The sequence below is a fragment of the Cibotium barometz genome, chromosome 8, assembly GCF_041138505.1.
Source record: "Cibotium barometz isolate CiBa-2024 chromosome 8, ASM4113850v1, whole genome shotgun sequence".
NCBI lineage: Eukaryota > Viridiplantae > Streptophyta > Polypodiopsida > Cyatheales > Cibotiaceae > Cibotium > Cibotium barometz.
In genome coordinates, this window is record NC_141053.1 from 63,533,619 (window position 1) to 63,677,797 (window position 144,179).

At 44.8% G+C, this 144,179-nt stretch overlaps 2 protein-coding genes across 3 annotated transcripts; both read left to right on the top strand.

Moving 5' to 3' along the window:
* Positions 1 to 6,400: 6,400 nt before the first annotated feature.
* Positions 6,401 to 76,323, top strand: LOC147636539 (E3 ubiquitin-protein ligase RSL1-like). 2 transcript variants are annotated; one of them, XM_086802007.1, is made up of 3 exons: positions 6,401 to 7,158; positions 74,731 to 75,512; positions 75,760 to 76,323. In XM_086802007.1, exons 1-3 carry the CDS (start codon positions 6,463 to 6,465, stop codon positions 76,103 to 76,105), a joined length of 1,824 nt encoding a protein of 607 aa, XP_086658133.1. In that variant the 5' UTR covers positions 6,401 to 6,462; the 3' UTR covers positions 76,106 to 76,323. The 2 variants fall into 2 exon arrangements, with proteins under 2 accessions (XP_086658133.1, XP_086658134.1); XM_086802008.1 differs by having other exon boundaries at positions 75,028 to 75,512.
* A 43,629-nt stretch (positions 76,324 to 119,952) lies between these two features.
* Positions 119,953 to 121,137, top strand: LOC147636540 (uncharacterized). Its single transcript, XM_086802011.1, has one exon. The coding sequence runs from the start codon at positions 119,971 to 119,973 to the stop codon at positions 120,994 to 120,996; it is 1,026 nt and encodes a 341-aa protein (XP_086658137.1). The 5' UTR covers positions 119,953 to 119,970; the 3' UTR covers positions 120,997 to 121,137.
* The last annotated feature ends 23,042 nt before the right edge of the window (positions 121,138 to 144,179 follow it).

Genomic DNA, 144,179 nt, shown 5'->3' on the forward strand with positions numbered 1-144,179 from the left:
TCAACTGGAATGGGTGCACCAAGGTTATTGGAAATTCTCTTTTGAATTTGAATATTTGGAAGACCCATAGATTCGATCCCCCGCTAGCCTTGCTAAATACTAGGGTCTCTAGAAGACTGAATAATAAGGGAATTAGGAGGCTAAAAGATATATGGGATCTTTCTCAAGTAGGATGGAAAGAGATCCAACAGATTAAGGGAGAGTTTACATTGCAACAGAATGAGATTCAGGTTCTGAATTCAGTTCTTGCTGAGGTGGAAAAGAATCAGTATTCTACAGCATACAATGAAGACTCCTTGTTTCAGGATTGGAACTAGTTTAATGGGGCTAAACTAGATAGAATCAAAACAAAAACATTATATGAAGAAATCTATAAGGGGAAAATGAATGTCAAATACTGTAATAAAGTTTGGAGAATTAGGTGGGGTGGGAACATTTGGAAAAAGAGGTGGATGATGCTCTGATTTCGATGAAAGCCCAGGTGTTTTTGTGGAGAGTCTATCTCCTAGCTCTACCTCTTGGGTTCAAGATACTACTAAGGAATTTTGGTGTTGGAACATGCCCCAGATGTAAAGGTGCTATTGAGGAAGGGAGACATGCTTTTTGGGAATGCCTTGCATTAAGGGTGTTTTGAGGGAAAGTAGGTAGATGGGTAGAGGACAATTTAGGAGTGAGAGGATCTTGGTGGGACAAGCTATTGGGAAAGCTACATAGGATGAGTGATGAGATTAATTTTATTTTTTGCATCATTAGGTATGTGTTTGTGGTGGGTGATTTGGGTCTCTAGAAATGAATTAATTTTCTGCAAGGGAGACAATTGGGGAGTAGAGGCCACTGAAGTCATGTTTAGAAATGTACATTTTTTCTGGGCTATGTATAACATCAATAGGATGAACAATAATAAATATATTGAGGCTGTCTAGGCATTACAATCTGGGATTAGGTGATACAAATCAGGGAAATGTTAATGCATACTGGGCTAGCCTAATGAGTTTGGTCACTTGCAAGTACGCACATGGGATGATGTTAGAGTGAAGTTTCCCATCTACTAGGATTTCAACCACTAATATTCTTCCCTCAGGGTGATTAGCTATAACACTGGGACTAAGATCTCTCCTATAACTAGAGTCATAACTCCATTATACCCAAAGTTAACTCCACTATACCCAAAGTTAACTCCACCATAAAAAATATCCCAATCACTGAAACTATTTAGTCTCGAAATTTTTCCAATAAGATTGTTCTTGCGGATTTCAACATGGTGGAAAAAGTGGTTGATAAATGTGGTGGTAGCTCTGTTCTTATAGGAAAGGAAAAAGGGAAATTGGGAAGAGCTTAGAAGGGGGCTAGGGCTCAAGGATAGTTGGTACTTGGGTGACTTGAGAGACAAGCCAAGGCATACTTATTTCGGCCTTCAATATCCGTCTGCTTCTTCAAGAATTGATAGAATCTTTTTTAGCCAGTAGGCCTTGTGGGTGCCCCACACCTTGAGAGTTTTAGTCGACTGTTGCTCCACACTCTCTAATCATCTTCCTTTGAAGTGGAGTTGGACCAATAATGATGGGGCTGACATAGATCTTTCTCATTTCCTAAACAAGGAAATTGAGAGTGAATAATTTGCTCCTAAAGGACCCTCTCTTTGTGGAATACATAGAAGAAGCAATTAGAAAACTTAAAAGGAGAAAGGGGGCTGATGGCTCTTGGAGGCAGTTTGCTAACGAAATGCAAGGGATTATTAGAGCTGTGGGTAAATTAAGGGCTGATGAAAGGAGAGGAGAGAGAAGGAAGTGGGCTGCATTGCTAGAGGTTCTTCTGTTAAAGAGGCAAACCATAGGGTTGGATGCTGGTGATACAGCTTTGTACTTTAAGTGCCAGGCTAGTATTAAGGAAGAGGAGGATAGATGTTATAGAGAACATGAGAATTGGGCTAAATGGAATCAATTTAGTAACAAAAGAAAATCAGATAATATGCTATTTAAAACCCCAAAGAGAAAGTGTGATAGTGAGATTGTGGGAAGCATTCAGGAGATGAGGATGGTACCCCTTTGAATGATATGAACATACTGGCTTTGAAATAGGTGAAATTTTTTGGGTTCAACCCTCAGTTTGAAGGAGGATTGCTCTATGAGGAGGTTTCAAGCCGAAGATAGGCTGTTGGGTCTTCTCAAACAAATGGTGGACTCAAATAAAGCTAGATGGTTAGAAAGAGATATTGAGGTGGACTCAAATAAAGCTAGATGGTTAGAAAGAGCCAAAACGCATGCTTACCATCTTCAAGTGATGACCTACACTTGGGATAGATGCCACTAAAGATATTTCTCCTTTGGAGTTTAGAGCCAATAGGTAATGCTGACATGCAAACCTTCCACAAAAAGACTTGAAACTTCCTAGGGATCTGGCAATACCAGAGCAAGTTCCATCTCTTTTTCAAGCTGGAGGGGCTCCACTTTACATTCCAGATTTTATTGCAATACAGTACATTGGCATCCCCATTTCTCATTAATGAATATATGTCTCTGGTTTTGCCATCCATAAGTTTGACACCATTGAGCAATCCTTGATCCAGACTGAGGTATCAGTAGAGTTGTGGAGCATAATTCCCTATGAAGCACCTCCAAAACCCAAACCATCAAATCTCTTTCCCTCCTAACTAGCTAAAATTCCACAGATAACTGGTTCACATCTTTCCACCCTACCAAATCCCTATCCCAGCAGTCAACCAGGTTCCTAATGCCTTTGTTAAAACTCTTTGCAACAGATGTATCAAGTAGGGCTAGAGGGGGATTAAACTTATGAGTCCACCATAAACCCAAACTAAGCATGGAATTGCATGTTACTCTGCCTCCTCCATCCCAAACCATGAAACCCAAACTATCCTTTCAACAATTGCATAGCATTTTGCAAAGATCTGAGCTGGTGATCTTAAGAGGGGCACATGAGAAGAGTTTATTCTTCTAGTTTAGATTCCCCCATTTGCCTTTAGCCATAACATCAGCAAGTTCCACCAGTTCCCTCATTATTAGAGCCCAAGTGATATTCTAAGATAAAAATCTAGGGAGCATCAGAGCCTTTCTCACAATACAGTGAGTGGGCATGTGAATAATGCCAATGCCCCCTTCCTTTTTAGGAACTGAAAGTTTGTCCCATGCAAGCCAAGCAGAGACTTTTTTTTCCATTGCCATTTCTCCACAGAAAATCTCTAACAGGGCCTATGATTTTCTTCTAGTGGCACTTCCCAATATTTAACACAAGGCATAAAAACATAATATAAGCATTCAGTATTGTATTGCAAATATCAACCCTGCTATGAAGGGAAATTTGTTGCTTTCCCACTTTTTCAATTTGTCCAAAAACCTATTTATAGCCCACATTACCAGTTGTTTATTAGTAACCCCAACACCAAAAAGGTATACCAAGCAGTCTGACAATATGGCCCTTCTACACCACCTCATAGCCCCACCTTTGCAGATCAAAATCATTATCCTCAGTCAGGCTTATAATTCTGGATTTCAAAATGTTGCATTTAGAGCTAGAGGCATAGGCAAACTCCTGCACTATCTCTAAGACCAATCTCACATTATTGTTCTCAGCCCTTAGAAATAATAAAAAGTCATTAGCAAAACATTGTATAACTAATTGTTCACATGCTTGAGTTTTAAACCAGTAATCTTCCCTTCAATGCATGTTGATTTAAGAGACATTATTAAAGGGTGGGAGGCAATAGCAAACAGCAAGGGGGCTAATGGATAGCCTTGTCTGATTGATCTGTTAATCTCAAACACCCCTACCACTCTTCCATTAAGCAACACTCTAGAGAATCCTCCCCATGATAAAGTGTAAATGCATGTTGCCATTTTAGTTCCAAAACCCAGTTTTTCCATCACTCTAGCTACAAATGACCAATGAATCCTGTCATAGGCTTTCTCTAAGTATTGATGCATTTCTACTGAGTTTTAATAACTGCATCTCTCCTAAAATAGGGCTGCAAAAATGTTATCATAAATCAACCTACCTTTAATAAAACCCTGTTGTTTCCTGGAGATAACATTTTGTAGCATAGGGATGATTCTAAGAGCAATCACTTTGGCCAGAATTTTGTACATCACTGTTAACAAGGTGATAGGCCTCCAATGACCAAAACTGTTTTGCAAGCAATTTGTTTTCGGATGAGCTTTACAAGCCCTTCTTTAAAAACCTTGTCCCAAAGCCCTGAATTAAATGCTTTCTTATAGATATCACCCACCACCTCTTTCAAGGAAGGCTAAAAGGCTATAAAGAACTCTATTGATAGGCCATCCCAACCCGGGGCTTTCTCCTTTCCTAGCTTTAGCAAGGCACACCAACATTCATCCAACTCAAGCAATCAAGGGTATCTGGTTCAAAATGTCTAAATGGATAGAGAAGAGCTTGGGTATGCAAACATATTAGGGGGATCCTGGGTAAATGGTCAATTAGTGATGAACACATTGGGCTGGTATTTAATATTTATCAAAGCTTGTATCTTATAGGAAATCTGGTCTAGCAGGAATGCAATTGTATTTATAAGGGAAGTATATGTACAAGCTTGCAAGATTGCAGATTTGATGCATGAATGTGTGTGCATGTGCTGGTATGTGTGTAATGTGAATAAAATTAGATGTCCTGAGATGGATTTGTTGATTCAGAATCTACAAAAGGAATATGCTCTGAATTTTGCCCCTGTACTTGGTGAGCTTCAAACATACTAGGGAAAAAACCCTAACTTTGGATTGCATGCTATGGGTGAGATGTTGGGAAGAGAAGAAAAGGCCTCCTAAGTTTGGTCCAAAAACTTTGGGGTGGTATCGTAAAGAAAAACAAACTGATCATACATTTGTTGCTTTCATAGAAAATCCAATTGGAACCAGACCCACTGTAAAGGTTTGGTCCAAGAAAGGGGGAATGCTGGAAAAACAGTCTCCCCGTGGTTGTACTATAGAAGCTATGATGGAGGCTTGCTTACTATTGGGGTATCATATTTCTTGGGAACAGTCTTGCTTTTTGTTAGAAGATGAAAGATGGGAATTCTTGTGTAAGATTCTAAATGAGGTGGAGAAAGAGTAGTATACTATAATCTTGACTTGGTTGTATGATAGCTTTTAACTAGCTTCAGGTAATATAAATAATTATTATTGTTCAAAAAAAAGAGTGAAGTTTCCCAAATTTGGACCAAGATCCAGAAGATGGTACCTCAAAGATAAGCAGCCAGAAGAGATCTTCATGGCCTTGGTGGAAAACCCTATGGGGAGGAGGCCAACAGTGAAGATATGGATTAAAGGAGAAGAGTATGAACAACAGTCTCCCAAGGGATACACTTCTGATGTGCTTTTTATTGCTTGTATGCAATTGGGATACCACTTCTCATGGAAAATTCTTCTTTTTTATGGGAGGATGAAATGTGGGATTAAGTATGCAGCTTGTTGAGCTTTTGTAAAGGGATGTTAATATATATATATATATATATATATATATATAATTATTATAAAAAAACAAATAAGGCAAGCCATGTTCCTGTTACAATCTTATCTAATACTAGGGTGAAAGCATGATAAGGTGGACTAAAAACATGTGTCTTGGACAATGGTTTACAATTGGTTGTGAAACACTTTTATGCAGAGTTAGAGAATTAAAACATGGTTGTTTAATCTTGTTTCACATTTATTATATCTAAAAGGCACTAGATAAATTGCTAAATACATCTAATACTAGGGTGAAAGCATGATAAGGTGGACTGAAAACATGTGTCTTGGACAATGGTTATACTAGGGTGAAAGCATTGATAAGGTGGACTAAAAACATGTGTCTTGGACAATGGTTTACAATTAGTTGTGAAACACTTTTATGCAGAGTTAGAGAATTAAAACATGGTTGTTTAATCTTGTTTCACATTTATTATATCTAAAAGGCACTAGATAAATTGCTAAATACATCTTATGATGATATTAAATCCACTAATATTGGTTGTCTTCAAGTGTGGTAGCAACCAATGCAACTAGTAGAAAGTGTACCACCTTATCATGCTTTCACCCATTGGTACTCAACTCGTGCGTTGCTGCAATATGTAAAAGACATTAATAAGCGAAACGCAGGAATAGAATACAAAGGGTCAATCGAATACAAAGGGTGAATCGAAATACAAAAGGTCAATGGAAGGGATTTTTTCTCTTATTTTTTAGAAATCTGGGATTTCTTTTTTGCATACAAGCAGACAAAAGGTCAATCGACGACGAATACAAAGGGTCGATGGAATACAAAAAGTTATTTGGAATACATAGAGTCAATGAAATGGATTTTTTCCTCCTATTTTTTTAAAATAAAGAATTTCTTTTTTTCTGTCCTCTCCTTGTGCCTTGGTTGTCCATGGTTAACAGATAGGTAGATCTTATTAAGGGGGACCACCTCCATATCAAAGTGCAACGCCCTGCACAGTGCGAATGCCCGAAGATGGCGACCGCCGCAGAGGACTCTTCTCTTCAGTCGGACGAGCTGATTCTTGCGGTCACCGCCCAAGCAGACTTCGATTTTGCCTACCACCTCCAGCTTCAAGAAGCGCTAGCGGCCTCCTGCGGCCATCATAATCATGACCATCCTGCGCACCAACAAGATCAACAAGAAGAAGCAGAACAGGCAGGCCCTATCTCTTGTCCGAACGACTGGGCGATGGCCTTGGCTCTGCAGAACTTGGAGATTTATCAGATCCAGCAACAGGAAGAGGACCAAACTTACACGGCCCGCGAGGTGGAGCTGCTTAAGCTGGAGATCAAGCGCCGCGCTCATGACGCCAAGTTCGCTCGGTCTCTGATGGACATGGACGAGGGCGAGTGGGAAACGCACGGTGACTTGCTACAAAACCCTTACAAGCCCGAGCCCGCCGCTGCCACGGACGGCAGCGAACCGACCCATCTCTGCAAGCTCTACTTTACAGTCGCCTCGTCAGAGAATACCACTCTCCATGCCATGGGCGCTGTCGTCCTGGACTCGCAGAACAACATCGTAACGGAGTTGCAAAAACTGCTTGAACCTGGCACAAGCAAGGCCATGGCAGATTATATGGCGCTGATTGCTGGCCTGGAAACTGTCCATGCCATGGGCTTTCAACACATCGAAGCGCACACCGACTCGGTCTTGCTCTATAACCAAGTAAGCATCGACTCTGGTTTGCTATATAACCACGTAAGCGATCTCTCTGCATGCTCCAGTTTGCACATACTAGGCTGGACAAGGGACAAGGGACAATGTGCCAACATGTCAGATGAGCTATGCATTACATAGATACGTCAACATTCTCTATGAAATCCTATGTTAACACACTTCTGTACCCCAGGTTTGGCTGCACCTTGATTTAGTCCATGTTAGCACATTATATAGAAATACCATACACCAGTTTAGTTGCATCCTGGTTTGGCCAGAAATACGGAATACCGGGTTTCGCACGTGTGCATATTCCCACACGAGGCACATGTTTTGCAACTCTTGCAGGACAATGAGTTGTTTATCAATGCCAAGAAGAGTGAGTTTGGAGTATTGGAAATCCATTACCTCGGATACATCATTAGTTCATCAGGTATTCCGAAAGGTACAAGACATTCTTAGTTGGGATATTCCCCTAGTCTGGGAGCGTACTGTGCTCCTAGACCCTCCTCTATTTGGGTTCACATTACTCCAGGGATTGAGGGTAGTAGTTGGTACCATATGCTAAACCTGTGCTGCAAAAGTGGACACCCAGGTAGTGTTAGGTAGATAAACACTCAAGGGTACATACAGACCTGACACACTCTTCGGCTGAGTTGATGACGATGGATCTCTGGACGACCATGGTGGTACCTGTCCTCCCTGAGAGAGAACCAAACTGAAGTTAAGGCTATTGGCTAAACTGCGTAGCAGGTCTCTTTAGATGAGGCTGGATATATGGGGGTCCAATACTGGCCCATTGGCTGTAGGCATGTATCCCCCTCTGGAAGTGAAGTCTGATAAGCTTGGAGAGGAAGGACGAGATGCCAAAGGTGTAGAGGGTGAGTAGGTGTAGACAGGCTGGTCGTCTCCCAATGTAAGACCTTGAATGGGGCTCTCCAATGAGGAAGAAGTCCCATCCTCCGCGTGGTCTAGATTTGAGTAAGGAGAATCAACTTCGGGTGACAAAGGCTGGTCCTCCAGAATCATGGGTAGATGATCCATGCTGTGTGCCCTCAAGGTCTTCAATCCCTTTGTCACACGATAGCTCTGATACCATGCGATGGATGGATAAATGTATGTATAATGGTGAATGTAATCCAGTACAAGAGGCCCTCTGATGTGAGGTGACTTGAGTAGACCAGCGAAGAAGCAAAGATGAAGTCGAAGCAAGAGGCTTGGTCGATGACGAAGGCTCGCGTCGAGGACAGCGGTGGCACTCTATGAGGATGTAGAGGCTGCAAAGCACAGTACCGAGAAAACGCAGGTCTGCCGCGCTGATGATGGTGTCTATCCTATGGAGTGAGCGCTTGATGAATGGTGTGAAGCTGGGCGTTGCAGGATCAGTGATGAAGCTCGAAGATGATGTCTGGACTCTGCGTTGATCAGCCGGGCTGCTGCTGTGTGTAGAAGGTAGAGCCGACGGGTACTGGTGTTGATTGATGATGAAGATGTGCGTGTAGATTAGCCGGGTTGTTGCTGTGGTAGAGCCGACGGCTTAATGTGATGTGCAGGGCTGCTGAAGTGTAGTTGATGATTGTTGTGGTTGACGCCGAATGATGATGATGACGATGTGTGCAGAAACGCTGCTGCTGGATGCTGGGTGGGCAGAGCCGGCCAGGTTGCGTGTGTTGATGTGTTGATTATGATTATTTTGGTCCAGGCGGCTGCACGTTTAAATAGTGTTGGACAATCGAAAAAGCAGCTGTTGGCCATCACAAGCCGACCAAGAAAAACGAAGGCTTTTTAGGTAAATAATGAGGGCTTTTTGGGCGATATAATGGGGGCCTTTTGGGCCATTTTGGGCTGGTTGTCACACACACAAGGGACCAAAGGTGGGGTATGCATCTCAGTGTTAGCATCACTTTTGGCTCATGTTATTGGCCATGGTGTTATCATACCTGCTAGGGTATAGTGGATTATGGTTATGCAAGAGGGACTGAAGCTGCTAGGGTATAGTGAATTATGGTTATGCAGGAGGGACTGAAGCTGGGTATCTTGAATATCTATGTGCCTAATGTGCAGGGAGAGAGGGTGGCCCTCAGGGGCACCATCATAGATCTTCTACTCCTGGCTGATCATTGGATTGTTGAGGAGATTTCAATATGGTTGAGCAGCCATTGGACAAAAAGGGTGGTCGTGAGGGTAGAATACACCCCTTGGAGAGAGCCTCTTGGGAGAGATTTATACTTTACTTCTATGGTAGGGATTGTTGGACAGAGGATGATTTCTAGAGGCGGCCTAATTCCTTATCTTACTCATGGTGTAACCGTAGAAGCGGGGATCGATGCATCTTTGCACGGTTGGACAGATTTTATGTGTATGAGTGGGGCCTGGATAGAAGAGGCTCTATTGCCATCTTGCCAAGTACTACCAAATCAGATCATTGCTTGGTTGTCTTGTGCATCACGAAACTTGGGAGCCAGAAGGGTGTACCACGTGCCCGTCCTGACCCACGGGAGAGGCTTGTTTTGGCCTTGGAGAGGACTAGCCAGCACTATCATTTTGTGTAACATGCGGAAGGGAGATCGGTAACTTCAATGCTCAGAAAAACAGCACACTTGTCGCGATGAAATTAACGCACAAAAACTGAATATAGATGTGTAGAAAAATAGAGAGAGAGAGAGAGAGAGGGAGAAGAGGACACAGTATTGGGTCCCGAATACACTCTATAGGGCCCCCACCACGAATGGTGTATTTGCTTTTATTAGAATGATGTAAAATACTGAAATAAAAGATTGACTAAACCTTCTTGGCTGAGATGAATCTCTGCCCTTGACCTTCAATCCTTCACCCCTTCTGCGTTAGCTTGATCTAGGTTGTCTTGGCCCTTGCTTCAGCTTCAGCACTTGGCAAATGATGAGATGAATGGAATGACTTGTGGGCTGGGTATTTATACCCCTTCTGGACAGCAGTCGGCTGCCTCAAAATACTCCATGACTGAATATTACAGCATAAAATCCTAATTAATGCTGCGCTAGACTCCACACTTGGGCTGGGCACTTAGGCGCATGGGAAATAGAGGCTGGGCACTGTGCGCATGTTGTCTTGGAGGCTGGGCAGGCTGTATGGGCTGCCCCACACTTGCCCTACAGCCTGGGCCTTCCTGGCCCTTATGGGGATTGTCTTATACGTTCCCCATGCCCACATGAGTTCCTGGGGTAGCCCTATGGGCTGGCCCCTTTTCCTAACTGCAAACCCTAACTGTCTACATGGTGTTCTGGCATCCAGTATCATACCAGATACGCAGTCACTGACATCATTCCAGAGGGAGACTCACAGCACGGACTGGCACTGTTTCATGTGCAGGACAATGCACACCTGACCTCGGATAACCAGGATGGAACCCTGGCTGACTCGTCCCGGACTGGGCTCACATGGTGTCACCAATTTGGTCCTCTCACCAGTCTTGAACACTGTTTCACACACTGTCTGGAACCAAGGTGTGAACGGGGATTTTCCACAAAAGAAAGCTAGAGCATTTTATTGGCATGGTTTGGCGTGAAAGATGGCCATACAGCATGAGCAGCATGGGATTTTAATATTTATTCATCAAAGTGACTCATAACATTTATAAATCAGTGTGTTCACATATCATTAATGATGGGCTGGACATATTATTATTTTTGGGCTTGGACAAGTGGACAAAAGGAGGCACCTAGATGAAACTTGGGCATCAAGCCAAGAAAAGCATAAAGTTGATATTTTTGGGCCAACACTTGGAGTACAAGTCAAGGAAAGCATAAAGTGGATATTTTTGGGCCAAAACTTGGAGTTCAAGCCAAAGAAAGTATAAAGTGGATATTTTGGGCCGGTTCAACCACTTTTAGTCAAAAAGTGGAAAAGCACTTCCAAAATAGAACTAGTCGACTCTATTAAAGCAGGTTTGGGCTGTTTTATCATCATGCGCATCGCTCCCTGGGGTTTTTTCTCCTCTCTACTCGCCGACTTGATCCAAAGATGCTACAGGGCTGGTCGACTTCCTCCACAGATGCTGACAGAGCTGGCCGCTGCAGACTCTCTCTCTCCTCTGTTGCGCTGGCCGTACAGCACACAGCCCTGTCTTCCCTCTTGCACAGGCTGTACAGCACCTCCTTTACTCTCTACGCTGACTGCACGGATGGTACAACAACTATACAGTGGTCTTGCAGCCGTACAGAAGGCGGTACAGGTTTCCACAACAAAGGAGTATTTTTGGCTGTTTTTATGGACTGTTTTCAGGGCTGATTTGAGAGCTCTTCGGGGGCTAATTTGAGGCCTAGTTTTGGGGCTGATTTGGCACGGAGTTCAGGGCAGCTTTAAGCTCCATACCGGGCTGATTTATGGATGGTTTATGAGCTGATTTTTGAGGACTGTTTTGGGACAATTTTGGACAGCTCCAAAGATGTTTGTATCTTGGCACTAGATAGAAATCTGGGCAAGATAATGTGCTGATGCTTTGTGGAAAATCCGGTGTTGTATGCACCCGCACCTTCGTATCTTGTAAAAGCTTTTGTGAATAAAGAAGTTCCTATGGGGGGCTGGCTGTTCCGACTTAGTGTGGTGTTATTGTATTATTTAAGGTTCTTCTGCTGTGTCGTGATGCTCTGTCTTTCGTATTTGAAGTGCTGGTCTATTCAATTGTTTTGGGTCCCCTATCGGTTTCACATGGGACCAGTTTACCATCCCAGGTCCTGCACCTTCTATACAGATATGTCTGCGTGGCATCCAAGTGCGGGATGCACGTGACATCCCCTTCTGCTTAACTTGACGGAAGCTGCATAGCCTCCAAATAATCCGTCAATAACGCCGGATAGTCGTCGAAAAACTCTTTGTAAAGCCATACCGCTTCGTGGGTCCCTCGGTCCTGAAACTTCGTGAGGAACTGTTTGTGCCTTCGGCCTGAGCCATGCTTGAAACGGTGCAAAAGGATCTGTTCTGGAACCATAACTTTTGCTTCATTAATAATATCTGGTTCCGTCTCGTCCTTAACTTCTGAAGGGATCAGACCTGCATATGGCTTTAACCAACTGACGTGAAACACATCGTGCATAGTCCAACTCGGAGGTAGCTTCAACTGCATGGAAACCTCATTAATCTTTTTCTGGATGGCAAAAGGTCCGAAGCTCCCGAAAGACAACTTTGGGCATCGCTTGCCCACCTGCTTCAACCTTTGCTTCATAATCCGAAGGTAAACCCAATCCCCTTCCGAAAACTTCATATCCCTTCGGTCTTTATTGGCCTGTCGAGTGTAGGCCTCTTGTGCTTTAGCCAACTTGTCTTTTACTGACTCTAAAATCTCCTGGTAAGACTCCGTCACTCTGTTCGCTTCAGGTATTGAAGACGAGGTCTTGGTCAAAAACGACTTCCAAACGCTGCCTCATATGGAGTCCTGCCAATAGCTGAAGAAAAAGAGTCATTCAAAACAGCTTGAACTAAAGGCAAATATGATTCCCACTTACCTTGCTGATCGTGGACATAACACTTCAGCACATCAAGGCCTGGTTGTATATCTCTGTCTGGCCGTTCGTCTGTGGGTGAAATGCACTGGAAAAATTCAATTTAGTACCAAAGTTATCAAACAATGCCCTCCAAAAATGACTGGTAAATTTGGCATCTCGGTTTGACACTATGGTCCTAGGAATCCTGCCAATCGGGTACCAATGCCGAATGAGCAATTGGGCAACATCCTCGGCGGTCACATTGGCCCTGCAAGGAATAAGCATAACAAATTTGCTAAATCTATCAACAATAGTTAAGCACTGAGTATTATGTTTACTACTCGGACTGGGAGGCAGATTCGTGACAAAGTCCATTGAGATATCTTGGAAAGGTCCCTCAGGAATTCGCAAGGGCTGTAATAACCCTATCTTCTTTCCACGAGGAGCTTTCACCTTTTGACAAATATCACATCATTGTACATATGTAAACACATCTTGCCTTATCTTTGGCCAATAATATTGCCGTTCCAATTCTCCAAAGCTGAATTCATGTCTCTATGACAACCAGTAATGGCGTCATGGGTGTCATGGAGAAGAGCTGCCCTGAACGACTTCATGACACACAATCGGCCTTTGTAGAAAAGCCAACCATCGCGTATCAGAAAGTGGCATGGTCCTGTGGCATCCAATGCGTGTTCCCACTGTGTAGCGAATTCCTCGGAATCTGCGTACGTGTGCTTCATGTTGTCTAGTCCCGTACCAACAAGGTCGAGTCTAGCGGTCTGAATAGCCAAACGACATGACCACAAATTCATAGTGGGCCCATTCCGTACGGAAGGCTATCTTGGGGATGTCCCCCTCCACAATCTGCACTTGGTGGTACCCACTCCTTAAATCGGTTTTGAGAACACCTTAGCTCTATTTAGCCTCTTGAGAATATAATCTATTCGAGGCATCGGGAATCTACTCTTGATAGTCAGCTTATCAAGTGCACGATAATCGACACACAACCGAGAAGACCCATCTTTCTTCTTGACAAACAAGATCGGTGCTGCAAATGGCGACACGCTGGGGCGGATGAAGCCAGATTGCAACAATTCTTGGAGTTGGCGGTCCAACTCCGATTCCATTGCCTTGGAAAGGCGATACAGAAACTTGCTCGGGGGTTTTGAGCCTGGGAGGAGGTCAATCTTGTGGTCCTGCTGTCTGGACGGGAGAAGCTAGGGAGGAAGATTGTCCTGAAGAAAAATCTTCTAGAACTTTTCATGAAGAGCCAAATACTTCTCGGAAGCACTGGCTACCGTCTGGGCTATCTGGATGTATATCATCGCACAATGTGCGCCTTTCTTGACTGCTCGCTTAGCCTGCAAGTGGCTTATGAGCGGAAAGTTCAGAATTCTTTGCTCACACTTAATGGTCACTGGGGTGTATGACACATTCCGATTAATCTGGAACGTGTGCTTGTTCCACTTGAGTCTTGACATCAGGAAGAAACTTGTGAAACCACTGAATGCCCAAAATTATGTCTGCTCCTACAAGAGGGACAACCATAAAATCACGCACAAATTCTATGCGCTGAATAACCAACTTAGCACCTAGAGCTTCATACTTGACGCTCGTTGTCATACCTGTGCTAAAACCCTCAACTTGTTTGTCCACCGAAGTTATGACGAAACGGGCATGCCGAGCAGCCTGTTCCGTGACCACGTCCTCCGTGCTATCGATGGCCTCACCTCCCAAGTACCAACTGGCTAAGATCACTCTGTCAGTATCTGTCTTTCTAACTGCGGCAATGTAAGCTTCAAACTGATGCAACCATGAATAAAGAGTTGTGGGGTCGAGTTTACCATTATACTTACTGAAGTTCATTTTCTTGGGAAAATGATTCGAGGGCGCCATTGGTGTCAATCTGGTATCCAAAGCTGCAAGGTAACACTCATGTTCCACGTGTTGCATGGCTTCGTCTTCACGTTGTCGGATCTCCAATGCACGCATCTGCAACTCAAGCAAAGAGCTTGGTTGCGGTCGTGACCCTGCGAGAGGGTCCCTATGTAGAGGATCTGGAATCTGGGATACGGAAGGAGAGGGAGGAGGAGATGGAAAACACGGCGCTGGAGAACGGGTACGCTCTTCCAGAGCCAGGATCTGTGCCTTCTGCTCTTCCAGCTTGGTCGTCTTGTCTGCGATTGCTCGCATCATCTGTTGGAACATCTCTGTAACTTAAGCCTGTTGCCCTAGCTGGGCTGGCCGGTGCACTTTGGTCCCAAGGTTCTTGGTCTCTCTCATCGTCGAAGCTTGCCATAGCAGGAAAACACACTTCCTTTCCAGAGCGCAATTTGACCATCCACTTTGTGTGGGAGACTTCCGGAGGCTGAAAACCAATTGTCCTTCGAGGGACAGGAGTCTTTTAAGGTTCCTCGGACATTTCAGCCACTATGGGTCGACATCATGCATGTAGTTGAGCCTTTTACTCCATTGCCTCGGCCATCTGCAGATCAGTCTTGGCTTGATTGGGCACTATGTAAATCTGGTGACTTGATATCACTTTTAGCTAATCAGGTGTATCATAAGCTCGTATCATAGAAAGATTGGGTTTTAGCCAAGGCCAATAAGGTGTGGGGATTGCACAAGTCTAAATCATGGTGGCATAAAACTCTTATGCGTGGTTGGTAGTCTAAACTCCCTTACCAAGGTAAGGTTTTCATTTGGAGGATGTTGGTGGGAGGGTTACCTACACGGGATCAGCTTAGCCGTTGTAAAATTACATTGGTCTCTTGCTTCTTTTGCACGACATGCATTGAAACAGTTATGCATCTGTTCATGAGTTGTCCAGTGGCCCGTCAGATTTGGTCTTTTGTCTCTCGCGTTTGGGAGGTACCTCAAGTCATTACTTCGGAAAGTCACCTTGTGATATTCCATTTCCTTAGATGGACAGGACTTTGGCATATTTGGACTACACGAATGGGTTCATCTTTGATTCCTTGTCTGGAATACATGGGCACATTCTACGTATCCGCGGTTTGCTGCTTTGGCAGTTTTCTTCTCTTCTCTCAGCTCAGCTACTGGATGCAGATGTTATTTCGTTATGGTCTACGGCGGCTCGGCTGGCTCATCTTTGATGCTTTTATCTGGGATGCTTATTTGGCTAGGAGGCTTTCTTATTAGTCTACAGGTTTGCATGGTCACGATCCTTTAGAGGATCTTTTGTGGGGGTTTTTTGGGGCCATAGGTTCTCTGTGAGCCATGTGGCTGATGTACATTTTTACATATAATATAAAACACCATTTCACGAAAAAAAAAAGAAAAAGAAAAAAGAGAGAAAGGACACAGTATTGGGTCCCGAATACCCTCTGTCGGGCCCCCACCACGAATGGGGTATTTCCTTTTATTAGAATGATGTAAAATACTGAAATAAAAGATTGACTAAACCTTCTTGGCTGAGATGAATCTCTGCCCTTGACCTTCAATCCTTCACCCCTTCTGCGTTAGCTTGATCTAGGCTGTCCTGGTCCTCGCTTCAGCTTCAGCATCAGCACTTGGCAAATGATGAGATGAATGGAATGACTTGTGGGCTGGGTGTAATATGCGGAAGCTTCGGAGAAGAATCGATAACTTCAATACTGAGAATTCAGCACTCTTTTCGCGACGGAAATTAACGCACAAACTGAAAGGAGAAGTGCAGAAAATAGAGAGAGAGAGGGAGAGGTGGAGAGGACACAGTATTGGGTCCCAAGTACCCTCTGTAGGGCCCCCACCACGGATGGTGTATTTGCTTTATTAGAATGATGAGAAATCTGAAAGAAAATACAGCAATCTTGGACCTTTTCTTGGCTGGGAATACCCTGCCCTTGACCTGAATCCTTCACCCCTTTGCTTAGCACCCTCTCGGCTTTGTCTAGCCTCTTATGCTTGAGCTCTTGGTGGAGAATGAGATAAATGAATGGGAACATGGGCTCTCCCTTTTATACTAGCCCAACTAAAGCAGTCGGCCAGTACTACTGTTGTCGGCCACCATTAAATGCTCCCACGACCAGAAATTCAGCATAAAATGCTGAAAATATTCACATAAAATGGTGCTTTTTTTCCTTAAAAGACTGGACATGATGCACCTGCTTGCAGAGGGCTGGGCACAGCCTTTGCCCACATTCCAAGGCCTGGGCAGCCTTTATGGACTGCCCCATACCTGCCCTACAGCCATGCAAAGGCTGTAAACTCTTGGAATCTGCCTTTTGCTTGCCCTAGGGCTGTCCTACAGCCCCTTCATGGCTGGTGGGTTCAGCGTGGGCCTTCCTGGCGCTCATGGGGGTGGTTCCACACCATTCCCATGCCTCCACTAAGATATGGGGTAGCCCTATGGGCTGGCCCCTTGTCCTAAACACTAATTACTTAGTGATCTGGCATCCGGTACCATACCAGATACACAGAATCACTGACATCATTCTAGAGGGAGACTCACAGCGCGGATTGGCACTGTTTCATGTGCAGGACAGTGCACACCTGACAATAGACTCATGTGCAAGACAATGCACACCTGACCTCGGACGACTGAGATGGATCCCTGGCTGACTCGTCGCGGACTGGGCTCACATGGGACCAGTTCACCATCCTAGGTCCTGCACCTTCTATACAGAAATGTCTACGTGGCATCCAAGTGCGGGATGCACGTGACATCCCCTTCTGTCTAACTTGACAGAAGCCGCATATCCTCCAAATTAATCTTTTTTCTGATGGGAAAAGGTCCGAAGCTCCTGAAAGACAACTTTGGGCATCGCTTGCCCACCTGCTTTAATCTTTGCTTCATCATCCGAAGATAAACCCAATCCCCTTCCGAAAACTTCATATTCCTTCGGTCTTTATTGGCCTGTCGAGTGTAGGCCTCTTGCGCTTTAGCCAATCTCTCTTTTATTGACTCTAAGATCTCCTGGTAAGACTCCGTCACTCTGTTCGCCTCTGGTACTGAAGACGAAGTCTTGGTTAACGACTGGAAAGGTCTTCCAAACGCTGTCTCATATGGAGTCCTGCCAATAGTTGAAGAAAAAGAGTCATTCAAAACAGCTTGACTAAAGGCAAATACGATTCCCACTTACCTTCCTGATCGTGGACATAACACTTCAACACATCAAAGGCCAACTGGTTGTATATCTCTGTCTGGCCATCTGTCTGTGGGTGGAGTGCACTGGAAAAATTCAACTTAGTACCAAAATTATCAAACAATGCCCTCCAAAAACGACTAGTAAACTTGGCATCTCGGTCTGACACTATGGTTCTAGGAATCCCGCCAATCGGGTACCAATGCCGAATGAATAACTGGGCAACATCCTCGGCGGTCACATTGGTTTGCAAGGAATAAGCATAGCAAATTTGCTAAACCTATCAACAATAGTTAAGCATTGCGTATTACGCTTACTCGGACTGGGAGGCAGGTTTGTGACAAAGTCCATCGAAATGTCCTGGAAAGGACCCTCAGGAATTGGCAAGGGCTGTAACAACCCTATCTTCTTTCCACGAGGAGCTTTCACCTTTTGACAAATGTCACAGCGTTGTAATATGTAAACACATCACGCCTCATCTTTGGCCAATAGTATTGCCGTTCCAATTTCTCCAGAGTCGAATTCATGTCTCTATGACCACCTGTAATGGCATCATGGGCATCATGGAGAAGAGCTGCCCTGAACGACTTCATGACACATAGTCGGCCTTTGTAGAAAAGCCAACCATCGCGTATCAGAAAGTGGCATGGTCCTGTGGCATCCAATGTGTAATATGCGGAAGCTTCGGAGAAGGATCGGTACTTCAAAACTTAGAAAACAGCACTCTTTTCGCGACGGAATTAACGCACAAACTGAAAGACGATGTGCAGAAAAATAGAGAGAGAAGGGGGAGATGGAGAGGACACAGTATTGGGTCCCAATTACCCTCTGTAGGGCCCCCACCACGGATGGTGTATTTGCTTTATTAGAATGATGTAAATCTGAAACAAATACAAAGTACTTGACCTTTTCTTGGCTGGAAAACCTGCCCTTGACCTTCAGTCCTTCACCCCTTAGCTTTAGCAATGTTCTTGGCTGTCCTGGCCCTTGGTTGCTTGGAGCTCTTGGTGAATTATGAGATGACTACAATGAATTATGGGCTGGGCTTTTATACTACTTATCTCATCCAGTCGGCTGGCTTCAGGACAGCCTCACGACTGAGTTTATTCCCATAAAATGCTTGCACACTAAATATAAATGCATCCACACTAGGCCACCCTGCTGTCCAGCCTGCGCATGCTTCTGGGACAGCCCCTGGCTGCTGGGCATGCTGCGCATGGGTGTGGGGACTGCCCCTACACCTGGCCGACTTGCAGATTAGGGCTTTGGACTCAGTCGGCTGCCTGTCCAGCAGTAGTACAGCTGGCCTCCAGCCCCTCCAGCCCTTGCCTTGGCTGGTGGGCAAATCTTGGGCTCTCCTGGCCCCTTGGGGGTGGTTCTATACCTCCCCCATGCCCATACTAAGTATGCAAATGCAAATCCTTGCACTGGGGTAGCCCTATGGGCTGGCCCCATCTCTACATGCAAACCTACATGCCTACAGATGTCTGGCATCCAGCTGCAAACCAGATACACAGCACATCTGACATCATTCCAGAGGGAGACTCACAGCGCGGACTGGCACTGCTTCTTGTGCAGGACATTGCACACCTGACCTTGGACTCATGTGCAGGACAATGCACACCTGACCTCGGACGACTGAGATGGATCCCTGGCTGACTCGTCCCGGACTGGGCTCACATGGGACCAGTTCACCATCCCAGGTCCTGCACCTTCTGTACAGAAATGTCTACGTGGCATCCAAGTGCGGGATGCACGTGACATCCCCTTCTGCTTAACTTGACGGAAGCTGCATAGCCTCCAAATAATCCGTCAATAAAGCCGGATAGTCTTCGAAAAATTCTTTGTCGAGCCATACCGCTTCATGAGTTCCTCGGTCCTGAAACTTCGTGAGAAACTGTCGTAGTCTTCGGCCTGAGCCATGCTTGAAACGGTGCAGAAGGATCTGTTCTGGAACCATTACTTCTGCTTCATCAATGATGTCTGGTTCCGCTTCGTCTTTGACCTCTGAAGGGGGTGGACCTGCATATGGCTTTAACCAACTGACATGAAATACATCGTGCATATTCCAACTCGGAGGTAGCTTTAACTGCATAGACACCTCATTAATCTTTTTCCGGATGGGGAATGGTCTGAAGCTCCTGAAAGACAACTTTGGGCATCGCTTGCCCACCTGCTTTAATCTTTGCTTCATAATCCGAAGATATACCCAATCTCCTTCCGAAAACTTCATGTCCCTTCGGTCTTTATTGGCCTGTCGAGTGTAGGCCTCTTGCGCTTTAGCCAATCTGTCTTTAACAGACTCTAGGATCTCCTGGTAAGACTCCGTCACTCTGTTCGCCTCCGGTACTGAAGACGAAGTCCTGGTTAACAACGACTGGAAAGGTCTTCCAAACGCTGCCTCATATGGAGTCCTGCCAATAGCTGAAGAAAAAGAGTCATTCAAAACAGCTTGAACTAAAGGCAAAAACGATTCCCACTTACCTTGCTGATTGTGGACATAACACTTCAGCACATCAAAGGCCAACTGGTTGTATATCTCTGTCTGGCCATCTGTCTGTGGGTGGAATGCACTGGAAAAATTCAACTTAGTACCAAAATTATCAAACAATGCCCTCCAAAAATGACTGCTAAACTTGGCATCTCGGTCTGACACTATGGTCCTAGGAATCCCACCAATGGGGTACCAATGCCGAATGAATAGCTGGGCAACATCCTCGGCGGTCACATTAGCTCTGCAAGGAATAAGCATCACAAATTTGCTGAACCTGTCAACAATAGTCAAACACTGTGTATTACGCTTACTCGGACTGGGAGGCAGATTTGTGACAAAATCCATCGAAATGTCTTGGAAAGGACCCTCAGGAATTGGCAAAGGCTGTAACAACCCTATCTTCTTTCCACGAGGAGCTTTCACCTTTTGACAAATGTCACAGCGTTGTACATATGTAAACACATCACGCCTCATCTTTGGCCAATAGTATTGCCGTTCTAATTTCTCCAAAGTCGAATTCATGCCCCGATGACCACGTGTAATGGCGTCATGGGCATCATGGAGAAGAGCTGCCCGGAATGATTTCATGACACACAGTCGGCCTTTGTAGTAAAGCCAACCATCGCGTATCAGAAAATGGCATGGTCCTGTGGCATCCAATGCCTGTTCCCACTCTTTACCGAATTCCTCGGAATCCGCGTACGTGTGCTTCATGTCTTCTAGTCCTGAACCAACAAGGTCAAGTCTAGTGGTCTGAATCGTAGATACTTGTCCCTTCCTGCTCAAAGCATCGGCCACTGGATTGGCCTTTCCTGGAAGGTACTCAATCATGCCACCGAACTGCTGGAATATCTGACTCCAGCGGTGTTGTCGAGCACTCCACTGTGCACTTGGCATCGTCTGAATCCAGCGCAATGCCTGATGGTCAGTGCGAACCTCGAAGTCACGGCCATACAGGAAATGTTTCCAATGTTTCAAGGCCTGAATGACTGCTAGGAGTTCACGATCATAGACTGAGTAGTTCTTTTCGGCGGGCAGTAACTTACACGAGACATGTAAGCTACCGGATGACCGTTTTGTTGCAATACACCTCCAATTGCGATGTTACTCGCATCGGTGATCACTTGAAATGGCTCGTCCCATGAGGCAAGGGCTAAACAAGGCGCTTCTGACAAAGCCACCTTGAGGTTCTGGAATGCCTCCAACGCTCGTGGAGTCATTCGAATCTTTTGCCTCCTTGTTTTCACTCCCTTTAGCAGATCGGTGAGGTTTGCCGAGAGATCAGAAAACTTGTCAATGTGGGTGGAATATGCCTGGCATATACCCACAAATGATCTAATGTCATAAGCGGTCTGAGGTACTTCCCAGTTAACAATCTCGGCCACTTGAGCCGGATCAAGTCGAATGCCTTCGGCACTGATTATATATCCCAAGTAATGTACCTGGAACAGATAAAATTCTGACTTCTTTTCATTGACATAGAGCTCGTTGCTTTCCAGCAACTTAAGGACTTTCTCCACATCAATGTCATGCTGCTCAACTGTAGCTGAAAATATGAGTATGTCGTCCAGAAATATGAACACACACACTCCAATCAACTCCCGGAAAATACGCATCATCATGCGGTTAAATGTAGCCGGGGCGTTCGTCAAACCAAATGGCATGACCACAAATTCATAGTGGGCCCGTTCTGTACGGAAAGCTGTCTTGGGGATGTCCCCCTCAACAATCCGAACCTGGTGGTACCCACTCTTTAAATCCAATTTAGAGAACACCTTAGCTCCATTCAGCCTCTCGAGAATATAGTCAATTCGAGGCATCGGGAATCTGCTCTTGATAGTCAGCTTGTTGAGTGCACGATAATTGACACACAACCGAGAAGACCCATCTTTCTTCTTGACAAATAAGATCGGTGCTGCAAATGGCGACACGCTGGGGCGGATGAAGCCAGCTTGCAACAATTCTTGGAGTTGGCGGTCCAACTCCAATTCCATTGCCTTCGAAAGGCGATACGGAAACTTGCTCGGGGGTTCCGAGCGTGGGAGGAGGTCAATCTTGTGATCCTCCGGTCTGGACGGGGGAAGCTGGGGAGGGAGACTGTCCCGAAGAAAAATCTTCTGGAACTTTTCATGGAGAACCGAGTACTTCTCGGAAGCACTGGCCACCGTCTGGGCTGTCTGGATGTAAATCATCGCACACTGTGCGCCTTTCCTGACTGCTCGCTTAGCCTGCAAGTGGCTTATGAGCGGAAAGTTTGGAATACCTGGCTCACACTTAATGGTCACAGGAGTGTTTGACACATTCCGATCGATCTGGAACGTGTGCTTGTCCCACTTGACATCTGGGAGAAACTTGTGAAACCACTGGATACCCAAAATTATGTCTGCTCCTACAAGAGGGGCAACCATAAAGTCACGCACAAACTCTATGCCCTGAATCACTAACTTAGCACCTAGAGCTTCATACTTGACGCTCGTTGTCATACCCGTGCTAAAACCCTCAACCTGTTTGTCCACCGGAGTCAGCTCGAAACGGGCACGCCGAGCGGCCTCTTCCGTGATCACATCCTCCGTGCTGCCGCTGTCAAACAAGACAACGACTCTCTGGCCACCTATGTAGCCAAAGGATTTGAGCAATTCGTTGCGCTCATACTCCTGGTCATGGGCGCCCTTCTGCTTATCTTCGAGCTCCCGGCTAATAATTGCTCCAACTGAAGCACCGGGGGTTGAAGAACTAGGGGTAGCCACTGGGGTCTGTGTGGGAGCTGTGCTCACCACGGAGGCTGTGGAGGCGGCGGCGGCCTTTGGAGGCTTCTTCGGACAATCCTGAGAAGTATGTCCTTTTGTGTGACAAAAGTAACATCTACCCTCCTTCCTGTACTGAGCAAGCTCCTCAGCACTCAACTTGCCACCTGTCTTGCCTGCCTCCGCTTTCTGGTCTGGAGTAAGCTTAGACGCATTGTTCGAGTTCTTGGAGCCAGAGGCTCCCGGGCTCTGTCCTGGGGAAGACCCCGTCTGGTTCTGGCTTTTGCCCCCCGAAGCGTTAGCCTTAGTAGAAGCCGGCTGGGAAGTCTTGGGCTTGCCACCATTGTGTTTCATTTCTGCACTCTGCGCAAGCGAGAGTGCGTCCTCAAAGGTGGCTGGTCTAAACATACGCACCTCCCATTGGATGTGCGTGTCCAGGCCATACAAAAACTGCCCTTTCTTGTCCGCATCAGATAAGCCTAATTGTAGACACAAGGTCGAAATTCTATTGGCAAACTGAAGGACTGGTTGCGCATTCTGACGCGCACCCCTGAACTCGTCTTCGAGTCGCTCAAGGTAGTGGGGCGGTAAAAACCGCTGCTTAAGGTCACGGACGAACTCGTCCCACCCATAAGCTGCCATACCTGATCTGGTGTGGGCATGAGCCCACTGAGTCCACCAAGGAATGGCCTCACCTTCCAAATACCAACTGGCTAAGATCACTTTGTCAATATCTGATTTTCTAACTGCGGCAAAGTAAGCTTCAAATTGATGTAACCATGAATACAGAGTAGTGGGATCGAGTTTACCATTATACTTAGTGAAATTCATTTTCTCGGGAAAATGATTCGAGGGCGCCGCCGGTGTCAATCTGGCGTCCAAAGCTCCGAGGTAACGCTCGTGTTCCACTCGTCGCATGGCTTCGTCTTGTCGTTGTCGAATCTCCAATGCACGCATCTGCATCTCAAGCAAGGAGCTTGGCTGCGGCTGTGACCCCTCGAGAGGGTCCCTGTGACGAGGATCTGGTATCTGGGGTACGGAAGGAGAGGGAGGAGGAGATGGAAAACGCGACGCTGGAGAGCGAGAACGCTCCTCCAGAGCCAAAATCCGCGCCTTCTGCTCGTCCAACTTGGTTGTCTGGTCTGCGATTGCTCGCATCATCTGCTGGAACATGTCTTGTACACTCAAGCCGGGTGCCCTAGCTGGGCTGCCTGGTGCACTCTGGTCCCATGGTTCTGGTTCTCTCTCGTCGCCGAAGTTCGCCATAGCGGGAAAATGCAGTTCCTTTCCGGAACGCAATCTGACCATCCACTATCTGTGTGGGAGACTTCCGGAGGCTTCCGGAGGCTAAAAACCAACCGTCCTTCGAGGGACAGGAGTCACTCCGAAAGGGGTAGTCCACCGGCGTCTAAAAACCAACCACACGAGCGAAAAAATTTTTCTGGTTTTCTTTGCTGAATCTTCGTCCTTGAAGTGAGCTCTGATACCACTGTAATATGCGGAAGCTTCGGAGAAGGATCGGTACTTCAAAACTCAGAAAACAGCACTCTTTTCGCGACGGAATTAACGCACAAACTGAAAGACGATGTGCAGAAAAATAGAGAGAGAAGGGGGAGATGGAGAGGACACAGTATTGGGTCCCAATTACCCTCTGTAGGGCCCCCACCACGGATGGTGTATTTGCTTTATTAGAATGATGTAAATCTGAAACAAATACAAAGTACTTGACCTTTTCTTGGCTGGAAAACCTGCCCTTGACCTTCAGTCCTTCACCCCTTAGCTTTAGCAATGTTCTTGGCTGTCCTGGCCCTTGGTTGCTTGGAGCTCTTGGTGAATTATGAGATGACTACAATGAATTATGGGCTGGGCTTTTATACTACTTATCTCATCCAGTCGGCTGGCTTCAGGACAGCCTCACGACTGAGTTTATTCCCATAAAATGCTTGCACACTAAATATAAATGCATCCACACTAGGCCACCCTGCTGTCCAGCCTGCGCATGCTTCTGGGACAGCCCCTGGCTGCTGGGCATGCTGTGCATGGGTGTGGGGACTGCCCCTACACCTGGCCGACTTGCAGATTAGGGCTTTGGACTCAGTCGGCTGCCTGTCCAGCAGTAGTACAGCTGGCCGACAGCCCCTCCAGCCCTTGCCTTGGCTGGTGGGCAAATCTTGGGCTCTCCTGGCCCCTTGGGGGTGGTTCTATACCTCCCCCATGCCCATACTAAGTATGCAAATGCAAATCCTTGCACTGGGGTAGCCCTATGGGCTGGCCCCATCTCTACATGCAAACCTACATGCCTACAGATGTCTGGCATCCAGTTGCAAACCAGATACACAGCACATCTGACATCATTCCAGAGGGAGACTCACAGCGCGGACTGGCATGCTTCTTGTGCAGGACATTGCACACCTGACCTTGGACTCATGTGCAGGACAATGCACACCTGACCTCGGACGACTGAGATGGATCCCTGGCTGACTCGTCCCGGACTGGGCTCACATGGGGCCAGTTCACCATCCCAGGTCCTGCACCTTCTGTACAGAAATGTCTACGTGGCATCCAAGTGCGGGATGCACGTGACACAATGCCTGTTCCCACTGTGTACCGAATTCCTCGGAATCTGCGTACTTGTGCTTCATGTCCTCTAGTCCTGTACGAACAAGATCAAGTCTAGTGGTCTGAATCGTAGACACTTGTCCCTTCCTGCTCAAAGCGTCGGCTACTGGATTGGCCTTTCGTGGAAGGTACTCAATAGTCTCAATCATTCCATCGAATTGCTGGAATATTTGACCCCAGCGGTGTTGTCGATCACTCCACTGTGCAGTTGGCATTGTCTGAATCGAGCATAATGCCTGATGGTCAGTGTGAACCTCGAAGTCACGGCCATACAGGAAATGTTTCCAATGTTTCAAGGCCTGTATCACTGCTAGGAGTTCATGATCATAAACCGAGTAGTTCTTCTCGGCGGGCAGTAACTTATGAGACATGTAAGCTACTGAATGACCATTCTGTTGCAATACACCTCCAATTGCGATGTTACTCGCATCGGTGATCACTTGAAATGGATCATCCCACGAGGCAAGTGCTAAACAAGGCGTTTCTGACAAAGTCACCTTGAGGTTCTGGAATGCCTCCGACGCTCGTGGAGTCATTCGAATCTTTTGCCTTCTTGTTTTCACTTCCTTTAGTAGATCGGTGAGATCTGCTGAGAGGTCAGAAAACTTGTCGATGTGGGTGGAATATGCCTGGCATATACCCACAAATGATCTAATGTCATAGGCTGTCTGAGGTACTTCCCAGTTGACAATCTCCGCCACTTTAGCCGGATCAAGTCGAATGCCTTCAGCACTAATTATATATCCCAAGTAATGCACTTGGAACAGATAAAATTCTGACTTCTTTTCATTGACGTAGAGCTCGTTGCTTTCCAGCAACTTAAGGACTTTCTCCACATCAATGTCATGCTGCTCAACCGTATCTGAAAATATGAGTATGTCGTCCAAAAATATGAACACACTTTCCAATCAAATCCTGGAAAACACGCATCATCATGCGGTTAAATGTAGCTGGGGCGTTCGTCAAGCCAAATGGCATGACCACAAATTCATAGTGGGCCCGTTCTGTACGGAAGGCTGTCTTGGGGATGTCTCCCTCCACAATTCGTACCTGGTGGTACCCACTCTTTAAATCCAGTTTCGAGAACACCTTTGCTCCATTCAGCCTCTCGAGAATATAGTCAATTCGAGGCATCGAGAATCTGCTCTTGATAGTCAGCTTGTTGAGTGCACGATAATCGACACACAAACGGGAAGACCCATCTTTCTTCTTGACAAACAAGATCGGTGCTGCAAATGGCGACGCGCTGGGGCGGATGAAGCCAGCTTGCAACAATTCTTGGAGTTGGCGGTCCAACTCCGATTCCATTGCCTTGGAAAGGCGATACGAAAACTTGCTCGGGGGTTCCGAGCCTGGGAGGAGGTCAATCCTGTGATCCTCCGGTCTGGAGGGACGAGGGGAGCTGGGGAGGGAGGCTGTCCCGAAGAAGAATCTTCTGGAACTTTTCGTGGAGAACTGAGTACTTCTCAAAAGCACTGGCCACCATCTGGGTTGTCTAGATGTAAATCATGGCACACTGTGCGCCTTTCCTGACTGCTCGCTTAGCCTGCAAGTGGCTTATGAGCGGAAAGTTCGGAATTCCTGGCTCACACTTAATGGTCACCGGGGCGTTTGACACATTCCGATTGTTCTGGAACGTGTGCTTGTCCCACTTGACATCAGGAAGAAACTTGTGAAACCATTGAATACCCAAAATTATGTCTGCTCCTACAAGAGGGGCAACCATAAAATCACGCACAAACTCTATGCCATGAATCACTAACTTAGCACCTAGAGCTTCATACTTGTCACTTGTTGTCATGCCTGTGCTAAAACCCTCAACCTGTTTGTCCATCGAAGTTAGCTCGAAACGGGCACGCCTAGCAGCCTGTTCCGTGACCACATCCTCCGTGCTGCCGCTGTCAAACAAGACAACGACAAGGCTCCCGGGCTCTGTCATGGGGAAGACCCCGTCTGGTTCTGGCTTTTGCCCCCCGAGGCATTAGCCCTGGGAGAAGCCGACTGGGAAGTCTTGGGCCTGCCACCATTATGTTTCATTTTTGCACTTTGCACGAGCGAGAGTGCATCCTCAAAGGTGGCTGGCCTAAACATACGCACCTCCCATTGGATTTGCGTATCCAGGCCATACAAAAACTGCCCTTTCTTGTCCGTATTAGATAAGCCTAATTCCAGACATAAAGTCGAAATTCTATTGGCAAACTGAAGGACTGGTTGCGCATTCTGACGCGCTCCCCTGAACTCGTCTTCGAGTCGCTCAAAGTAGTGGGGCGGTAGAAATGGTTGCTTAAGGTCGCGGACAAACTCGTCCCACACATAAGCTGCCATACCTGCTCTGGTGTGGGCATGAGCCCACTGAGTCCACCAAGGAATGGCCTCACCTTCCAAGTACCAACTGGCTAAGATCACTCTGTCAGTATCTGTTTTCCTAACTGTGGCAAAGTAAGATTCAAATTGATGTAACCATGAATAAAGAGTTGTGGGATCGAGTTTACCATTATACTTACTAAAGTTCATTTTCTCGGGAAAATGATTCGAGGGCGCCGCCGGTGTCAATCTGGCGTCCAAGGCTGTGAGGTAACGCTCGTGTTCCACGCGTCCCCCATGGCATCGTCTTCTTGTTGTCGGATCTCCAATGTACGCATCTGCAACTCAAGCAAGGAGCTTGGCTGCGGCTGTGACCCCGCGCGAGGGTCCCTGTGTCGAGGATCTGGTATCTGGGATACGGAAGGAGAGGGAGGAGGAGATGGAAAACGTGACGTTGGAGAGCGGGTACGCTCCTCCAGAGCCAAGATCTGCGCCTTCTGCTCATCCAACTTGGCTGTCTGTTCTGCGATTGCTCGCATCATCTGCTAGAACATGTCTGTGACACTCAAGCCTGGTGCCCTAGCTGGGCTGCCTGGTGCAATCTGGTCCCATGGTTCTTGGTCTCTCTTGTCGTCGAAGCTCGCCATAGAAGGAAAATGCAATTCCTTTCCAGAACGCAATCTGACCATCCACTATCTGTGTGGGAGACGTCCGGAGGCTTCCGGAGGCTAAAAACCAACCGTCCTTCGAGGGACAGGAGTCACTCCGAAAGGGGTAGTCCACCGGCGTCAAAACCAACCACACGAGGGAGAAAAAATTCTGGTTTCTTTGCTGAATCTTTCTACCTGAAGCAGGGTTTGATACCACTGTAATATGCGGAAGCTTCAGAGAAGAATCGGTAACTTCAATACTCAGAATTCAGCACTCTTTTCGCGACGGAAATTAACGCACAAACTGAAAGGAGAAGTGCAGAAAATATAGAGAGAGGGAGAGGTGGAGAGGACACAGTATTGGGTCCCAATTACCCTCTGTAGGGCCCCCACCACGGATGGTGTATTTGCTTTATTAGAATGATGAGAAATCTGAGAGAAAATACAGCAATCTTGGACCTTTTCTTGGCTGGGAATACCCTGTCCTTGACCTGAATCCTTCACCCCTTTGCTTAGCACCCTCTTGGCTTTGCCCCATACCTGCCCTACAGCCATGCAAAGGCTATAAACTCTTGGAATCTGCCTTTTGCTTGCCCTAGGGTTGTCCTACAGCCCCTTCATGGCTGGTGGGTTCAGCCTGGGCCTTCCTGGCCCTCATGGTGGTGGTTCCACTGTCATGTGCATCAGTAATGCCATGGACATTCTGAGAGCTAGATCCAGAAGAGGCAACCAGATAAAGAGTATGAACCCAGGAGAAGAACCAGGATGATGGAGCACAGAACTCAGAGCACCTCTGCAGTGCAGACTGAAGCAAGGCTTGGAGAAGGAACCAAAGGGATGCTGTCGGCTGACATCAGCATGGTCAAAGAGCTGTCGGCAGCATACTGGAGTGGTCGGCTGAGCCAGCAGATAAGGGCAGCAGCAGGCGCCAGAGTCAGGACTAGTCGGCTGATTTAATAAGCATTTAATGCTTTTAGAACTGGCCGACCAGCAGTCGGCCAGCTCCTATCTTGTCCAAGAGTGCTATAAAAGGCACCAAGTGCTCCATGTTTGACTCATTCCACCCACTAGGGGTGTGGGTCACTTAGAGGTCCCATAGGGGACAGAATTTAGGGTTAGGAACCTTTTTATGAAGGCAGCCCATGGCTGCAAAGATTTGTACCTTTTTTGTACATAGTATATACTGAAATTCCCGCACTTCTCACTCTCTCTCTCTACTCTCTCTCTACCTGCGTTTTTGCATCATGGTGCGTTTTTGCATCAGAAGGTCTTCAAGAGTGTTTAGGGCTGAAAGAAGACTACCCAGAGCTTCCGCACGTTACATCCACACCATTCCCATGCCCCCACTAAGATCTGGGGTAGCCCTATGGGCTGGCCCCTTGTCCTAAACACTAACTACTCAGTGATCTGGCATCCGGTACCATACCAGATACACAAAATCACTGACATCATTCTAGAGGGAGACTCACAGCGTGGACTGGCACTGTTTCATGTGCAGGACAGTGCACACTTGACCTTAGACTCATGTGCAGGACAATGCACACCTGACCTCGGACGACTGAGATGGATCCCTGGCTGACTCGTCCCGGACTGGGCTCAAATGGGACCAGTTCACCATCCTAGGTCCTGCACCTTCTGTAGCGAAATGTCTACGTGGCATCCAAGTGCGGGATGCACGTGACACTGGGTATTTTTTTTTTCCGAGAAAAGATCCTTTCATTAGTTCTATAAAAAACGCCCGTAGGGCTACAAAAGATCTCTCCTGCTCATAAGAGAAACAGAGCAGTGAATACAGCATGGCAGCCCGGGAGACTCTCCCTAGGTGTTGCAAAATACAAGCATCGGTACAAAGGACTGAGAGGCTAAATCATACAATAGGGGGGGGGAAGAGCCAAACAGGTGGCCTGTAGTGCCAACGGGGGGATCCCGTGTGTAAGGTGTAGAAGAGACCACAGCGCCAAGTGGTGTGAAAGGCCTGGCGCCGCAAGATCGCCTCATCCGAGTCTCCCCGGATGCGGTCGTACTGTCCTCGCAGGGTGTGGATCAACTCCTGCCAAATCCCTCGTACAGTCTCTGCTGGTGGCTCCAATCTCCCCTCAAAGGCCGTAAAGCATCGGGCCCTCCAGGTGAACCAGATGGTGAGGCTGCTGAGGAGCTCCCATCGTAAATTCCTCTCCTGTGTCCAGCTGGCGGACGAGAAATCCGGTGCTGGAACCAGGCGAGGCTGGTGTAATATGCGGAAGCTTCGGAGAAGGATCGGTACTTCAAAACTCAGAAAACAGCACTCTTTTCGCGACGGAATTAACGCACAAACTGAAAGACGATGTGCAGAAAAATAGAGAGAGAAGGGGGAGATGGAGAAGGACACAGTATTGGGTCCGAATTACCCTCTGTAGGGCCCCCACCACGGATGGTGTATTTGCTTTATTAGAATGATGTAAATCTGAAACAAATACAAAGTACTTGACCTTTTCGTGACTGGAAAACCTGCCCTTGACCTTTAGTCCTTCACCCCTTTGCTTTAGCAATGTTCTTGGCTGTCCTGGCCCTTGGTTGCTTGGAGCACTTGGTGAATTATGAGATGGATTCATGGATTATGGGCTGGGGTATTTATACCACCTTCAGCATCCAGTCGGCTGGCTTCAGGGAGCTCCACGACTGAATTTTATTATTAAAGTGTTTTCACACTATGTTAAACACTGTCCAGCCTGCGCATATATTCTGGGACAGCATTCTGACTGCTGGGCACCATGCGCATAGGTGTGGGACTGCCCCCCACACCTGGCCGACTGGCTGGGTAGGGCTTCTGACCCTGTCGGCTGCCTGTCCAGCAGCAGTACAGCTGGCCGACAGCCCCTCCAGCCCAAGCCATGGCTGGTGGGCACAATGTGGGCCCTCTTGGCCCCTTGGGGGTGGTCCCCCATGCCCACACTACAAGTGCAAGTGCAAGATCTTCTAACTTGGGGTAGCCCTATGGGCTGGCCCCATCTCTACATGCAAACCTACATGCCTACAGAGGCCTGGCATCCAGTTGCAAACCAGATACACAGAACATCTGACATCATTCCAGAGGGAGACTCACAGCGCGGACTGGCACTGCTTCATGTGCAGGACAGTGCACACCTGACCTTGGACTCATGTGCAGGACAATGCACACCTGACCTCGGACGACTGAGATGGATCCCTGGCTGTCTCGTCCCTCCCGGACTGGGCTCACATGGGACCAGTTCACCATCCCAGGTCCTGCACCTTCTGTACAGAAATGTCTACGTGGCTACCCAGCCAGCATCCCGCAGCAGCAACCACCATCATTCGCAGTCAACCGAATTTCAGCAAGTATGATGGTAAGTGTGATCATTCTTGAGTTAATCAATTTGTTCATCAGTTTAATGCTCATTTTCCATTGGCTAGGATCACAGACCCTCAAGACAAAGTCCACTTAGCGGCTCCCCATCTCATTGGTGAGGCAGTCACTTGGTGGCAGCATTGGTCTAGTATTCATACAGACCAGGCCACAGGTGTCACAGCCTTTGACTGGGACATCTTTATCCATGACCTGAAGACCAGATTTCTCCCGCCCCAGTACATGACCGGTTTGAAAGACAAGTTCTATGGACTCAGACAGAACGGATCCCCAGTGCTTCAGTTTTCCGGTAAGGTTATTACTTTAGCACAGCAGTTAGGGTTATCTGAGCAGGCCAAGATGGAGCAATTCATTCGTGGATTGGACTCCAACATTCGGTTCACAGTTCGTAACTTTGAACCAAGTACATATGACCGGGCTCTGACTCTCGCTCAGAACGAAGAAATGAAGCTCAACGGGGGCAAGCCCAAGCAGACATCTCAGTCCAGTACCAAACCCCAGCAGCAGCAATCAGCTGCACAGATAGGGAAAGGTAACGCATCTTCTAAAGATGCTAAGAAGGACAGCAGTAATAGCTCCAGTTCAGGGGGTAAGAAGGATAAAGAACCTAAGAAAATCCCTGATGAAAAGGCTAAAGCAGGCATTACTGGAGGTTATCTTCCTCCAGAGGAGCAAAGGAAGTACCAGTCAGAAAATAGATGTTTTTTCTGTCACATTATAGGGCATGGTAAGAAGGATTGCCACAAATGGCAAGCGGCACAAGCTGCCAAAGCCTCTTCTGCCACAGTTGCCACAGCCTCCCCAGCTCCTCCAGCCCCGCCCACTACCTCAAATGCAGTTCAACTTTTACCTTCCATGCATCCTATGCCATCCGTGGTATTTGATGCTAAGCAGGAGGGTGAGAGCGATGCTGCTCAGAAGAGCCTTATCCGAGCTTATGGCTCTGCCCAGGGCCGACAGTTTGTAGTCCTTTTCGATATGGGCAGTTCTGAAGACGCCATCTCTCCCCAGCTGGCTAATAAATTGAATTGCACATTAGTCCCATATCATCTGGATGTGGACGGGTTTACACCTGGTCTTCGCACCCACATTTCCCAGAAGGCACAACACTTTGCCTTTGAAGTTCAGAAGGCCTCATTTCAACGAGATTTCATCGTCTCCCCTCTGTTAGGGTGTGACATGATCTTAGGAATTCAGTGGTTCCGTCAGTATGAGCCTATTCCCGATTGGGGGCAGGACACTTTTACTATTTGTAAAGGTTTTCCTGAACCTGTCATGATTCGTGGGGATAGAAGCATTCTTGGCATCCCATTGATTTCACATCTCCAGGCTAGACGAGCTATCCGCAAGGGAGCAAAAGGAGCACTCCTTTATGTTCGTGCTCAACAGCCCCTCCCTCATTAGTAGCATCCCTTACATCTTCAGTTCCTCAGTTAGCAGACCTCCTATCCAGACACCAGGACATTATGCTTAGGGACGATCTCCCACCTAGTCTCCCACCCTCTCGCCTTGAGGACCATCACATTGATTTGGTCCCTGGATCAGATCCTCCTAGCAAGTTTCCCTATGGTCTTTCCAAGACTTTAGAGGGCGAGTTGGAAAAGCAGTTATCTGAGCTTCTCCGAGCCGGATTCATTCGGCCTTCTTCCTCCCCATTTGCTGCACCTATCCTATTTGTCCAAAAGAAGGACAAGTCTGCACGCCTTTGTGTAGACTACAGGGCATTAAACAAACTCACTATCAAGAACAAGTTTCCTATGCCCAGGATAGAGTACATTTTGGAGCGTTTAGACGGTGCTAAGTTTTTCACTAAGATCGACCTCAAGAGTGGTTACCATCAGGTCCGCATTTTTGAAGGTGACATTCCAAAAACAGCTTTCAGGACAGAGCGTGGTCACTACGAGTTCGTAGTCATGCCTTTTGGGCTTACAAATGCACCCGCAACGTTCAATAAGATGATGTCTAGGATTTTCGTAGTCCACATTGGGAAGTGTATCTTCATATTCCTTGATGACATACTAGTCTTCTCAGCCACTGCGGAGCAGCATGAGAAAGATGTGGAGAAAGTCTTGCAACTTTTGCGAGATAACCAGCTCTACATAAATGCCAAAAAGTCTATCTTTGGTGTTAAGGAAGTTCAGTATTTGGGTTACATTATCGGTTCCGATGGGATTAGACTGGACCCCTCAAAGGTTCAAGAGATCTTAGATTGGGATATTCCTAAGACAGCCCAAGAAATCCGTTCATTCGTAGGTCTTTGTCAGGCCTATAGCACACATGTCCATCAGTTTTCCAACCTTGCAGCACCTCTTACCGACTTGCTCAAGGGGGTGAAGACTCGCAAGCAGAAAGTCTCAGTTACAGGTAAGGCACTTGATGCATTCCGTGCACTCCAGAAAGCTGCCTCAGAAGCACCTGTATTAAAGTTAGCATCATGGGACGAACCTTTCGAGGTCATCACCGATGCCAGCAATGTAGCCATAGGTGCAGTCCTCCAGCAGGACAATAGACCCGTGGCTTATTACAGCAGAAAGTTGGATGTCGCCGAAAAGAATTATTCGGTATATGACAAAGAGCTTTTGGGTGTGATCACCGCGCTCAAACATTGGAAGCCTTTTCTTTATGGACAGGCTTTCACAGTGAAAACAGACCACCAAGCACTTAAGTGGCTTCAGACTATGCCAAGTGCCCAGTGGAGTGATCGACAGGCCAGGTGGAGTCAAATCTTCCAACAGTTTGGAGGTATGATTGAATACATCCCTGGTAAGCATAACCCAGTATAGCAGATGCTCTCAGTCAAAAGTCCAGCATCCAGGCAGTCCAAGAAGCTACCATTCTCGAAATCACGGGGAAGGACTTGGATAGTATGAAAGACCAATATGTCGACTCCCTTGAGTTTGGTACTCAGTATAGTTTGGCCCTCACTTCTGAGCCTGGCCACTATTCAGTACAGAACGGTTGGTTGTTCTACAAGAACCGTCTCTGTGTTACTCGAGAAAAGCGTTCCGCTCTTCTCCACGATGCCCATGACTCCTTAGTTGGAGGACATAGGGGTATCAACAGTACCCTCGAGAAATTAGAACGGTCCTTTTATTGGCCAAAGATGAGGCGTGATGTCTATGCACATGTACAAGCCTGTAAGATTTGTCAAAAAGTCAAGGTTCCCCATACAAAGAAGGCAGGTTTACTTCAACCTTTGCCTATCCCCGACGGACCTTTCATCGACATATCTATGGACTTTGTAGGGCCTCTACCAGCATCCACTGGATCCCGTAACACTCAGTGTTTTACCATTGTGGATCGCTTTAGTAAGTTCTGCATGCTCATCCCATGCAAGCATACGGCCACAGCCGAGGACGTAGCCCGTCTGTTTCTCAAGCATTGGTATCCAATATGTGGTTTGCCTAGCACCATAACATCAGATAGAGATTCCAAGTTTACCTCGCATTTCTGGAGGGCATTATTTGAAAACTTTGGAACTAAGTTGCAGTTGTCTAGTGCATTCCATCCCCAGACAGATGGCCAGACAGAAATTTATAATCAGTTGGCCTTTGATGTCCTCAAGTCATATTGTCATGACCAGCAGTCCAAATGGGAGCACTATCTTCCGTTGGTCCAAGCTATCTTGAATGACACGCATTCATCCAGTGTCGGACGGACTCCATATGAAGCAGCCTTTGGTCGCCGTTTTTCTTCTCTTTTGACGAGAATGGTGTCTCCATCTTTAGAGGCTAATAAAACCACGGAAGCATTTTCCGAGATTATTGAGTCAGTCAAAGACCGCTTGACCAAAGCTCAGGAAGCACATAGCAGACAGGCAAATAAATCTAGACGAGATGTCCACTTCAAGGAAGGGGATTGGGTCTATTTGCGTATCATGAAGCAGAGATTGAAACAAGTGGGCAAACGTTGTCCCAAGCTTTCATTCCGTAGTTTTGGCCCTTTTCCAATAGTTAAGAAGATAAGTGATGTCTCAATGAAGTTAAAGTTGCCTGCGAGTTGGACAATGCATGATGTTTTCCATGTTTCTTGGCTAAAACCATATGTTGGTCCAGAAGTGTTTGATGTTTTAGATGAACAGCAGCCAGACGTGGTAGACGAGGCAGAAGTTATTGAGCCTGAGCAGATCCTTCTTCATCGATGGAAGCATGGTTCCGGTCGACGGATTCGTCAGTTCTATACGAAGTTCCGAGATCGAGGTACCCACGAAGCCGTATGGCTCGACGAGGAGTTCTTCCAGGAGTACCCCCAGTTATTGGCAGACTACTTGGAAGCCATGAACCTGCCGCCAAGCTAATCAGGAGGGAATGTCACATGCACTCTGCACTCAGTGCATGGTGACAAGATGGCTCATCATCAGAAGTGCAACATTTGTACAGTTTTAGAACCCAATAGGATGATATTTGTCGTACGCCGTGACCCCATTGTACATCCTCAGTCCAGGATAAGTCAGGCACGAGCTACGTAGGTCATTCCTCAGCCTTAGTGGGTCAGTCAGTCAGTCAAGTCCCTTAACCCACTTGGAGAGAATCATTCATGCATGGAGAGTCAGTAGAAGCCTTAGGGTTTGCATCAGAAAGCACTCTGCATCTTGCATAATATGCATACATATGCCTGTGCATCATTTAGAACATCCCCAAAGCCTTAGGGAATTTACTGGGATTTATCTGGTATTTTTTCCATATTTATTAGTATTTATTTATCATTATTTGCATTATTGGGCATTTATAAATATTAACTTTATTAAATGACCAACCTCCAGTTAGTATAAATAGGCTAGCATAGAGCCTCTTTTCCTCATTCAGTCTTCATTGTGCTAAGAGCTCTCCTCTCTCTTGCTTTCAGCCTAAGACTAATCCAGCCCTAGTGCCCATAAGCTTTCTTCTCCAGCCCCTTGAGAACCATAGCTTCAGCCCAGCCCTAGGTGCCTGTCCTCAGCCTCTTTCAGCCCTGAATTCAGTATCAGTTCATGCCCTAGATTCAACATACTCTTCAGCTCAGTTCCACGCCTGAAAACCAGCAGTTGGCAGCCTTCATACCTGCGTTTTGGTGCAGCCGTACAGCAGTTCATCTGCGTTTTGCTCCAGCCGTACAGCAGCAAACCTGTAGTCCTCTGTTGCTCATGCGTTTCAGTCCACAGCCCTCTCTAGACACCTGCGTTTCTGTCCACAGCAGAATCCAGCCCTGAAGCAACAGTCTACAGCAGTTTCCAGCCTTGAAACAGTTGTTTGCATCAGTGTCCAGCATTCTGTGCATCATCAACACATTCAGCAGTCATCTGGTGAAGGTAACTCAGCATTCATATGTGTTTTCAGCATTCTAACAGTGTGTAGAACAGTCCACCTTCTTCTTCTTTGAGCCTCAGGTGTGCAGCCCTTCCTCATGCCCTTGGGAGGAGTGCATAGGCTCGAGATCAAGTCATCGAGGTGTTTCTACAGCAGTGTACAGATCAGCCATACTCCGATCCTCCGAGATCTTGCGTTTGGCTTATCTACAGTCCAAAGTCATTCTCTCTAAAGTAATAAAGCAAATACTATCTCGTTATCGGGATAGGGGGCCCTTCAGTGGGTAATTCGGGACCCAATCTGGTGTACAGTGTTCATATCTCTCTCTCATCTCTTTAAAGTTTGAAGTAAATGAAATGGATTTCATCTATCCGCAGTCGGCTGAGTCGCCTTGGCATTAGACAGCGCTCAGAGGCTTTTGATTATGCCTTCACACGGCTTTTTGGAGCAGAGGGCCCCCATGAGCCAGCACCCATCCGAGTTCATGTAGTGATATCTCCGGCCCGCGAGGAGGAGGCACTAGACTCAGCGGTGGCCTTCTCGTTCCCTCTATGTGGCCCTTGCGACCGGGAGTGGACTCTAGAGCTCGCTCTCAGCACTTTGAAGACTCAGGCAGTTGAGTTTTCTCATCACATGAGCGATCTCGAGGTGACAGATGTGATAGGCCGACTTTGGGAGTTGGCTCATTTTTTCTTGGATCCCGGGAGTGTGGATACCTCAGGGATTCGGCATTTGGTCGTTCGCATAGTGGCAGACTTAGCACGCGACCCTGGATATGTGTGTATGCACGAGGTTGCTCTGTCAGAGCGGGAGGCAGTCGCCATGGGCCACAGCCACTGGCGCCTGATCCGGGATTCTTGCAGTACACCAGGTGGGCAGATTCGCAGCCGCTCGGATGGGGACTACTCTCCATCCAAGCCGCTTGCGAAGGCCCGCCGTACGGCTGAGACAGCATCCACCTCAGCAGTTCATCCATGAGGATCATCTCATGGAATGTACAGGGCCTTGGCGGAGCACATTTTATACGCTATCGTGGTTGCTTGAGGCAGGAGCTTCAGAGATGCCTGGTTGGTGGCAGCATTGATATTTTGATGATGCAAGAGCACCACTTGGGTGAGAGCAGGATCCGGAGATATGCGCCCAATCATGCTAGTGCCAGAGCAGAGTTCTGGACCCAGGTTACGGATGCATTGCCAGAGGCCGCACATTGGTGTGTCGGGGAAGACTTCAACATGCTTGAGGACCCGGCAGATAGGGTGGGAGGCAGTCATGTTACAGTGCACGGCACGGAGCTTGCAGCTTGGGACCGGTTTTGCATGTCACTGAGGATCACTGATGCATGGCAGCATGGGGCTTTCTCCCGGTCTCAAGATAGTCTTAGTTTCTCTCGGTCAGATCGCCGACAGGGAGGGACTAATCTATCACGTATTGATCGCTTTTATGTGGGCGACTGGTTAGGGGAGCGAGGGGGCTCCGTCGGCATTCTCGCTGGCACCTCATTTTCAGATCATGCGCCAGTTATCTTGACTTTGGAGGAGAGGACACGGGAGCCCAGCTTGCAGTTGAGGATCCCAGAGAGGGTACTTACAGATCCCAGTCTCGCTGAGGACATTGAGAGGATCTGGCATGATAGTCAGTGCTCTGACCAGGATGCAGCGGGCCAGTGTGCCCAGGGACTCATCGATCTTAGCTCTTTTCTGCACGCTGCAGCTTTGACACGACTGGGAGAGATTCGCAAGCGGGAGCATCGGCTAAGACGCAGCCTTGCTTGGCTACAGCGCCTTCAGGAGCAGCAGCCTGCATGTGAGTGGGTGGCGTCCCAGCTGAGCCAGGCACGCCAGGAGGTTAGAGAGGTAGAGGAGCAGAGACATGAGTTTTACTATCGTCGTCAGGCCTCTCAGTGGACGCAGCTTGGTGATAGAGTGACTGGAGAGTTTTTTGAGATCACTGGACCCCGTCATGCGCGAGCAGGAGTCCGCCAGCTTGGTAGGCCGGATGGATCAGTAGCTACTGAGCTCGGGGAGATCAGAGCCATTGCCACTGCATTCTATAGAGACCTGCTTTCAGCGGAGCCAGCCACTGAGGATCGAGATGTTTGCAGACAGACTGTGTGGGCCCATGTGCAGAGGAGGGTCACAGACCGTATGCGTATAGTTCTAGGTGCGCCTCTGTCAGAGATTGAGCTTGCCGAGGCCTTGAGGGTCCTGCCGCGATATAGTTGCCCAGGGGAGGAAGGACTGATGCGCTATTGGGACCTTTTGGGGCCAGGCCTCCGCAGGGGCTTTCAGCATGTTTTGGACACTGGGGTGATGCCGCAGAGCTTTTCAAAGGGCTTGATCTATCTTATCCCCAAGGGGGAGGGAGTATCAGATGATATTCGGCATTGGAGGCCTATTACGATCCTCAATACTGTCTACAAGGTCTTAGCAAAGGCCTTGAGTTTGAGGATCCAGCCCTTCCTGGGGGAGTTGATTCATGCTACTCAGACAGGATTTGTCAAGGAGCGCAGTATCCTTGACAACATCTTTACTTTCTGGGAGGCGACGGCCCGAGCTAGATTTCTTGGCGAGGACTTGGTCGTGATGCTTCTCGATTTTGAGAAGGCATACGATAGAGTTGATTGGGGTTTCTTAGAGGGCACTATGCTTCGCCTGGGCTTTGAGCCAGGATGGATCAGAGGGGTGGCGGCTCTGTATTCCACAGCTCGCAGCCAGGTGTTGATTGCAGGAGGACGGGGGCCGAGTTTTGAGCTGACCAGATCAGTGCGTCAGGGGTGTCCCCTCGCCCCTTTTCTTTTTCTCTTCTTTGTGGAGGCTATGAGCATGTATTTGACGGCAGAGGAGGTTGGTTTGAGAGGACTTCAGCTCCAAGTCTGGGGGGAGGACCTGCTTGATGCCGAGTTTGCAGACGACACGGGCTTATTTTTGCATGGCCAAGAGGCCAATCTTCTTCGGGTAGAGCAATCGCTCCAGGTTTTTAGTGCAGCTTCGGGAGCATTGATCAATTGGCGCAAGACAGTGGCCTTTTGGATCAGTAGTGCTCCCACTCTGTCATGGAGCCCGGACCCCGGTTTTAGATGGATTCCTCCAGGCACAGCAGTGCGGTATTTGGGATGCCAGATTGGCCTAGATTTGTCACCTCAGCTGCAGATTGCCCTGCTTCTTCTGAGCATTCGGAAGAAGCTTTTGTATTGGAGTACAGCTCGACTATCCTTGGCTGGGAGGGTGGTGGTGGCAAATCAGGTGCTGTGAGCGACCATGTGGTACATTACGTCTTGCTGGATCTTCTCGAGCTCTTGCATCAGCCAGGTACAGAGGCTGATCAGGAACTTTCTGTGGTCTGGGCGGGACGGTCAGCCAGCTCGGGCAAAGGTTGCATGGGCAGTTATTACACTTCCGCTGGCTCAGGGAGGTTTGGGCATTATAGATCCAGTCGATCAGAGTAGAGCCTTACTGGGGAAGCTTATCGTTCGGGGGTTGCTTCCAAGCGCTGAGCCTTGGAAAGAGCTCCTCTTGCAGCGGCTGCAGGCTCGGGCACCCCCAGTAGGGGGCACTTGGGCACCAGAGATTCGCTCGATCTTCATAGAGATGAGGAGGACAGGCCTCAGTAGAGGATGGGAGGACAGATTTGCTTTGAGTATCCTGAGAGCTTGGGAGCAGCTGAGACCGGGGCTCTCTCAGCGACCTCCTTCTTGTGTTGAGGAGCGGGCCAGACAGCCGCTCATCTGGAGCCAAGCCGTTCGCACAGAGCAGGGTCATATGCTGGGTTCTCGGCCTCGTCTAGCCTGGGGGCCTTTAGCGGCAGGCCCAGCTCGTAGTTTTGGAGACTGGCAGGCCTTCTGCAGTCTCCCAGAGGAGATCTAGGTGGAGAGGCTGAGTCACTTCAGAGGGGGGTTGATTATGAGGGATGATATTTAGGAGGCACTCATAGAGGAGTGGTTCAAGCCTCTCGAGCCAGTGGCCCCACGGTGGATGGGAGCCTTTACACAGTTGGAGATCCTGATTGCTGTTAGAGCTAGCACTGAGGATGGCAGTTGCCTCTACTATGAGATTCAGGATGAGGGCAGACTCCAGAGAGTGGAGGTGGAGTCGCCTTTGGTTGCTGAGTGCACCTTTCAAAGGATTCGGGTAGTGGCCGCCGCTTCTCGGAAGTGGCATATTGACCCCGACCCTCTTGATGTGCTCCCGGATTGGCGCATATGGGCATATGCAGCGTGCCCCTTGGCCCGGCTACAATGGGACCCCGGGGAGTACGAGTGGCATCATCCTTATGCATCCCTTGAGGCCACAAAGATTACCTTTTTCCATTATACTGTTCGGCTGGGGCGGCATATTTTGACGGCGAGAAGGACGGTCTCTCCAGCGACAGCGGGGCATTGGCGGCTACAGGGACTCTCACAAGAGTTCCTGGAGGATTTTTGGGCTCGAATCTGGGCTAGTCGATAGGCCCGCAGGATCTCGACTTTTCAGTGGCTAGTCGCCCACAGGGGCTCAGCAGTTGGCACTTGGCTTGTTTACAGCGGTCTTCTGGCGGCCTGCGTCCGATGCGGCCACCCTATGGAGAGAGAGAGACATTGCCTTTGGGATTGCCCTCAGGCGCAGCAGATTTGGCTGCGGATGCTGCGTATTCTGGCCCCCCTCTCTCCAGAGGGTATGTTTACGTGGGGTGCCGCTGCTTGGTCGACTTCGTCAGGGCCTGCTATGGGCTATGAGATGGAGCAGGGCAGTCAGGCCATAAGATTTATTAGGGGCCAGCTGTCACGTGCATCCCGCACTTGGATGCCACGTAGACATTTCTGTGCAGAAGGTGCAGGACCTGGGATGGTGAACTGGTCCCATGTGAGCCCAGTCCGGGACGAGTCAGCCAGGGATCCATCTCAGTCGTCCGAGGTCAGGTGTGCATTGTCCTGCACATGAGTCCAAGGTCAGGTGTGCACTGTCCTGCACATGAAGCAGTGCCAGTCCGCGCTGTGCGTCTCCCTCTGGAATGATGTCAGATGTTCTGTGTATCTGGTTTGCAACTGGATGCCAGGCCTCTGTAGGCATGTAGGTTTGCATGTAGAGATGGGGCCAGCCCATAGGGCTACCCCAAGTTAGAAGATCTTGCACTTGCACTTGTAGTGTGGGAATGGGGGAGGTGTAGAACCACCCCCAAGGGGCCAGGAGGGCCCACATTGTGCCCACCAGCCATGGCTTGGGCTGGAGGGGCTGTCGGCCAGCTGTACTGCTGCTGGACAGGCAGCCGACAGGGTCAGAAGCCCGACCGAGCCAGTCGGCCAGGTGTGGGGGGCAGTCCCACACCTATGCGCATGGTGCCCAGCAGTCAGAATGCTGTCCCAGAATATATGCGCAGGCTGGACAGTGTTTAACATAGTGTGAAAACACTTTAATAATAAAATTCAGTAGTGGAGCTCCCTGAAGCCAGCCGACTGGATGCTGAAGGTGGTATAAATACCCCAGCCCATAATCCATGAATCCATCTCATAATTCAACAAGTGCTCCAAGCAACCAAGGGCCAGGACAGCCAAGAACATTGCTAAAGCAAAGGGGTGAAGGATAACGGACTCTAGGATCTCCGCTTGCGCTTTAGCCAATCTGTCTTTAATGGACTCTAGGATCTCCTGGTAAGACTCCGTCACTCTGTTCGCCTCCGGTACTGAAGACGAAGTCCTGGTTAACAACGACTGGAAAGGTCTTCCAAACACTGCCTCATATGGAGTCCTGCCAATAGCTGAAGAAAAAGAGTCATTTAAAACAGCTTGAACTAAAGGCAAAAATGATTCCCACTTACCTTGCTGATCGTGGACATAACACTTCAGCACATCAAAGGCCAACTGGTTGTATATCTCTGTCTGGCCATTTGTCAGCACTGGAAAAATTCGACTTAGTACCAAAATTATCAAACAATGCCCTCCAAAAATGACTGGTAAACTTGGCATCTCGGTCTGACACTATGGTCCTAGGAATCCCACCAATCGGGTACCAATGCCGAATGAATAGCTGGGCAACATCCTCGGCAGTCACATTGGCCCTGCAAGGAATAAGCATAACAAATTTGCTGAACCTGTCAACAATAGTTAAACACTGTGTATTACGCTTACTCGGACTGGGAGGCAGATTTGTGACAAAGTCCATCGAAATGTCCTGGAAAGGACCCTCAGGAATTGGCAAAGGCTGTAACAACCCTATCTTCTTTCCCCGAGGAGCTTTCACCTTTTGACAAATGTCACAGCGTTGTACATATGTAAACACATCACGCCTCATCTTTGGCCAAAAGTATTGCCGTTCTAATTTCTCCAGAGTCGAATTCATGTCCCTATGACCACCTGTAATGGCGTCATGGGCATCATGGAGAAGAGCTGCCCGGAATGATTTCATGACACACAGTCGGCCTTTGTAGTAAAGCCAACCATCGCGTATCAGAAAATGGCATGGTCCTGTGGCATCCAATGCCTGTTCCCACTGAGTACCGAATTCCTCGGAATCCGCGTACGTGTGCTTCATGTCTTCTAGTCCTGTACCAACAAGGTCAAGTCTAGTGGTCTGAATCGCAGATACTTGTCCCTTCCTGCTCAAAGCATCGGCCACTGGATTGGCCTTTCCTGGAAGGTACTCAATCATGCCACCAAACTGCTGGAATATCTGACTCCAGCGGTGTTGTCGATCACTCCACTGTGCACTTGGCATCGTCTGAATCCAGCGCAATGCCTGATGGTCAGTGCGGACCTCGAAGTCACGGCCATACAGGAAATGTTTCCAATGTTTCAAGGCCTATATGACTGCTAGGAGTTCACGATCATAGACTGAGTAGTTCTTCTCGGCGGGCAGTAACTTACGAGACATGTAAGCTACTGGATGACCATTCTGTTGCAATACACCTCCAATTGCGATGTTACTCGCATCGGTGATCACCTGAAATGGTTCGTCCCACGAGGCAAGGGCTAAACAAGGCGCTTCTGACAAAGCCACCTTGAGGTTCTGGAATGCCTCCAACGCTCGTGGAGTCATTCGAATCTTTTGCCTCCTTGTTTTCACTCCCTTTAGCAGATCGGTGAGGTCTGCCGAGAGATCAGAAAACTTGTCAATGTGGGTGGAATATGCCTGGCATATACCCACAAATGATCTAATGTCATAAGCAGTCTGAGGTACTTCCCAGTTAACAATCTCGGCCACTTTAGCCGGATCAAGTCGAATGCCTTCGGCACTGATTATATATCCCAAGTAATGTACCTGGAACAGATAAAATTCTGACTTTTTTTCATTGACATAGAGCTCCTTGCTTTCCAGCAACTTAAGGACTTTCTCCACATCAATGTCATGCTGCTCAACTGTAGCTGAAAATATGAGTATGTCGTCCAGAAATATGAACACACACACTCCAATCAACTCCCGAAAAATACGCATCATCATGCGGTTAAATGTAGCTGGGGCGTTCGTCAAACCAAATGGCATGACCACAAATTCATAGTGGGCCCGTTCTGTACAGGTTAAGGGCAGGTTATTCAGCCAAGACCTTTAAGTACTTTGTATTTGTTTCAGATTTACATCATTCTAATAAAGCAAATACACCATGCGTGGTGGGGGCCCTACAGAGGGTAATTGGGACCCAATACTGTGTCCTTCTCCATCTCCCCCTTCTCTCTCGATTTTTCTGCACATCGTCTTTCAGTTTGTGCGTTAATTCCGTCGCGAAAAGAGTGCTGTTTTCTGAGTTTTGAAGTACCGATCCTTCTCCGAAGCTTCCGCATATTACAGTGGTATCAGAGCTCACTTCAAGGACAAAGATTGAGCAAAGAAAACCAGAAATTTTTTTCGCTCGTGTGGTTGGTTTTTAGATGCCGGTGGACTACCCCTTTTGGAGTGACTCCTGTCCCTCGAAGGACGGTTGGTTTTTAGCCTCTGGAAGCCTCCGGAAGTCTCCCACACAGATAGTGGATGGTCAGATTGCGTTCCGGCAAGGAACTGCATTTTCCCGCTATGGCGAGCTTTGGCGACGAGAGAGAACCAGAACCATGGGACCAGAGTGCACCAGGCAGCCCAGCTAGGGCACCCGGCTTGAGTGTACAAGACATGTTCCAGCAGATGATGCGAGCAATCGCAGACCAGACAACCAAGTTGGATGAGCAGAAGGCGCGGATTTTGGCTCTGGAGGAGCGTTCTCGCTCTCCAGCGTCGCGTTTTCCATCTCCTCCTCCCTCTCCTTCCGTATCCCAGATACCAGATCCTCGTCACAGGGACCCTCTCGCAGGGTCACAGCCGCAGCCAAGCTCCTTGCTTGAGATGCAGATGCGCGCATTGGAGATTCGACAACGCGGAGACGACGCCATGCGACGAGTGGAACACGAGCGTTACCTGAGAGCTTTGGACGCCAGATTGACACCGGCGGCGCCCTCGAATCATTTTCCCGAGAAAATGAATTTCAGTAAGTATAATGGTAAACTCGATCCCACTACTCTGTATTCATGGTTACATCAATTTGAAGCTTACTTTGCCGCAGTTAGGAAATCAGATATTGACAAATGATCTTAGCCAGTTGGTACCTGGAAGGTGAGGCCATTCCTTGGTGGACTCAGTGGGCTCATGCCCACACCAGATCAGGTATGGCAGCTTATGGGTGGGACGAGTTCGTCCGTGACCTTAAGCAGCGGTTTTTACCGCCCCACTACCTTGAGCGACTCGAAGACGAGTTCAGGGGTACGCGTCAGAATGCGCAACCAGTCCTTTAGTTTGCCAATAGAATTTCGACCTTGTGTCTACAATTAGGCTTATCTGATACGGACAAGAAAGGGCAGTTTTTGTATGGCCTGGACATGCAAATCCAATGGGAGGTGCGTATGTTTAGGCCAGCCACCTTTGAGGACGCACTCTCGCTTGCGCAGAGTGCAGAAATGAAACACAATGGTGGCAAGCCCAAGACTTCCCAGCCGGCTTCTCCCAAGGCTAACGCCTCGGGGGGCAAAAGCTAGAACCAGACGGGGTCTTCCCCAGGACAGAAGCCGGGAACCTCTGGCTCCAAGAACTCGAACAATGCGTCTAAGCTTACTCCAGACCAGAAAGCGGAGGCAGGCAAGACAGGTGGCAAGTTGCGTGCTGAGGAGCTTTCTCAGTACAGGAAGGAGGGTAGATGTTACTTTTGTCACACAAAAGGACATACTTCTCGGGATTGTCCGAAGAAGCCTCCAAAGGCCGCCGCCGCCTCCACAGCTTCCGTGGTGAGCACAGCTCCCACACAGACCCCAGCGGCTACCCCTAGTTCTTCAACCCCCGGTGCTTCAGTTGGAGCAATTATTAGCCGGGAGCTCGAAGATAAGCAGAAGGGCGCCCATGACCAGGAGTATGAGCGCAACGAATTGCTCAAGTCCTTTGGCTACATAGGTGGCCAGAGAGTCGTCGTCTTGTTTGACAGCGGCAGCACGGAGGATGTGATCACGGAAGAGGCCGCTAGGCGTGCCGTTTCGAGCTGACTCCGGTGGACAAACAAGTTGAGGGTTTTAGCACAGGTATGACAACGAGCGTCAAGTATGAAGCTCTAGGTGCTAAATTAGTGATTCAGGGCATAGAGTTTGTGCGTGACTTTATGGTTGCCCCTCTTGTAGGAGCTGACATAATTTTGGGTATCCAGTGGTTTCACAAGTTTCTTCCTGATGTCAAGTGGGACAAGCACACGCTCCAGATTGATCGGAATGTGTCAAACACCCCGGTGACCATTAAGTGTGAGCCAGGTATTCCAAACTTTCCGCTCATAAGCCACTTGCAGGCTAAGCGAGCAGTCAGGAAAGGCGCACAGTGTGATGATTTACATCCAGACAGGCCAGACGGTGGCCAGTGCTTCCGAGAAGTACTCGGTTCTCCATGAGAAGTTCCAGAAGATTTTTCTTCGGGACAGTCTCCCTCCCCAGCTTCCCCCGTCCAGACCGGAGGATCACAAGATTGACCTCCTCCCACGCTCGGAACCCCCGAGCAAGTTTCCGTATCGCCTTTCTAAGGCGATGGAATCGGAGTTGGACTGCCAACTCCAAGAATTGTTGCAAGCTGGCCTCATCCGCCCTAGCGTGTGGCCATTTGCAGCACCGATCTTATTTGTCAAGAAGAAAGATGGGTCTTCTCGGTTGTGTGTCGATTATCGTGCACTCAACAAGCTGACTATCAAGAGCAGATTCCCGATGCCTCGAATTGACTATATTCTCGAGAGGCTGAATGGAGCTAAGGTGTTCTCTAAATTGGATTTAAAGAGTGGGTACCACCAGGTTCGGATTGTTGAGGGGGACATCCCCAAGACAGCTTTCCGTACAGAACGGGCCCACTATGAATTTGTGGTCATGCCATTTGGTTTGACGAACGCCCCAGCTACATTTAACCGCATGATGATGCGTATTTTCCGGGAGTTGATTGGAGTGTGTGTGTTCATATGTCTGGACGACATACTCATATTTTCAGCTACAGTTGAGCAGCATGACATTGATGTGGAGAAAGTCCTTAAGTTGCTGGAAAGCAACGAGCTCTATGTCAATGAAAAAAAGTCAGAATTTTATCTGTTCCAGGTACATTACTTGGGATATATAATCAGTGCCGAAGGCATTCGACTTGATCCGGCTAAAGTGGCCGAGATTGTTAACTGGGAAGTACCTCAGACTGCTTATGACATTAGATCATTTGTGGGTATATGCCAGGCATACTCCACCCACATTGACAAGTTTTCTGATCTCTCGGCAGACCTCACCGATCTGCTAAAGGGAGTGAAAACAAGGAGGCAAAAGATTCGAATGACTCCACGAGCGTTGGAGGCATTCCAGAACCTCAAGGTGGCTTTGTCAGAAGCGCCTTGTTTAGCCCTTGCCTCGTGGGACGAACCATTTCAGGTGATCACCGATGCGAGTAACATCGCAATTGGAGGTGTATTGCAACAGAATGGTCATCCAGTAGCTTACATGTCTCGTAAGTTACTGCCCGCCGAGAAGAACTACTCAGTCTATGATCGTGAACTCCTAGCAGTCATACAGGCCTTGAAGCATTGGAAACATTTCCTGTATGGCCGTGACTTCGAGGTCCGCACTGACCATCAGGCATTGCGCTGGATTCAGACGATGCCAAGTGCACAGTGGAGTGATCGACAACACCGCTGGAGTCAGATATTCCAGCAGTTTGGTGGCATGATTGAGTACCTTCCAGGAAAGGCCAATCCAGTGGCCGATGCTTTGAGCAGGAAGGGACAAGTATCTGCGATTCAGACCACTAGACTTGACCTTGTTGGTACAGGACTAGAAGACATGAAGCACACGTACGCGGATTCCGAGGAATTCGGTACTCAGTGGGAACAGGCATTGGATGCCACAGGACCATGCCATTTTCTGATACGCGATGGTTGGCTTTACTACAAAGGCCGACTGTGTGTCATGAAATCATTCCGGGCAGCTCTTCTCCCTGACGCCCATGACGCCATTACAGGTGGTCATAGGGACATGAATTCGACTCTGGAGAAATTAGAACGGCAATACTTTTGGCCAAAGATGAGGCGTGATGTGTTTACATATGTACAACGCTGTGACATTTGTCAAAAGGTGAAAGCTCCTCGGGGAAAGAAGATAGGGTTGTTACAGCCTTTGCCAATTCCTGAGGGTCCTTTCCAGGACATTTCGATGGACTTTGTCACAAATCTGCCTCCCAGTCCGAGTAAGCGTAATACACAGTGTTTAACTATTGTTGACAGGTTCAGCAAATTTGTTATGCTTATTCCTTGCAGGGCCAATGTGACTGCCGAGGATGTTGCCCAGCTATTCATTCGGCATTGGTACCCGATTGGTGGGATTCCTAGGACCATAGTGTCAGACCGGAGGGCATTGTTTGATAATTTTGGTACTAAGTCGAATTTTTCCAGTGCATTCCACCCACAGACAAATGGCCAGACAGAGATATACAACCAGTTGGCCTTTGATGTGCTGAAGTGTTATGTCCACGATCAGCAAGGTAAGTGGGAATCATTTTTGCCTTTAGTTCAAGCTGTTTTAAATGACTCTTTTTCTTCAGCTATTGGCAGGTCTCCATATGAGGCAGCGTTTGGAAGACCTTTCCAGTCGTTGTTAACCAGGACTTCGTCTTCAGTACCGGAGGCGAACAGAGTGACGGAGTCTTACCAGGAGATCCTAGAGTCCGTTAAAGACAGATTGGCTAAAGCGCAAGCGGAGATCCTAGAGTCCGTTATCCTTGACCCCTTTGCTTTAGCAATGTTCTTGGCTGTCCTGGCCCTTGGTTGCTTGGAGCACTTGGTGAATTATGAGATGGATTCATGGATTATGGGCTGGGGTATTTATACCACCTTCAGCATCCAGTCGGCTGGCTTCAGGGAGCTCCACTACTGAATTTTATTATTAAAGTGTTTCACACTATGTTAAACACTGTCCAGCCTGCGCATATATTCTGGGACAGCATTCTGACTGCTGGGCACCATGCGCATAGGTGTGGGACTGCCCCCCACACCTGGCCGACTGGCTCGGTCGGGCTTCTGACCCTGTCGGCTGCCTGTCCAGCACAGTACAGCTGGCCGACAGCCCCTCCAGCCCAAGCCATGGCTGGTGGGCACAATGTGGGCCCTCCTGGCCCCTGGGGGTGGTTCTACACCTCCCCCATGCCCACACTACAAGTGCAAGTGCAAGATCTTCTAACTTGGGGTAGCCCTATGGGCTGGCCCCATCTCTACATGCAAACCTACCTGCCTACAGAGGCCTGGCATCCAGTTGCAAACCAGATACACAGAACATCTGACATCATTCCAGAGGGAGACTCACAGCGCGGACTGGGACTGCTTCATGTGCAGGACAGTGCACACCTGACCTTGGACTCATGTGCAGGACAATGCACACCTGACCTCGGACGACTGAGACGGATCCCTGGCTGACTCATCCCGGACTGGGCTCACATGGGACCAGTTCACCATCCCAGGTCCTGCACCTTCTGCACAGAAATGTCTACGTGGCATCCAAGTGCGGGATGCACGTGACAGCTGGCCCCTAATAAATTTTATGGCCTGACTGCCCTGCTCCATCTCATGGCCCATAGCAGGCCCTGACGAAGTCGACCAAGCAGGGCACCCCACGTAAACATACCCTCTGGAGAGAGGGGGGCCAGAATACGCAACATTCGCAGCCAAATCTGCTGCGCCTGAGGGCAATCCCAAAGGCAATGTCTCTGTGTCTCCATAGGGTGGCCGCATCGGACGCAGGCCGCCGGAAGACCGCTGTAAACAAGCCAAGTGCCAACTGCTGAGCCCCTGTGGGCGACCAGCCACTGAAAAGTCGAGATCCTGCGGGCCTATCGACTAGCCCAGAGCCGAGCCCAAAAATCCTCCAGGAACTCTTGTGAGAGTCCCTGTAGCCGCCAGTGCCCCGCTGTCTTCAAGGGATGCATAAGGATCATGCCACTCGTACTCCCCGGGGTCCCATTGTAGCCGGGCCAAGGGGCACGCTGCATATGCCCATATGCGCCAATCCGGGAGCACATCAACAGGGTCGGGGTCAATATGCCACTTCCGAGAAGCGGCGGCCACTACCCGAATCCTTTGAAAGGTGCACTCAGCAACCAAAGGCGACTCCACCTCCACTCTCTGGAGTCTGCCCTCATCCTGAATCTCATAGTAGAGGCAACTGCCATCCTCAGTGCAAGCTCTGACAGCAATCAGGATCTCCAACTGTGTAAAGGCTCCCATCCACCGTGGGGCCACTGGCTCGAGAGGCTTGAACCACTCCTCTGTGAGTGCCTCCTAAATATCATCCCTCATAATCAACCCCCCTCTGAAGTGACTCAGCCTCTCCACCTGGATCTCCTCTGGGAGACTGCAGAAGGCCTGCCAGTCTCCAAAACTACGAGCTGGGCCTGCCGCTAAAGGCCCCCAGGCTAGACGAGGCCGAGAACCCAGCATATGACCCTGCTCTGTGCGAACGGCTTGGCTCCAGATGAGCGGCTGTCTGGCCCGCTCCTCAACACAAGAAGGAGGTCGCTGAGAGAGCCCCGGTCTCAGCAGCTCCCAAGCTCTCAGGATACTCAAAGCAAATCTGTCCTCCCATCCTCTACTGAGGCCTGTCCTCCTCATCTCTATGAAGATCGAGCGAATCTCTGGTGCCCAAGTGCCCCCTGCTGGGGGTGCCCGAGCCTGCAGCCGCTGCAAGAGGAGCTCTTTCCAAGGCTCAGCGCTTGGAAGCAACCCCCGAACGATAAGCTTCCCCAGTAAGGCTCTACTCTGATCGACTGGATCTATAATGCCCAAACCTCCCTGAGCCAGCGGAAGTGTAATAACTGCCCATGCAACCTTTGCCCGAGCTGGCTGACCGTCCCGCCCAGACCACAGAAAGTTCCTGATCAGCCTCTATACCTGGCTGATGCAAGAGCTCGAGAAGATCAAGACGTAATGTACCACATGGTCGCTAACAGCACCTGATTTGCCACCACCACCCTCCCAGCCAAGGATAGTCGAGCTGTACTCCAATACAAAAGCTTCTTCCGAATGCTCAGAAGAAGCGGGGCAATCTGCTGCTGAGGTGACAAATCTAGGCCAATTTGGCATCCCAAATACCGCACTGCTGTGCCTGGAGGAATCCATCTAAAACCGGGGTCCGGGCTCCATGCCAGAGTGGGAGCACTACTGATCCAAAAGGCCACTGTCTTGCGCCAATTGATCAATGCTCCCGAAGCTGCACTAAAAACCTGGAGCGATTGCTCTACCCGAAGAAGATTGGCCTCTTGGCCATGCAAAAATAAGCCCGTGTCGTCTGCAAGCTCGGCATCAAGCAGGTCCTCCCCCCAGACTGGGAGCTGAAGTCCTCTCAAACCAACCTCCTCTGCCGTCAAATACATGCTCATAGCCTCCGCAAAGAAGAGAAAAAGAAAAGGGGCGAGGGGACACCCCTGACGCACTGATCTGGTCAGCTCAAAACTCGGCCCCCGTCCTCCTGCAATCAACACCTGGCTGCAAGCTGTGGAATACAGAGCCGCCACCCCTCTGATCCATCCTGGCTCAAAGCCCAGGCGAAGCATAGTGCCCTCTAAGAAACCCCAATCAACTCTATCGTATGCCTTCTCAAAATCGAGAAGCATCACGACCAAGTCCTCGCCAAGAAATCTAGCTCGGGCCGTCGCCTCCCAGAAAGTAAAGATGTTGTCAAGGATACTTCGCTCCTTGACAAATCCTGTCTGAGTAGCATGAATCAACTCCCCCAGGAAGGGCTGGATCCTCAAACTCAAGGCCTTTGCTAAGACCTTGTAGACAGTATTGAGGATCGTAATAGGCCTCCAATGCCGAATATCATCTGATACTCCCTCCCCCTTGGGGATAAGATAGATCAAGCCCTTTGAAAAGCTCTGCGGCATCACCCCAGTGTCCAAAACATGCTGAAAGCCCCTGCGGAGGCCTGGCCCCAAAAGGTCCCAATAGCGCATAAAAAAGGCCGGCGTCAGTCCTTCCTCCCCTGGGCAACTATATCGCGGCAGGACCCTCAAGGCCTCGGCAAGCTCAATCTCTGACAGAGGCGCACCTAGAACTATACGCATACGGTCTGTGACCCTCCTCTGCACATGGGCCCACACAGTCTGTCTGCAAACATCTCGATCCTCAGTGGCTGGCTCCGCTGAAAGCAGGTTTCTATAGAATGCAGTGGCAATGGCTCTGATCTCCCCGAGCTCAGTAGCTACTGATCCGTCCGGCCTACCAAGCTGGCGGACTCCTTCTCGCGCAGGAGGGGGTCCAGTGATCTCAAAAAACTCTCCAGTCACTCTATCACCAAGCTGCGTCCACTGAGAGGCGTGACGACGATAGTAAAACTCATGTCTCTGCTCCTCTACCTCTCTAACCTCCTGGCGTGCCTGGCTCAGCTGGGACGCCACCCACTCACATGCAGGCTGCTGCTCCTGAAGGCGCTGTAGCAAAGCAAGGCTGCGTCTCAGCCGATGCTCCCGCTCGCGAATCTCTCCCAGTCGTGTCAAAGCTGCAGCGTGCAGAAAAGAGCTAAGATCGATGAGTCCCTGGGCACACTGGCCCGCTGCATCCTGGTCAGAGCACTGACTATCATGCCAGATCCTCTCAATGTCCTCAGCGAGACTGGGATCTGTAAGTACCCTCTCTGGGATCCTCAACTGCAAGCTGGGCTCCCGTGTCCTCTCCTCCAAAGTCAAGATAACTGGCGCATGATCTGAAAATGAGGTGCCAGCGAGAATGCCGACGGAGCCCCCTCGCTCCCCTAACCAGTCGCCCACATAAAAGCGATCAATACGTGATAGATTAGTCCCTCCCTGTCGGCGATCTGATCGAGAGAAACTAAGACTGTCCTGAGACCGGGAGAAAGCCCCATGCTGCCATGCATCAGTGATCCTCAGTGACATGCAAAACCTGTCCCAAGTTGCAAGCTCCGTGCCGTGCACTGTAACATGACTGCCTCCCACCCTATCTGCCGGGTCCTCAAGCATGTTGAAGTCTTCCCCGACACACCAATGTGCGGCCTCTGGCAATGCATCCGTAACCTGGGTCCAGAACTCTGCTCTGGCACTAGCATGATTGGGCGCATAGACGTTGAGCACGCCCAATAGCTCATCATGCATCCTCTGAATGACATACTGTGCTCTACCAGGCACAACGATCCCTCGATCCAGAATGGCCTGCCGCCATACATCTGCAATGACCATGCATACTCCTCCCTGTCCACCCAAAGGACCGAACCCTGCAGACCAAAAAGTGTCCCATCTACCAGGCATCACCGAACCATATCTCCGGATCCTGCTCTCACCCAAGTGGTGCTCCTGCATCATCAAAATATCAATGCTGCCACCAACCAGGCATCTCTGAAGCTCCTGCCTCAAGCAACCACGATAGCATATAAAATGTGCTCCGCCAAGGCCCTGTACATTCCATGAGATGATCCTCATGGATGCCCTGCTGAGGTGGATGCTGTCTCAGCCGTACGGCGGGCCTTCGCAAGCGGCTTGGATGGAGAGTAGTCCCCATCCGAGCGGCTGCGAATCTGCCCACCTGGTGTACTGCAAGAATCCCGGATCAGGCGCGAGTGGCTGTGGCCCATGGCGACTGCCTCCCGCTCTGACAGAGCAACCTCGTGCATACACACATATCCAGGGTCGCGTGCTAAGTCTGCCACTATGCGAACGACCAAATGCCGAATCCCTGAGGTATCCACACTCCCGGGATCCAAGAAAAAATGAGCCAACTCCCAAAGTCGGCCTATCACATCTGTCACCTCGAGATCGCTCATGTGATGAGAAAACTCAACTGCCTGAGTCTTCAAAGTGCTGAGAGCGAGCTCTAGAGTCCACTCCCGGTCGCAAGGGCCACATAGAGGGAACGAGAAGGCCACCGCTGAGTCTAGTGCCTCCTCCCCGCGGGCCGGAGGTATCACTACATGAACTCGGATGGGTGCTGGCTCATGGGGGCCCTCTGCTCTAAAAAGCCGTGTGAAGGCATAATCAAAAGCCTCTGAGCGCTGTCTAATGCCAAGGCGACTCACCCGACTGCGGATAGATGAAATCCGTGAAGCCCGAATCGGCATAGTAGGTCTCCTCTGTGATGCTCGAGCGAGGTCAGTGCTCAGCGCCCTCCGGACTGCAGGTGAACGCCAGGGGACATCCAGGGCCTCCCGGGAAGGTGAGGCGGGCGGAGGGGGAGGGGGGGGGGCGAGGGGGGTGGAGAGGGAGCCGCTGCCGAAACCGGAGCGGAGACGAGAGGAGGCGATGGTGGAAGCGAGGCGGTGGGAGGGGACGGGGGTGGGGGGGGGTGAAGGAGGGGGTGCTGGCATCTCCTGGTCCTGAGTCGTCGCCGCGGGGGTGTAACTTGGTTGAACACAATGCTAATCAATACACTTAAATACACTAAGATTTGAAGGACACTTGCTCAAATACAAGAAGTAAATTGCTGAATTGACAAGAGACACACAATGAGCCGGAACGGCCGACCCCTCCCTTGAGTAAATTGTATTACTATTGGAGAAATTCAATACATAGCTTCACGGGCATCCATTGCCAAATCCTCCATGCCAATGCATATGAAATTCAGCATTTAGAAAACAATGGTATGTCGATGTAGATCAGCAAGGAGCTGCCTTGATGCCCGGCCCGACTTCAGTGCCCATATTCTCTACCATTGGCTCTATGTTCTACCAAGCAAGGTAGCAACATCTTCAAGAGCACATAGGACAAGAGAAATACTACACAGGGCGGCTAAACAAGGAGTCCTGCCCTTCTACTGAGTAAGTAATGACAATACATTGTCCAATTACCTTACCAGTCTTCATAGAAGTTGTTGCAAGCGGAAGCCTTCGCGTTGGAAGCTTTAGAAGTGTTGATATCTTCGATTTGCCGCAATCCTTCGCGACAAAAGTCTTCAAGAGGATGAAGGGAACCTTGGGAAAGCTTCCCCTATGGTTCAACTTGAGAAAGGAAGGCTGAAATTAGGGTTTTCAGCAAAAAGACCAGAAATTACAGCAAAAATGAGAGCTGTTTTGCTGAATTTCAGTCGTTGGGAGTGAGTAGGAGAGTGATTAGCACTTGGAAACACTCTTGGAAGCTTGGAAAACACCCTAGCAAGTTGGGTATGGCTATGGAGAGCTTGGAAATGGAGAGAAATGGTGGAAAAACAGAGTTTTCAGCCTCCAAAAATCCTCATGAAGAGAAAACACGAATTTCTCTTAATAAGTAAGTGAATTGGGGTCCAATCAGGTGAAGGGACATGGGGAGATGCCCATTTATGAGTAAAAAGGGAGGATCAGGTCCTGGACATTGAGTCTTGTCCGCCTCGGGACTTCAGTGAGTGTGAACTTGGAAGCGGTCATAATTTATAAGTGACTTTTGGGCGCCCAAACTTTAATGAAGTGGGAACGCACTCACTTATAAATATTGGCTAAGTCCTAAGGGCTATTTGAGCCTAGATTGGGTAATACTTACCACCTGTTCACATGCCACACAACCATGTCAGCAGACAGTTTCACACGCACGGTTCACGGGCGGGCGTCCCCTAGCCCGGAACTACACATAGGTCATGCAGGCATGAAAACAGCATGCAATTTCATTTGCAGGCAAGCACATAAAGATGCTATGCAATGCAGCATTGGCATGAGCAATTTCCGTTCATGAAACCATATAAGACCAGGCGTTTCCAGGCAAGTATACGCAATACCAGACCCAGTGGAAAGCCAATCCTCCAGGCGTTTCCGGGCATGTACACAAAGGCACAAGTCCCAGCGGAAAGCCAAGTCCTCCAGATATTCTGGGCATGATAACATCAAGTCCCAGCGGAATATCATATCCAACTATACAGCATGACACGTGTCAATCACCTGCATAGGCATATTCCATAAGCAGGACACCAATCCAATATGTACATAGTGTGAAAGCAAGAGTGAACCATTTGGGTGGCCAAATGGTGACAGGGGGTCTCCTCCTGGAGGGGAGAAAAGCTGTTCCTCACGGGAACCAGTGAGGCTGAGACTGTGGCTGCTGCTGCAGCGGTCTCTGGGCGTGCTGCTGTGGCTGCCTCCCTCGGCGGCGCCCCTGTCCAGGCTGCCACTCCGAGGTCTCTGTGGCCTGAGCAGGTGTCCCGGAGGCAGCCTGCCGAGCCAAACTGTGGGCGGGCCATCAGTAGCCTGCCGCTGTGGTGAGGGCTGGGGTCTCCTGCGAGGGCAGGCCTTGGCTAGATGGCCGACCTGCCTGCAAATGAAGCACTGATTCCGGAGCCCCGAGAACTCCACTCTCTGATCTATCCATCCCCCCCCCCCCCCCCATCCTAGGTAGCTGAATGACCTTAGGAAGGGAGGAGATGTCAGACACCAACACTCTGACCGAAGGTAGCCCAGCTGCTCTGGCCACCACTGAAGCTGCTGAGGGGCCAGTCTCTAGTACCGAGCCCACCAATGCTCCGAGCCTGGAGAGGAGCGGAAGATACTCCCGGCGGAGTCCAGGGAAGCAAACTGTAACATGGAAAGGCGCTCTCCCTGCTCCGCCGGCTGCTGGGTCAAATCCATGTTGCAAGGTCTGAAGAAAGCCCGAGCACCCATGATGTCAAGGGGACTCATGGCAAGGACCTTGGCAACGCTCTGGGCGGCCTGGAACTCGATCTGGTAATGTCCACGGCCCAGTAGCTATACGTCCAGGATCTTGCCCACATCTGCAAGAAGGCGGGCCTGAAGAAGATCCCTGATCTCCCCTCTGCTGGGGCGAGTGCCGACTATACGGCAGATGGTGGAATGAGCCTGGAGGCGTTCCACCTCTGCGGTGAGGCTCGCTTCCTCTTCTGGCGAAAAAGAGAGCTTGATGGGGGTGTCCTCAGGGGCGGGCGAGGGGGCTGCGGATGAGTCCCTCTGAGGCGGGGCGGGAGGAGCCTCCATCAGAGTCTGAAGCTGCGGCGAAGGCGAGGCGAAGGCGGGATCCTGCTAGAACCGAGTTGCACACAGAGAGGCGGAAGACGGAGCAAAAAGGAAAACAAAACCCCCTGGAGGCGGAAGCAAGAAAAAGGGGGGGGGGGGGGGGGGGGGGGGCGGGAGCTGCGCGCAAGAGGGAGGGGAGGAAAGCGAGCTGGCGGAGGGGGGGGGGGACGGGGCACTGCAGAGGGGAGGAGGGCGCGAAGAAAAAGGGGGGGGGGGCGCGAAGGTGAGGAAGGGCGGCGAGCAGAGCAAGGCGGCGGCAGCGAAGGCAGGCGGGAGGGGGCGCAGCAGCGAAGGCAGGCGGGGGGGCAAGGGGAGGCGCGAGGAGCGAGGGGAGGCGAGGGGGCGAACAGGCAGGGAAGGCGACGGGCGCAGCTGTGCAGGCAACGCGAGCAGGGAGGGGGGGCGGGAGCTTCCAGGAGCCCTAGCCTTGGCTCGGGGGAGATCGGCAAATGTGACACTGGGTATTTATACCCCTTTTGGACAGCAGTCTTCTGGCTAAAATCAGTCTGCTGCCTTAAAATACTCCACGACTGAATATTACAGCATAAAATCCTAATTAATGCTGCGCTAGACTCCACACTTGGGCTGGGCACTTAGGCACATGGGAAATAGAGGCTGGGCACTGTGCGCATGCTGTCTTGGAGGCTGGGCAGCCTGTATGGGCTGCCCCACACTTGCCCTACAGCCCTCCTAGGGCTGGATACCCAGTCGGCTACCCTTGCAAAGCCTCTAGGACTGTCCTACAGCCCTCCCATGGCCTACCCATGGCTGGTGGGTACAGCCCGGGCCTTCCTGGCCCTTATGGGGATTGTCTTATACTTTCCCCATGCCCACATGAGTTCGTGGGGTAGCCCTATGGGCTGGCCCCTTTTCTAACTGCAAACCCTAATTGTCTACACAGTGTTCTGGCATCCGGTATCATACCAGATACACAGAGTCACTGACATCATTCCAGAGGGAGACTCATAGCGTGGACTGGCACTGTTTCATGTGCAGGACAATGCACACCTGACCTTGGACTCATGTATAGGACAATGCACACCTGACCTCGGATGAATGGGATGGAACCTTGGCTGACTCGTCCCGGACTGGGCTCACATGGGACCAGTTTACCATCCCAGGTCCTGCAGCTTTTGTACAGAGCGTCCAAGTGCAGGATGCATGTGACATTTTGTTGCTTTGGCCAAGAAAGAAGAGGCTCCAGTCAAGGAGCGAGCTATTAGACGTAGGTTGACTATGCTTCAGAGGGAACATGAGAAGCATCCTGTGTCCTCTTGGATCCCATACCTTTTCTCCACTGTTTTTAGAGTTGAGTTATAGGTGGCCATGGTTAGGTGGGCTGAGTTTGGATTTCATGCTAATGGGTGGCAGATGCATCAAACCGTTTTTCTCAGCACTTGGACCTATGCACAATAGAGATAGTTTGAGATGCTTGCAAGATTCTTAGGGAGAATTTGATATTGATCCAAATAAGGTGGAGTATTGCCTCAGATTTTTATCAGACCTTGCCCTCTAGAGAGGCCAACTCTTTGGATAGAGAAGCTCCACAACAGCTACTTTGGGAGATGTCACATGCACTCTGCACTGTAGTGCATGGTGACAAGATGGCTCATCATTAGTGCAACACTGTACAGCACTAGAACCCTTTAGGATTTGATAATTGTCGTACGCTGTGACCCCATTGTAATCCTTAGTCCAAGATATGTCAGGCACGAGCTATGTAGGTCATTCTTTAGCCTTAGAGAGTCAGTCAGTCAGTCAAAGTCCCTTAACCCACTTGGAGAGAATCATTCATGCATATAGAAGTCATAGAAGCCTTAGGGTTTGCATCAAAACATGTTTGCATTTTGCGTATAATTCATGCCATATGCATATAGACCATCTAGACCATTGCAGAAGCCTCAGAATAACATTCAATATTTTATCCTATTTATTTGACATTTTCCCCATATTATTCCAGCATTTATTACCATTATTTCACCTATTATCCAGTTGTGTAGCTTTATTAAACCAGTTGGCCAGTTTGCCAACCAACTGACCAGCAACATACCCATATAAATAGCATTGCTTCTTGCATTCCATAATCATTCATTCATCAAATCACTCAAGCGTTTCTTCCTTCAGCACAAGGAACATCCACGATTGAGCATTCAGCATCTCATCAACAAAACACAGCACCTTCAGCATTCAGTCACCACAGTACCTTGCGTTTTCAGCATATACACGGTTTTCAGCATTCATTCGTATCATCGTTTTGCTACAGCCCTTCCGGTGAAGGTAAAATGCATTCATACATTCATTTTCAGCATACATTCACAGCCTAGAACAGTCCCAATCAGCCCCTTCTCTCGGCCTCAAATTCGCAATCTTCCTACATTCCATTGGAAGAGTGCATAGGCTTGAGATCGGTCATCATTGGTGCTTCTACAGCCATGTACAGTTCAGCCCGACTCTTGGTCTTTCAAAGGTCTTGTGTTTGGCTTATCTACAGTCCAAAGTCACTTCCTCAGTCATTCTCTTCAAAGATAATAAAGCAAATACTCCTAGCAATAAGAGGGGGCCCTTCAGTGGGTAATTTGGGACCCAGTAAGGTGTACTGATCTCTCTCTCTCTCTCTCTCTCTCTCTCTCTCTCTCTAATCTCTTAAAGTTTGAAGTGCTAAAAGTGGATTGCTAAAGACTCGCGAAACTCAGGATCAAGAAGGCGGTGTGAGACTTGTGTGACAGGATCCTTCATCACGCATAGTTCCGCTGCATGTTACAGGAGAGCATGCCCATGCTTATTACATATGATACGTGTTCTTTTTGAATGCCCCTTTTCGATGGATGAGCTTAGACATGCTTTGCACGCCCTCTCGAAAGGCAAATGCCCAAGGGATGATGGCCACTCTCCTAAGGCTTCCTTTTTCTTGCAGTTTTGGGATGACATCATGATGTTACTACTGCTCTCTGCAGGAGATGTGGTGTTCTGGTATGATGCCCCCTTTTAGTTTTATCTACCTTGTCGAAAGGTGGGGATAAGATCAATATTAGATAGTGGAGGCCCATTACTTTGCTTGGTTCTGCTTACAAAATTTTAGCAAAGGCAGTTAGCATGAGGCTTCAGCCTGTTCTTCAGAGAGTTATTAATGATACACAGAATGGCTTCCTCCAAGAAAGCAGTATCTTTGATAACATCTTTTCATTTTGGGAAGCTGTGGAGCGGGCTAAATCTAGCCAACAACCCCTTGCCATTCTTTTGCTAGACTTTGAAAAAGCTTATGACAGAGTGGATTGTCACTTCTTGGAAGGCACGATGGCACGGATGGGTTTCTCTGAGGAGTGGATCAGAAGGGTCTCATGTATGTATAGGGAGGCCCACAACACAGTTTTAGCATGTGGAGGGCATGGTGAGCGCTTTCAGATCTCCTGCTCTGTGATGCAGGGATGCCTCTTAGCTCCACTACTCTACCTTTTAGTAGCAGAGGCTAGAAGTAGGTACCCCAGGGGGTCTCGGGCTTGAGGTTGCCTCTTTGCATATAGGAGGGGTTACTAGACTCTGAGTTAGCAGATGATACTGCTATGTTTTTGGAGGCTTCAGAGGCTTGTCTGTGTGCTTTCCACACTACTTTGGAGATGTTTTGTTTGGCGGCAGGCACCACCATTAATTGACACAAATCAGCGAGGTTTTAGATTAGTGACTCTCTGCAGACAGATTGGGTCTGGATGTGGGGTTGTCAGAATACGCAGCGGAGATGATGACCAAATTTGGGAACATGAGCAAACACAGTGCAGAAAAACAGCACAAGAGAAGGAGAGAGATAGAGGCGTGTAACTCTGCTTTATATACACAAGAAGATCCGCAAATACAAGATACAAAAGTGGCAACGGGTGTGGGGCCATTTTATATGGCCCCCAAAGTGCAGTCGGGCTGCTCTAGGATAGCCGACAAGCCTATAAACTCCACGACCAGCATCACACACCAGTCGGCTAGGTGAGTACAGTTGGCCTGCATGGAAAAGGTGTCCACGACCTGTAGCACTGAGTCGGCCAGCACCAATAGGCTAACAGCTATAGTTGGCCACCTACTAAGACCTCGTGCCACCCAAGAAATGCCACCCAAGCCACAGGAAAAATGGAAAAAATGGGGGAAAAATACGGGGAGTGAGGAAAAATGAGAAAACACCCACAAGGGCGGGCACACCCACAACAAAGGCCTTGGTGTCTAGACAAAGACAGGAGATGACTTCTAACACCCCCTCTTAGCTCTTGGCTGTGAAACCAACCACAGGGAGCTGGGGTGCCGCCTGAGCAAATCCTGAGATAGCAACTTCATGAAGAGGTCCACCGTATTGTCCTCCGTTGAACAGAACTCTAGCAAGATGTCATCAGCAACTATCTTTTCACGAACAAAGTGCCTCTGGATGACCGTGGGTTCCTCCAGTGGAAGCCCAATCCTGCCATGCAACCTCTGCAACCTCACCACCTCACAAGCAGCCCGGTACTCTGCCTCTGTCGTCGACAAGGCAAAAGATGACTGCCTCTTACTGCTCCATAAAACTGCTCCTGGGCCTGAAGTAGAACTCCTCATGTCTGAATCTTCTCCCCAAACCGAGTTACTCCATCCGTGGAGTCGGACTCCATCCATCAATCCCCCTCCTGTGTAAAAGAGACCAAGATCCTTCGCATGCTGCAGAAACCACAAGATACGAAATCCTGCCTCCCAAAGAGTCATTTGCAACCATGAGCTCAACAGCCTCATCAGGAAGCTCCCGTCCAATTTGGTATCCATCAACCAAATCAATGAACCGTTCTGCTTCCGAGTCAAAAAGGCATCATACTGCTCACAAGGATCAACACCTGTTATTACGGTGGGAAGCCAAGTCCTGGAAACCTGTCGAAGACCACGCAAGGCCTTCTGAAACCTGTCAACCACCCCCTCTGAATCCGGAACCACAAAGCCTGGAGGATCCACCTTCTTCTGCAAGTAATCAACTTCCACCTGCCTGGCTTTCCAAGAGGTCCCCGTGGAAAGAACATCCTCATCTACAGGAGTTTCTTTGTCCCGAATACTACGAGACATCAGACCATAGGTTACCTGTAACGTTTCCTCTAACTGACGAACACAAAAACTACCAACATCAGTACTGGAAAGTTCCTGCCAATTGCTGCCATCAACTGGCAAGCTATCCACCATCTGGTTCGAGAAAGCCTGCACATGTAGCGTATCCACACCTAAGTGGCCATTACCAGACTGCCACTCATCACAAAACTCAGGACCTGGGAGAGAATGCTGAAAGCTTGTAAACTCCATTCTCCACTCCGCCTTCCCAAACTACCTGGCTTGTTGCCTTGTCCCGGAGAGCAACAAAATGCTCATCAAACTCCACCCGTACGCCAGTCCTGCAAACGTGATGCACTGACAACAGATGAAAACCAAGTGTGGGAACATACAACACCTAGGAGGAATGCTTCCCCCCTTTGCCATCGAGAACTATCTCCAATCTGCCCTCAGTGTGAATTGGGATAGTGGATGTATCCCGAGTAAGAATGTGACCAAAATACCTGCAGAGATCCTGTTAAATCTGAATGGGAAGGAGTCATGTGCCTGGAAGCACGACTGTCTAGAATCCACTCCCGAGTATCCGTAGCGGCGAGTCCTCCAACCTCCTCCCTGCTCGAAGAAAATGAAACATCGGTGTCCATCACCTCAAGGTGCACAAATGCTGGAGTCTTCACGATTGCTGCTGAGGAGTCTTCACCCTTCTCGGTCTTCCGCTTGGGACATTGCCTCCAATAGTGGCCTTTCTCGCCACAATCATTACAGGTCCTCTCTGCCTTCAGTTTCTCGCAGTCTGAGTCGGACTTCTTCTCAAAAGACTTCTCCGATGAAGCCTTCCCTTTGCCCTTGTTGTTACGGCCTTTCGATCGTTGGCCAGTTAAGGCCTCCGAACTTCCACCTTGTGGAGGGTTCGAGAATCTTTCCTCTGGTCCAAGACCATGGGCACAAGCTCCTCCCACATGATGGTGCTGAGCCTACCACCACTGGTAATCAAAGACGAGTAAAATGGTGAGTACTGAGAGGGCAAATGCGACAGCAACGTTATGGCCATGTCCTCCGATGATATATCCTTCCCAGCCTAGAGAGCTTCTTGCTGAAGAGCCTGTAGCTTGTTAATATGCTCCCGCATTGTCGACGACTTTGCAGGGCTCTTAACCTGCATCTGTACTTCCAAGGAAATCCTCTTCATGGGCGATACCCTGTTATAAAGAGAAGCCAAATGCTGCCATATACCTCTGGCCAACGTCATATGCTTTACATGATTGATTACCTGCGGTATGCAGTTGAGGAAGATGAATGAACGGACCTTGGCGTTAACACGATCCCACAACTATGCCTGTGCCTCCCGGTCCTTATGAATCGACGGTAACTCTCCTTCCTCTACCTCCGGCCGTGGAACCCCAACAACAATGAAATCAGCAAGGTTGTAAGACTCCAGAACACATTCCATCATAACCTTCCATATGCCGTAGTTGTTCCCGTCCAACTGACGGTCCACCGGGAATGTGGGGAGTGTCGGGATCTTCATGTCTCTCAGCCATCTCAAGCAGATCTGCCATTGTGGGGATGTAACTGAAAAGGGTGGGAGGGTGGGAACAAAGAAGAATTTACACTTGCAAGTGGCTGTCCAGCAAGTCAGCCCGCCATCCTCTTGCTTCTCCTCTTCCCGAACAGTCTCGAACATTCCACCAATCAGCAACGCAACAGTCCCCCTCTTGCTCACACGACTCCCAAGATCTATCAAGAGCCTAGGGCTCTGATACCATGTCAGAATACGCAGCGGAGATGATGACCAAATCTGGAAACACAAAAGCAAATATTGTGCAGAAAAACAGCACAAGAGAAGGAGAGAGATAGAGGCGTGTAACTCTGCTCTATATACACAAGAAGATCCGCAAATACAAGATACAAAAGTGGAAAGGGGTGTGGGGCCATTTTATATGGCCCCCATAGTGTAGTCGGCCTGCTCTAGGACAGTCGACAGGACTATAAACTCCACGACCAACATCACACCCCAGTCGGCCAGGTGAGTACAGTCGGCCTGCATGGAAAAGGTGTCCACGACCTGTAGCACTGAGTCGGCCAGCACCAATAGGCTAACAGCTACAGTCGGCCACCTACTAAGACCTCCTGCCACCACAGAAATGCCACCCAAGCCTACAAGGGCGGGAACACCCACAACAAAGGCCCTGGTGTCTAGACAAAGACAGGAGATGACTTCCAATAGGGTTTACTTGGATTGAGAGAGGATGCACTACCAAATATCTTGGTTGTCAGGTTGGCATTGATATCGTGCCTGCACAACAATTCGCCCCTGCGCTCATGAGCATTAAAAGCAAACCTAGATGACTCTTCTCCCCTCAATGTTGGATTGGAAAAGGCTCATGAGTCTCACGGAGGATGCCTCACACACAGCACTTGAGAGGCACTAGTTAGAGGATTATGCAGGTGAATGCAACCATACCTAACCATTTGATCACAGGAAACTTTGTGGAAGGGCCTCATTACTTATGGTTTGCGGTATTCTCAAGAACAGGGGTACCTATTCAGGTTGTGTGCCTTTCCACTTTGGGTGAGGATCATGTACCGGTCTTTAGGATAGATGGCTCTTGGAGAGAAGTGTTGAGCAGGATATCATTGAGGGTTTGGTGGTCCGGGTTGAGAGTGGTGGCAGGGTAGGAAAGCACATTTATATTGATCCATCTCAAGGGATGATTACGGACTTTGAGACCTTTGGTTATATGATGGGTGTCCTATCAGATACTTGCACTGAGACCCCGATGAGTGGGAGTGGAGGGATGCTATTAACCCCATGCAAAGCATGCCCTTCTTCAATTCCATTGTGTGGAACGCTAGACACTTGGTTTTGGGACAATTCAGAGAATCTCTACCTCTAGACTGCATTGGGAGGCTTATGGGATCACCCTTGACATTCAGGGAGACTTGATTTCTAGAGACAACGCTTTTTTCCAAATCTTATGCAAGGCACAGCCGCTGGCCTAGTCTTCTTGGCGGAGGTTGTGGCATGTGTACAGGGAAACAAAGATTTCCTCTTTTATTTGGCTTCCTCTACATGGAGGACTTGCCAGCAACTAGTGGAGATCGGTCATTGGCGCTAGCTAAGCTTATCCGAGATGTGCAAGACCTTCAGAGACAATTTACCATTGCTTATGGGAGTGTAGGGAGGCACTGAGGATCTGTACACATGCCACAACCTTTGCCAAAAAGCTCCGTGAATGTCAGCCTATGTGTCACGTGCATCCCGCACTTGGATGCCACGTAGACATTTCTGTACAGAAGGTGCAGGACCTGGGATGGTGAACTGGTCCCATGTGAGCCCAGTCCGGGACGAGTCAGCCAGGGATCCATCTCAGTTGTCCGAGGTCAGGTGTGCATTGTCCTGCACATGAGTCCAAGGTCAGGTGTGCACTGCCCTGCACATGAAGCAGTGCCAGTCCGCGCTGTGAGTCTCCCTCTGGAATGATGTCAGATGTTCTGTGTATCTGGTTTGCAACTGGATGCTAGACATCTGTAGGCATGTAGGTTTGCATGTAGAGATGGGGCCAGCCCATAGGGCTACCCCAGTGCGAAGATTTGCACTTGCACTTGTAGTGTGGGCATGGGGGAGGTGTAGAACCACCCCCAAGGGGCCAGGAGGGCCCAAGTTGTGCCCACCAGCCATGGCATGGGCTGGAAGGGCTGTCGGCCAGCTCTAGAGCTTCTGGACAGGCAGCCGACAGGGATTAAAGCCCTATCCAGCAGGTCGGCCAGGTGTAGGGAGCAGTCCCACACCCATGCGCTGATTTCCCAGCAGCCAGGAGCTGTCCCAGAAAGCTGCGCAGAATGGTCAGCATGTGGCATAGTGTGAAAGCAATTTATTAAAAAAAGAACCTAGTCGTGGGGCTATTATTAGCTGGTCGACTGGATGCAAAAGGGGGTATAAAAGCCCAGCCAAGAAATCAATGAGATCATCTCATAATTCACCAAGTGCATCAAGCAAACAAGGGCCAAGACAGCCAAGAGGCTGCTAACGCAAAGGGGTGAAGGACTGAAGGTCAAGGGCAGGTTTTCCAGCCAAGAAAAGGTCAAGTACTTTGTATTTGTTTTCAGATTTACATCATTCTAATAAAGCAAATACACCATACGTGGTGGGGGCCCTACAGAGGGTAATTGGGACCCAATACTGTGTCCTCTCCATCTCCCCCTTCTCTCTCTATTTTCTGCACATCGTCTTTCAGTTTGTGCGTTAATTCCGTCGCGAAAAGAGTGCTGATTTCTGAGTTTTGAAGTACCGATCCTTCTTCGAAGCTTCCGCATATTACAGTGGTATCAGGGCTCACTTCAAGGACGAAGATTCAGCAAAGAAAACCAGAAAATTTTTTCGCTCGTGTGGTTGGTTTTTAGACGCCGGTGGACTACCCCTTTCGGAGTGACTCCTGTCCCTCGAAGGACGGTTGGTTTTTAGCCTCCGGAAGCCTCCGGAAGTCTCCCACACAGATAGTGGATGGTCAGATTGCGTTCCGGAAAGGAATTGCATTTTCCCGCTATGGCGAGTTTCGGCGACGAGAGAGAACCAGAACCATGGGACCAGAGTGAAAAGAGTGCTGATTTCGTTAATTCCGTCGCGAAAAGAGTGCTGATTTCTGAGTTTTGAAGTACCGATCCTTCTTCGAAGCTTCCGCATATTACAGTGGTATCAGGGCTCACTTCAAGGACGAAGATTCAGCAAAGAAAACCAGAAAATTTTTTCGCTCGTGTGGTTGGTTTTTAGACGCCGGTGGACTACCCCTTTCGGAGTGACTCCTGTCCCTCGAAGGACGGTTGGTTTTTAGCCTCCGGAAGCCTCCGAAAGTCTCCCACACAGATAGTGGATGGTCAGATTGCGTTCCGGAAAGGAATTGCATTTTCCCGCTATGGCGAGTTTCGGCGACGAGAGAGAACCAGAACCATGGGACCAGAGTGCACTAGGTAGCCCAGCTAGGGCACCCGGCTTGAGTGTCACAGACATGTTCCAGCAGATGATGCGAGCAATCGCAGACCAGAGAACCAAGTTGGATGAGCAGAAGGCGCGGATTTTGGCTCTGGAGGAGCGTTCTCGCTCTCCAGCGTCGCGTTTTCCATCTCCTCCTCCCTCTCCTTCCGTATCCCAGATACTAGATCCTCGTCACAGGGACCCTCTCGCGGGGTCACAGCCGCAGCCAAGCTCCTTGCTTGAGATGCAGATGCGTGCATTGGAGATTCGACAACGAGAAGACGACGCCATGCGACGAGTGGAACACGAGCCGAGGACGCCAGATTGACACCGGCGGCGCCCTCCAATCATTTTCCCGAGAAAATGAATTTCAGTAAGTATAATGGTAAACTCGATCCCACTACTCTGTATTCATGGTTACATCAATTTGAAGCTTACTTTGCCGCAGTTAGGAAAACAGATATTGACAAAGTGATCTTAGCTAGTTGGTACTTGGAAGGTGAGGGCATTCCTTGGTGGACTCAATGGGCTCATGCCCACACCAGAGCAGGTATGGCAGCTTATGTGTGGGACGAGTTCGTCCGCGACCTTAAGCAGCGGTTTCTACCGCCCCACTACCTTGAGCGACTCGAAGACGAGTTCAAGGGAGCGCGTCAGAACGCGCAACCAGTCCTTCAGTTTGCTAATAAAATTTCGACCTTGTGTCTGCAATTAGGCTCGTCTGATACGGACAAGAAAGGGTAGTTTTTGTATGGCCTGGACACGCAAATCCAATGGGAGGTGCGTATGTTTAGGCCAGCCACCTTTGAGGACGCACTCTCGCTTGCGCAGAGTGTAGAAATGAAACACAATGGTGGCAAGCCCAAAACTTCCCAGCCGGCTTCTCCCAAGGCTAACGCCTCGGGGGGGCAAAAGCCAGAACCAGACGGGGTCTTCCCCCGGACAGAGCCCGGGAGCCTCTAGCTCCAAGAACTCGAACAATGCGTCTAAGCTTACTCCAGACCAGAAAGCGGAGGTAGGCAAGACAGGTGGCAAGTTGAGTGCTGAGGAGCTTTCTCAGTACAGGAAGGAGGGTAGATGTTACTTTTGTCACACAAAAGGACATACTTCTCGGGATTGTCCGAAGAAACCTCCAAAGGCCACCGCCGCCTCCACAGCTTCCGTGGTGAGCACAACTCCCACACAGACCCCAGCGGCTACCCCTAGTTCTTCAACCCCCGGTGCTTCAGTTGGAGCAATTATTAGCCGGGAGCTCGAAGATAAGCAGAAGGGCGCCCATGACCAGGAGTATGAGCGCAACGAATTGCTCAAGTCCTTTGGCTACATAGGTGGCCAGAGAGTCGTCGTCTTGTTTGACAGCGGCAGCACGGAGGATGTGATCACGGAAGAGGTCGCTAGGCGTGCCCGTTTCGAGCTGACTCCGGTGGACAAACAAGTTGAGGGTTTTAGCACAGGTATGACAACGAGCGTCAAGTATGAAGCTCTAGGTGCTAAGTTAGTGATTCAGGGCATAGAGTTTGTGCGTGACTTTGTGGTTGCCCCTCTTGTAGGAGCAGACATAATTTTGGGTATCCAGTGGTTTCACAAGTTTCTTCCTGATGTCAAGTGGGACAAGCACACGTTCCAGAACAAATGGAATGTGTCAAACGCCCCGGTGACCATTAAGTGTGAGCCAGGAATTCCGAACTTTCCGCTCATAAGCCACTTGCAGGCTAAGCGAGCAGTCAGGAAAGGCGCACAGTGTGCCATGATTTACATCTAGACAATCCAGATGGTGGCCAGTGCTTTTGAGAAGTACTCGGTTCCAGATTGATCGGAATGTGTCAAACACCCTGGTGACCATTAAGTGTGAGCCAGGTATTCCAAACTTTCCGCTCATAAGCCACTTGCAGGCTAAGCGAGCAGTCCGGAAAGGCGCACAGTGTGCGATAATTTACATCCAGACAGCCGAGACGGTGGCCAGTGCTTCCGAGAAGTACTCGGTTCTCCATGAAAAGTTCCAGAAGATTTTTCTTCGGGACAGTCTCCCTCCCCAGCTCCCCCCGTCCAGACCGGAGGATCACAAGATTGACCTCCTCCCAGGCTCGGAACCCCCGAGCAAGTTTCCGTATCGCCTTTTTAAGGCAATGGAATCGGAGTTGGACCGCCAACTCCAAGAATTGTTGCAAGCTGGCTTCATCCGCCCCAGCGTGTCGCCATTTGCAGCACCGATCTTGTTTGTCAAGAAGAAAGATGGGTCTTCTCGGTTGTGTGTCGATTATCGTGCACTCAACAAGCTGACTATCAAGAGCAGATTCCCGATGCCTCGAATTGACTATATCCTCGAGAGGCTGAATGGAGCTAAGGTGTTCTCCAAACTGGATTTAAAGAGTGGGTACCACCAGGTACGGATTGTAGAGGGGGACATCCCCAAGAGAGCCTTCCGTACAGAACGGGCCCACTATGAATTTGTGGTTATGCCGTTTGGATTGACGAACGCCCCAGTTACATTTAACCGCATGATGCGTATTTTCCGGGAGTTGATTGGAGTGTGTGTGTTCATATTTCTGGACGACATGCTCATATTTTCAGCTACAGTTGAGGAGCATGACATTGATGTGGAGAAAGTCCTTAAGCTGCTGGAAAGCAACGAGCTCTATGTCAATGAAAAGAAGTCAGAATTTTATCTGTTCCAGGTACATTACTTGGGATATATAATTAGTGCTGAAGGCATTCGACTTGATCCGGCTAAAGTGGCCGAGATTGTTAACTGGGAAGTACCTCAGACCGCTTATGACATTAGATCATTTGTGGGTATATGCCAGGCATATTCCACCCACATTGACAAGTTTTCTGATCTCTCGGCAGACCTCACCGATCTGCCAAAGGGAGTGAAAACAAGGAGGCAAAAGATTCGAATGACTCCACGAGCGTTGGAGGCATTCCAGAACCTCAAGGTGGCTTTGTCAGAAGCGCCTTGTTTAGCCCTTGCCTCATGGGACGAACCATTTCAAGTGATCACCGATGCGAGTAACATCGCAATTGGAGGTGTATTGCAACAAAACGGTCATCCGGTAGCTTACATGTCTCCTAAGTTACTGCCCGCCGAAAAGAACTACTCAGTCTACGATCGTGAACTCCTAGCGGTTATACAGGCCTTGAAACATTGGAAACATTTCCTGTATGGCCGTGACTTCGAGGTTCGCACTGACCATCAGGCATTGCGCTGGATTCAGACAATGCCAAGTGCACAGTGGAGTGATTGACAACACCACTGGAGTCAGATATTCCAGCAGTTCGGTGGTATGATTGAGTACCTTTCAGGAAAGGCCAATCCCGTGGCCGATGCTTTGAGCAGGAAGGGACAAGTATCTGCGATTCAGACCACTAGACTTGACCTTGTTGGTACAGGACTAGAAGACATGAAGCACACGTACGCGGATTCCGAGGAATTCGGTACACAGTGGGAACAGGCATTGGATGCCACAGGACCATGCCATTTTCTGATACGCGATGGTTGGCTTTTCTACAAAGGCCGACTATGTGTCATGAAATCATTCCGGGCAGCTCTTCTCCATGATGCCCATGACGCCATTACAGGTGGTCATAGGGGCATGAATTCGACTCTGGAGAAATTAGAACGGCAATACTATTGGCCAAAGATGAGGCGTTATGTGTTTACATATGTACAACGCTGTGATATTTGTCAAAAGGTGAAAGCTCCTCGTGGAAAGAAGATAGGGTTGTTACAGCCTTTGCCAATTCCTGAGGATCCTTTCCAGGACATTTCGATGGACTTTGTGACAAATCTGCCTCCCAGTCCGAGTAAGCGTAATACGCAGTGTTTAACTATTGTTGATAGGTTCAGCAAATTTGTTATGCTTATTCCTTGCAGGGCCAGTGTGACCGCCGAGGATGTTGCCCAGCTATTCATTCGGCATTGGTACCCGATTGGTGGGATTCCTAGGACCATAGTGTCAGACTGAGATGCCAAGTTTACCAGTCATTTTTGGAGGGCATTGTTTGATAATTTTGGTACTAAGTTGAATTTTTCCAGTGCATTCCACCCACAGACAGATGGCCAGACAGAGATATACAACCAGTTGGCCTTTGATGTGCTGAAGTGTTATGTCCACGATCAGCAAGGTAAGTGGGAATCGTTTTTGCCTTTAGTTCAAGCTGTTTTGAATGACTCTTTTTCTTCAGCTATTGGCAGGACTCCATATGAGGCAGCGTTTGGAAGGCCTTTCCAGTCGTTGTTAACCAGGACTTCGTCTTCAGTACCTGAGGCGAACAGAGTGACGGAGTCTTACCAGGAGATCCTAGAGTCCGTTAAAGACAGATTGGCTAAAGCGCAAGAGGCCTACACTCGACAGGCCAATAAAGACCGAAGGGACATGAAGTTTTCGGAAGGAGATTGGGTGTATCTTCAGATTATGAAGCAAAGATTGAAGCAGGTGGGCAAGCGATGCCCAAAGTTGTCTTTCAGGAGCTTCGGACCATTTCCCATCCGGAAAAAGATTAATGAGGTGTCTATGCAGTTAAAGCTACCTCCGAGTTGGACTATGCACGATGTATTCCATGTCAGTTGGTTAAAGCCATATGCAGGTCCACCCCTTTGAGAGGTCAAAGACGAAGCGGAACCAGACGTTATTGATGAAGCAGAAGTAATGGTTCCAGAACAGATTCTTCTGCACCGTTTCAAGCATGGCTCAGGCCGAAGACTACGACAGTTTCTCACGAAGTTTCAAGACCGAGGAACTCATGAAGCGGTATGGCTCGACAAAGGATTTTTCGAAGACTATCCGGCATTATTGACGGATTATTTGGAGGCTATGCAGCTTCCGTCAAGTTAAGCAGAAGGGGATGTCACGTGCATCCCGCACTTGGATGCCACGTAGACATTTCTGTACAGAAGGTGTAGGACCTGGGATGGTGAACTGGTCCCATGTGAGCCCAGTCCGGGACGAGTCAGCCAGGGATCCATCTCAGTCGTCCGAGGTCAGGTGTGCATTGTCCTGCACATGAGTCCAAGGTCAGGTGTGCACTGCCCTGCACATGAAGCAGTGCCAGTCCGCGCTGTGAGTCTCCCTCTGGAATGATGTCAGATGTTCTGTGTATCTGGTTTGCAACTGGATGCTAGACATCTGTAGGCATGTAGGTTTGCATGTATAGATGGGGCCAGCCCATAGGGCTACCCCAGTGCGAAGATTTGCACTTGCACTTGTAGTGTGGGCATGGGGGAGGTGTAGAACCACCCTCAAGGGGCCAGGAGGGCCCAAGTTGTGCCCACCAGCCATGGCATGGGCTGGAAGGGCTGTCGGCCAGCTCTAGAGCTTCTGGACAGGCAGCCGACAGGGATTAAAGCCCTATCCAGCAGGTCGGCCAGGTGTAGGGAGCAGTTCCACACCCATGCGCTGATTTCCCAGCAGCCAGGAGCTGTCCCAGAAAGCTGCGCAGAATGGCCAGCATGTGGCATAGTGTGAAAGCAATTTATTAAAAAAAGAACCTAGTCGTGGGGCTATTATTAGCTGGCCGACTGGATGCAAAAGGGGGTATAAAAGCCCAGCCAAGAAATCAATGAGATCATCTCATAATTCACCAAGTGCATCAAGCAAACAAGGGCCAGGACAGCCAAGAGGTTGCTAACGCAAAGGGGTGAAGGACTGAAGGTTAAGGGCAGGTTTTCCAGCCAAGAAAAGGTCAAGTACTTTGTATTTGTTTTCAGATTTACATCATTCTAATAAAGCAAATACACCATACGTGGTGGGGGCCCTACAGAGGGTAATTGGGACCCAATACTGTGTCCTCTCCATCTCCCCCTTCTCTCTCTATTTTCTGCACATCGTCTTTCAGTTTGTGCGTTAATTCCGTCGCGAAAAGAGTGCTGATTTCTGAGTTTTGAAGTACCGATCCTTCTCCGAAGCTTCCGCATATTACACTATGCCAAAAAGCTCCCTTGACATTGAGGGAGATTTTTGGCGGAGGTTGTGGCACGTGTACATTGAAACAAAGATTTCCTCTTTTATTTGGCTTCCTCTACATGGAGGACTTGCCACCAACTAGTGGAGATCCGTCATTGGCGCTAGCCCAGCTTGTCCCAGATGTGCAGGACCTTCAGAGACAATTTACCATTGCTTATGGAAGTGCAGGGAGGCACTGATGATCTTGACTACAATAGCACACCTTTTTGGAAGGATGAGGAGAGACGCTTACATTTGTTTTGGTGCTCTTGTTTGGTTGACATAATTGGGCCCACAAATCAGGTTTGAAGTGTACGACAGAGATTTGATCGTGCGGGTTACGTAGGGAGTGCGTCAGCGGTGTCTTCTTCTGGACATGCCAGGGTCAAGCTACATACCTCCAGCACAGAGGTTGGACACTGCATGGAAGATTATTGCTAGCATCACAGCGTGGCACATCTGGAAGGTTAGATGCAGTGAGGCCATGGAGGGCACTTTGGTTTATGATACCTAGTGCATTTGTAGGATCTGGTTTGATATTATCCACATGCTCTTGGCCACGTGGGCCAAGATTCAAGGATCTTCGAGGGCCGTAGAGAGAAAACGTGGCCAATTTCTGAGAGAATGGGATCATGGCATTTTTTTCACTCGATCTCATATGGGGCCTTGCTGGCAGCACAAGGCACCCGATTGGTTGAGATTTTCCCCTTGCTTGGTCTGAAATCTCCCTTTTTGAAAATTTTTTCCATACTTAATAGAAGTCTCTTTTCCGGAAAAAAAAAGTTGGAAGAAACTGCCTGCCCACTTAAGACTCCTTTGGGACGCGAATATGGCCCATGTGTACGGCTGGTATGAGCTGATGTCGTTGCGGCAGTGTCGGGGCAGGTGGCTGATGTTGATGTTCGGTGTGTGAAGAAATCAGAGAGGGGTGCATGGGTGAAGGGGATGAAGGGAAGCACAGGTATGCAAGGAGAAGAAGAGGAGGTGGGTGTAGAGCTACACACACGGGGAGCTTGCTCTTTCCCGAATCTGTGATTTTAGGAATTTAGAATTGTCCTAAGTAATTTAGTCACTCGTATTAGCCGGAATGCATTAGCCCTAGGTGTATGGTGCACTCGGATAATGCCTGGTGACATGAAAGTGGATACCATCTTCTAATCTTGAGCACACATTTCTATGGTAATCAAGATTGTTATTCATTTTCTTATTAGGTTACAAACAGATGGAATGTGCGGACCCGTAAAATACAGGGACTTTGGTCTCAAGTGTTGGATTGTGTCCATAAGCTGCCTGCTTTTCATGTGTTTTTGGACCCTCGAAATCTGAATCAGCACGCTACGAGGCTGGCAAGAGAAGCAATCAGTGCATTGAGGAGTGACAACATTTTGGACCTGAATCCAAAGAATGGCAGCCAAGTGTGTACCATCTGTTTAGAAGCTAAACATCAGACAGAGATATTCAGAGTTTTTGGATGTTTTCATGAATTTTGCCGCTCGTGTATCGTTCAGCATGCAGAGGTCAAAGTGCAGGCAGGTCAAGTGCCGATTTGTTGTCCACAATTTGGCTGTGATTCGATTCTGGGCCTGGCTCAATGCCAGTCTATATTGTCTCAGAGGTGGTATGACTTGTTGAGCAAGCGTTTGATTGAGGCGAATATACCTGAGTCAGAGAGGATATACTGCCCATTTCCGAAGTGCTCTGCCCTTATGGACAAAAGGGATATAGATGCAATCAATGCTTCATCCAGTGCTTCATCCAGCACAGTTACAGCACGCAAGAAGTGTGTAGAGTGTGCCCGGCTTTTCTGTGTGGAATGCAGGGTCCCTTGGCACACCTCAATGTCTTGCCAATACTATCAGAAACTCCCTCCGGAGTTGCGGGATGCACAAGATGCAAAGCTTTATCAGCTTGCTGAGAATCAGAAGTGGCAGTGTTGTAAAAAGTGCAGGCGCATGATTGAGCTTTCGGAGGGCTGTTATCATATGACCTGTCGGTAAGTTTCCTTTTTCTTTTTTTAAAAAGGGCAAGAGAAAGTGAGGTTTGCTTTTTTGCATCTTTTCATAGTCAAGAAATCAACCCATGTGACGATGTTGGCTGGGATGGATAGACAAGATTGCCTGTCCACTCATGGCAGGGATGGCTGTGTATCCAGATTTAAATTTCAAGTGCTGACCCCTTTTCTTTTGTTGGAGGGGATTAAAAACACCTGCTTGAAAAGCTTTCAATGAATCATGGTGCAGGTGTGGTTATGAGTTTTGCTATCTATGTGGAGAGCAGTGGAAAGGCAAAGCTCAAACTTGCCAATGCCGACTGTGGGATGAAGGCTATCTAATTCATCAACCTATACCCGACTTGCATAATCAAGCTTTCAACTTCAACAATGATGTTTTGGAGGACTTCGAAGCGGAATCATATGGAGACCACGAGGAGTTTGATGAAGTGAACAGGAGGTCCGATTTTCTCTTTCTTTCTCCTGGGCCAAGGAATTGGTCATATAAGACGAAACTTTGTAGGTACTGGGTAAGAGGTGTATGCTTTGCTGGAGTGAGCTGTAACTTTGCCCATGGGACTCATGAGTTGAGGTGAAGTTAGTTTAGGGTGCTCAAATTAGCCATTTCAATGAGTGCTAATGGGTGTTTTAGGAAGGATGCATTTATGGATGTTACTTTTTGGGATTTGGTGTTGGTTTCTTGTCCTTCTCCGATCCATCCAAGGCATGCCCACATGGTTTGTGCAAAATAATAACTGTTGGATGTGCACAGTCAAACTCTTTAACTCTTCAATTGATGAGCTCCTTCCATACACACGACTTTGTAAAGTATATGTTAGTTTCTTGTGCTGCTTTTTCCTAAAATGATAAGACTCGTACTCTTATTTTAAGAATTTCCATCGTCGAATGTGCTGAGAGAGCTAATCATTCACCTAGGTAGGGTAGAGGGGCCATATTATGAGCACTTGTCATTTACAAAATGTACCTTTGCCCTTTTCATGAGCAGTAAGCTTCTATTTTTTGTGCAACACAATTTTTGACGCAATTCGGACATGCTCACTTATGATTGGTGAATATGCTGTTCAAGAAGTGGCTCCTGAGTGTCCATCGTTTGAGTAGCCAGGTTTAAGTCTTTCTCAAAATTAATGGGTTAGCTTAGATTGGGTGGATTGGCAGGTTTGGGTGCCTCTCCAGGTCGTCGGCTAGTATTGCTGTGTGCCTCAATAAAACTAGTAATGGTCAGCTGGGAGATGAGGGGCCTAATGTTATAGCAGATTTCTAAACTTTGTAGGCGACACGAATAAGGTGGTACTAAATCCCCCCCACCATCCGAAAACAAAAAGTATTGACTTCAGTATATATCAAAGCCTAAAAGCATTCATTCACCTTCATCCTACAGATTGTAAGAGGAATCTTGAAAATCTAAAGTCAAAGCTGTGGGCTGAGGGCTCTCTCAATCTCTCTCTAAAAATGTGAATTCTTTGCTAAATGAGAGGTGCAACTGTACCGGACTCTTTTTAGTGTATCCTGCAGGAAAAGTGGCCACCTACACCATTCCCTTGTAAAGGTCAAAGTCGCGGGCTGGGGGCTCTCTCAATCTCTCTCTAAAAATGTGAACTCTTTGCTAAACGAGAGGTGGAACTGTACCTGACTCTTTTTGAGAGTAGAGAGCTCAGAAGCGTAGTGTATCCTCCAGGAAAAGCGTCCACCTACACGATTCCCTTGTACGGGAATCTTACACGACACCTATATGATATGCTGGATTATGCCACACCAAACATCACACATCACTCCTGTATCATCCACCCTTTTCACCCCAGCTAATGTTACATGGGCTGTTAAAGCTGCACAATGAGCTGGCAGAGCTCTCATTATTTGACCTCTCTGTAATAGGGCTCTGTGTGAGGGCTTCCCCCCCTTGTTGAAACACCAACACCCTCGTCCCTTTCCGTAAGGTAGGAGACCCATGGATCCCATTAACTAGAATTATCATGATTGGTCATATAATGAGCAAGATCTATGGATTTGGCTTGAAGGCAAGGATTTGCCAATTGGCAACCACAAGGGCAGCATTGGACTACTGGCCAAGCAGGCTTCACGAGGAACTTTTCAACATTGGATCTTATATTTACCCTTACGGCTATCATAGAGGAGGGGATCGCCATGTGTACCATTGCTTTGTGGCTTTTAGGAAGGCTTTTGACTTAGTTCTTCAATCTCACGTGATACATCGCTTACATGAACTCCACTTCTCATTGGATATGATAACATCGCTTACATGAACTCCACTTTTCATTGGATAGGATAACATCGCTTACATGAACTCCACTTCTCATTGGATATGATATGGAGTGTGATGCTTCTTTATGATTGCCAGGGTACTAGTACTAGTTTGTCTTTCAAAACTTGGGGTCAAAGAAGGGTGCCCATTCTCTCCCACACTATTTGAGCTCTGCATAGATGAGATATCTTCATTTGTGGATAGGTTTGTAGGAATAGGATCATTGTTGGTCACTGTTGTGGTATCCATCCTGCTCTATGCGGACGTGATTGTCCTTATCTCTTTCTTAGTAGAGGGCAACTAGTTGCATTGCACAGGTTTTGTGATGAGAGAGACCTTATGCTCAATCGTGGCAAGACCAAGAGCATGATCTTTAACACCTCATACTGCAGATGAGCTAGCATGTTTTTCCTATACATAGGTACTCAAGTGGAGATTGTCTCCTCATACATATACCTTGGGATGGCTTTCAGATCTATGAGGTTAAGTGCAGGGGCACACCTAGTGAGAGGGTATACATCAGCTATATAGACACAGGTTGCCGCCTATGAGCTCCATGTATTATAGAAATGAGAAAAAAACAATTCTGTCTCATAATCAGTTCCAAGTCCAATCCCTTATTGAATGATGTGAGTTCCTTGAGCACCTGCGTGTGCGCGGGTGCTCCTTGAGCTTTCGTAAAGAGAACCCACATGGCGGTGACTGTTGTGTGCCTTTCGACCTTCGTGGTGTGGCTGCTGTGCCTCTGTTTTGACCTCTGTCACTTGCCGCCTTCGTGGCTGGGTCCTGTGGCCTAAAGTTGCCGTAAAAGAAACCCTCAAGTCACATGCAAAGAAAACCCTCTAACACTACGGACACATATATATTAACTTACACAACAAACAATTTTAATGTATCAACTTGTATAGCAAACTATTTGGTATGAACTCATTCATACGTTAGATAACTAGAAGCATTAGTTATACAAGTTTAACTTGTATGTGCAGGATTGGAGGAAAAACAGACCTAAAGAAGTGGTAGGTCAGGAATGTCTTGCCATGGATATTGGGGTTTACTAGGTGCCCAACGCTTGAGAAAATTGATTGACAAATCACAAGGACCATATCCTATTTCTGAGCTACCACCAAGGGAGTATAATGTGGAGACATTTTGTTTGAGCTCCCACCTACGTACAACCAATATAAAATGGATGGCATGGAGCAGAGATTTGATGGTCATAAATATGGACAAGCCCACAAAGAACAAACATGTCTATAAATTGTACTGTTCGTCTAAGCTATTCCTTGGGATCACTGGAGTGTCATAGGGTGACATGTCAATACTATTTCAACAATAAGTTCAATGATTCCCAATTTCATGGATATTTGAACATGCATGTAAGCAAAGGACTTCCAAACAGAAGAGGACAGGACAAGAATAACATGTCATTATTTGCAAGAAAAATGTTTCTTGTATTGCAACATGCAATTGTATGATATACTATGTGCTACCTGAAGATAGAGGCATGGCACGCTTGGTGATGCACGTGGGCAAGCACAAACATGGGGTCCAAAGTGGGACATCAAGAGTAGCTATTGAAAGGATAAGGAAACTTGTTCGGATAGTTTTGAGGGTGGATAGAGGGAATGGTCCAGGAAAAATTCAAATGATTCTGGCAAGTCAAATAGTTTTGAACTCCCTTGTTTTAGATAACAATGGTGCTATGGGAGACACCAAGCTTAGCAATTTCTTGGAAGAGGTGATGCCGCTGGTGCAAAATCAAAGGCAAGTTTCTTTTGTTCTAAACTTAATTAGAAAAGATTAATGTGACGTAAAATTATAATGGATGTCAAATGTATAGTTTTTCTCTTGATTGTAGGTTCAAGAGCATTGTGGCCTATGAAAAACATAAATAGACATATATTATAGGAGATGGATCTGATTACATTCTTCAATTAAAAAGGAAGTGTATGTTCCCATTTTTTCATGACAGTTGGTTTCTTGGTCAATCATGGCAGATGAAGTAGGAGCCAATTGGATTGCAATCCAGACAACGTACAATGGGGGGTCCAATAATGTACATGTTGGACAAGAGAGATCATGTCTTTTTCATTGGGAACAGAGTTTGCAGAAGCACACAAAGAAACTTGTCCTAAATGAAAAAAGAGAAGAACATCTAAGCATGCGTGAGGAATGGAGGTTATGTAAAACAATAGAGGCTACACCCAGGCAAGCTAATACAATTAGGAAATGGTGGGGAGATGGGACCGTGCCAAAGGAAAATATTAAAGCATTAGAAGAATGATTTAAATGGTGGGAAGACAAAATCTCATTGGGGCTGCCTACACATGGATGTATGTATAATGTCATCCTTGGTATTTTTTCATGAAGTAGATGTTCAAGGAATTTTGAGAGTATTACTAATCTTTGGACCTTGTAGGATGATAATTGGGAGTGGGCAGCCATTCCAAATACAAATCTTTTTGAAAGTGTGCATGCTAGCTAGCTAGCTGGAGAAGGTGGAAAGGGGAAGATTTCATTGTATGATGCTTGTGTCTCTGATGTGATCAATTCGTATATTCAATGTGCAAAGCCACTTGGATATTTGACCGGTCGCTGTAATGGAACTAAACCCTATATGGATACTTTTCTCAAGAGAGTTGGTTCTAGTAGCACACCAGGTCTTGCTTGTGTTGCCCGTGTGGTGCAAGGAGTAGGTGCTAGTACCCCTATGTTTGAGGAGCCATTAGTTCATGTTGATAAAGAAATGGTGCAAAGAAAGAAGAGGTTAAACACATTCAATAGCTCACATAGACCAGGGTATGTAATGGAATCAAGGCATTGCAAGCCACGCGCACGTCCATGAAAAATTAGGTTTGACACAAACTTGTCAAACTAGCCACTGCATCCACCCAAGACAGTTGTTTGTTTGGATGAATCCGATGAGTATGATGCAAAAGCTAGACGAGAATCAGATGTGCAAATGGCACCCGACTCTAGAGACGTAATGATAGTTGTCGAGGAAAATGTGCACATAACATTGTGGGCCATTAGGAGAATGCCGCCTCATTGCAAAAGAAAGTGTTTTGGATTGATACAAAGAAGAAGGTGCACAAACTTGATGGAGAGTGGGCTACCAAGACTAGTGGCCCCTTCTTTCTGGTCGGAAAGAACATGGAGTAAAAAGGTTATAGATGTTATAACCCTACCACTCATGAGATGCAAGTAAGCAAAGATGTCTTTGATGAGATGAGTAGCTAGTATGCACCAGCATGAAGGCAACATAAGATGTAGATGTAAGAAGTGATGATGATGCACCACATGTAGAGCAAAAATCACAGGTGCTTAGTATACATGGAGAGTCCTCTAGCAATGGATCCAATGTTAGACCATGGTCAAGCAGGTTAAGAATAGATGTAGGTACACATGTATCACGCAAAGGGAAGGAAAAGGTAGATCAACCTTTTGTGCCACATAACTTATATATGGACAGTGACTCTAGTAGCTCTAAGTAGAGCCTTAATGAGGAGCTTAGCATTCCGCATGTGCTTAAATCCTAGTGTAAGGAGAACGAGGGCTATTTTGAGGACACCTGGTAGTAGTCCAGGTGTACGCACGTCTACGACAGTTAGGTACCCTGTTAATAGGTTAAGATATGATGGATATACAGCCCATCATTATGCTTACATGGTTAAAGAAACACACGAGTTGGATCCCACTTGTTTTGAGCAGGCACTTGGAAATAAGAAATGGAAATATGCCATGAATGAAGAGATGGCAACATTGGATACAAATGCAACATGGGAGTTAGTGCCCTTACCTAAGAAAAAGAATGCAATTGGATGTAAATGGGTGTATAAGGTCAAGCATAATGCTGATGATTTAGTGTGAGCAGGTTGTATAAGGCAAGATTGATTGCCAAAGGCTATGCGCAGACTTATGGCATTGACTATGAAGAGACATTGAACCCGGTTTGCAAGAATGGCAACCGTGAGAGCTGTTATTCCTATGGCTAAAGCAAAGGGTTGGTCTTTACATTAGATGGATGTAAAGAATGTTTTCTTGCATGGTGATTTGTAAGAATAAGTATACATGATGCAGCCGCTAGGTTATGAGAGTGATGCACACCCAAATTTTGTGTGTAAGTTACGCAAAGTCTTGTATGACTTGAAGCAGGCACCCAGCGCATGGTCAAACAAGATCGGGAGAGTATCTTGTTACCATTGGATTTCAAATATCCAATGTAGATTTTTCACTTTATGTGAAAAAGACAAATAGAGGGATCATACTATTAGTCATCTATGTGGATGACTTGATTATCATTGGTGATAGTGATGCTGACATACATGATGTCAGGTGGCTTTTTTTGAAGCAGAAGCTTGAGATGAACGATTTGGGTGAGTTGCAGAATTTCTTGGGCATAGAGATAGTGAGATCACCTCATGACATTTTGTTATTGCAAAGGCAATATGCTTGGACATGTTGTCCAAGTATGGTATGACAGGCTGTAAGCCATTTCAGTGGGGGGATTATAAAAATGTAAGTTTTTAATTTTGATCTTTTAGTCCCGATATGGAAAAATTGCGAGCTTTTTCAATAATGTGTCTTCACTTCACATATGATCACCCCCATGGGAGGTGACAACACCACCAAATCTTCAAAGTACAAAATTACCTTGTGTACATGCCATCACATTAATAGATAACCATCGATACTAAATGTGTTCAACTCACTACACAAAACTTGTCACTTCACAAATAATGACTGGAACTCAACACGTCAGAAATAAGTGCAATTTGTCACTTCACAAATAATGGTTAAAACTCATCACTCGGAAATAAGAATGGTGCAAATTGTCAAGTCACAAAGAATGTTAAACTTGTCATTAGTGCTCGAAAAAAATGTTTTTTCAACCATGTAAAATAAAGACAATGTTATAAATAAACTAGAATTTAGCCCTCAAAATTGCACATATGTTGGGATGTATAGTTAAAATACCCCAAAACTTGACCGGGAAAATAAGAGCAATGCAAAGCTCTAGCCGGGAATTTGAAATTTTAGCTAGGAAATTTACACTACAAATCGGGTTATGTGAACACTTCTTGTCATGACACAATACATATTATCGTGGATATGTTTAGGGCATACTAAAATGCCAAATATTTCCTTGTGAATTAGCTAGCCTATGGGCCGTATGTTGGTTTGATAAGACGAGGATGATCAAGCATGAAGGTGACATCCCTAACGAAGAGAGTTGGTTGATGAATAATCATGTGCTAATTGCATTACAAACCTAAGACATGCATGTAAACACAGTACATATGCTTGCATGCAAGAAATGGTTTGTGCTCCATCTCTCTCCTTTGAAAAGCTTGACACGTGCAGTAAGGTTTAGCCTTGATGTGCACATCATACTATTATCAAGAAAAAAATCACATGACTTCTTGCCAATAATGTTTGCTCTTCTACTAGTGTTGCATTCATAGTATCGACTACTGCCTTCATTTTTTGCTTCTCTTGGGAGGGAATGGTCACTGTGTCTCGCCTGCATGACACTTTGTCATCTTAGTTCTACTGAAAATGGTGATAATGATGCAGTTTTCAAGTTAAACCCTGCTTGATTAAGACTTACTAACTCCTCTTTTGTGACATTAGTACCAAGATCAACAAGCCATTTGAATGCCGTCTCTAGTGGATGCTTAACAAGTTTGTCCACACCCTATGTATGCTCTACATCGTGATTACAAAACCACATCCATTGAGATAGGTGCTTTCCATCGTTAACCAATAAGATGCATTTCTCTGCTTTTGGATCTAACTTTGTTCTTACTTCATCAGGAACATGCACATACGTAATACACCCAAACACTTTCAAGTGAGACACATCCAGTCTTACGCCTGTAAACTCTTGTTTAGGTGTCATACCATGAACAATTGCAATGGGTGTCCTGTTCATAATGTACACATCAAAGTTGCTACTGCTTCTACCCAAAAACAATGTGTTATATTCTTTTCAGCGAATTCCTTTTAGCCATCAAGGCACATGCCACTTCTACAATGTGTCTGTTTTTTTCTTTTTGCAACACCATTCTATTCTGTGTAGTGTATGTGCATGTAAACTATCTCTTTATTCCCTACATTCTCAAGAAATCACTGAACTCATTGGAGAAATACTCTCCCCCACCATCTGATCTCAGGCACTTTATTTGTGTGACTTTTTCCTTCTTGACCAAGACTTTAAATCTCCAAAAGTGAGCAAACACTTCACTTTTCTCCTTCATGAAGTAAACCCACACTTTCCTAGTGTGGTCATCAACATAATACTTGCAACCTGCAATTGTTATAGTCTTGGTCAGTCCCCATACATGTGAATGTATAACATTTAATGGCCTTGCACTGGCATGCTTTTCATGTGGGAAAGCAAGTTTGGCCTAGTTACCAAGGTCACATGTATCACATACTTTATGCATGCCATCAACCTTAAACTTTGGCAAACTTGAAACAATATTTTGGGCATGTATAGACTTCAATTTGCTGTATATTCACATGACCAATGCACTTGTGCCATATGTCAATATATGCAATGACACCTATTCATGCGCAAACATGGTTGTCTTTACCACCTCAAGCATGTTCACATCCAAAGTAAACATCCTACCATTTTTGTTACTCTGCAATTGAGCGACACTGATTTTAGAGTCTTCCACAAAACATCCTTGAGGGTTAAACCTCACTTTGTAGATTTTGTTCAACCATCTGTCCAACAGAAACCAGGCTCTTTGTAATATTTGGAACATGACGTATATCTACCAAGTACTTCAATTTTCCATCCTGCATAGATAATGACACTTTACCAACATCCGCAATGGGATGCGCAATATCATCACCTATTTCTACATAACTTGGCTTTTCCATTTTTTATATGTCTCTAAACCACACCATGACTGGTCATGGTGTGGTTTAGAGACATAACTTGGCTTTTCCATTTTTTATATGTCTCTAAACCACACCATGACTGGTCATGTGGTTAGAGAATGGCAGAAACCACATACCATATATCTTGAGATCCTAACACAACTCCTGTTGTGGAACTAAGCATGTCTGTATCACAAACAACTGCTCACTTTTGCTATCATCACCACCCTGTTTACTAGATGATGCATAGTTGCCTTGTAACTTTCCACTTTTGATGTCAATCTTCTTTTTATAGAAGTCCTTTGCCATGTGCCTTGGTTTGCCCACAATAATATCACTCTATGCTATTTGCACTCTAATTTCTTTGCAACCACCGTGGCCTCTTTGGCTCCCCCTGCCTCTAGACTGGCCTCTTTTTCTAGCTGTGTATGAATGTTGTTGTTTTGTGAATCATTGGACTATTGTTGTCCAGAGTTTCGATTTCCTTGTTGGCTATCACCTTGGCCTCGACCACCACTCACGACCTCTACCTCTACCTCTACCTCTACCTGGATTAGAGTAGTTATGTTCTTGTGTGTTCTTGCTTTGTGAAGAAGAGTCCTCATCCAGATACTTTTCTTTTATGATCAGCATAGACACCAATTCGTGAAAGTTGGGAACATTCTCTCTGACTGTATAACGGAGGTCTTGAATGGCTTGTACTCTTTACCAAGCCCATTCAAATAGTAGACACTCAACAAGTTATCATCTTCCACCGATACATTGATAGACCCAAGGTATTTAGTAAGGCCCTTGATCTTTAAAGCATAGTCGATAGATAGACATGCTTTTCTTTTCCATAGTATATAGCTCTTGTTTTTGCTATAGTTTCCTTGCCTTTGTATTCCTTTGGAACATCTACACCAGGTTCTACCATGCAACTGCTGGGAGTATTGGCATATTATATGTGTCCTATCATTGTGTCTGTGGCATTGATTGAAAGCCAATACATGACTTTCCTTACATCTTGATTCCAATTCTTGAATTCGTTTATACTGGAGTGGCATTCTCTTTAGACAACTCTGGAGGCTTCTCATTGTCTCCTTTGACATAGTCTCAAAATCCTTTACCCATTAGGAAATTGGTCATTCTAAACTTCCAGGCATGGAAGTTCTTGTCCAACTTCTCACTGACAACTTGATTGAGTCCGTCATACATGTTTGTCTGTAATAATCAGAAACCTCCAAACATACAATTTCTGTATGCAACATGCAACACAACAACATCTTTTGTGACTGCTACTGTTGTAGTAACGGTACTTCAATACAACCAATTTGTCACCAGATCTAACCAGAGTACATGTACATACACTAAATATTAACAATACACGTGTAAACATTGTTTGCACTCCCAAAATGCATTTTTATATTGCAAAAACCAGATTTCGACTGGAGACAGTTCTCAACCAGAACTTTCCAAATTGCCAAAAATACCTTGCAATGACTGAACAGAGACTGAAACGTGCCTGAAACACGGCCACAAAACTTTAGTACAAAGTATTCATACCTCACAGGCACCTCCAAGCCTGCAAAGACAACTCTTGAATTGTTGAAGATGGGTAGCTCCCGGAGCTACCGAGGGGGTGTTGTACCTAAACAAGAAGGGGAAGAGATGATGATGCTCTTACCCGTGTACCGCTTTCTTTCTTTCTTGTTCTTGCCTCTTGCTTGCCTCCTTAGCTCTCACATGAACCGCAGCTCTGATACCATAAAGAGAATGCAGGGGAGAGGAAGAGCTTGAGTTCCTTGCAAGCAAACACACACACATGAGAGTGCAAGACATAAGACAGAGATGGATGGTTGAATTTTCTTCTATCTTCTTATTTTCTCTATAACCGTATAACTAAAAGATAAAAGTACATACATAAAGGGAAAGTATTGTCCTACAATAACATACAATGGTCGTTTCATAGTGTGAACCCGACTATATCAGCTAGTGCTATAGAATATGCCATAACTCTAGTACTCCAAAGTGGCTATCACATAGCCTATTATCCACTGGCGGCATATCAACCATAATCTCACCAACCATGCTAGTGGCATAAGTATAGAAACTATCACCCAGGCTTCATAGTGTGAACCCGACTATATCAGCTAGTGCTATAGAATATGCCATAACTCTAGTACTCCAAAGTGGCTATCACATAGCCTATTATCCAGTGGCGGCATATCAACCATAATCTCACCAACCATGCTAGTGGCATAAGTATAGAAACTATCACCCAGGCGGGTCATCAATGTTCGTCTCGTAGAACTAGTTGAGCTCGATATCTCAACATTTTGCTAGACAAAGGAGTGGCCAATTTGCTATGACATAGTGTTTGCACTAGCCATTTTAGCATACTTTTTACTGATTGAGAGTAGTCCCCTATCTCCAAGCATAACTTGGTGCTGGACCATCTGCCAAGGATAGAAGAACGTTGAAACCATATAAAGCTTTATCATGAGTAGATTGGATCCATTGAGCAAATACAGGTTCAATAAGAATATGCTTCTCTAGAGTTCCGAAGGCTAGCATTACATCGTTATGGATGTAGAGCCCTAGAGTGTGGAATCCTAGGAATGAACTAGCCCATCCACGACAGAGAGAAATTCTTAATCTTTTCATTTGAGAAATGTTTTTTGCGCTCCCTTCTCAACGGCAATAGATAATCCAGGAAGTTCGATTAGACTCCTCAATTTTTTATTGTTTCCTCATCAACTACGTCATCCACATTTTCCTCATCAATAGGCTGATTTGTGGCTGAAAACAAGCTCTTTGCATGTTAGATTCTTTGCATAAGTTGCATTTTTATGCTTAAGTGTAGCCTAATCTTGATGCTTTGATTATGTTAGATTGATTGCTTGAGTGTTGAAGAAGGATTGAGTAGGACTAGAAGTCATTAGTGTGTGGTTAACTCATCTTCTCCCATTCGGGATAGCCTCTATGCGCTAACCGGGTTGCATTCACGGATTGACAAAGTGTGTGGGTTGGAGTGTGAAAAATTAATAAAAATAAAAAAAATAAAAATTCTATAAATTAAGTGTTTTTTAGGAGTCTACTTTTTTGCATATTTTGTTTCTTCATTTTTTTTTAATTTTTTGCATAATTAGTGTAACTTGCATTTTTTAAATTTTTGTAACTTTGTGCATAATTAGTATTTTTTTTAGCGTGATTCATAATTTTTGTAATTAATTTAAAAAAAAGTAAAAAACATAAAATCATATTAAAAAAATCATTTAAAAAATATAATAATAAAAAATAGGATAGATAGTTACACCACACATACTCATTTTAGTTGCATTTAGTGATTAGATAGGTTATATATATATATATATATATATATAAAATAAAACAAAAACAAAAACAAAAACAAAAACAAAAACAAAAACAAAAACAAAAACAAAAACAAAACAAAACAAAACAAAAACAAAAACACATAAAAAACCAAAAAAAATTTGAAGTTATGCACTTGCGGTCGGGACGTCTTATAGATTCTGCCATAGGGCCTAGGGCACCTTCTAGAGTACCTACGCAGGAAAGTGGGACCCAATCGGTAGGCAATTTGGCAGATATTGCTGAAACCCTTTCTGAATCCCAATCCGATACCCTTTCCTCCAGAACAACTAGTTCATTGTCCATGGACAATCTTGGGCCGTCAAATAGTCAGTCCGTAGCCCCAAATAGGACACCCGCAAGATCTTTTAATCCATTTGAAGCCGACACCATAGGGTTAACACTCAATGTGAGACTCCAATATGTCTACACAAATGCTCAAGGAGCTGAGATCTTTAAGGATCCACAACAACGGTATCTTGTTAAGATCGCAGACATTTTCTCAGAACTTGATAGAGCACCTCTAGTCAATGACCAGGGTAACATGTACATGGGTGGAGATGGTGTTCGCTACGAAGTCACCTACCATCCAGAAAATGTAGACAAATTAGGGGAGCTCTCTAAAACCGAGTTCTTAGACTTATCAAAACTTTCCAGAGCAAGGGAGTCTAGAGATGATTGGCTCATTGAGCCGGACATGCCTGGACCCTCCAATGCCCAGTCCTCAAAGCCATCCATAGATGATTTACTTCTTGTAGATCTAAATTTGGAAAGGGATAGGAAAGGCAAGAGCAAAATGGATCAGGGGGCTGAGAACCAATGGGAGTTTGTACGACAAATTCCAGTGACAAAGGTCTTACAGGATGACCCACTTCAAGAGGTCTATAAGGACTCTTTAGAGGGATATTATGCCACAACTAGATTGAGAGGGGAGCCAACTCGGCCTCCCATTAATGCACCTCCTGAAATGCGGGTGACAAGATCTTTGGAGGGGTTTGGTGAGGCTGATAATAGGGGACCCACACCAAGTTTGGATGCATGTGGACCATCTTACCGAGATCTTACCAAAGAGAGGAACAATTCCCACTGAGAGTGAGAGGCCGTAGGCCCTATGATGAGTATTCACGACAAGTAAGGCCATCAACTCTTCAGAAACTGGTAAAGAAGTATGAAGGGTCGGGAGATCCATACGACCATGTAGCAGCATTTAGGCAAGCAGTTCGAGCTGAGCAAGTGGCTGATAAGCATACTCAAATTGAAGGATTTGGACTCACTCTTGAGGGAAAAGCCCTTGCTTAGTTTCAGGCATTAGAGGCTTCAGACAAATCTTCTTTACGAGTTTCGGAAGAGAGATTCATTGCTGCTTTTTCCTTGATGGGAATTCAACATGACACAATAGCACACATCTACTCTTTCAAGCAAGGCGAGAATGAGAGTGTTAGAGACTGTGTAAATAGAATGAAGCAGTACATTAATCGTTGCCCAGAAGATGAGAAGCTCGCCCAAAGTCGATTAATTTCTCTCTTCTTGAAAGGACTCAAAAATTCAACACTGCATACACATCTCTATGCGAAGAAGCATACAAATTTCAATGAGTGTTGCCATGATGCTATGGATTTCACCGATAACTTTAAATTCCAAGATGGTTCTGGCCCAGAGATGAAACCTAGAGATCAGTTTCTAAACAAAACATGAGGGATCAAACTTTTACATCCCAAGAAGTGTTTTCGGGCAATACTACAGCTAAGTTGATTACGTGGTCTGGGATTTGGTGGCCAACCTTACAAATGGATGCCGAAGAATATGTGAAACATTGTGACGATTGTCAAAGGACCAAACCTCCCATCACAAAGGACAATATGCCGTTGCGGCCTATGTTAAGCACACGTGCTTTTGCAAAATGGGGTATTGATTTTGTCGGTCCCATTAAACCTCCAGCTCGTCACACGCATGCAGAATATATTATAGTCGCAACCGACTATTTGACCAAATGGGTAGAGGCAAAGGCAACAGTCAAAAATGATACCAGAACAACAGCCAAGTTCTTGTATGAGTACGTGTTTACACGCTATGGCTTACCTATTGAGATCGTTAGTGATCAAGGTGTACACTTTGTAAATGAAGTCATAGAATTTTTGCTTCAAGAATTTATGGTAATTCATAAGCGTTCTGCACCCTATCATCCCCAGACCAATGGACAAGCTGAGAGTACTAACAAGATTCTCTGCACAGCACTCACAAAGATTGTTGAGGGACATAGGATTGATTGGGAGCAAAAGTTGCACTCAGTTCTTTGGGCATATAGGACAGCCTATAAAACATCTGTGGGCACAACCCCATTTGAGCTCGCTTTTGGGCTAGATGCAATTCTTCCCATTGAATTTCTTGTACCTACTCTACGGGTAGCTAAACAATTGGATTGGACTGGTCATGAGCTTTCACAACGCGTTGATGAATTGGAAAAGCTTGATGAGACCCGCTTATTGGCGGTAATGGGGATGTATGCTGAGAAGAGGAGACAGAAGCAATGGTATGATAGAAATGTAACAACTGGCCGATTCAAAAAAGGAGACCTGGTGCTCTTGTACACACTTAAGAAGCATAAGAGAAAGCTCAAGAAACGTGGCCTAGGACCGTTGGTGATTAATGAGCTTACTCCAAGTGGTGCAGTGCGTTTAGAGACACTAGAAGGTGAGCAAATGCCTAACTTCATTAATGGAAGTCGTCTCAAGAAATACAATGAACCATTAACTGAAGCCATGCTTCAACAGATGCATGCTGCACAAACACGAAAAGAAGCACTTGACCTACTTAAACGTCAGGCTCAAGAGGAGGCTAAAGCTAGAGTTGCAAAAGCCAAGGAGCGTCGCAAAGCTTCTATGTTGGCCATACAGTTGGCTACTGATGAACCATATGTCGATCCATTCAATATTCAAGTGTGCCTCCATCTTCATGAGACTACCTACTTTGTCTCTGCCTTAATTGACTCTGGTGCAGATTATAATGTTCTCTCGTTGACACCTGGATAGCCTTGGGTCAACCACCACTTGTGCAAATTCCTGTGGACCTACGAAGCTTCTCAGGAGAAGATAACCCTATAGAGGGAAAATGTGTCATTATGATGACCATTCAGGATCACCAGATGTCAGTGCCCTTTTATGTGGCACGTAAGTCCAAGGCAATAGTAGAGGTGGTTCTCGGTAGATCGTGGTTAAGTGCTACCAATTGCTCATTAGATTGGAAGAATAGACAATACAAGTTGCAAATTGATTCTGATTGCATCTTGGGATCTGCTACTCCACGAGCTTTATCTTGTCAAAGGGGTAATGTTTCTACCTTACCCAACCCACTCTCAAAATCTGCTCTTGAAGCTCCAAAACAAATGATGTGGATAATGAGTACTCAAGTGAGGGCCATGGCTGGCATGTTCCAACTACTCTAGTTGCTGCTCAAAGAAGGCCGGGCAAGAAGGAATTATCAATGTGGCTACCCAAAGATGCGTACGAACTTGTACCATCTACTCTAGTTGCTAAGCCTCTTAAGAAGCACATCATTTCCAAGCCTAAACCTTGGATTGTTACTCGATGGGTCCCAAAACATGTTCTTAAAGCACAAGGCTATTATGAGGGTGCAACAGCAATTTGGCTTCCAAAATGCCATGCTTTGCTAGGGGTAAAAGAGTGTTTCAGAAAGATTTCAAAAGCCACCCTTGATTTTCCATATCAGTGGGTGCAAAAGAAATCAACACAAACTATTCAAGATAGGATAGGTGGCTGTGATAGCACCTACAAATCTACTTGTGTTGATCTTCCTAAAACATGTATTGAAACACCGGTTGTCCCGATTTCTCCTTGTTACACAATTCAACCAGCATAGATTCTAGCATTTCAATGCCTAAATCATCTTATCTTGCTCAAATTCCAAGACAATTGCTAAAGTTCCCACCTCTTAAAAAGGATATACCTAAAACCAAAGATAAGGCATTAACACTACAATTGAAGCTCTTTGGTAGATCAATGTTTGAATAATGTAGTTCCTTATGCCTTTAGAAGATGTGTTCTTTTTGAGATAATCTTGTTTTTTATTGGAATTGTAATGATGGATATGAGTGTTCTAAATTTCATTGTTCTACGTCCAGATAACTCCTGATGGATATTTGGCGAGATACATGTCCACCATGCATTGACCCTGATAGTACTCGACCTGATCATCGTCGCGGGGGTTATAGTGCTCCTCCGTTTCAAACACATTCTAGGTACTTTTATGCTTCCTTAGGTGAAAATTGCTGTGGGCATCACTTTGTCACGTTATTCTATCAACAGCATCACCCATTTCCACATTGTCAAGAGTGTGCACGGCTCGTATTAGGAGAAGCTTCACATATTTGTTGGATATGCCGCTCTTACTTTAGACGATATGGCATGGGCTTAATGAAGCAAATTGTGGGAATTACACCCCAACGCCATAATCTTCTTAATGTGAGAATACCAGAGAGAGGACCAAATCAACGTAGATTACCTGAGGAGGTTCAAGCACAACAATGGAGGGATACAAGCTTAAATGACTTGCAACCACCGATCTTGCAAGCCCTCCTTCCCCAAGCCTCAACATGTCAATATTGGATCAATATGAGTACCTATATTGCGCAGTTCCAAAATCGAAATTGTCTCCTTAACCTTCCCATAGAACCAATGCCATATTTTAGTGAGGAAGCACTCCTTCCTCTACCACCTTCTCCAGAGGCCGGTTTTTGTGAGGGGTTGTCTCTGCATCCTGAGGAAATTGATACCATCTTTCCAGCAGACGAGGACACGGATCCACCACCAGCGCAAGGGTAAGCTCAGTGACTCCACAATAAGATCGACAAGCCAGGGCACTTTTCTCCCACTGGGTTTTTTTCCCTCGGCTATATTCGGTGATTGGCACGAATGGCAAATTTTATTCTTTTCTTTTCTTTTCTTGTTTGTTAATAAAAATTTTGCAGAGATCTCCGCTAAAAAAAGAGCATTAAACACGCCCCAATAGTCCACTACTGTGCACACAAATTAGGAAGGGGGGAGACATTCTACGCCTACAAAAATCAAGAAGGAGCAATCTGCACAAAATCAGCAATGCATCAATGCAAACGAACAACATCAACAGGGCACTACAATAGGTGTATTCAAATCTTAATCTTTATTTCTTTATGTGCTCTTATCTTTCGAATATATGGTTTGCATGTTCACACAATGTTAGCTGGTTTAAGTTTTTGATTAGTTGTTAAAATATGGTGAGTGAATTCTAGATTCTTAGAAGACTTAGTAAAAGATATTTCTATCTAAAGACAGTGTAGGATATATACCAATGGAATATGCCAAGTTCTTATGCTTTCAAGGTATATTAGTTATCCCTAGTGGTAGCTACCTCTTAGATATGAGCTAGGTGCTAGGAGTAATAAAACTTTATAAAAATTATACCCTAAAATATATATATACAAAGTAAATTGAGACATGACGTGTCTACAGCCATGTGGAATGCTTGGTAGGACCTGGGGTTGTCTTAGCACCTTGGGGCCGATGCCTTGGTTTCCATGGGGTGAACACTGATGTCTAAAAGCTTCAGAAAAAGACCTTTGAGGAATCTATCGCCTTGATAGATGTTGGTAGGACTCTAGGGTACACTATGGGCCCTCGAGACCGATGCCCTCATCTTCAAGGGGTACTCCTTATGTCATAAAAGAAAGAAAAAGGGCCTGTCACCCTTGAGATACTTAGCGGTCTTTAGATTCTCTTGGCGGAGGTCTCTTGGCCATTGCTTGGGTCTCTTTGGGATGGAACCTTAATCTTTATCACCTTCTACACACACATCAAAAAAGAAGAAGAAAAAAAGAGAGTTCCAATCACCTTTGCTCATATTTAGGAGTAGGTTTGCCACTTAGGAATAACTTAAATACTTGTAGGACATTGAGACTGAGATCATAACCGGCAGTGTACAAAGCACACTTGCCTTTGCATAGCACTATCTACCACTTAAGTCTCACTTTGACTAGTCTTTACTCACCTATTTTCGTACTCATTAAAACTTTAATCAGCCTTGCACTTGTATGCTCACGTGTGAAATTATCATTGCTGGTTTTTCTTTTCTTTTCTTTTCTTTTTTTTCAATAAAAGACTTTACTTGTATCCATTGTTTTTTTGTTGCAGCTCTTGCTACTACCGTGCTCGAGGACGTACGCAAAATAGGAAGGGGGGAGTGTTGCATGACGAATGATCAATACAAGGATGCAACAAAAAAGACACTTAGGGCTCTTGAAAAGAGTTCCAAGTTGTAGATGAATGTGGGAGAGGGCTTGACAATAATCCCACATGGGAACTTTTGGGAGTTCTAGAGTTTTTGTATAAAAGGTGGCCCATTTGAGAGCTAGAGAGGACTCTTTGGTCATTTGGTTGAGAGGCTCATAGAGAGAGCTTGCTCCATAGCTCCTTCTCATGTGCTCTCCCAAGGCTCTCCATCTCCATTCATGCTTCAATCTTGTACTCTCTATTCTCTACATTTTCAATGATATGAGGTTATGGTCTACACACTTGCTAATCTAGATTTCTTAATGATGTTTTGATGCTAAAATCTGATTTGTAGAGTGCATGTGATGAAGCTTGTGCATGAAATGATGTGTAGTTGAGGCTTGTGTGATAGCTCTTTGCATGTTAGATTCTTTGCATAAGTAGCATTTTTATGCTTAAGTGTAGCCTAATCTTGATGCTTTGATTATGTTAGATTGATTGCTTGAGTGTTGAAGAAGGATTGAGTAGGACTAGAAGTCATTAGTGTGTGGTTAACTCATCTTCTCCCATTCGGGATAGCCTCTATGCGCTAACCGGGTTGCATTCACGGATTGACAAAGTGTGTGGGTTGGAGTGTGAAAAATTAATAAAAATAAAAAAAATAAAAATTCTATAAATTAAGTGTTTTTTAGGAGTCTACTTTTTTGCATATTTTGTTTCTTCATTTTTTTTAATTTTTTGCATAATTAGTGTAACTTGCATTTTTTAAATTTTTGTAACTTTGTGCATAATTAGTATTTTTTTTAGCGTGATTCATAATTTTTGTAATTAATTTAAAAAAAAGTAAAAAACATAAAATCATATTAAAAAAAATCATTTAAAAAATATAATAATAAAAAATAGGATAGATAGTTACACCACACATACTCATTTTAGTTGCATTTAGTGATTAGGTAGGTTAAAAATATATATATATATATATATATATATATATATATATACATATATATATATATATAATAAAACAAAAACAAAAACAAAAACAAAAACAAAACAAAACAAAACAAAAACAAAAACACATAAAAAACAAAAAAAAATTTGAAGTTATGCACTTGCGGTCGGGACGTCTTATAGATTCTGCCATAGGGCCTAGGGCACCTTCTAGAGTACCTACGCAGGAAAGTGGGACCCAATCGGTAGGCAATTTGGCAGATATTGCTGAAACCCTTTCTGAATCCCAATCCGATACCCTTTCCTCCAGAACAACTAGTTCATTGTCCATGGACAATCTTGGGCCGTCAAATAGTCAGTCCGTAGCCCCAAATAGGACACCCGCAAGATCTTTTAATCCATTTGAAGCCGACACCATGGGGTTAACACTCAATGTGAGACTCCAATATGTCTACACAAATGCTCAAGGAGCTGAGATCTTTAAGGATCCACAACAACGGTATCTTGTTAAGATCGCAGACATTTTCTCAGAACTTGATAGAGCACCTCTAGTCAATGACCAGGGTAACATGTACATGGGTGGAGATGGTGTTCGCTACGAAGTCACCTACCATCCAGAAAATGTAGACAAATTAGGGGAGCTCTCTAAAACCGAGTTCTTAGACTTATCAAAACTTTCCAGAGCAAGGGAGTCTAGAGATGATTGGCTCATTGAGCCGGACATGCCTGGACCCTCCAATGCCCAGTCCTCAAAGCCATCCATATATGATTTACTTCTTGTAGATCTAAATTTGGAAAGGGATAGGAAAGGCAAGAGCAAAATGGATCAGGGGGCTATGAACCAATGGGAGTTTGTACGACAAATTCCAGTGACAAAGGTCTTACAGGATGACCCACTTCAAGAGGTCTATAAGGACTCTTTAGAGGGATATTATGCCACAACTAGATTGCCACAGCTAGATCTTCCTCTAGCTCATGTGGTGGTAGTTGAGAAGCTTGCAGGACACATGAACCGAATAATTGATAAATGGGCCAATGAATACCGAACCTTAGATTGGAAAGAGATTCGGGAATTCACGTGGAAAGGACAACCATTATTCATGGAAGTGTTCTCAACAAATACAGCCAAACCAGGAGAGACAGCCTTTCTTGGAGAAACTGTTGCTCCTCCCCTACGAGAGTTCACTAGAGAGGGACCTTCAACATCTAAGTGGACCAGTGCTAGTAGCCTAACTCTAGCACCAAGATATCGTCCTACACCAAATGTGCGACCACAGGTCACACCACAGGTCACACCACAGGTCCCAAACAGGTGCATATAGCTATTATATTCAAAACCTGTGTACTGGTAGCAAAAGATGATAAAGCTCCCCAGGCTCTCTAGCACATGCAACCATGTAGATTTTAGATTGGTCAAGAGGAGTGTGAAGTTGCTACTCAAATCCTGGGAACTAATAGATAAAGTTAAAGAGCTACGAGAGAACTTGTTCGAGATGTATGAGAGGGCCATTTGGGTAAGAGGAAAAAAAGGAAAGAGAGATTCAAAAGATCAAATTAGAAGTTATATACCCATGCAGCTAGTCGGATATGCACATCACATGATTAAGGCTTTCTTGGAGCTAAAGGATTTAATCTTGCAAGAAAATGAGGTACTGACAAAAGCGATAAATCACCTACCACCTCCACAGCAAGTACTTTATGCGCTTGGACCTCATGATGATGCTTTTTAATATTTTTCCCTATTCTTTATCCTCAAAGGCATAAACCGATAGATGCTCATGAGTATTGCTCAGTTGTGCAAAGTCAAAAAGATTGGAGAAGAGGGGCCACAACCCTAAAGAAGACAGTTGAGCTATACATGAAAGAATTGGGCTCAAGATTGTAAGATGTAAGGAACAAGAAGGATAAAGAGTTTTCAGAAATGGCATGCAAGATGACCCAAGACATTGTGCAAAAAAAGAAGTCGAGATCTAATGTAGCAAACTGTAGCTGTATTTGGTAGTGATGTGTGTGAACACTAGGACCAGTCTGGACACTTTTTCCCTCTTTAGGAGGTTTTTTCCGGTGCTAGTATACACTCATCTCATGGTATACTTATCATCTTTGTACAACACACATCCATTATCTATCTCTGTCATCTCATTATGTGCTTCTCCAACACATATTCATTATCTATCTATCATCTCATTATGTGCTTCTCCAACTGTGTATGTGTGTGTGTGTGCATTCTTGTAACCCTATTTTCAACATTTGGTATCATAGCACATGCTCCTCACCCGTGTGTTGTTGCCTACCCTTCACCCTGAGTCACCTGTCTTCTTGAATCAAATCAAGGAGCCCTTATGGGAGAAGAAAGAGGACCACGAAGTGTGCAGTACTTTGCACCACAATTTTTTGGTCACATTTTCATTCAGGGCATGTTTTGGAGGCCGTTTGCACGGTTTTTCAGTATTGTGCAGACATCTTCGAGGTCTAGATTTCCACAGTTCTTCATCAAATTCTAAAGTAGTATTATCCGATTGACTACAGACAGGTGTGTAGATACACGTGAAAGCATCATCAGACACTCACCACACCAAATCTTGTCTAGAGCTACACTTCAATGACATCAATATCTACATCTTATGAGTAAAATTTATGCTCACTTTATTTTGTGTTTCTTTCATACACCTTACAAGTCTCCATTGTCAGTGGCCTTTAGCAACCACCATGCTTACATCAAAGGATGACTTAGCACAGTAGGTTGTGTGATTACTTGCTTGGGTATTATCAAAAATGGTAGACAGTGTGATGTATTTCGGATGCTATCACTGGGACAGTTTCCTTACAAAAATCAAGAGTTTTGAGGAGCAGTTTGACCAATGTTGATGAAGTATATCCTAAGAGTTAATTGGTGCCTATTGTCTTGAATACGTCAGCCGCATATCAAATTTTTGCTTCTACTATCAAACTCATGATGATGAAAGGCAATCTAAATACCTTGAAGTTTGATAAGTTGGTTTCTATGCTCTTGCAAGAAGAGCATTCTAGGCAAAACAGATCTATCATGATACAGGAGCTTGGGCTTTTTCTACCAGTCGACAAAGAGGCAACGGTAAATCCTTTGCTCAAGGTAGTTACAATACAAAATTAGAGTCATCGAGAAAGCTTACAGGCACAAGGAAGATGATAAGCCAAAGAAAAAAGGCAAATGCAACTATTACAGGAAACCTAGTTACTATATTAATGAGTGCAAGAAGTGGCTAGAGAAGGAGAAAAAAAAAGACTCGAGTATGGTTGTATACTGATGCATCAGCATCTAATGCAAAAAACAAATATTCTATAAACTATGCACATAATGATTAGGCTTTCATTGTGCAATGCAATTATGACCCTTCGCATAAGTATGTATGCATGGCTAGTTATAGATGTATGTATTTTGACAGTGGTGCTAGTTAGCACATTACTTCTCATTGTAATTTGTTCTCATCACTTGAATCTACTCCACAAGAAAACATTATTACATGTGCAAAAACTCTTTATATCATGTAAAAGGAGTTGGTAAAATTATTCTCAATGCTGCAAATGGTGGAACAATCACTCTCTCAGATGTATTATATGTACTAAGGATCAAGAAGAACTTGTTATCTATCTCTGCCATTACTAAGGCTGACTTAGTGGTTGAGTTTGTGGATGACACATGTATTGTTCATGATCTTAGTTATGGAAATACAATTGTTTCTTCTAGCATCTTGTCTCATGGCCTTTATAGGCTAGATGCATATAAAAAACAAAAGCATACTGTATATACAGTATCTGCCACAAAGGTAATGGGTGATGCTACGCTATGGCATGCATGCTTTGGCTACTTGAACTTTGGCAGCTTACTGCGTCTACTTGAACTTTGGCTACTTGAACTTTGGCAGCTTACTGCGTCTACATAAACATGACATGGTATCTAAGCTACCACATCTTGAAGCCCCTATCAAACATTTTTGTGAGGGTTATATTCATAGAAAAATGCAACGGAAATCATTTCCCAAGTATGATTCAGTTAGAGCTGCCCAAAAATTATAGCTTATACACAGTGATGTATGTAGTCCTATACTATCTATTTGGGAGCTACCGCTATTTTGTCACATTCATTGATGATTATTCCAGATATACCTATGAATTCCCCATTGAAACAGAAATCAAAGGTTTTTTATGTGCTTTAAGCACTTTGTTGCTATGGTTAAAAATGTTTCTACATATAAGATTGGTACCCTACATCTAACACATCATTTCATGCACAAGCTTCATCACATGCACTCTACAAATCAGATTTTAGCATCAAAACATCATTAAGAAATCTAGATTAGCAAGTGTGTAGACCATAACCTCATATCATTGAAAATGTAGAGAATAGAGAGTCCAAGATTGAAGCATGAATGGAGATGGAGAGCCTTGGGAGAGCACATGAGAAGGAGCTATGGAGCAAGCTCTCTCTATGAGCCTCTGAACCAAATGACCAAAGAGTCCTCTCTAGCTCTCAAATGGGCCACCTTTTATACAAAAACTCTAGAACTCCCAAAAGTTCCCATGTGGGATTATTGTCAAGCCCTCTCCCACATTCATCTACAACTTGGAACTCTTTTCAAGAGCCCTAAGTGTCTTTTTTGTTGCATCCTTGTATTGATCTTCATTCGTGCAACAGCACCTCCAATGTTTGTATGGCACATATGGTACATCACATATGGTACCAAGTTGGCTACTTGTGTCATCGACCATCCTTGCTTTATCTTCTAGAAGCTTTTGTATAGCTTCTCTCCTTTTTTATTTCTTCAAAATAGCTGCGATGCCTTGGCCTCCTATACATTTCTTCTCTTCTTTTATTAGCTATTTATTGTTTTAGGTCTTCCTTTTATATGTCCTCCTACTCTATCTTTTTCTTTCCTTTTTTTGTCTCTTTATCCTTGCTTTCACTGCCCTTGGGTGGTTCTCTTCTTCTTGAATTGTCTTGACCATAATCTTTCTTTGATCCTTCACTCAGATTCCCTATACTAGAGTCTTCTTTGGATCCTGAGTTGCTTTCTCCTAGTTCTCCCAGACTCTCCACCACCACCTAACTTCCTTGAGTTGGCTCCATCTATATCCACTTCCTTTGTGTCCTCTTTTTTCCTCTTTTTTCGAGGATTCTTCTGTTTCACTAACCTCCATGTCTTTTAAATCATTGACGACCTCTTCAAGTGCATTTTTAGAGGACTCGGCTTCTTCATCATCTTGAATAAGCTCATAAATTTTGTCTTTCTTTTGCTTTAAGAAAGTGGACCTTTGACGTAACTTAAGGAACACTTATGACCAAAGATCTTCCCTCCGTGCTTATACTGTAGTGCTCCTAAGTATTCAACCTTCATGTCTTCTATGATTTCTTCTAATGCTAGAAAATCTATACTAAAATCCCCTCCTTTCTTGACCAGCTCTCTCTTAAGATATGTTTGGGAAAATTCTTGGCTACTTGTTTATATAATTTGCAACTAGAGGGTGTCATTAGTTGTGTTAAGATTTCTATTGACCTCAATTTTGCTCCCTGTCTTCGTAGAGCTACCTTGCCTCCATATTTTTGCGTTCCACAAGGGTGCAACATGCTACTCCCATTCTAAGAGTTCTGTCTTTGTCTTCTTGAGAATTTGCTTCCTAGTGTTAATTCTATGCTCGCTTCTCGTCCCTTCTCATATGTTAACCTATGATGGACATTGAGACGTACTATGTTTTACGTCATTAATTTAAATATTCTGAGTCATGGGCCGGGCTTGTCGGCACCATATGTTAAGGATGAAGGGATTGGGTGATCGTCGATGAGAGGCGCACCTTGAATATTAGTAGGATAAGGGTTAGGATCGGCCGGCCATGTATGGGCGCCCAAGTGTGAACGGCCAAGTCACCTATAAGAGTCAAATGTAACCCTAAAATCCTCATTCTCATGTGTTGTGAATACAAGAGTGCTCTTGCCTTATCTCCTTGGTTTCCTTCTTCTGCGTGTGTGTGAGAGAGAGAGAGTGAGTGAGAGAGCGATCGAGCACTGTGTAGCGGCACACGGCGGCGGCGGAGAGGCGGTAGAGCGACGACGGCGGCTCCTTCTTCACGGCTGCGATGCGGGAATTCTTCAAGGCGGCGGTTGAGTGGTGAGTGACACACCCTTTGCATTCTGTTTGAGCTTCCTTCCCTGGTTGTATGCTTGCAGCCATTCGTGGCTCGCATACGGTGTCCGGCAAGTCCCCAGCTACGACCTGTGCGGCAAAAGCGCACATTTTTGGCGCCGCTGCCGGGGAGTTGCCCTGCACCAAGCTCCAGTTTGCAGCTCGGCTGCTGCGTGAAGTTTAATTTACACTGTAGGAAAGGCGTCTGTGTTGCTGTTGAGGTGTTTCTGTGGTTTTCAATCTCTGTTTCTGCAATTTGTCTTCTGCATTTCTGTCTCTGTTGTTATTGTTCCGCTCCATGTGTGTGGGCGTGCGTTCTGTTATCTGGTTATCTGCGTGCGAGGGGGGATTTATGAATCCCCAGATCTGGGCTGTGTGCGAACTGCGCCGTAATAAAAAATCAAATTTTATTTTAAAGAAAGCATTAGGACCTCAATGGAGTCTTCTTGGGCCCTTTTATTTGGCAGTTTAAGGGAGTCAAACCTTTTCTCTTAATTTCTAATTAGAAGCTTCAAAACGGCTACTTTATTCGAATTTGAATTTTGGAGGGAAAATGGAATTTAAAATCTAGCAGATAAAACCATATCATGTAACATATCTATGGAAAGCTCTTGATGCGTAGATCACGGATCTGTAATCTCCGCTCAAATCGGAGCTTGTATGTAGAAGTTATGGAGGTCCGAAAATTGTAAAATTGCCCCCTCCCCTTTTTAGGGGGAAAAGTGCACCCTTTGACCACTCTTACACCTCTCTTAATCACCAATGGTTTTTGCTTACATGGCGGGCTCCTATTTGTCAAAAAGTTAAACGTTTCCATAACCTCATGGCAAATTAAAGGGCCCAAAAAGACTCCATTGAGTTCCTAATGAACCAAACGTGTGGAGAGGAAAGATTTTCTAATTGGAGCTAATTTTTTTGAAAAGAAAGAACCCTAATTGACCCACGACCCACAACCCCGGCCTCGGTCTCGATCTTTCGATATATATATATAGGAGAGTGAGCTTCCATAGCTTTCTTTCAAGTGAGAGCTTATGGGAAGTTGTGCCCTATATGTAGCCCACTCCCCAAGGAGTAAAGTGAGCATGTGGGATAAAGCCCTCACCCTTTCCTCCACAAGCAAATAGGCTTTCGCCCTTTCCCCATAGGGAAACGGACTGTTTTGAGGACCACGAGAGCTCTGGATAGGCAAACACGATGCTGTAAAGCACGCTAGGACCCTTTAAACGATACGCTCGTTTTGAGCTATCACACGCCCTAGTCCAAGTTCGACCGTAAGTAAGGGGATTAAAAAACCCACTTCGTTTAATGAGGGCCCTACTGAGCTACCACCTTCCGATGCTCTTCCTAAAGTAGAGGTCCCTAGAAGCCAATCCATAAGAAGTGACATTGCGTCCACTTCAAGAGAACCGTTTGGCACACCAAGTCTGGATGGGATATTTCTCAATGAAAATTGGGAATATGATCTACACACAGAGACTCTAACGGACCTATACACGGGTTACACATACCATGTCGGTTGGTTATTGCGTCCACTTCAAGAGAACCGTTTGGCACACCAAGTCTGGATGGGATATTTCTCAATGAAAATTGGGAATATGATCTACACACAGAGACTCTAACAGACCTATACACGGGTTACACATACCATGTCGGTTGGTTAGAAGTCCTACGATCTACATCTAGCGCCACTAATCTAAAAGAGCAACAGCAAATGATATGTGAGGTTATTCATAGAATTATCCAAATTGAGAGGCAAAATAGGGGAGTGAACCTAGTTTCCACTGGCTCTATGAGGTTTTTGGATACGGGCAAGGCCAAACAACCAACCCTATCACAATTGGAGACTCCCTCGGTGAGTCCCATAGACCCTTCATATGTTGTTTCGCTTGGAGTCTCAATGCAGGTTGAGCCCACGAGCAATAACTTTAGCTTTCCAAACTTGGCTCAACTTTCCATTAGGGAATCCACAATGCCTACTTCGATGATGAGCATGACGGAAAGCGCACCTGTTACCACTGTAGTTAGTACGACACCGCTACCTAGTGGAACAGTACCTACAACAGTGTGTGCCAGTGCCTATCGACCATATGTACCTATCGCTACTCATGCTCATGTAGCTCCTACGCCTCTTAGTATGCCAATGGCGTATGCTCCACGACCGCCTTATCACAACCCTTATCCAAGAGGAGCTAGGCCTAGTCACATATCATATCCTACGTCAGCTACATACATACTAAGACAAACGCCAACTCCTATCAACCAGGCTATCCCAGAAGTGCCTCCACCAGCTATGCATGCTCACCTAGGTGATCTCGTAGCGTTTGCTTATTAGCAGATGATCGGACGATCTATTGTGGAAAACATGCGGGGCATGCCTGAGAGAGAGAGCCTAGAAGCAAGGCGGTACAAGTGGCTAAGCTCACTCAGAACTTCAGTGGTAATGAGGATGTTAGGAAGCACATTGAAGTTTTTGAACACGTGTGTGATTCCTTGGAAGAGCACAATGAGCTACATAAATGTAAAGCCTTAGGCTTAACCTTGAGTGGAAAAGCCGGAGATTGGTATCGAACTTTAAGGGTTGGAGAGCGTACTCACTATCCCACTCTCAAGAGATTGTTCTTGAAAGAATACATACGTGAGGGTGTGCTTTGGGGAGTAGCATCTCAACTCCAAAAAGTTGAACGCGAGGAAGGGGAGTCAGTGAGAGACTTTATTAGCCGATTAAAGCATCTAAATTCTCGCTGCGCTCCCGATGAGCACTTCAATAACAACCAACTGCTCGATAGATTCATCCGAGGATTGCGCCACGAGGACATATACAATGGCCTAGTCATTAGAGGTCTTACAACGTGGGAAGGAGTCACTGCCAATGAAATCCAGTTAGAAGACAACTTGATGATTGCAGGTAAAAAGGTGTCTTCGGAGACAAAATCTGTTAGTTCGCCAAGTATCTGGGCACGAGCCAATGACGGTAAAACCTATTGCCAAGGAGCCCAAGATATCTGAAATGTCTGTGAGTCACCGACCTTACTAAGGCTCTCCAAGAATACTTTAGGGGTAATCGAGCTCCCCAGAATAGCCATATGTACCCAAGGAGAGAGCAACAATGGTGTTCGGTGTGCTTAGGACCACATAGCACGAGTGAATGTCCCACATTCAGAGTCAAATTCAATGGGAATTGCAATGCATGTGGTAAGTATGGCCATCAATCTAAAGATTGCCTAGTACTTAAGCGAATGTTGGCAAATCAGGCACCACTAGCCTGGTCAAACACACCTCAAGTACCCGCGCTAATGCCTGCACAACCTGTCGAGCAACCGTCACAGCACATAGTTCCAAGGAATCCGAATGTAGTCCAGTCTGTGCCGTTACCACCGCCAGTGCTAGGACCACAACCTCCATAAACCAGATGGGTTGTGAGGAGTCACATAGTGCATGTGGGGATTATGAAGAGGAGATAGACCCCACTGCTCCATACGGGATTGATACATTTGAAATGATTCCCCAGTACTACATGGAGGATCATCTCGGGCAAGTCAAGCCTGTATATCAAGCAGCTGCTCTTGCCACAAGAGGGCAAAACCTTAATACCTTGGCGAGGAGACCACCTCTTCAATGCTATGAGTGTGGTGGACCACATCGTGTAGCGGAGTGCCCTAATAGGCTATAGAAGATTGCTACTCAAATGCAACCAAATCAAGGGAGCACATCGGGAATGCCGGTACTTACATGTAATCGTTGTGGCATAGATCATTTGATCGCTCAATGTCCACATAATCCTACTGCACCCAAGATTACGCCATTGAATTTGGTTGAGGTCACCAACCAAGCATGAGGAACCACACCTGTTGTACCTGCGAGCGACGAATGTAGTTACACGGTCAATGCTTCAAAATCAAAACTACATTCTTGAAGAGAGGGATACTGCATCAATCGCTCGGGCAAAGAAAAAGAAAACACAGCGAAAAAGATCGCTTAATGCCACGAGCTCCAAGCCCAGTTCAAAGACTAACATAGGGACAGGAGACGACCCCGTGTATATGAATGATCCTGAAGATGATTCCGATTCAATAGAAACCATGGGGACCAAAGCCACTACCTTAAGGGAGGAACCCACTCAGGAGCTCAATGAAGGAGAATCAAGCGAGTACATAAATAAGGAAAAACAGAAGGAAACTTCCTCGGCCCCACAACCAAGTCAGTTAATGGCCTCTCGACCACCCAAACTGACTGAGACTCCCCAAGACAAGCCATGTGGGCCAAAAACCCTCAAGAAAAAGATTGGTACTTACCCAAACCCAGTTGAGGAGATTGAACAAGTGCAACACTTAAGGGGTTTGGTGGAAGAAACACAAAGAGAACTGGAGCCAAACCCGAGAAAAATCAAAATTTCAGACACCGTGTTTCCTACGCAAGTTCAGCCTCACAAGAACCATAAACCGTTAGCTATACCTAGTATCATTCGAGAAGAAAGTGAGGATAGGACATCAGGAAGTGGGCAAACACCCTTTTTGCTTGAAAGAATGTTTAGTGAGGGAATGCCTGACCCTATTGAAGAGAAAGTGATTCCATCTTCACCAGTCCCTAGTCAAGGGGCGATGTCTCGAAAAGTACCGTTGAATGTGTCTAAGCTAATGGATTTCATGTCCTCTGAAATCAGAACCACGATCATATCCAAATTATATGGAGATCCTGAGCTATTCTTAGCTCTTCGGGCATTTCTCAATGGAGAACTAAAGGCGGGGCTATCACAATTTGCAAATATGGATAGACCCGACATGCTTCAAGATGAAGGGAAGCATTGGGATCTACAACCCAACTTAGATGAAGATTCGGTCGTTGAAATACCTGTTAACAAGTTGGGACAGTACTTTGAAGGGGACGAATCTAATGCAACTCTCCCCATTACTACCAAGGGATTAACTCTAAAGGGAATCCTTGATGGTGGTGCTGGCGTGAGCATTGTGACTAAAAACTATTGGGAATCTATGGGAAGACCTCACCTCGAAGTCACAAACATAGTGGTTAAGATGGCAAACGGAACTATTGCTAAACCTATTGGAATGTTAAGGGACCTTAAGATCAAGGTCCTGGGATACAAGGTAAAACATACCTTCATTGTAATGGATTTCTCCAAGCATCCTATGTCATATCAAATGATCTTAGGACGTCCTTTCATGAGGGAAGCACAAATGGTGCATAACTGGTCGAAAAACCATGTCTATCTACAATTCCAGGACTCTGTCATTCGAGTTGATCTTGAGAATGGTCGTGCGCATCCTTTAGGAAGCAAGGTTATCATCGATAATCGATCGGATACCACTATTCACTCCGCCCCATTAAGGTATTGCTATACATGCAAAAAAGAGACTGATGATGGGAAAGATTCTCCTTATATGGATGTCCTACCGGGTATGACTGAGTCGGATAACGTGGATTGGGTACACCTAGCCGCAACCATAGACACATGGGGAAATAGAGGCACAAGTTGGGTAACACCTGAGGGGCAAGATATGCCACCGTTAGTGCCAATAAACATGATAGGTGTTATGCACTTGACTCCTGCGAGAAAGTGGCAAACTCCACTGACACTGAAAGTAGCGAAGACTCTGACCAATGCAACTCTGAGTATGAAACTCAAGAAGAAACTGACCCTGAGCCTGATGGGGAAAATGAATCAAATATTCACCCAAATGTGGAAGCAAGGTGCTCAAGGCCCAGGACAGTGACCTCCTGTAGTTCATCCGAAAGTGAGGGGGACACAAGTGAAGATCGACCAAGTGAGTTCGAATCTGACAAAAACAAAAATCAAAAACTTGGTAAGAAGAAAATGAGACATAAGCGCCAACGCTATCGAGCTAATGTACAAACTGCAATAAACAAAGAGAGATCCACTGCAGAATGGCTTAGTTATGTAGGAGCCATTGACGCTCATCGGAAGATAGCAGCTAATCGGGGACAATACCTCCAAAGTGTCATGTGGTGTATTCCGCAACCTCACGACGTCGCCCAATTAGAGATTGAAGAGAAGCCGAAACTAAGTCGTACTGCAAGAAGGCGGCAAAACCAAGAGTTGGCTCAACAACAAAAAGAAGCGGAATTGAAAGAAAAAAGCCTGGCACAACAAGAACCAGTAGACTTACACCCCGCACCCGAGCATTTCAAATCATTCACCACAAGGGAACGTAAAGTGGTCTACACAAAATCCCAACGAACGCCTACCAATGGGAGTAGCGGTGTCTACGATGGCCCGGCGGTAGTTAAGGAGATAGACTTAGCAGATCCGGGTGAGGAGTCTAAACCAGTTTTTATTGCTCAAGACCTCACCAAGGCGGAAGAAGCTGCACTTACGAAGCTTCTTAAAGAATTCAAGGACATATTTGCTTGGACATATCATGATATGAAGGGTGTTCCACCCTCGGTGGTGCAACACACGATTCCAATGATTAGCACTGCTAAACCAGTCCAGCAACGTCCCTACCCAATGAATCCTAAGTACGCAAATATTGTACAAGAGGAAATTGAAAAGCTTGTAAAATGTGGATTCATATATCCTATTGAGCACTCAGAATGGGTTTCTCCGATAGTCATCGTACCAAAAAAGAATGGGAAACTCAGAGTCTGCGTTGACCTCAAAAAGGTTAATGCAGCCACCAGAAGGGATCATTACCCCTTGCCATATTTTGAACATGTGCTTGAAAGAGTGGCAAGCAAGGATGCATATAGCTTTTTAGATGGGTACTCGGGTTACAATCAGATCACAATTGCAGTCGAGGACCAAGCTAAAACAGCATTTATCATGGAGTTTGCAATGTTTGCCTTTCGCGTCATGGCCTTTGGCTTGACCAATGCACCTGCAACATTCCAACGATTGATAAACACGGCCTTTAAGGAATATCTAAGGGACTTTTGTGAAGCTTTCTTAGATGATCTTTGTGTTCATTCCTCTTGGGATGAGCACTTGATGTGTTTACGAAAAATATTTGAAAGGTGTAGATTATATCGCATCTCATTGAATCCTTTCAAATGCCAATTCTGGGTTAAACACGGAGTTATCTTAGGGCATATTGTTTCCAAAAATAGGATTTCTACGGACGAGAGTAAAATCAAGGTCATTCTGGAATTGCCACCACCCACCAACTACAAGGGAGTCCAACGCTTTATGGGCCACGTTGGTTATTATCGAAGGTTTATTCTATTCTTCGCCGAGATAGCTCGACCATTGTATAAGCTTCTCATCGAGTTTATTTGGACCAAAGAATGTGACCGTGCCTATGAGCTATTAAAGAAGGCCTTGGCGAGTGCTCCAATCTTGACAATGCCTAACTGGGATTTACTCTTCCATGTGCATATTGATGCATCAAACTTTTCTATTGGGTGTGTGTTGACTCAACCTGGAGAACACAAGCTAGACTACCCCATTAGCTTTGCCAGTCGCCACCAGTACGGAGCGAGAAGGGTTGGCAAAGATATATGCAGTAAGGAAATTTTGTTATTACCTCCTTGCCACCAAGTTTGTTTTCTATGTGGATCATCAAGCATTGTTGTATTTGGTAAACAAACCATGCTCCACAGGAAGAATCACACGATGGCTATTGATTCTTCTTGAGTTTGATTTCACTGTTGTTGTGAGACCTGGCAAAAAACATGTTATGGCTGATCATTTGTCTCGCATACCTAATGGTGAGGCTCCTACGGGGGTTGATGATGACTTACCTGACACTTCCCTGTTCATGGTGGAGACAATGCCTGAATGGAGTGAGAAGATTGTTAAACTTTTTGGTTAATGGCTTTCCACCCAAGGAGCTTCGTAAAGATCTAGCTCGAAAGCTGATCAAAGAATGCGAACCCTATTGCCTGATAGCAAGGACTCTTTATAAAAGAGGAAAGGATGACGTTCTTAGGCATTGTGCCCGAGAGGATGAGTATCTATACATTTTGCAAGAGGCACATATGGGCGTAACCGGTGGTCACTTCTCAGGAGACTTAACTGCGTGAAAGATCTTACAATCAGGGTATTGGTGGCCCACTATGTTCCAAGCTGCATCACTCTTTGTGAAGGGTTGCGATGAATGCGAACGATATAAGAAACCCCAGTGGAAAGATCAGATGCCCCTACATCCGATCAAAGTAAACCAACCATTTGAAAAGTGGGGTTTAGACTTTGTAGGTCCGATTAGCCCAGCGGCCCGAAACACACAATCTCGCTATATTATTGTGGCCACTGACTATATGACCAAATGGGCTAAAGCGAAAGCGACATGTAAGGCAGATGCAAGGACAACAGCCAGGTTCCTCTTTGAAAATATAATCACACGCTTCGGTTGTCCTTTTGAACTTATGAGCGACAATGGTACGCATTTTATAAATGACGTGATTAAGGAGCTCACAACAAATTTCATGATATCCCATCATAAATCTACTCCTTATTATCCGCAAGCGAATGGCCAAGCCGAGAGTACAAACAAGACATTAATCTCTGTTTTGACAAAGACAGTTGAAGCTCATCGCACGGATTGGGATCTAAAGCTTACAACAGCTTTATGGGCCTATCGTACTGCGTACAAAGTGGCTATTAATTGCACACCATTCAAAATGGTATATGGCCAAGAAGCAGTCATGCCGTGGGAATTTGTCATTCCTAGTCTTCGTGTTGCTACTCAAGAGGGTTGGGATGGTAATCCCTTAGCAGAGCGTCTGTATATCCTTGAGCGGCTAAACGAAGAAAGACAATTGGCTGTATACAATGCCCTTGTGGAGAAGGATAGAAGGAAAAAATAGTTTGATCGCCATCTAAAGGACAAGGACATCAAGGTTGGGGATAAAGTCCTGATGTATGGAGTGCGAAACGAAAAGAAGAAGCTCAAATATGCTGGTAAGGGACCATATAGAGTATGTGAAATTACCCCTCAAGGTACCATCAGAGTGGAGACTCTCGACGGAGTTGAAACCATTGGATTCCTTAATGGGAGTAAATTCAAAAGATACTATGACCCCCTGAGCCAAGAGGAGTTATATGCAATCCATCAAAAGAAGGCAGCTAAAGAACAAGCTGAGCTTAAGAAAATACAAGCGAGAGTTGAAGCCAAAGAATGTCAACAGCGTGCTAGGCGCCAACGAGAAGCCAACTTGGGGATTACACAAGCATTTTTCGAGGAGGCAGACGAGGATTCACTGGAATCTGACCCACCTTTAAGATACCCAATTGAATTACAGAGTCCTTACGGAGAGGTGCTGTATAATGCATTATTGGATACAGGAGCGCAACACAATTTGCTATCATATGGCGTGTGGTGTCAACTTGGAAAACCACCTTTATCCAAGAGTGCTATCCAAGTTCAAGGTATCAACAAGAAGAAAACCCCTGTCTCAGGAATTTTGCACACTCCGGTTGCCTATGATAATGGGACCGTAATTCAAAGCTTTTTGGTTATGCCTGCTAGTACTATGGAAGGGACTGTAAACTTAGGGCGCAAATGGATGATGGCCACCAAGTGCAATATCGATTGGGCAACTAGACGAGTCACAACGCAAGAACCGACACTAGGTCTGACCGCTCAAAATCCCGCTCCTAAGCCATCAACCCTAGACAAAATGTTAGATAATGAAAAATCACAAAATCCAGTGGCAAAACCATCTTTGATTGTTTGCCACCCCTCTAACGCTTCAACGCCAAGAGTGGAAACAAGCAAGGTGGTCTCTAAAGCTCCGCTTACTATGCCAAAAAACACATACAAATGGGTCCCAAAAGCTTCGTTAACAGCTACTTCCCCTGCTCAATCACGTTCAGCCAATCTCGTTCAGCCACCAAGAAGCCTCGTAGGAAGAAAACAGCTACCCACCTGAGAAAGGGCAATGTAACATCACGATGGATCCCTAAAAAATTATTAGTAGCCCAAGGGTACTACGAGGGGAATGACCAGATTTGGGTCCCTAAACATAAGTTGAATCCCTCTACATCACCTGTAAAAACTTGCAAACCAATTGTTGCCACCCCAATGACAATTCAAGACCGTGGTAAGGGAAAGGTAATAGAGTGCTCCGCACCACTTCTTCCAGAGTTAGTTTGGATTCCCAAACGATATCGATCATTACCACCTAGCTCAGGAAGGGGGGAGCCACATGAAGCTTCTAGCTCCTCATGCCAGGCACACACTCATATAGAAGTTTCTACATGCTCTACACCTACTCTTGTCAACACCCAACAAAAAACCGATGAGTCTACGTCTCCCCTTGTAATAGTATCGTCGGAAACCATTTCCTCCATTCGTCAATGGGAGCGTACACTACCATCTCTGCAATTGGATGTGGCCACAAGGGTCATAAAAAGCTATCTGCCCACATCACAACCTATGACCCGCTGGACAAATTGGTTCCAAGAGGCTGCAACATCATTGCAAATAATATGATCTACCCAAGGAAAGGGGGAGCATGTACTCACGCTCGACATTCCTATGCTTCCTCCTTAACCTTCTCCCCTGACCATGTAATTGCCAAATTCAAGGGGATGTATATATATAGCTTCATACATTTAAAAAAAAAAACAAAGAATAGAAAAACAAAAAATAGTAAAAAGAGCAAGAGCACAAAAACAAGAGAAATATCCGTATACAATCAAGAACTAGATTAACCTGTCATAAACCTACTGATGCTATATCTGTGTTTGCCCGATCATCATACACTTCATCCACTCCTACCTTTGGTGAGAGGTATCATCTGTACCTTTCTCAGATATTCCACATGTGCTATCCTGTAATTGAAACTGAATGGGATCATATAGATGTACTAGCCAGAGAGGAAAATGTTGAGGAATTAGAATGGCTAATTTGCCTATTGACCATGACTGACCCCTACTCTGTAGAGGACATATCCCCGATAGCCCAATGCTTTCCTTTTCCACAAGATGACTATCCTCGCATAGTTACATTTTTTATGAGTTTATGTGGATGGGAAAATGAAAAGGAAATATCTGACAATGATGAATGGACGGATGAAACTCATGGCACTACTGAGGTTGACTTTATTTATTTGGATGATGCGGATCGAGGCTTAGCCTTAGGGCTAGAGCCAGGACTTTACAACATCCTCTTACCGTATCCTCAGTAGAGTGTGGTGACTAGTAGGTAGGTTAATGTTTTCAAGTTTTTTCTAGTTTAGATTCCTTAAACAAGTCTTGAAATTTTCACACTGATGCCTCTCGAGGTATAGTGCTTGTTAGTTGATTGTACAGGTTGAAAAGTTTGAGGTGGGTTCGCTTTCAAGTCCTGAGACTGTCGCAACGTTGATCAAAATATATCTACATCAAATTGCAAGCTGTCTCGTCAAATCAAGGAGATCTCCAATTACAGGTGTAATTCTTCCATACCCACTCTCTTTCGTTTTTACTGTTCAATCAATTGCATAAACTATAATGCATGACCACATGGAAATTGTCAATGTACTACTTAGTTTTTGAAGTTGCTTGCATGCTAGTGTAAATCATTAATGAGCTTAACTTTATTGGAAATATTCCTAGGCAGCATGACGTCTTTAGTTAACCTTGGAATACGATTGTCTTAGGTCTAGGGTCAAACCATCTTAATGTTTGACACCTGGCCATGTGTGTGTTGACCTCTAGGACATAGCTTTTACCCCTTGTCGAAAGGATGCAAGACAAATTATAGTTCAGGCGCGAAGATCAAAAGAAATAGATAAAAAAGAAGCCTACAATAAATGGCAATACAAGTCTATGATGTGCTTTAATGTTGGCCTATCGCCTTATTGATACTTGGTAGGCGAGGAGTATTCTACTCCAGACCGATGCCTTGGTTGGTAGGGGGTAGCCTTGCCTAAAGTGAGCTAATAGATTCCTGGATAATGCCTTGTGTTAAACATGGTACCAGGATCGATGTTAGTTTTGCCTTAGGAAGGTCGCCATTGTGTAAAAATTGTCACGTGCATTTAGAAAAAAAAAAGGCAAAAGGCTCTTGTAACTCTAATGTTTCTTGTGTCCCTAGACTCGTGGTATTAACTTATTCTTAGAGTAGACACAGTGTGGTCATCTGTTTATTTACTAAGCTTGGTTATTTTCCTTGACTTAGGCCAGTTATAAACCTTGATTAACCTTTGACAACTTGCTAACTCTTGATTTACTTTCAATAATTTTAAACTCCTATTAATTTGCTACACTAGCTCATTCATGTGACCCTTAAACTAAGTTCTCATAGCAACATCCATTGTGGTCTAACATGCTTGAATTTATACACTTTATATCTTTTGAATTCCAGCATACTTTCACTCTACTTCCCTGTTTTGCAGATGGTCCACCATAACAACCCTATCAAGCTTACCATACCATAGCTTTCGAGGACGGAATCTACATCAGGAAGGGGGGCATGTTAACCTATGAGACGCACATTGAGACGTACTATGTTTTACGTCATTAATTTGAATATTCTGAGTCATGGACCGGGCTTGTCGGCACCATATGTTAAGGATGAAGGGATTGGGTGATCGTCGATGAGAGGCGCACCTTGAATATTAGTAGGATAAGGGTTAGGATCGGCCGGACATGTATGGGCGCCCAAGTGTGAACGGCCAAGTCACCTATAAGAGTCAAATGTAACCCTAAAATCCTCATTCTCATGTGTTGTGAATACAAGAGTGCTCTTGCCTTATCTCCTTGGTTTCCTTCTCCTGCGTGTGTGAGAGAGAGAGAGAGAGAGTGAGTGAGAGAGCGATAGAGCACTGTGTAGCGGCACGGCGGCGGAGAGGCGGTAGAGCGGCGACGACGGCTCCTTCTTCATGGCTGCGATGCGGGAATCCTTCAAGGCGGCGGTTGAGTGGTGAGTGACACACCCTTTACATTTTGTTTGAGCTTCCTTCCCTGGTTGTATGCTTGCAGCCATTCGTGGCTCGCATACGGTGTCCGGTAAGTCCCCAGCTACGACCTGTGCGGCAAAAGCGCACATCATAGTTCAAGATTTTGGTCCTCTAAAATTCTGTTATCATTAGAGTTCCTTAGCTTATGTTTGTTTGATCTCAAAAATATTACTAGGCACTAAGGTGGCAAGATTCCAAACAAGTGTACTAATTCTTGTGAGCCCTACTCTTAATGACACTTCTCTTAATTGTGTTATATCTAATGTTGATCTAAGGATAAGCCTTGGCTATAGTACTGGAATCTAGGGTAAGGCACTTCATTGTTGAGATGTCAAGCTCAACATGAGATAACACTCATGATATGCCTAGGTTACCATGCCATATTTGCCAACCGAGTTATGGCATATTTATCTTGCCGACTCACCTCCTTAGTGTGTTCACATTATGGTCTACTTGTACATAGTACTCTAGTACTTATTTTGGTTGGTTTTCACTTATCTTTTGTAAACCTCTTTTGAAAGAAACATGAAGAAGAAGATTTCAGCCTTCCATCTCTATGCATGTCTTATCCATTGTTGGTGTATGTGTGTGTGTGTGCTTGTAAGAGCTCAAGCTCTCTCACTTATCTTTTTGACACACCTACCTAGTGTGTTCACATTATGGTCTGCTTGTACATAGTACTCTAGTACTTATGTTGGTTTTCACTTATCTTTTGTAAACCTCTATTAAAAGAAATAAGAAGTAGATTTCAGCTTTCCATCTCTATGTGTCTTATCCATTGTTGTGTGAGTGAGTGAGTGTGTGTGTGTGTGGTGTGCACGCTTGTAAGAGCTCAAACTCTCTCACTTTCCCCAATCTTATCATGGTGTCAAAGCTTGGTTTAGGCTAAGGAAATGAGTGACAAGCAAAGGAAGCTACAAAGGTAAAGGAAGCAGTACACAGTTAAGAGTATAATCATATCTTCTCCTACAACTTCCATGCGTGGAGGCGTAGAATGACCAATTTTCTAATGAGAAAAGGATTTTGGGACTATGTTGAGAATGCCGCTCCAAGAGAAACAAAGGCATTTGAAGACTAGAACCACAATGCAAGGAGGGTCATGTAGAATTGGCTTTCAATCAGTGTGATAGACAATATGATAGGGCATATATAGGATGCTAACACTCTAGCAGTTGCATGGAAAAACCTAGTGAAGATGTTCCAGACAAACACAAAGGCAAGGAAGTTGCACCTAATACAAGAGCTACGTACAGTGGAGAAGAACATGCTGATCAATAAGTATGCATGAAGATCAAGGCTATTGTCGAATCCCTTGGATCTATTAATATTTTAGTGGAAGAAGACAATGACTTGGTGAGTGTCTATTTGAATGGGCTTAGCAAAGAATACAAGCCATTCAAGGCCTCTATTGCTATAAGAGAAAATGTTCCCAACTTTTAAGATTTGGTGTTTATGTTTGAATATCTATTAATATCTTAGTGGAAGATGATGACTTGGTGAGTGTATGCTTGAATGGTCTTGGCAAAGAATATAAGCCATTTAAGACATCTACTACTGTAAGAGAAAACATTCCCAGCTTTTGGGATTTGATGTCTATGTTAATTATAAAAGAGAAGTCTTTGGGTGAAGACTCTTCTTCCAAAGCAAGAACACTTCAGAGTAGGCCTTGTACTCAAATTCAGATGGAGGTTAAAGGTAGAGTTCGTGGTCGAGGCCAAGGTGATGGGGCCATTTTAGAAATCAAAATTATGGATAGTAGTAGTCTAATGATTCGCTAAGTAGTAAACACACCCAGGTGGAAGAGGCCAGTCTTAAGGCATGGGGAGCTAGAGAGGCTGAGGCAATTGGCAACAAAGACAACAATTGGGATTAGGTTCAAAGGATTTCTTTTACTATAGCAAACTAGGTCACTTTATAGTTGAATATCATAAGAAGCAAAGTGACATAAAACTGGCAATTTGCAGCAAAACAATTATGCATTTTCAAGTAAGTAGGCTAAAGATAGATGTGAGAATTTGTTTGGTATGTAGCACATGTTGAATTTAGTGACTGTAGATGTATCTAGAAATGGTGATGATGTATGTTATGTGGATTTGGAAACCTCTAACCACATGACCTGTGGTGGTGAGTGGTTTAGAGATGTCAAAAATGTGGAAAAACTAGGTTATGTAGAGACGGGGGATGACATGGCCCATCCTATTGCTCTCACATTGGGAATATGCCATTGACTATGTAGGATGTCAATATTGGGTACTTGGCCTCAGGTACTTGGCTAATATACTTTATGTGCCTAATATAATAAAGAATTTGATTTCTATTGGATAGATGAATGAGCAAGGTTTGTAGGTACATTTTAACCTTGAGGGTGTGTTATGTTGAGGAATTCAACAACAAATCACTTATTTCCTCTTGTAGTTATAGTTTCCCACTAGTTCTTCGACCATATTCAATTGAGAACCATTATAGGTTATAAAAGTTCTTAAGGTGACCCAAACTAAATAGAAACTAGCTATCCCCTTCCACTATTTCCTCCTTGGCCTGCAAAAAGAGGTAAGTGATTAACCAATATCATGACTATGCAAAAAGAACTTACAAAGGATTTGGTGGCTTGACAAAATTAGTGATGGCAAAGAGCATGCAAAGGCCTGGAAACATCTAGCGTATGTATATGTTAAACAAAATAGATAGAAAAAGAATCACATTGATAGAAATAGTAATAAAAGTGCTTTAATACTCCTATCTATGCTGTTGTGGACATGTAGGATTTTCTTGGTGGTGCATGTCCCATAGTTGTGTGATTTTAACAGTGATGTTAATAATGTTGCAACATGTTGTGCTAGCCACTTTTTTGTGTGGCTATCACTTCACTCGAGTGCATTGATGAATCTTGTGCCACATTGTATTAAGTCTTTTAGATTTGAACTTTATTGCCCTTTATCCCTCTCCATACTACAAAGATTCCCATCATCATTTGTCACGATAGTTCTCTCGCTGCTTGGTTATTGAGGTTAAACTTTTGGAACTCTTGTTAAGGCTCACCCTAACCCTCCTTGAAACACATTCAAAAAGAGATTACTTGGTGAACCACAACTGTTGTGAGGATCTTTCCAATGGGGCCGAGCGCGTAACCCTTGAGGTCTCCAAGCTCTACAACTCCTTGAGAAGCAATTCCACCGCGTCTCCCGTGAGTGTTGTCACACCGCCGTGTTGCACTACGGGTCCTCGTCCCTCCTCTCACCTCACTTCACTCACTCACACTCACTAGCATGCATTAGGGAGAGAGATTAGCAAGAGCAAGACTTAATTGCACAATGGGAGAGTATCTTGTATTATGAGAGAAATTCACTTATATACACACACTCACTAGCATGCATTAGGGAGAGAGATTAGCAAGAGCAAGACTTAATTGCACAATGGGAGAGTATCTTGTATTATGAGAGAAATTCACTTATATACACACACTCACTAGCATGCATTAGGGAGAGAGATTAGCAAGAGCAAGACTTAATTGCACAATGGGAGAGTATCTTGTATTATGAGAGAAATTCACTAATATACATGGCCATAAGTGTTCACACTCACTTAACTATGGCCGGCCGGGCACTTTAGGCTCATAAGAGGCCTAATGCTATTACAATGACTACTCTCATAATATATCCATGAAGTACATCACTTAGGAATTCATCCTAACTTGCTACCACATGCTCTTGAAGCGAGAATTGCCATAAATACTCCGTCACACCATTACGGGCGCCCGTCCAAGTTGTAGCTTTGGACACTATTGCTTGATATCTTGAATGTATGACCCTTTGGTGTATCTATCGTGACTCCTTGATGTAAGATAATGGCGGTAGCTCTTGTCGTGTTTATGTCCCGTTTATCACCAATTTGGGGACTTCTTGAATATTCAAAATTGATTATCATACTATATATCATTAGAAAGGTCTCGAAGAGTAGATTCCAAATGTCCAGTCTCTGCTCACTTTTAATTTGATTTGCAAAATTTTCACCATGAGCCCATTTTTCTAGAGAGAGGAGGTGTGGAAATCCTTAAGGGGTAAAAATGAGAGTCCATATTTCACCTAATGTTTATTTAGGTACATTGAGGATCCACTAGATCATTATCATTATCACACCCTACAACTCATGGTGCAACAAATAGCATCCTGGGAGTATGCCATGGTAGATTGGCTTAGGTGTAGTATAATGATATACAAGGATCTTTTCATGTGGTATATACGGGGAGCTTTTCATGTGGTATAGAGAGAAAGAAATGCAAAGGAGGAATGTTAGAGTCATGTTTGGCGAGAATGATGAAGCAGAAGAGAATGATAATAGTATGTGTTAATTTTGGCATGGAAAATGCAGTTTGGTCTGAGCTTGTGTGCATGGCAGCCTGGGCCACATTTGTAATCTTGAAGATATGCAATTCAGTATGCATGTATACATGGTATCCAATGATATATTTGCTGGATTTGATGTGTGCATGGTATCCAATGCTATATTTGTTGGATTCGATATGTGCATGTTATCAATGCTATATCTGTTGGATTTGATGTATGCATGGTATCCAAAGATAATTTTGCTAGAGTTTGGCCTCAGTTTGATGTATCTAATGATATTGTTTGCTGGATGCACAAGTAGAGAAGCAGCATAGGATTCACCGGGGGATTCACACATAATGTATGCATGGTATCCAATGGTATATCTGGTGGACTTGTGGCCTCAGTTTGATGTTGTTGTTGGATGCACAAGAAGAGGAGCAACACATAATGCTCAGTAGGGTCTTATGGATGTAGGTACAGGATGAACATGTTGCATGCTGTTCGACATTTTATTAGTGACGAGGATGCAAGTTGCTTGACATACTATTAGTGAAGAGGATGAATGTGCATTTAGGCATTTTGAACTTAGTGTTGGTGTTGGAAGTATCAACACATGATGCAGGGTAGGGTCTTATGGATGCAGGTAGAGGATGAACAGGTTGCATGTTGTTTGACATTTTTTTAGTGAAGAGGATGCAAGCTGTTTGACATAGTGTTAGTGAAGAGGATGAATGTGCATCTAGGCATTCTGAACTTAGTGTTGGTGTTGGAAGCATCATCATTTGTCAATTTAATTAAATTCAGTGTTGCCATGCATGGAGTTCTTAGTAATGCTATGTCTTGGAAGCTGATACCATCATTTGTCAATTTAATTAAATTCAGTGTTGCCATGCATGGAGTTCTTAGTAATGCTATGTCTTTCGAAGATTAAAGTAGCTCTGCTGTTGGCTGTTGTTATGTCCATGTTATCATATTAGGTCTTTGTTGGCGGCCTTGCTTTTTATCTTCGTTTCCTCTTCTCATTTCTAATCTCTGCTGATGAGCACGAATTTGGCCAGTTTGATGTTGCGGCGAGTTATCACAAGCAGCTATTCGAGTCTGTGCATCTCTGTTTGATGATGATGATGAATTCGTCTAGTTTAAATGCTGTGGCAAGTTTTCACAGGCAGCTGTTATTCGAATGGCCCTTCACTGCACAAGACGACTTTGCTGCAACAGAGATTTTATGTTTTTTCTTTTCCTAAAAAATTATTCCACTTTTTCCTACTCTGTAAAGGGGCGCCCAAGCTAAGGCGCCCGTCCTTTGTTTTCCGTGTCCTTAATAGTTTGGGCACCGAGATTTGGCAGTGTGTACCGGGCTAAGCCTGAAGGTAGGCGATGACTTCTGGAGGCGGGGTAGATGCAATACCCTTTTATTTCATAACGCCGACGAAAATGCTGTCTTCGTCCTCGGCATCGTGCTCTCCACCTTCCGCAACGGTTGGGTACTCGAAGATCGGTTCAACTCCTCCTCCTTCTCTAGGAGGAGGAATTGAGTACTCCAAGGTGGGCTTGGCAGAAGATGATGGCAGGGGAAATCATCAGCTGAAGCTCAAGGCGGCCTGCCGTGGTGGCCATAGAGGGTGTGTGGTGGCTTGTGTGGCGGCCGCCATTGGGGTGTGCTTGCTGCTAGTGTTGCTGATTCATGGACGCCAAAGCCGCACATCACGCCCCTCTCTTCAGAATCCAGTATCACGATCCCCTTCACCGTCTCCTTCACCTTCATATTTACTTCATATGTCTCCCTCTCCCTCTCCCTCTCCCTCTCCCTCTCCCTCTCCGGCCTTTTCCCCTTTGCAGCCACCATCATGGACTTCTCTGTGCAACACAACCAAGTACCCCCAGCTCTGCCTGACTACCCTCTCCTCTTACTCTTCATCGCTGCCGTCTGCGGCCCTCCAAGATCTGACGGCCTACGTTGCTTCAGCCGCTCTGATTGTGGTGAACCAGACCTACTTGCTGGGCGTGAACCTGTCCCGTGGTAGCGGTGAGGCGGGAGGGATCGGCGAGATGGCGGTGCTTCAGGACTGCCTGGATCTGCTGGACGGCGCCCGAGACGGACTGAGCAACTCCATCGAGCGTCTTTCACACTTGGACGGCCGGGCGCCCGCAGCGGCCCTCAAGGGGCAGGTGATGGACGTGCGCGTGTGGCTGAGCTCGTCCTACACGGACCAGGACACGTGCTGGGATGAGTTTGAAGAGACCGAGGGCCCCGTCAAGGAGCGCATGAGCAAGCAAGGGCAGCCCATCGCCCCGCTTCTCGCCATCGCCCTCTCCTTCGCCCAAACACTTCAACAGGCTGGACCCTCAACAGCGTATGCCTTGCAAGGAGCCTCCGTCGCACCTGCACCCGCTGAGTCTTAACAAGGTTGCGCTAATTGTATCGAGTAATTTTGTCGGCCTTTGGAGAATGTATCTTTAGGCATTCGGACAACTGATCGTTAGGCATTCGGACAACTGATCTTTAGGCATTTCAGTTCTCTTTTAATACTATAGAATCCAAATGAGTACAAATCAGTGTTCGAAAAAAACCCGGGTATAGTGTAATTTGCACTTGCAGATTTTTAAAATTACCTTCAAATTTGAAACTTAAGGGTACAAAAACCTGCAAATTTTGAGGGGTTGTAGAACAAAAACCTTCAAAATTTGAAAATTTTCTTTATAAATAATTTCACAATTTTTAGATGAAGGTTTTGTACTTTTTGGGAAAGTAGTTTTTTTCAAACACTGGTACAAATGTTCCCACAAGTTGCAGTGGTGTAGTTTTAAGGTGAAAAACTTAACTCTTCCAATTTCGGCCTAATTGAGATTTGCTTCGTTAGCCACAAACATCATTAAATGTCAAAGGCTCTATGAAATGAAGCCCTTGTGGGAACTTCCCCTTAGTTGCTACAAGATAAGCGACAGACATATCTTTAGTTGTTTCAAGACAATCGTGCTTGTTAAGTCAACTTATATGTGCTCTTCCTTGTTCTTTTTAGTTGCTTCCAATTGTTACTAAGAGTTGTGTGTCTTGCCAGTGTATGAAGTTAGAGATGTCTAAGGGATTTCACAAGGAAAGCTTCCTATTTTCAAGTGACGAACGGAGTCAGAGAAAATTTTGTTTTTCCTAATTACGGATTCAAATGCAGCAGTTTTATTTTGGCAAAGAGTTGGTTACACAACAAGAAAGCCCATGACATCTGTTTGTCCATGTCTATAGCCAATAACCATCCTATGGCTCGTAAGTGATTTTATGTGTTAGCATAGGTATCTTTGTGATGAATAAAAAACAGAGGCGATTGATAGGGTTGGGATGATTGACTATCTTGTGCTCCTTGCCAGACTCCCTTTGAGCCAAAGAATGCGCCCATTTCTTTCTAAGTTGTTGTCGGAGTAATTTTGTTGCACCCTCCAATGGCAGCATAAAGACTTTTGAAACAAAGAGGGTCGATGACTTGCACACCATCATTAGCTTAGTATAAAAGAAATATACTCATGCACAACTCCAAGCCAATAGAATTTATCAGCAACATGTATTTTCTTTGAATCCAATATAGAGGCTGTTGCAAGGTAAGGCTTGGCTCAATTGCATATTCTCAAGATCAGAATAGTCGATACATAAATTTATGTGAGTAGTTGCAAAAGTGGATGCTAAAAAAGCTCATTGTACACAACTCTCACATGATACATATGATGGCTATATGGGGTAATTTCAAATTCTTCTTCAATCAAAACTTTTGGCTTGATGTTCTGATGATCTAAAATATGGACGGATCCGGAGGCCCCAATGGAGCTGGTGGAAAGTCTGAAGAAGGGCATGCAAAGAATATAACTAGAACTTAGACAACTCCACAACCACAACAACAACATCTTCTCAACCCTCAAATAAAGGTAAACTGCTTGGTGATGAAGCAAAAAGATAAAGCACTAAAAATATTTACAGATTGTTCACGAGCAGGCTCTAGTTTACGTAAATAGAGTAAAGAGCTTAGTGATGAGAAATTAGCTCTTGAAGTGCCTAACTAGGAGCTCAAGAAAAATCAAGTAGAAATGATCGAGAAGGATAAAAACGATGGAGATTTGATTCAACAACTTCAGAAGAGGTTAAATCTTCAAAAGAGCTTTAAGCTACAACCAAAAAGCTAGATGAATATGAAGCAAGAATAGATGGAAACACATTTTTCATCAAGATTAGATAATTTACAAAGCAGAAATAATGTGCTCAAAGACGAGTCTAATTTGAATGCAAAGACAATTCAAGCATATGAAAGGTAGCTTAGAACATGTTCAACATATACTCATGCACATAAACGTCTCAGATAGCATCAGATACAAGTTTCTGAAGAATGGAACATAATACAATTGATTGTTCATCATTAGGACAAAGGAGAGCCATTGGAAGTTCCTCCGTTGGATTAATGCCCACCACTTCAAGCCTTTATCAATAAGCTCTAGCACTAGAGAATTTGTCTAGATGCTGCATAAATCCAACTCGAACTCAGACATAACATCGAAGAGGATTTTGACTCTTCGCCCAAGGTAATCAGGCATTTGAGAGAGTTGAAGAAGAAGATGCAGATGGAGAAGTGTTGCTTCTAATTGTTACTAAGAGTTGTGTCTTGCCAATGTATGAAGTTAGAGACGTCCAAGGGATTTCAGAAGGAAAGCTTCCTATTTGCAAGTGACGAAAGGAGTAAGAGAATTTTGTTTTTCCTAATTACGGATTCAAATGCAATAGTTTTATCTTGGCAAAGAGTTGGTTACACAACAAGGTAGCCCATGGCATCTGTTTGTCCATGTAATAGCCAATAACCATCCTATGGCTCGTAAGTGATCTTATGTGTTAGCATATGTATCTTTGTGTGATAAATAAAAAACGGAGGTGATTAATAGGGTTGCGATGATTGACTATCTTGTGCTCCTTGCCAGACCCCTTTCAGCTAAAGAATGCACCCATTTCTTTCTAAGTTGTTGTCGAAGTAATTTCTGTTGCACCCTCTAATGGCAACATAAAGACTTTTGAAACAAAGAGGGTCGATGACTTGCACACCATCACTAGCTTAGTATAAAATAAATATACTCATGCACAACTCCAAGCCAATAGAATTTATCAGCAACATTTATTTTCTTTGAATCAAAGATAGAGGCTGTTGGTAGGGTAAGGCTTGGCTCAATTGCATATTCTCAAGAGTAGAATAGTCGCAATGGAATTAGAAGATGATACATAAATTTAGGAGTAGCTGCAAAAGTGGATCCTAAAGAAGCTCATTGTACAACTCTTACTTGCTACATATGATGGATATATGGGGTAATTTCAAATTCTTCTTCAATCAAAACTTCCGGCTTGATATTTTAATAATCTAAAATATGGACGGATCTGGAGGCCCCAATGGAGTTGGTGGAAAGTCTGAAGGGCATGCAAAGAATATAACTAGAACTGAGACAACTCCATAACCACAAAAACAAAAACATCTTCTCAACCCTCACATAAAGGTAAACTGCTTGGTGATGAAGCAAAAAGATAAAGCACTAAAAATATTTACAGATTGTTCACGAGCAGGCTATAGTTTACATAAAAAGAGTAAAAGAGCTTGGTGATGAGAAATTAGCTCTTGAAGTGGCTAACTAGGAGCTCAAGAAAAATCAAGTAGAAATGATTGAGAAGGATAAAAATGATGGAGATTTGATTCAACAACTTTAGAAGAGGTTAAATCTTCAAAAGAGCTTTAAGCTACAACCAAAAAGCTAGATGAATATGAAGCAAGAATAGATGGAAACATATTTTTCATCAAGATTAGATAATTTATGAAGCAAAAATAATGTGCTCAAAGACGAGTCTAATTTGAATGCAAAGACAATTCACGCATATGAAAGGCAGCTTAGAAAATGTCAACATATACTTAATATGCAAGTAAGCTTCTCAGATAGCATCAGATACAAGTTTTTGAAGAATGGAGCATAATACAATTGATTGTTCATCATTATGACAGAGGAGAGCCCTTGAAAGTTCCTTCGCTGTTGGATTAATGACCACCACTTCAAGCCTTCATCAATCAGCTCTAGCACTAGAGAATCTGTCTAGATGCTGCATAAATCCAACTCGCACTCAGACATAACATCGAAGAGTATTTTGCCTCTTCGGCCAAGGTAATCAGGCATTTGAGAGAGTTTAAGAAGAAGATGCAAATGGAGTTACTAAGAGTTGTGTCTTCCTAGTGTATGAAGTTAGAGATGTCCAAGGGATTTCACAAGGAAAGATTCCTATTTGCAAGTGACGAAAGGAGTAAGGGAAAATTTTGTTTTTCCTAATTACGGATTCAAATGCAACAGTTTTATCTTGGCAAAGTGTTGGTCACACAACAAGGTAACCCATGCCATCTATTTGTCGATGTCTATAGAGCCAATAACCATCCTATGGCTCGTATAAGTGATGTTATGTGTTAGCATATGTATGTTTGTGATGAATCAAAAACGGAGGCGATTGATAGGGTTGGGATGATTGACTATCTTGTGCTCCTTCCAAGACCCCTTTGAGCCAAAGAATGCGCCCATTTCTTTCTAAGTTGTTGTCGGACTGATTTCTGTTGCACCCTCCAATGGCAGCATAAAGACTTTTGAAACAAAGAGGGTCGATGACTTGCACACCATCACTAGCTTAGTATAAAAGAAATATACTCATGCACAATTCCAAGCCAATAAAATTTATCATTAACATTTATTTTCTTTGAATCAAAGATAGAGGCTGTTTGCAGGGGAAGGCTTGGCTCAATTGCATATTCTCAAGAGCAGAATAGTCCGGATGGAATCAGAAGAAGATATATAAATTTATGAGTAGCTGCAAAAGTGGATGGCTAAAGAAGCTCATTGTACACAACTCTTTCATGATACATACGATGGCTATATGGGGGGTAATTAAAAATTCTTCTTCAATCAAAACTTCCGGCTTGATGTTCTGATGATCTAAAATATGGACGGATCCGGAGGCCCCAATGGAGCTAGTGGAAAGTCTGAAGGGCATGCAAAGAATATAACTAGAACTTAGACAACTCCATAACCACAACAACAACAACATCTTCTCAACCCTCAAATAAAGGTAATCTGCTTGGTGATGAAGCAAAAAGATAAAGCACTAAAAATATTTACAGATTGTTCATGAGCAGGCTCTAGTTTACGTAAATAGAGTAAAAGAGCTTAGTGATGAGAAATTAGCTCTTGAAGTGTAGGCCTAACTAGGAGCTCAAGAAAAATCAAGTAGAAATGATTGAGAAGTATAAAAACGATGGAGATTTGATTCAACAACTTCAGAAGAGGGTTAAATCTTCAAAAGAGCTTTAAGCTACAACCAAAAAGCTAGATGAATATGAAGCAAGAATAGATGGAAACATATTTTTCATCAAGATTAGATAATGTACAAAGCATAAATAATGTGCTCAAAGACCAGTCTAATTTGAATGCAAAGACAATTCAAGCATATGAAAGGCAGCTTAGAACATGCTCAACATATACTTAACATGCAAATAAACTTCTCAGATAGCATCAGATACAAGTTTCTGAAGAATGGAACATAATACAATTAATTGTTCATCATTATGACAGAGGAGAGCCATTGGAAGTTCCTCTGTTGGATTAATGCCCGCCACTTTAACCCTTATCAATTAGCTCTAGCGCTAGAGATATTGTCTAGATGCTGCATGAATCCAACTCGGACTGAGAGATAACATTGAAGAGTTTTTTGACTCTTCGACCAAGGTAATCAGGCATTTGAGAGAGTTGAAGAAGAAGATGCAGATGGAGAAGTGTTACCAAGAGTTGTGTCTTGCCAATGTATGAAGTTAGAGACGTCCAAGGGATTTCACAAGGAAAGCTTCCTATTTGCAAGTGACGAACGGAGTAATAGAAAATTTTATTTTTCCTAATGAGACAGATTCAAATGCAGCAGCTTTATCTTGGCAAAGAGGAGTTGTTGGCGGAGTAATTTCTGTTGCACCCTCCAATGGCAGCATAAAGACTTTTGAAACAAAGAGGGTCAATGACTTGCACACCATGATCCATCACTAGCTTAGTATAAAAGAAATATACTCATGTACAACTCCAAGGCAATAGAACTTATCAGCAACATTTAATTTCTTTGAATCAAAGATAGAGGCTGTTGTTGCAGGGGAAGGCTTGGCTCAATTGCTTAATCTCAAGAGCAGAATAGTCGCGATGGAATTAGAAGAAGATGCATAAATTTATGAGTAGCTGCAAAAGTGGATCCTAAAGAAGCTCATTGTACACAACTCTTTCATGATACATACGATGGCTATATGGGGTAATTTCAGATTCTTCTTCAATCAAAACTTTCGGCTTGATGTTGTGATAATCTAAAATATGGACGGATCCGGAGGACCCAATGGAGCTAGTAGAAAGTCTGAACGGCATGCAAAGAATATAACTAGAACTTAGACAACTCCATAACCACAACAACAACAACATCTTCTCAACCCTCAAATAAAGGTAATCTGCTTGGTGATGAAGCAAAAAGATAAAGCACTAAAAATATTTACAGATTGTTCAAGAGCAAGCTCTAGTTTACGTAATTAGAGTAAAGGAGCTTAGTGATGAGAAATTAGCTCTTGAAGTGTAGGCCTAACTAGGAGCTCAAGAAAAATCAAGTAGAAATGATTGAGAAGTATAAAAACGATGGAGATTTGATTCAACAACTTCAGAAGAGGGTTAAATCTTCAAAAGAGCTTTAAGCTACAACCCAAAAGCTAGATGAATATGAAGCAAGAATAGATGGAAACATATTTTCAATCAAGATTAGATAATTTACAAAGCATAAATAATGTGCTCAAAGACAAGTCTAATTTGAATGCAAAGACAATTCAAGCATATGAAAGGCAGCTTAGAACATGTTCAACATATACTTAACATGCAAATAAACTTCTCAGATAGCATCAGATACAAGTTTTTGAAGAATGGAACATAAGACAATTAATTGTTTATCATTATGACAGAGGAGAGCCATTGGAAGTTCCTTTGTTGGATTAATGCCCGCCACTTTAACCCTTATCAAATAGTTCTAGCGCTAGAGAAATTGTCTAGATGCTGCATAAATCCAACGCAGACTCAGACATAACATTGAAGAGTTTTTTGACTCTTCGGCCAAGGTAATCAGGCATTTGAGAGAGTTAAAGAAGAAGATGTAGATGGAGAAGTGTTACTTCTGATTGTTACTAAGAGTTGTGTCTTGCCAATGTATGAAGTTAGAGACGTCCAAGGGATTTCACAAGGAAAGCTTCCTATTTGCAAGTGACGAATGAAGTAATAGAAAATTTTATTTTTCCTAATGAGACAGATTCAAATGCAGTAGTTTTATCTTTGCAAAGAGTTGTTGGCGGAGTAATTTCTGTTGCACCTTCAATGGCAGCATAAAGACTTTGAAAACTAAGAGGGTCGATGACTTGCACACCATCACTAGCTTAGTATAAAAGAAATATACTCATGTACAACTCCAAGTCAATAGAATTTATCAGCTTTTTAATTTCTTTGAATCAAAGATAGAGGCTGTTGTTGCAGGGGAAGGCTTGGCTCGATTGCATAATCTCAAGAGCAGAATAGTCGCGATGGAATTAGAAGAAGATACATAAATTTATGAGTAGCTACAAAAGTGGATCCTAAAGAAGCTCATTGTACACAACTCTTTCATGACACATACGATGGCTATATGGGGTAATTTAAAATTCTTCTTCAATCAAAACTTCCGGCTTGATGTTCTAATAATCTAAAATATGGACGGATCCGGAGGCCCCAATGGAGCTGGTGGAAAGTCTGAAGGGCATGCAAAGAATATAACTAGAACTTAGACAACTTCACAGTCACAAAACAACAACAACATCTTCTCAACCCTCAAATAAAGGTAAACTGCTTGGTGATGAAGCAAAAAGATAAAGCACTAAAAATATTTATAGATTGTTCACACGAGTAGGCTCTAGTTTATGTAAATAGAGTAAAAGAGCTTAGTGATGAGAAATTAGCTCTTGAAGTGGGTAACTAGGAGCTCAAGAAAAATCAAGTAGAAATGATTGAGAAGGATAAAAACGATGGAGATTTGACTCAACAACTTCAGAAGAGGGTTAAATCTTCAAAAGGGCTTTAAGCTACAACCAAAAAGCTAGATGAATATGAAGCAAGAATAGATGGAAACATATTTTTCATCAAGATTAGATAATGTACAAAGCATAAATAATGTGCTCAAAGACCAGTCTAATTTGAATGCAAAGACAATTCAAGCATATGAAAGGCAGCTTAGAACATGCTCAACATATACTTAACATGCAAATAAACTTCTCAGATAGCATCAGATACAAGTTTTTGAAGAATGGAACATAATACAATTAATTGTTCATCATTATGACAGAGGAGAGCCATTGGAAGTTCCTCTGTTGGATTAATGCCCGCCACTTTAACCCTTATCAATTAGCTCTAGCGCTAGAGATATTGTCTAGATGCTGCATGAATCCAACTCGGACTGAGAGATAACATTGAAGAGTTTTTTGACTCTTCGACCAAGGTAATCAGGCATTTGAGAGAGTTGAAGAAGAAGATGCAGATGGAGAAGTGTTACTAAGAGTTGTGTCTTGCCAATGTATGAAGTTAGAGATGTCCAAGGGATTTCACAAGGAAAGCTTCCTATTTGCAAGTGACGAACGGAGTAATAGAAAATTTTATTTTTCCTAATGAGACAGATTCAAATGCAGCAGCTTTATCTTGGCAAAGAGGAGTTGTTGGTGGAGTAATTTCTGTTGCACCCTCCAATGGCAGCATAAAGACTTTTGAAACAAAGAGGGTCAATGACTTGCACACCATGATCCATCACTAGCTTAGTATAAAAGAAATATACTCATGTACAACTCCAAGGCAATAGAACTTATCAGCAACATTTAATTTCTTTGAATCAAAGATAGAGGCTGTTGTTGCAGGGGAAGGCTTGGCTTAATTGCTTAATCTCAAGAGCAGAATAGTCGCGATGGAATTAGAAGAAGATGCATAAATTTATGAGTAGCTGCAAAAGTGGATCCTAAAGAAGCTCATTGTACACAACTCTTTCATGATACATACGATGGCTATATGGGGTAATTTCAGATTCTTCTTCAATCAAAACTTTCGGCTTGATGTTGTGATAATCTAAAATATGGACGGATCCGGAGGACCCAATGGAGCTAGTAGAAAGTCTGAACGGCATGCAAAGAATATAACTAGAACTTAGACAACTCCATAACCACAACAACAACAACATCTTCTCAACCCTCAAATAAAGGTAATCTGCTTGGTGATGAAGCAAAAAGATAAAGCACTAAAAATATTTACAGATTGTTCAAGAGCAAGCTCTAGTTTACGTAATTAGAGTAAAGGAGCTTAGTGATGAGAAATTAGCTCTTGAAGTGTAGGCCTAACTAGGAGCTCAAGAAAAATCAAGTAGAAATGATTGAGAAGTATAAAAACGATGGAGATTTGATTCATCAACTTCAGAAGAGGGTTAAATCTTCAAAAGAGCTTTAAGCTACAACCCAAAAGCTAGATGAATATGAAGCAAGAATAGATGGAAACATATTTTCAATCAAGATTAGATAATTTACAAAGCATAAATAATGTGCTCAAAGACAAGTCTAATTTGAATGCAAAGACAATTCAAGCATATGAAAGGCAGCTTAGAACATGTTCAACATATACTTAACATGCAAATAAACTTCTCAGATAGCATCAGATACAAGTTTTTGAAGAATGGAACATAAGACAATTAATTGTTTATCATTATGACAGAGGAGAGCCATTGGAAGTTCCTTTGTTGGATTAATGCCCGCCACTTTAACCCTTATCAAATAGTTCTAGCGCTAGAGAAATTGTCTAGATGCTGCATAAATCCAACGCAGACTCAGACATAACATTGAAGAGTTTTTTGACTCTTCGGCCAAGGTAATCAGGCATTTGAGAGAGTTAAAGAAGAAGATGTAGATGGAGAAGTGTTACTTCTGATTGTTACTAAGAGTTGTGTCTTGCCAATGTATGAAGTTAGAGACGTCCAAGGGATTTCACAAGGAAAGCTTCCTATTTGCAAGTGACGAATGAAGTAATAGAAAATTTTATTTTTCCTAATGAGACAGATTCAAATGCAGTAGTTTTATCTTTGCAAAGAGTTGTTGGCGGAGTAATTTCTGTTGCACCCTCAATGGCAGCATAAAGACTTTGAAAACTAAGAGGGTCGATGACTTGCACACCATCACTAGCTTAGTATAAAAGAAATATACTCATGTACAACTCCAAGTCAATAGAATTTATCAGCTTTTTAATTTCTTTGAATCAAAGATAGAGGCTGTTGTTGCAGGGGAAGGCTTGGCTCGATTGCATAATCTCAAGAGCAGAATAGTCGCGATGGAATTAGAAGAAGATATATAAATTTATGAGTAGCTACAAAAGTGGATCCTAAAGAAGCTCATTGTACACAACTCTTTCATGACACATACGATGGCTATATGGGGTAATTTCAAATTCTTCTTCAATCAAAACTTCCGGCTTGATGTTCTAATAATCTAAAATATGGACGGATCTGGAGGCCCCAATGGAGCTGGTGGAAAGTCTGAAGGGCATGCAAAGAATATAACTAGAACTTAGACAACTTCACAATCACAAAACAACAACAACATCTTGTCAACCCTCAAATAAAGGTAAACTGCTTGGTGATGAAGCAAAAAGATAAAGCACTAAAAATATTTATAGATTGTTCACACGAGCAGGCTCTAGTTTACGTAAATAGAGTAAAAGAGCTTAGTGATGAGAAATTAGCTCTTGAAGTGGCTAACTAGGAGCTCAAGAAAAATCAAGTAGAAATGATTGAGAAGGATAAAAACGATGGAGATTTGACTCAACAACTTCAGAAGAGGGTTAAATCTTCAAAAGGGCTTTAAGCTACAACCAAAAAGCTAGATGAATATGAAGCAAGAATAGATGGAAACATATTTCTCATCAAGATTAGATAATTTACAAAGCATAAATAATGTGCTCAAAGACCAGTCTAATTTGAATGCAAAGACAATTCACACATATGAAAGGCAGCTTAGAACATGTTTAACATATACTTAACATGCAAATAAACTTCTCAGATAGCATCAGATACAAGTTTCTGAAGAATGGAACATAATAGAATTGATTGTTCATCATTATGATAGAGGAGAGCCATTGGAAGTTCCACCGTTGGATTAATGACCACCACTTCAAGCAATCAAGTCTAGCACTAGAGGATTTGTCTATATGCCGCATAAATCCAACTCGGACTCAGACATAACATCGAAGAGTATCTTGACTCTTCCGCCAAGGTAATCAGGCATTTGAGAGAGTTGAAGAAGAAGATGAAGATGGAGAAGTGCTACTTCTTATTGTTACTAAGAGTTGTGTCTTGCCAGTGTATGAAGTTAGAGATGTCCAAAGGATTTCACAAGGAAAGCTTCCTATTTGCAAGTGATGAAAGGAGTAAGAGAAAATTTTGTTTTTACAAATTACGGATTAAAATGCAGCAGTTTTATCTTGGCAAAGAGTTGGTTACACAACAAAAGGTAGCCATGGCATCTGTTTGTCCATGTCTATAGCCAATAACCATCCTATGGCTCGTAAGTGAACCTATGTGTTAGCATATGTATCTTCGTGAGTGATGAATCAAAAACGGAGGCGATTGATAGGGTTGGGATGATTGACTATCTTGTGCTCCTTGCAAGACCCCTTTGAGCCAAAGAATGCGCCCATTTCTTTCTAAGTTGTTGTCAGAGTAATTTCTATTGCACTGTCCAATGGCAGCATAAAGACTTTTGAAACAACGAGGATCGATGATTTGTACACCATCACTAGCTTAGTATAAAAGAAATATACTCATGCACAACTCCAAGCCAATAGAAGTTATCAGCAATATTTATTTTCTTTGAATCAAATATAGAGGTTGTTGTTGCAGGGGAAGGCATGGCTCAATTGCATATTCTCAAGAGCAGAATAGTCGCAATGGATTCAAAAGAAGATACATAAATTTATGAGTAGCTGCAAAAGTGAATGCTAAAGAAGATCATTGTACACAACTCTTTCATGATACATACGATGGCTATATGGGGTAATTTCAAATTCTTCTTCAATCAAAACTTCCGGCTTGATGTTTTGATAATCTAAAATATGGACGGATCCGGAGGCCCCAATGGAGCTGGTGGAAAGTCTAAAAGGCATGCAAAAAATATAACTAGAACTTAGACAACTCCACAACAACATCTTCTCAACCCTCAAATAAAGGGACTCTGCTTGGTGATGAACCAAAAAGATAAAGCACTAAAAATATTTACAGATTGTTCATGAGCAGGCTCTAGTTTACATAAATAGAGTAAATGAGATAAGTAATGAGAAATTAGATTTTGAAGTGGCTAATTAGGAGCTCAAGAAAAATCAAGTAGAAATGATTGAGAAGGATAAAAACGATGCCGATTTGATTCAGCAACTTCAGAAGAGGGTTAAATCTTCAAAAGAGCTTTAAGAATGGAACATAATACAATTGATTGTTCATCATTATGACAGAGGAGAGCCATTGGAAGTTCCTCCGTTGGATTAAGATGCTGCATAAATCCAACTCGCACTCAGACATAACATCGAAGAGTATTTTGACTCTTCGGCCAAGGTAATCAGGCATTTGAGAGAGTTGAAGAAGAAGATGTAGATGGAGAAGTGTTACTTCTGATTGTTACTAAGAGTTGTGTCCTTCCATTGTATGAAGTTAGGGACGTCCAAGGGATTTCACAAGGAAAGCTTCCTATTTGCAAGTGACGAAAGGAGTAAGAGAAAATTTTGTTTTTCCTAATTACAGATTCAAATGCAGCAGTTTTATCTTGGCAAAGAGTTGGTTACACAACAAGGTAGCCCATGGCATCTGTTTGTCCATGTCTATAGCCAATAACCATCCTATGGCTCGTAAGTGATCTTATGTGTTAGCATATGTATCTTTGTGACTAATAAAAAACGGAGGCGATTGATAGGGTTGGGATGATTGACTATCTTGTGCTCCTTGTTGCAAGACCCCTTTGAGCCAAAGAATGCGCCCATTTCTTTCTAAGTTGTTGTCGGAGTAATTTTTGTTGCACCCTCCAATGGTAGCATAAAGACTTTTGTTGAAACAAAGAGGGTCGATGACTTTCACACCATCACTAGCTTAGTATAAAAGAAATATACTCATGCATAACTCCAAGCCAATAGAATTTATCAGCAACATTTATTTTCTTTGAATCAAAGATAGAGGCTATTGCAGGGGAAGGCTTGGCTCAATTGCATATTCTCAAGAGCAGAATAGTCACGATGGAATCAGAAGAAGATACATAAATTTATGAGTAGCTGCAAAAGTGGATGCTAAAGAAGCTCATTGTACACAACTCTTTCATGATACATACGATGGCTATATGGGGGGTAATTTCAAATTCTTCTTCAATCAAAACTTTTGGCTTGATGTTCTGATAATCTAAAATATGGACAGATCTGGAGGCCCCAATGGAGCTGGTGGAAAGTCTTAAGGGCATGCAAAGAATATAACTAGAACTTAGACAACTCCATAACCACAACAACAACAACATCTTCTCAACCCTCAAATAAAGGTAATCTGCTTGGTGATGAAGGAAAGAGATAAAGCACTAAAAATATTTACAGATTGTTCACGAGCAGGCTCTAGTTTACGTAAATAGAGTAAAAAAGCTTAGTGATGAAAAATTAGCTCTTGAAGTGGCTAACTAGGAGCTCAAGAAAAATCAAGTAGAAATGATTGAGAAGGATAAAAACGATGGAGACTTGATTCATCAACAACTTTAGAAGAGGGTTAAATCTTCAAAAGAGCTTTAAGCTACAACAAAAAAGCTAGATGAATATGAAGCAAGAATAGATGGAAACATATTTCTCATCAAGATTAGATAATTTACAAAGCATAAATAATGTGCTCACAGACAAGTCTAATTTGAATGCAAAGACAATTCAAGCATATGAAAGGTAGCTTAGAACATGTTCAACATATACTTAACATGCAAATAAACTTCTCAGATAGCATCAGATACAAGTTTTTGAAGAATGGAACATAATATAATTGATTGTTCATCATTATTATGATAGGGGAGAGACATTGGGAATATCCTCCGTTGGATTAATGCCCACCACTTCAAGCCTTCATCAATCAGCTCAAGCACTAGAGAATCCGTCTAGATGCTGCATAAATCCAACTCAGACTCAGACATAACATCGAAGAGTATTTTGACTCTTTGGCCAAGGTAATCAGGCATTTGAGAGAGTTGAAGAAGAAGATGCAGATGGAGAAGTGTTACTTCTTATTGTTACTAAGAGTTGTGTCTTGCGAATGTATGAAGTTAGAGATGTCCAAGGGATTTCACAAGGAAAGATTCCTATTTGCAAGTGACGAAAGAAGTAAGAGAAATTTTTGTTTTTCCAAATTACGGATTTAAATGCAGCAGTTTTATCCTGGCAAAGAGTTGGTTACACAACAAGGAAGCCCATGGCATCTGTCTGTCCATGTCTATAGCCAATAACCATCCTAACGCTCGTAAGTGATCTTATGTATTAGCATAGGTTTCTTTGTGATGAATAAAAAACAGGGGTGATTGATAGGGTTGGGATGATTGACTATCTTGTGCTCCTTGCCAGACCCCCTTTGAGCCAAAGAATGCGCCCATTTCTTTCTAAGTTGTTGTCAGAATAATTTCATTTGCACCCTCTAATGGCAGCATAAAGACTTTTGAAACAAAAAGGGTCGATGACTTGCACACCATCATTAGCTTAGTATAAAAGAAATATACTCATGCACAACTCCAAGCCAATAGAATTTATCAGCAACATTTATTTTCTTTGAATCCAATATAGAGGCTGTTGCAAGGGAAGGCCTGGCTTAATTGCAGATTCTCAAGAGCAGAATAGTTGATACATAAATTTATGAGTAGCTGCAAAAGTGGATGCTAAAGAAGCTCATTGTACACAACTCTTACATGATACATACGATGGCTATATGGGGATGGCTATATGGGGTAATTTCAAATTCTTCTTCAATCAAAACTTCCGGCTTGATGTTCTGATAATTTTAAATATGGATGGATCCGGAGGCCCCAATGGAGCTGGTGGAAAGTTTGAAGGGCATGCAAAGAATATAACTAGAACTTAGACAACTCCACAATCACAACAACAACATCTTCTCAACCCTCAAATAAAGGTAAACTGCTTGGTGATGAAGCAAAAAGATAAAGCACTAAAAATATTTATAGATTGTTCACGAGAGCAGGTTCTAGTTTATGTAAATAGAGTAAAAGAGCTTAGTGATGAGAAATTAGCTCTTGAAGTGGCTAAGTAGGAGCTCAAGAAAAATCAAGTAGAAATGATTGAGAAGGATAAAAACGATGGAGATTTGATTCAACAACTTTAGAAGAGGGTTAAATCTTCAAAAGAGCTTTAAGCTACAACCAAAAGGCTAGATGAATATGAAGCAAGAATATATGGAAACATATTTTTCAAAATTCAAGCATATGAAAGGCAGCTTAGAACATGTTTCAACATATACTTAACAAGCAAATAAACTTCTCAGGTAGCATCAGATACAAGTTTCTGAAGAATGGAACATAATACAATTGATTGTTCATCATTTTATGACAAAGGAGAGCCATTGGAAGTTCCTCCCGTTGGATTAATGACCACCACTTCAAGCCTTCATCAATCAGTTCTAGCACTAGAGAATTTGTCTAGATGCTGTATAAATCCAACTCGGACTCAGACATAACATCGAAGAGTATTTTGACTCTTCGGCCAAGGTAATCAGGCATTTGAGAGAGTTGAAGAAGAAGGTGCAGATGGAGAAGTGTTACTTTTGATTGTTACTAAGAGTTGTGTCTTGCCAGTGTATGAAGTTAGAGATGTCCAAGGGATTTCACAAGGAAAGCTTCCTATTTGCAAACTGGCGAAAGGAGTAAGAGAAAATTTTATTTTTCCTAATTACAGATTCAAATGTAGCAGTTTTATCTTGGCAAAGAGTTGGTTACACAACAAGGTAGCCATGGCATCTGTTTGTCCATGTCTATCACCAATAACCATCCTATGGCTTGAAAAGATGCAAGGGAGAAAAGAGGTTGAGCTCTTGCAAGCACACACACACTCACAAAACCCTAAAAGAGAACACACAAGGTGAGAGGCTGAAAATCTTCTTCTTCTTCACTCAACACTCAACACACCATATACAAAGATAAGAGTACACACAATATGAAAAGGTATTCAACCAAATACATACTAGGGTTCTCTAAGGTGTGAACCCAACTAAATGAGCTGGCACTATAACTATGCCAGTCTCTAGAATGGCTGTGACACAGCCCATCATCCCACTGGCCGCATATCACCCATGATCTCACCAACCATACCTGTGGTGTAAGTGTGGGGCCTATGCCCCAAGCGGGTCATCAGTGTCTACCGCCTCACTAGATGAGCTCGATATCTCAACACTCTCCCTCGAGCTCAACTCCATCTCATGTACACCAAGCGGAGCCCTGAATCTGCGAAGCTTCTCTGCACCCAATGCTTTAGTGAAGATGTAAGTGACCTGATCCTGTGTGCTGACATAAACAAGGTCAACGTCTCGTGCCAAAACCTTCTCTCTGACAAAATGGTAGTGGACCTCTATATGCTTCGTGCGAGCATGAAAAACTGGGTTCGTGGCCAACTGTATACTGCTAATGTTGTCACAGAAAATGACAAATTGTCTATCCACTGATAGACCCAAATCTGCAAGTAGCTTTCTCAACCAAGGTACCTCACATGCTGCCATAGCAGCACCTCTGTACTCGGCCTTTGTAAGTACTGGTGGATATAGAGCAACCATAGGCTGCTTCTTGCTGCTCCAAGTCACAGTAGCACTCCCCGAAGAAAACATGAAGCCACTAGTAGATCTTCTATCTGAGATACTACCAGCCCAATCAGCATCTGTGTACCCATGTACACATATCTCTGTCCCAGTTTCATAAAATAGTCCACAATGCAAAGTATACCTCACATGCCTCAGTATGCGTCTCAATGTATCCAAATGCGGCTTCCGAGGAACCTGCATAAACTGACTCACCAACCCAACAACATAGCTCAAATCTGGCCTGGTGATCTACATGTAGATCAAGCTTCCTACTATGCACCTATACATAGTAGGATCCTCCACCCAAAATCTCTGCTGAATCTGCACTCAACTTGCCATTCTGATCCAATGGCACTGAGATAGGCTTACAGCCTGTCATACCATACTTGGACAACATATAGAAGCCATACTGCCTCTGCAATAATCCAATACCATGTGGTGACCTAATCACCTCAATGCCTAAGAAATATCTGAGCTCCCCCAAATCATCTCAAACTTCTGTCTAAGCAAGATCTTTATATCAAAGATCTCTGCATCATGTTCCCCCGTAATGATCAGGTCATCTACATAGATGACAACAAGAACAACCCCTCTATCACTGTGTCTCACATACAGCAAGAAATCTGCATTGGCTACATGAAAGCCAATAGTGACAAGATATTCAAAAATCTTGTCAGACCATGCTCTTGGTGCTTTTTAAGCCATACAAGGCTTTCTTCAACTGCAAACATGCTCGGGGTGACTCACATTCTCATAACCAGGTGGCTGCAACATATACACCTCTTCCTGCAAATCCCCATGCAAGAATGCATTCTTTACATCCATCTAATGTAAAGACCATTGCTTTGACGTAGCCACTGCTATCATAACTCTCACTGTTGCCATCTTGGCAACTGGGCTGAAAGTTTCCTCATAATCAATGCCATATGTCTGTGCATATCCTTTGGCTACCAGTCTAGCCTTGTACTTGCTTATGCTTCCATCACTGTTATGTTTTACTTTGTACACCCACTTGCGTCCAATGGCCTTCTTGCCTTCAGGCAATTGCACTAAATCCCAAGTCTCATTTCCATATAGTGCATCCATCTCCTCATCCATAGCTTTCTCCCAACACACATTTCCAACAGCCTCATCAATGCATGTGGGCTCTACAACCTGCACAAGTTTTGCCATGTATGCATAGTGATGTGCCACATAACCATCATAGGTAAACCTCTGCGCACAGGATTCTTCACTCTCCTAGATCTTCGCAGCTTTGCATTCATGGCTTCCATAGCCTTCTTTACACTAGGTGTTCTCATAGCTCGTATCCCAAGATCCTCATCAAGACTCATCTCTGAGCCACTAGACTCTCCACATCAATATGAGAATGCCCTGCAGAAATGTCATGCATACTAAGGGGCTCAACCACTTTCTCTTTGCCTTTATGTGATGTACTAATCACATTTGTAGGACTGGTATTATGACGTAGCCTGCCACTCCATGGTCTATCAACTGAACCACTAGATGAGGACTCTCCTGGTCCACTCAAAGACTGTGATTGCTGACTTGCATTCTGTGCAACCACATTTCCACTCACATCAGCCCCAACAGCTTCTTTTTTAGCAGCGTACCAGCTACTCATCTCATCAAAAACAACATCCCTGCTTAGGTTTTCTGCTAGTAAACCTCTCGTCTAGAGTTACATCATGTATGGCTGCAGTTGGAGTCGTGTTCATGATGTAAACTGCTGCAGAAATAGCCTTAGCCCAATAGCTATGCGGCATATTCTTCTCTCCCATCAATGCTCGCGCAATCTCGGCAATGTGCTTGTTTTTTCGCTCAGCAACTCCATTTTGCTCTGTGGAGTGTATCTACATGTAAATTGCCTCCGAATACCATTCTTCTTCAAAAATTCAGAGAACTCATTGGAGAAGTACTCTCCCCCTCCATCTGACCTTAGGCACTTTACATATTTCCCTATTTGCTTTTCAACCATAACTCTGAAATTCTGAAAATGAGTGAACACCTCACCCTTCTCTTTCATGAAGTATACCCACACTTTCCGTGTGGTCATCAATAAATGTCACCTAATACCTGCAACCTCCCATAGACATGGTCTTCGTAGGACCCCATACATCTGAATGCACAACATCTAGTGCATTTCTTCTCACATTTCTGTCACGTGGAAATACATGCTTTGTTTGCTTTCCAAATTGGCATGCTTCACATATTTTCTGCATACCTTCAACTTTAAACTTTGGCAGCCCTATCACAACTCCTTTAGTCTGCATAGACTTCATTCTCTGCACATTCACATGTACAATTCTTTTATGCCAAATGTCTATGTCTGCTGCAACAATTTCTGAACCATTTGCAAACATCGCAGCACTCACTTCACGCATGTTTACATTCAATGTAAACATTCTGCCCACTCTGTTGCCTTTTGCAACCAACTTGCACTTGTCTTTAAAGTCTTCAACATAACAACCATCAGGATTAAACCGAACCTGCAAACCCTACTCAATCCTCCTCAATCATCTGGCCAACTAAAACCAGATTCTTTGTTATATTCGGAACATGAAGTACGTCTGCAAGGTACTTCATTTTTCCATCCTGCATAGACAATGGCACATCTCCAACATGGGAAATTGGATGAGCAGTGTCATCCCCTGTTTCCACAAAACCTGGGAAATTGGATGAGCAGTGTCATCCCCTGTTTCCACAAAACCTGGGCCAACGTAATCAGGCATTTCAGAGAGTTGAAGAAGAAGATGCAGATGAAGAAGTGTTACTTATGATTGTTACTAAGAGTTGTGTCCTTCCAGTGTATAAAGTTAGAGATGTCCAGGGAAAGGAAAGCTTCCTATTTTCAAGTGACAAAAGAAGTAAGAGAAAATTTTGTTTTTCCTAATTATGGATTCAAATGCAGTAGTTTTATCTTGGCAAAGAGTTGGTTACACAACAAGGTAGCCCATGGCATCTGTTTGTCCATGTCTATAGCTAATAACCATCCTATGGCTCGTAAGTGATCTTATGTGTTAGCATATGTATCTTTGTGACTGATCAAAAATGGAGGCGATTGATAGGGTTGGGATGATTGACTATCTTGTGCTCCTTGCCAGACCCCTTTGAGCCAAAGAATACTGTTGGATAATTGTAATCCTAACTCCTTAGTCCAATTTAATGTGTGGTGGATAGGCTAGTGGTCAGTGGTTGGTGTGTAAAGCCTACAAATGGTTGGTGCATGTTGTTCATGCAACTCATGCAACTAAAAATAGAGTAGAGGAGTCTCTAAATAAGGTACAAGTCATGATCAAGCAATTATGTAAGTTTGGTTCATGCCTAATCATAATTAGTGTCTTCTTGTGTTAATCTCAAAGCAATTTTCTGCATATACCAATTTTTGTCTCTTATATTCATGATGTTTTGTACAAGCTTTGATCCACCTTGAGTATGTTTTGATCTATCTTCATAGTTATTATCATATCCAACATTTGGTATCAGAGCATGACCCAATTAGGTTTAGTTGATTAGCAAAAACCCTAATCTTTCACTTAATCACCATAGCCAGTTTTTCTCCTGTTTGAAGCACATGCTGTAGATTGCCTTCATGCTTGCACCTGAGGTGATGATACCTTAAAATTTTGATATAGCCTTCTTGCCTTGCTCCCACGCAAGCTCTACAACGCAGCTCACAGGTGGATTTCGTCGCCTCGCAGCTTTGCGAATTACTCATCACCATCCAAATAGGCATTTTTATGCTAATTCGATTCATTCAGCATCGTCTCTACAAATTAGCCTAATTCCTTTTAGGTTATTCAAGACATCATGTGAGGATTCAGCATACCAAATCTTGAAGTATTTGGTCCACCGGAGTTGCTGTACGGAGCTGTTTTCCAGTTGCCTGTTTTCTACTTTTTGCTCCAACAACATGGTGATTCTTATTTTGATCTATATTGATGATATTTTTATTATTTGGGCTTAAATCATCTATATGAGCAAGTTATCAACATCAAGCATCATATTACATCATCATGAGCTCCAAATTCCCTGACAAATTCAACGAAACTGGGTTTCATACCTGTGGCAAATCAAGGTGAAGGGCTACCTCATGAAGAAAAATCTATGGAGTATGGTCAAGCCACTTTCTGATGATGAAGCTGGTATTTCTGCTGCAGTTACAAGAACTACAATGGTTGCACTTCAAGCAAAAGATCAGCAAGCACTTGGTATTATCATTACTGCTTTAGAAGATGATTTTATCATTATATTGATAATGTTGAGTCAGCTATGGAAGCTTGGGAATTACTAGAACATACTTTTGGTGCAAAGGCAAAGCATTCCAAGATCAGTTTGAAGATGCAACTCTTTGATCTAACCATGGAGAGTAATGAAAATCTAACAGCTATGATTAACAGGTTGAAGAGCTTAATGACACAATTGGTTTATGTTAAGTCTCGTGTTCCTGAAGAAGATGCTATTGCTATATTGCTTAAAAGCTTACCTTCAAGCTTTAGGCAAATTGTGACGATACTTAAAGAGAAGGAGCCAGTCCCTTCTTTGGAAAGTATCATAAATTCTTTGCAGGAAGAAGACAAGAAGATTACAAAGGATGTGATAGATCCTTATGCATATGCTATTACTACGACGTCAGCAAAGAAGAAGTGTACTATTTGTGGTTGTACAAATCATCTTACTAAGGATTGTTTCTCCAAACATCCTTGTGAGTATTGTGGAAAGACGAGTCATCCATCCTCAAAGTACTACCAAAAAGATCAAAAGCTAGCAAAGGCACATGTGGTTGAAGAAGTCAACCAACGGGAAGAAACAAATCTTTGTTCTAGTCTTAGTATAAAAGATGTAGATGATGAGTATGCTTTTTAGATTATGTCATGTATGTGGTTGAGTCAAGACTTATGTTGCTCCAACTTCACGAGTTGTAGAGGAGAGTACACCACCCTATGTTGTTGTTAAGGGGGGATTCTTACTCATTGTGTCAAGGAGGTATGTTAGTCTTGTTCATGCTCTTGTAAGAAGTTGGTCTTAAGGGGAGATTGTTGGATAAATGTAATCCCAACTCCTTAGTCCAATTTAATGTGTGGTGGATAGGCTAGTGGTCAGTGGTTGGTGTGTAAAGCCTACAAATGGTTGGTGCATGTTGTTCATGCAACTCATGCAACTAAAAATAGGGTAGAGGAGTCTCTAAATAAGGTACAAGTCGTGATCAAGTGATTATGTAAGTTTGGTTCATGCCTAATCATAATTAGTGTCTTCTTGTGTTAATCTCAAAGCAATTTTCTGCATATACCAATTTTTGTCTCTCATATTCATGATGTTTTGTACAAGCTTTGATCCACCTTGAGTATGTTTTGATCTATCTTCATGTAGTTGAATTATCATATCCAACAAATACGCCCATTTCTTTCTAAGTTGTTGTCGGAGTAATTTCTGTTGCACCCTCCAATGGCAACATAAAGACTTGGGTCGATGACTTGCACACCATCACTAGCTTAGTATAAAAGAAATATACTCATGCACAACTCCAAGCCAATAGAATTTATGAGCAACATTTATTTTCTTTGAATCAAAGATAGAGGTTGTTGGAGGGGGAAGGCTTGGCTCAATTGCATATTCTCAAGAGCAGAATAGTCGCGATGGAATCAGAAGAAGATACATAAATTTATGCGTAGTTGCAAAAGTGGATGCTAAAAAAGCTCATTGTACACAACTCTTACATGATACATATGATGGCTATATGCGGTGATTTCAAATTCTTCTTCAATCAAAACTTCCGGCTTAATGTTTTGATAATCTAAAATATGGACGGATCCGGCTTGATCTTCTTCAAAACTTTCGGCTTGATCTTCTTCAATCAAAACTTCCGGCTTGATGTTCTGATAATCTAAAATATGGACGGATCTGGAGGCCCCAATGGAGCTGGTGGAAAGTCTGAAAGGGCATGCAAAGAATATAACTAGAACTTAGACAACTCCACAATCACAACAACAACAACATCTTCTCAAATAAAGGTAAACTGCTTTGGTGATGAAGCAAAAAGATAAAGCACTAAAAATATTTATAGATTGTTCACACGAGCAGGCTCTAGTTTACGTAAATAGAGTAAAAGAGCTTAGTGTGATGAGAAATTCGCTCTTGAAGTGGCTAACTAGGAGCTCAAGAAAAATCAAGTAGAAATGATTGAGAAGGATAAAAATGATAAAAATATGGAGATTTGATTCAACAACTTCAGAAGAGGGTTAAATCTTCAAAAGAGCTTTAAGAATGGAACATAATACAATTGATTATTCATCATTATGAGAGAGGAGAGCCATTGGAAGTTCCTCCGTTGGATTAATGACCACCACTTCAAGCCTTCACTATTCAGTTCTAGCACTAGAGAATCTCTCTAGATGGTGCATACATCCAACTCGGACTCAGACATAACATCGAAGAGTATTTTGACTCTTCGGCCAAGGTAATCAGGCATTTGAGAGAGTTGAAGAAGAAGATTTAGATGGAGAAGTGTTACATCTGATTGTTACTGTTGTGTCCTTCCAGTGTATGAAGTTACAGACATCCAAGGGATTTCACAAGGAAAGCTTCCTATTTGCAAGTGACGAAAGGAGTGAGAGAATTTTGTTTTTCCTAC

Bases quoted from the DNA above. Each gene is read 5' to 3' on its own strand.
- LOC147636539 (XM_086802007.1), top strand. From the start codon at position 6,463: ATGGCGACCGCCGCAGAGGACTCTTCTCTTCAGTCGGACGAGCTGATT. The intron at 7,159-74,730 runs GTAAGCATCGAC...TTTTCTTATTAG, and splicing joins CGGTCTTGCTCTATAACCAA to GTTACAAACAGATGGAATGT. The intron at 75,513-75,759 runs GTAAGTTTCCTT...ATCATGGTGCAG, and splicing joins TGTTATCATATGACCTGTCG to GTGTGGTTATGAGTTTTGCT.
- LOC147636540 (XM_086802011.1), top strand. From the start codon at position 119,971: ATGACTTCTGGAGGCGGGGTAGATGCAATACCCTTTTATTTCATAACG.